At 38.8% G+C, this 119,014-nt stretch overlaps 2 protein-coding genes across 2 annotated transcripts; both read right to left on the bottom strand.

The window, feature by feature from the left end:
• Positions 1–4,008: 4,008 nt before the first annotated feature.
• On the bottom strand, positions 4,009–84,641 carry furina (furin (paired basic amino acid cleaving enzyme) a). Its single transcript, XM_061744099.1, has 16 exons — positions 84,490–84,641; positions 77,814–78,134; positions 45,175–45,273; positions 37,435–37,530; positions 34,313–34,441; positions 34,142–34,218; positions 27,929–28,017; positions 21,162–21,334; positions 18,543–18,755; positions 16,385–16,485; positions 15,140–15,243; positions 14,793–14,910; positions 11,160–11,339; positions 10,946–11,070; positions 9,859–9,978; positions 4,009–8,752 (listed from the first exon to the last, which is right to left on the bottom strand). The coding sequence occupies exons 2-16, from the start codon at positions 78,018–78,020 to the stop codon at positions 8,145–8,147; spliced, it is 2,439 nt and encodes an 812-aa protein (XP_061600083.1). The 5' UTR covers positions 78,021–78,134; positions 84,490–84,641; the 3' UTR covers positions 4,009–8,144.
• A 4,064-nt stretch (positions 84,642–88,705) lies between these two features.
• Positions 88,706–112,173, bottom strand: LOC133462700 (stereocilin). Its single transcript, XM_061744087.1, has 29 exons — positions 112,074–112,173; positions 110,859–111,980; positions 110,314–110,338; positions 109,652–110,210; positions 108,081–108,971; positions 107,930–107,992; positions 107,721–107,846; positions 104,513–104,679; positions 104,241–104,427; positions 102,946–103,061; positions 100,794–100,926; positions 100,491–100,673; positions 100,156–100,194; positions 99,890–100,066; positions 99,507–99,653; positions 97,979–98,037; positions 97,714–97,837; positions 97,505–97,587; positions 97,278–97,413; positions 96,647–96,849; positions 94,233–94,323; positions 93,957–94,128; positions 93,680–93,849; positions 92,515–92,670; positions 92,281–92,423; positions 91,023–91,171; positions 90,678–90,775; positions 89,000–89,147; positions 88,706–88,863 (listed from the first exon to the last, which is right to left on the bottom strand). Exons 1-29 carry the CDS (start codon positions 112,171–112,173, stop codon positions 88,775–88,777), a joined length of 5,856 nt encoding a protein of 1,951 aa, XP_061600071.1. The 3' UTR covers positions 88,706–88,774.
• Between the last annotated feature and the right edge of the window lie 6,841 nt (positions 112,174–119,014).

Genomic DNA, 119,014 nt, shown 5'->3' with positions numbered 1-119,014 from the left:
TTTACATGCAGAATAAAATGACAATAAAAAAAACACAATTTAAAACATTCCATACGACCCCGCCCCCCACCCCCCACCCCCCACGCGTACACACACAATCACTCACACTCATATACATGTGCACACACTCACACGCCCACACACACACACACACACACACACACAGTAAGTGGACTGGTGACATGGCTTAGCACTAACGATCCAGGTGAGGAAACACTACCTATGGGTGGCCGTCCACACTGAGAGGCTCCACCGACCATGACCACAAGGAGCATTGCCACAGAGACCCCCCCAACCCAGACAGACCGGGGCAGACCTCACACAGAAGGTGGAGTCTTCCTTCTACTTAGCTGTATTATAATCCTCCCATTCTTCCCCTTCTTCCTCCTCGTTCCAACAATTTGATTTCTTTACCTTCTTCATGCAGTACAGTACATTCGAACCATTTCACTTAAAATGAACAGTACTTCAACTATCAATGCTTCCTTTCGTGGCTTTCAGCAATTTACTAAATTTGATAATTGTGGTAGAGTTTTAGCTAAATTCTTCAACTCATTCTCCTCTCTTCATATTTTTGTTTTCAATATATTTTCCTGCACTGAGGTTATTCATCTTTTCTTCAACCTGTCTTCCTTTATAACAATAATATAATAACCATATGTGCAATATCTATGAAATATCTGTCTGTCTACCTCATACTCATTCTACCTGCTTTTTTTGCACTATTTTCTATCTCCACCACAATGTATATATTGTCCATATCTTGTAATTATATATACCTTTTACTTTTTACTTTTTTACCCCCTTCCTTGCATGTGTGTGTGTGTGTGTGTGTGTGTGTGTGTGTGTGTGTGTGTGTGTGTGTGTGTGTGTGTGTGTGTGTGTGTGTGTGTGTGTGTGTGTGTGTGTGTGTGTGTGTGTGTGTGTGTGTGTGTGTGTGTGTGTGTGTGTGTGTGTGTTAAGTGTACTGCTGCTAACATGTTAGTTTTCCCACTGAGGGAGTAATAAAGGACTGTCTTATCTTATCTTTCTTCTGCTCTTATTCCTTTTTTCAGCTGATATTCATATTTTGAGGTCAACTTATTTTCTTCAGCTCATCTTCCTGGCTTCAGCCGATCTAACTTTTTTTGATATCATCTTGTTTTCATCAGCTTGGTTTCGTATCTTAAGCACATATTCTTCTTTTTTTTTTTATTCCACTTTTCAGTGCTTCTTCAACTCCTCTCTTCTTCTATCATTTCAAGAGTTTTCCAAATGTATGAGCTCAGTTTTTCAATTTTCTCCACATTTTTACCTTATTTTTGCAAAAATGTTTTTAATGGTCAGCACTTCAGCTATGTTTTCAGTAAAGTTTACCTCTCATTGAGCTTTTTTTAAGCATCACAGCATTCAACCCTGCATTTTCACAGGAAATGCAGCCTTTTCTAATGATTTGATTTTTGAAAAAAAAAATTTTTTTAAGAGAAACATGGCTAGGCACAGATGCACCTGCAGTTCCCATTGAGGCCCCTACACCAAATTTTTGCTATGTATTTTCTGTTAGGAAGTTCAAGAAGGATGGTGGTTTTGCATCGGTTTATTCTACATCAATTGCCGCTAAGGAAATTTCATTTGATCAGTTCACCACCTTTAAAAATCATGCTTTTGTTTTCAGCACCCCTCCTATGTTAAAGTTTACAGACCACCTAAAAAGTGTCCAGATTTATCAATAGACACCTCCTATAAAATGATGATCACATCTAGGGATTTTAACTTGCACATATGTGCAGTCAGATTTTATGTCATGCAGCCGACTCACAAAAGAGGACATACTCCCAATCTCGTCGTAAAGCATGTGGGCCAAACCTTTTCTGCTGCGCCTGCCAAATACAAGTATACTGCAATAAATTAAAGGTTGCAATAAAATACACTTTTGACTTCTTTTAACACTAAAACCGCCAGCTTTCTATCACCTCCTAAAAGCCATCTCATAGACCACCAGATATAATTTCAATGTTAGGGTACAGAAGATCTTGAAGCGTAAAAATTTGATTTTACAGACTCTCTTTATGATTTTACTGTTAAGCACTTTGTGCTGTATTTTATTGTACGAAAAGTGCTTTATAAATAACGTTTCATTTGATTTGATATACAGTACAGAAGAGAAAAAGGGGCAGACAAACACAAAGAACTGTAAAAACAATGGAAAGTTACAATTTTTAAGTGCTCCTAATAACCGTGGATTTAGCTGAAGAAAAGAAAAAGACGATAAAAAGAGTGAGGGATCATGTTGTCACCATAGTAACGGTGTGTGATAGCAGAAGGCTTGTCCTCCAAATCTACACCGTGGATAGGAACTAGGAAATTTGCACTCTGAGAGCAAAGAGCTCTATTAGGAACATGGGTTGCTATCAGGTCTTGTACATAACACAGCAGTTGGCCATTTAGGACATATGAAAGTAACAGAATTTTGAATTTTGAATGTATACTCTATAAATTTACTATAAAAAAGTTCAATGCATAGACCCAATAGAGAGATTAACACAGGACAGACGCCATTCCTCATTTATCTATAGATAAATACAGCTGAGTATCATCAGGATAGTGATGCAATTTATGCCGTGACTCAGGATAATATTTTTCAAGGGCTACATGTATATAAACAGGATTGGCCCTAGCACTGAACACCGTGGGACACCACAGCAAATGTGTATATGTAAGAAACATCAACAAACTGAAATATGTCAGATAGATGAGCTTTGAACCAGATTAGTGCTGTCCCTCTAATCCCGATAACGTGCCCCAACCTGAGCAGTAAAATGCTTTGATCTATGGTATCCAGTACTCGAGTTGAGGGGGGATGGCATCCCCCCTTGAAATATAAACGGTCCAAATAATCCCCCCTGTAAAACTGCCATCCCCCCTTTCCATCCCTTATGTCATTTCATCAATGAATGTGGTTTTACTGCTATTTCAACATTTAGAGTCATTACCAAAAAAATAACTTATTTGACAATTTTCACCTGTTTCAAGTAAATTTCCACTTGAAATAAGTAGAAAAATCGCCCAGTGGGACATCTTCTTATTACAAGCAATTTTTAACTTTTTAACTAGAATTTTAACTAGAAATAGGACAAATATTCTTGTTAAGATTTTTATCCTGTGAAGGACAGAGTCATATTGATAAGTTCAGAAAACTGTTTTTTATTGTTGTGTTTTGATGTATTTGATGTAAGCCCAGTGGATATTTAAAGCTTACAGAAGGCTGCATTTAACTGCTGCTATGTCATTCCTGCAGTATTTCTGCAGGTGTTTTGGTCAGTGCTATTATTTGTAATATATTATATTATTTGTAATCAGTACAAATTATCTGTCCCCATATGATAAAATCCACCATCCCCCTGATTCTTTTTTACAACTCGAGTACTGATGGTATCAACAGTAGCACTGAAGTCCAGAACTACTATGAACACAAATCCATTGTCTGAGGCCAAGAGAGGGTTGTTAGCTGCAATCCCGCCACAGTACTCCAGCTTCTCAGCTGTGATATTGGTCATTTCAAAATACATCTCATGTTTTCAGTATCAAGTCTGGAAGCTTCATTATGAAGACATGCTGGTGTTCCACATGGTTGCACGTAAAGTGCTTCGATATAGTCTTAATGAAATAAGAAAGCGACATATGGAAGGCAGAATATTCTAAAACCTCTATGTATGGTTCAGCAGTGATGGAGCCTTTGCAGATGCACGTTACCCATGAATGGATCTGCACCATTCCACTTGGATGGATAACATGCGAGCACAGCCGCAATTTCCTTTAAAACACCTTTATACCTTCTCCATAAATCTCTGCTCCTGTGACAGAGGGCTCCTCTTCCTCCCGCCGGGGACCCTGAGGGACAGATCTCACTGCATCCAGCGTTCAGTCTGAGACACTGGAGCCCGACTGAATAAATTATAAAAATGCACCCAAACAAACAAAAGAGTCATGTAATATTTATTAAGACACATTCAAATGAATCAAAACACATTTAAATTTGCATAGATCTTTATTTTTAGTAGAATCTATAATTGACATCAATTAAATAAAAAGGAGAAATCAAGAGCAAAAAAAAAACAACCTTTAAATTACAAGAAAATTACACTGCACCATTCATATAGTACAAAAATAGGCCTTATTTTAGAGTTATGTCCCATGTAAGTCATTCTTGTACATTAATCATAGGTCACAAATCTGTAAGGTACTGTGTGCGGCCACAGGTCAGGAGCCTCGTGGAGAGGCAGGAGAAGGTCAACAGGGTCTACTGAAGCTGCTCCACTGACTGTCCCTCCATCACAAAGTGTGTCGTTTCAATTCATCCGGCATGTGCACACGTGGACACGCGCAGATCTGATTCAGCCCTTAGGGTAATGGTGATGGGATACATTTCACCTCTTCCCTCTTCCCACAGCTGCTGAACACGCACGGTGTCCCAACAGGTCTTCAAAAAAGGCAGGGATGACAGAATGGTCTAAACAAAACACTTTGAACACAACTGAAGGGGATCGATGGGCAGCGACGACCTGAATGCAACACAATCTAGTACTTAACAGACAGCATTAAAATGATTGTCTTTGGTTATGCCAAAGATATTGCTCCTATTAACTACACCCAACATCATGTTGGTAACTTCAGATGAAATCCTAAAGCAGGACAGGAGCAACATCGAGCTCCGCGTGAAAATAATCAGTGATGTAAAGACATGATTTATTTGTGAGCCTTCTCCTGATGCGCAGAAGACTCTTACCTTTAAGAAGCTTCCAGCTTTACTACAAGACAGGTGGTGGCCTTGTAATCACCCGCTGCTCTCTGGCGCAAGTGGAGAAGCTGCTCCTCTTAAGTGTGCAGTTTCCGTCACATTCTCGCAGTGAAAGGATGAGCTGGCTAATCAGAGTTTTCAGCAGCTTTGGAAGCATGATGATGCTAAATGCAGCAACATTCAGGATTTCTGTTTAAAGTTAAACGCAATGCAATGAGATTTACATCCATCAAATCAAAGTTTTCAACTTGTAGTGAATACATTAACATAAGATAAAAAGAAAAAAAAAAACACTGTGTGCACTCATGGGCTCATAGTGACATATTTGAAAGAAAAAAATAATATTTCTGGAAGCGATATAAAGGGAAAATGCATTTTTCATTATGTTGACTTTCATTCTTAAAACAAATCAAACTCTACGCATTAAGAGTTTAATTGGAAGCAATGGTGCATCAGCGATTATCTGTTGTTTACACACTTTGCATCAAGCTGGGCAGTCAATAAGATTTTGTGGCCGACTTCTAAAGGGCCAGAATTAAATTGGCACCCTCTTTAAACCCGGACCAATCAAAGTTTAAATAGCAGTAGGCACTAATGTACATCACGCAAACCCCTGCAGCATACGCTCATGCCAATAACTTAGTCGGTTTTGAGGGTATTTTCTCCAAAATCGCATTATGAGGTTTTGCTCTGGAGACTGCTGCAGTAAAGGAAATGTGCTACACCTGCATGAGCCATCGGAGGTGAATTCAACTTCCTGGCTCAGTAATGTGGTTTGACAGCCTCCATGCCGATCTTTCTCCATCCCTGGGAAGACGGATTTAGGCAGGTACTGATTTAACAATCATAATTCACTTTACACATTTTAGATTTTGCCTTTTTTCTAAATAAGTAGTTGACCTCTGAATATATTTTTCAATTTAAACCACACTTGATTGCATATTTATGAATAATACCTCCTGTGGATATTTTTTTTTTTTACACAAGTTGTTAAATTAGAAGGGAAAATTGATTTGTGTGCCTCTTCATCTTCTTGCCTCAAGACAAGGAAATTGATTGTCAATGACAGAAATATAAGAAAAAAAAACTCAACTCCTGGAGGAGATGCCTACTTGAAGATGAAAAAGCAGACGTCGCTGACAATTTTAGGTTGATTTAGCGCTCAAAAGCTGTATTTCAGTGATAGATTTTAAAGCCCAGGTTAATGCTGATCCATGAAGGCAATAAATTTAAGGGAAGAGTAACAATTTACACAGCAGCTTTGTGGATTGCAGTTGATTCTTTTTCTTTTAAACATGAATTTATCAAATATGCCTATTCTCCTAAATATTTCTTAAGCGTATTCATAACCTATATATATGTTTGACCTCTACAATCATTTAACAGCCCTCGTTTAACTTCCTATGAAACCTTGCTGTATGATATGAGAGGTAGATAAAAGGATGAGCAGCCGCAGTCTTCTATGCACGTCATCACCATGACAACCTCTCTTAGCAAGCTCCACTGTTTTTGTAAATCGGGAAAAAAAAGAAAAATTATCAACAAAAGAAAATAAAGAAAACAGTGGAATCAAAATGGCAACAGTGGATTAAACAATGAGAAGCATATTTAAGATGATAAGCAGCCTGCAGCGTGGTGGGGTGGTAATGAGATGACTTTAAAATAACCAGTTCCCTATAGGTATGATTAAAATCTCTCAGAATAAATACTTCGCAGCATTATCATTTGGAATATATTTGCCAAAGTACACTGAGGAGATTATGTGGAGATTCAGAATGGATGAAGACCGGAGGGAGAGTGCAGAGATGATGATGATGAGCTGTGGGACATCAATGTGGGATTTTTGAACAATACTCGAGATCTAAAGAGAGCAGAGACTGAGATGAAGGAGGAAAAGGAAACCTTCACTTCAGAGGGCACATAAGCACTTCCCATCCTCACAAGCAGCAGGATAACGCTCACACACAAACTCACGTTACGTCATTATGATACAAGGTGCATGTTTGCAGCGCTTATGTGCTCCGACAAAAGGAAAGCCTTGATGTATTGTGACCGTGTCTGCTCTGTAAAGAAATCAATCATAGGTAACTTGGCAACTGCCAGCTGCTGTAACACACACACACACACACACACACACACACACACACACACACACACACACACACACACACACAGATTCCTGGAAGGGATTGTGCCACAGGGTTGGCTAAGAAGAGAAAGTATGTGTGTGTTTATTTTCTTGTCGTTTCTGGAAACCCTCCCATGTTTGGGTTGGGAGGTCATGGGTACAGGAGACTTTCTATTTTGCCAAATGAGAACAACTTCAGTTTATCTGGAATTCCAAAAGGCTGAATGAAGCTTTGCAAGTCGAGTGACTCAGAGTTTGTTCTTCCAGAGCAGAAAGGCGTTCTGCACGACGGGAACTACACCGGTTTTAAAAAGCGACCGCTTAAACTAATGATTCGGTGTAAAGAAAACACTACTATTGTTTATGATAAAATGAAAGACGGTAGAGACGCCATTTCCAGAAGGCTTACAGACAGTCTGTGTTAATCTACCTGATGATGTGTTACACTTTTGATTCTTGCAATTTTAAATGCACTTTAAAAATGCAAATCACTACTGATATGTGGCATTATTCACAGCACATTTTCAGATGCTGCTGTGAGTAAATGAAAATTTGAAGGAAACAAAATGTTTCCAACTGAATTTCATGCCTCATGATACATTTCATTTTGCTTTTACTCCCTTAAAAAACTAAAGAATATGACACACTTTAATTTGTCCATTACGGCCACTACACTATTCACTGCTGATCAGATCTAGACATTCATATTCTCTCTCACACACACACACGCACACACACACACCCACAACTACTCAGATTCAACAATCTCATTTGGCTACTGCACTGAGACTAATGGAGGGAGGGTTAATAAAAAGAAAAAAAGGAGAGGGAAAAAAGCAAATGGTAATAATTTGTTTACTGTAACACAAAAGAAGCTGGAGCTGGAGGGGAAAATGGGCTCTGCGCCGAAAAACACCAATTGCAAATGGGGGCAAGAGGAGGGAGATCCACTTAAATAGAAATGCACCCAAGTGTGAAGAGAGCACACCTCAGGCATCCCCGGCTTTGAGAAACAGCTAGTCCCCAGCAGGTCTACCACAGCAGAGTAGAAGACCAGATCCCAAAACAAGTCTCAGAAAGAGTAAGTAAGAAAAGAAGAGGGAAAAAAAAACCTGATGGGGAATAAAAATCAGAAGAGACTGTGAAAAGACAATTACCACAGCCCTGAATTATCCGAGAGAAAAGGGGGTGAGAGCATTTTAAAAGCAGGAGAGGAGAAGGAGGGACACGGGGGAAGCATTAAAGAGCACTTTGTGTTTTGATAAAGGCAGTCCTCTCATTTTGGACGCCAAACTCTTCGTTTTCGGAGTCTGTATTCACCCCGTCATCCCCCCACATTGTTGGTATGCCGCGGTACGACACCATCCTGTTTCCCCCCAGGCTGAAGTTGCCCCTGAAGCCGCCGCCAGCTTCCAGAGTGGGCAGCTTGATGAGTGCACCTGAGCGCAGCTGCAGCATCAAGAAGATGCCGGCAAAGGTGGCGATTATGGCCATGCAGCTGAGCACGGCGATGGTGATGGGCAGCTGTGAGCCGAGGTCCAGTTGCGATCTCGGGGTTCCCTGGCCCACCATGAAGCTGCCGGGGGACTCACGCATGTAATGGTTGAGGTGCACGCAGGTGCCAGAGCCGGGGTCCAGGGAGCTGTGGGGGGGGCAGGACAGGCAGGTCTGAGGGCTGAGGCCGCTGCAGGTGAGGCAGGCCGGCGGGCAGGGCAGGCAGGCCGGGACGGAAGCGAGCTCTACAAAGTTTCCCACTGTGTAGTTGAGGGGCTGAGAGCCCACCGCGTAGCCTGCTGGACATTCTTTAACACAGATCTGCTGAAAGAGGTAGTAGCCGCTGTTGCACTCTGTAACACACACACACACACACACAAACAGAGAGATCACAATAAGCAGCTGCACACACACCTCGTACCACTTCATGTGAATCCAATGACCCAAAAGAAGATCTGGGAAAGATAAGAGGGCACAGTGAAAAATAACTAACCCTGCTGTGTCAAGACTTCTGTCTCAGCTATTTCTGGGTTGGTCTGTTTCTCATAAATGTTAGACAGTTTCAAGTTTCCATTGTTAAAGCTGTGTGTTTTCACGGAAAGCAAAAAAAAACAAAAAACAAATATTGCTTTGCAGTCCATCTGCTGAGTTCAGCATATTAAAACAGATTGCATTTCCATGTGCAGCAGACTGATGGGAAAACCACTGACAATAAAGACAGTTAACAGCACTGGCATTAAAGGAGCTGAAAACATCACAACCAACAGAAGGACGGAAATATAATTTACACCAGCATTTTGTCAGTTTGTGAAAAAACAAAAAAGCAAACCTAAAAGTGTAGTTGTGAGTTCCCAGTCAGAGCGCACTGTGCGCTTGTGATGCAGGACCATCATAAAATACTGTCTGGTATGATAATCAAATACATGATAAATACATTTGGCTGGCCCACGTTCGTCAGAGTGTAATGACCACTGGTGGCCTGTAGGGGGCGGGCTGTCACCATCTCAGTCCACATGCACTTGGCCCTCCGTTTGTGTAGTTGTTAAATGGTATTGTGAGACCTTGCCCGCAGCAGATTTCGTAATAAGTCAGATCAGCAGAATAAAAAAAATAAATAAATTAAAAAAAACATACAAAAAACCTAATAATAACCTATAATTATATTATAATGAAATTTGCAGAGACCTGAGGTGAAGATAAGGCAATTGCCCCAGATAAGTGACTTTACTTTATAGTGCTATCAAGACTACATGATTGCATTAGTGTAGTTTTGCAGATTCAGTGAAAATTTGAGCAAAACTGACTGATAGTGACAGTAAAAAAAAGAAAAAGGGAGGCACAACTGAACACACATCGGATCATACGACACCGACTAAAGTTCTCCACTTGTCATATCCACCCCCTGACTGCTGTGACTTTATGTGAGGAGGAGAGCGGAGACAAAAGACACCAGTCTTACCGATGCATATCATTCTCAGATCCAAAGTCTTGCAGCTGTTGTTGCTCGGCTGAGAGTCGTCAGAGGAGCTGGAAGACGTGCTGGTGCCGTACAGTACCAGGATGAACTGGGTCAGAGTGCCTATGTGGAGAGATGGGGATTTAAAAAAAAACTAAAATGTGAAGTAGGCCTGTTTAAAAATGGTAACAACCGAGCACCCCCCCAAGGATTGTGTAAATGAAGTCTCTTCCCTCTGCAGAAGCCGACATGACTGACAGAAAATGACTCCATACAAGTCAAATTTAAACAAAGCATCATTACATGATCCGTCTAACTTTAGTCGCTGGCTGCACATCTCTAAAGAATCATTGAACTGTGGGATCTTGTTGGATGTTCTGTTTTAGTAAAAAAAAAACTCCTTACGGAGGAGGGAGATGTAAAACAATCTGTATCTGCTTTGTCTTGGCTGAATATCATGTTGTGGGTGGAGCTGATTTGTCCTGATAAGATAATAGTTAGTTAGTGGATGATTTAAGGTGAAACATAAAAGGGTGCTTTTCATTATAACTCATGCCACGTCATATTCCTTCCCCCTTTTACAACCAAAAAAAAAAGTGACTCATCCACCATCATGAGCCATCTTTCAATCTCTTAAAAGCACCTTGAATATATGAGGTCATGGCAAACTACTGGAGCAGCTTAGAGTGAGGAAACATCTCCATCTGAGATCTTTGTTGAGAGGAAGTGGGGCGGGACACAACTACAATAAAAACCACTCAAATAACTCAAACGTCACTGTTTTTCTCATGATAAGGAGGCATACTCCAAAGCTTGAAAGTCTGCTCCTGTAAACAGAGTAAAGACGCCTTGGCTCCAGCAGCCATTTGATCTCTAATCTCTGACACTGAAGCCTGAACCCTTGAGCTAAAGTGTAGACCCAACAGATTACCGCAGGTCAAGTAGTATTGGTTAAGATGGTTATTGAGTCACTTCTGGTCAGATGAAAATTTGCACACACTTTTACTGCTGTTTGTTTAAACATCACTTAATAGCACAAACAATTCTGGATGCAAATACACGAAAACAATTACAATCAAAGTCACGTTACCATAGTCACTGGCTCCAGCCACGTTCTCAATTTCCAGTCTCCACGTCCCTTTGGGGTTCTCATCCCATGAATGGGTGGTCATGAAAGCCCAGTCATTAAAACCCTCTGATGAGTAGTCGTGAGGTCTGCAGAAAACCAAGCAGGCAGACGTCTATAAAAGTTGGTGTTTACAAACTTGCATTGTCAGTGCCTGCGGTCATGCAGTCCTTGGTACCTTGGGTGGAGCAGGGTGGAGCGTGTGCCGGCAGGACTAATGAGATGGATGGCCAGGTTTCCTCTCCGGTTGTATGACAGGGTGAGCCGGGCCTGGACGTGCTCCAATGAGGTCACAAAACTGTCTGACCCAAAGCAGGCGTCTACAGTTTTGTTAATGTATAAGTGGCTGCCAATGTTCCTGTAAAGAGGGAGAAACAAAAGATGAAGAGGAAATGTTAATTCAACATAGGGAAATATTTGAAGCCTTTGTGAGGCTGGAATCATTTCTGACTGGGAGGTGAATGAGGCAAACTCCAGAAATATACGTTTCCCTGCTGGTCACTGCAAGTGTCTGCTCAGGGTGAAGAGTTTGTGGCCTTGAAAAGGATTAAAGCCTCACAACCCGCATCATCGCTCGAGATGGGTTAAGCACTCGCCTTTTTTTTTTTTTTTACTCCACCTCAAATCCTCTTAGGAGATTTACACACATCTATAACAATTCGAAGGACTGGGATACCACAAAGTTTCAGTCACACAGACGTGCAGACAAAACACACAAGAAGTTATGTCAGCTTTAGACTGTCAGGGAGCTTCACTAAATTCATACAAAGCAGATTCACATTTTTCAAGATATACTGAAGAAATACTTGTTAAAAACCTTTGACCCTTCAGGCAGCCTTAAACTAAAATCATGGCGCATAATGCGTCCAATACTAATCTGGCTCTTTGAAGTCAAAATTTAAGATTTATAATGATTATTTTGACTTTTGACTGTTCTTACATTTGTTTTGTTCTTATAACATATGTTTTGTGTAAACATAGCAGTTCTTACATCTTAAAACCTCCAGTTTTTAAATCCAATGATAGTTGTACCATTTTTAATCCCTCAATACAAAGATTTTGTCTTCTCCTTTTGGAACCGTGACTCTGTGGAAATATGAGGGTTGTGGTCATCCAACCGGAATACGGGTGGTTATATCCACTAGTGTCACCCTTGTGGCAGTGCAGGAATATCGCCAAAAGCATCTGACCGAAACCTTCAGCACAACGTGAAGAAAGATATTACCTACTGATGATGGTCTCTGTGAGCATTGTGCAAACTTGAAGGACTTAAATGTAACAAAAGTTAATTCATGTGCAGAAGTTTCATAATAACATGGGGACTGTTTTTCATTTGTTTTTATATTAATGCCAGAATACTTGCAAATAGAACTATGCAAAAAAAGCAAAGATATGCAGAAATAAATGATAAATTGCATGAAAACAAAAACCTCCATATGACGCAATTTTATGTTGGAAATGATGTTGTTCATCACTCAAAAGCACATTCTACTCAAATGCATCAAATATTTTGAGAAAAATGTTCTGAGACCCAGCCAATCCTAAATGCTATGCAACAATACTCGTGGCTGGGTACCTAGACGAGAGTGTTTCTGGATCATAAATCATCTTTTGAAAAGCTAAAGAGAACGCTTCCAGCTCCATCCCTGGTGTTAATTTGAATAAAACCTATTAAAGCCTCCTTGAAAATAAAAAGTTGCAAATATGCATATGTGCCAGTCACGTTCACTGTCCATACAAACAACAAGAAGTCTTGTGGAGAACTGCTTGAGACAGAGCCAGCTGTCTCGCTTTGTTAAGACAATTCATAAATAAGCTTTTTGATATCACTCCAAACTTTATAACTTCTTGACTAAGAGTAAAAGGCCAGTACTGGTTGTAATAAATCACTGCAGCTCAGTGCCAAGCAACCCCTTAACAGTGATTTTAAACAATTAGAACATTGACAATGTATTACCTTTTATGTGATGATTACAGACATGAACAGATTTGTTGGTACCTTTCCAGACACAAGGGGAAAAAGAGCCAAAAGCTACAGTAAAGCTGAAATAACTTGAGACTGCCAAATAAATGGTTGTCAACATGCATACTTGAGCATGTTTTTTTTGCAGTTTTTTATATATTTTTTTAAATAGAAGAATTTTTCTAGATGGAGCTCATTGTTGCTGGTGAGATGATGGGCAGCAATAAAATGATGACGTTTTAATGTTGGAGTTCAGCTTGAATGTCTATCGTTGCAGTTTATCTTGCAGCCACTTTCTGTGAGAACAGCTACAATCCCAGACTTTATACTTCTTAATAAAACCTGCACCTATGCACACAAAAAGGTGAACCTGCCTGAAGATGGTCTTATAGCCTTTATCTTTGATACACTTGTCTATATTTTTTTGTCTGAGCTCCTTGACATCTCTCTCCTTTGCTTAGTCGGGGCTACACGCAATGATGTCCAGCAGCACAGAGGAATGTTTTCTACCTTTATATGGGGTGAAAAGCTGATTGAACATCTGACGAATAATTAGTTTGAGAAATGACCATAATGCAAAGTCAGGCCATTATATAAAATACCGTACTTTAAAAAAAAAAAAAAAAAAAAAAAAAAAAAAGTATTTTAATTAATTTTTAATTACACATGATTATTTTCTCTATCACATACTAAAGGCATGCATGAAGCATTGATTAAATGGGCAGTAAGGTGACCAAGAAGGATTAATATTGTCTGTAGCATTGTTCTAATGTGCAAATATTACAGACTCTTGGAGTACACAGACATGATTTTAAAAGTGGTAATAACTGGAGGTGAGACTGTGAAACCTCCTGCTTACTTGCTTCAAGTCACTTTTGATTGGTTAGATAGCTAAACACCTAACTTGTACATTGAATAACCTGCCTTGACTGCTGTTCCCAGATGCTCGAACCATCTGCTCTGAGTGTCTCACTGCCGCAGTAAAAAGAGACAGACCTCAAGACCAGCGAGGGAAATGACAGGGAATGCATAATGAAGAGGATACGTCGGATTGGGTTTAGATAGGGACAGCCAGGGAAGGATATAATATGGCTGAGGAGAGTTTTTGAGTATTAAAGTGAAAGAATCAGGAGTATGTAAATAACGATTTCTTCTTTTAAATGGTTCATCCAGAGGTGTTCAAACCACCTCATCTTACATCTCATCCCAGTGGACTCAAGCACCTTACTCTGACCCTAACCTTCACAAACACAGAGAGAAAGAGAGAGAGAGATGGTAGGGGAGAGGGGAAAGAACCAGAGAGGAATGTTCAGACTCCACGGGGTTTGCAGGCTGATGAAGACACTGAGCCAAAGCAGTGAAACTTGACAGCTCAGTCATCCATAGACCTACATATCATTAAAGACAAGTTTAGTGTCAGTTTCTCTTCTCACTTGCCCTGTCTGAAAACTGAAGTCTTTTATTCTGTGATAAGGCTATTTAATCACAGTTTGAGTGTATGTCAACACGCAAACCTGTAAAAACTAAAATGTTCAATTATTTAAATGTATTTATGGTATATCTGCAAAGTTAGTTCTAATAGTAGTCAGACTTAAAATTAATTAAAACCAGAAGCAGATTAGTGATGACAGTCATCAGTTAATTAGAAATACAGTACAAATGACAAAGCTGGCACGCGTCTTCCTGGGCTCTTAACACCCATTTTTAAACTCAACTCTTGATGTGATCACAGTTACCCATCTTTTCTATTCTTACAGTGACAAAGGTTTATATGTATAAGCATTCGTAATCATGGTGCTGAGATTAATTCAGTGCGCTGTTATCTGTGTGCAGGTGCAGAATCCTAACCTTGGCTCACTGAGCATGGTGATCACACATTTTCGCTGTGGCCCCACACTGGTCCAGGTACTTGCCAGCGATACGATTGCACTGGCATCCAGTAGACCATATCCATATGAATGACTAACTGCAGAAACCAAGAGAGAAAAGAGGGATAAAACACATGAATGTTACCTTCCCAGCCCCCAGTTTAAAGACAAATTCCAATCTTCACATGTTTAGGTGTCATCTAATCTTTGACTATTACTGGTCACGCACATTTCTCGCGACCGTCAGAGTGTAGGTTATGAGATATGTTATATGTTTAACAGCCCAACACCTTCTGAAAATTGAGGAAGACATGGAAGGATGTGTACCTTTGCGTCCAAACCCATTGGTTCTCCAGTCATTGGCGAGTAGGTGGGCAGGGTGAGAAGTTCGCACAACCAGATGTTGCATGTCTCTCCAAGTTAAGTTTTTACTGGAATATGTATACACACACACACACACACACACACACACGCACACACCACACACACAAAAAGAAGCACATGTGGTAAGGCTCTGGCTAAAAGATGAAGTATGAAACACATCAGAGGGGGACTCTAACAATACACCCCAGTCTTAACTTGCAGCTGGACGGCTGCTTAAAACAATGACGTGTCATTCATACACTTTCCTGATTTATGTTATAGCGAGCATGTCTTCAGTCAACAAGTTGATTTCTGCCCTTTGGCAAAATGTTTAGTACAAAATCCCTGACAAAGAGTTACTATTATGCCTCTGCCTGCAGCAGTGCAGGCTAGAATTGGCCAAGTACACAAATAAAAAAATTGAGTTTGGCTCTCTGTTGTTGAGCCGTCTGATTAACTGTAAACCAACTTTAAATTAATATCTCTTCTTATGGATATTTAAAAAAAAAAAAGAAAAAAGAATGATTTGTTCAATCCCTTTCTTTCTAATCAACCATAGTCGTAATTGCAGTGTTATTTTTTTTCCACACTTCAGTCTCTCAAGACTAATTACTCTTTTTCAGGGTTGCTCTGACAGTCATTTGTCTCTCCCTCCATGTGCTACATGAGCACATGCAGATGAGAGGCATCAGTTTGAAGTTGTGCCATTTGTAAAAGCTCAGTTGTGAATGGGTTAAAGTGGTATATTAAAAAAAGGACTTAATGAGCAGAACTTATGCATAACTACACATGATCAGCAGCTGTAACTTTAACAAATACAAGTGCTCAAAAAACAAACCAAAAAAAGAAAAAAAAACATGTCAACAATAAATTATGAATATTTTAGCTTTTTAAAATATTCACACTTTTAATTATCTGCGTTTGGGAAACTTGCACACTTGCCAGAAAACAGATAAGAAAATGCATTAATTCCACCTCCTTTGCATAGTGAATATTTTAACAACTTGCAGGTTCTGAAAATGATCAAACTTGCTCTAACATATTGCTGAGCGCAGTGACCTTGTTGTCTCCAAGTTATATTTTCTTTTTCTCTGGACAGTAGTCTTTAATCAGCAAATATAACGAGGATAAAGCAGATATTAGAATGAGGCTGTACAGCTGAGGGCAAAGCAAGTCCAAATCAACAGAAAAATGGTGATAATCACTTACTTGGCTTCCAGGGCGAGAGCGATGATCCCAGCAGCCAGTGGGGCGGAAGCAGAGGTGCCAGTGTGAGAGTCTGTGCATTTTGATTTCAGGTCTGTAGTCACCTGAAGAAGATGAACACAATGAGCTTCAGTCTGACAAGATTCTTCCATTATTACATGATTCTTTTGTTATTTCAAAAATAGAAATAGATCTGTAGTTGTTAGCATAATCACATTAATTTATAGAATCTTTTTCTATAAAGAAGCATCACAAATCCTAAATATTTATCAGAAGTGCGAATTTGTTAACGAGTAGGAAGACATTTTTCTTTGTCATCGTGTAACCTAGCAATTTGGACTTTGCTTCATTTTAGTCATTAAAATCCTTGACTGTCCATTACATTCTCATTCTTTGTCATCATACTTTCTGCATTGGCTCCGACTAAATTCAAAGGATGAAAATAAAAAGGCTGGATTAAGAACAAAAAGCCTTCAACTATCCTTTCACACTGGGGGAATCGTGATTTTCATCTTGAGTCAAACACTTGAGAATGAATTGCTTCAGCAGAGACCTCCTAAAGGAGCCGCAGAGGTCTGTGGTTTTACATGGCAGCTCCCAGGTGTGAATATCTCCCATTGCATTAATACAAGTCAAGCAAAACCAGGATATTTGTCTTAAAACTAAAGTTACAGAACTCTGTCTCGCAAGAAGTCAAAAGTCACACACTGCTCGATGTAAAACAAGGAGGCTTAGTCCGTGTTACTAAATAAGACTAAGATGCTGACCTGTACAGAGCACAAAGAAACTGATCTTTTAAAGGATTAGACATATTTAGGAGCAACAGCGGCTCAGGTGGTAGAGAGGTCTTCTTCCAGTCAGAGTTACAATTACTTACAGCTATACAAAAATAAGCAGTGTGTGAGTGTTTTTGCAAATGAAAAGATGAGAAATGCATTGCAAAGTACAAGGTTAAGGCGCTACACAAGCCTGGATCATTTACCATTAAGAAGAATAATAGAAAGGATCATGGTAATGATTATCATTACACCTTAAATAGGTCTCAGGAGCCTTTCCCTGTTACTTATAATTATAGAGAAGAATATAAAACACGAGAATGAGTAGAAAAAAATAGAAGGTTAACATTTTCGCCGGTATAGCCCAAGAGATCCCATTCTCCCTCTTGTTCTCCAGCTCATCATTCCCAGGTTCATGAGTGACAGCACAATTAAATGACTACATCACTGAAGCATTAAGGGACCAGCCAGACGACACGGAGATGGCGTAAGCTGTCCATCTAGCTGGTCTGGCTGCTAGACTCCATGTTGGAGAATCAAATGCATGTGGATAATAAAAGTGTGCATGTGGGAGTGTGCATGTAAGAACTATTACTTTGAGAAGATGGAGTTCCAGCCATATAATATTCATATTCCTTTTAATAGCCCAAATTATATAGAAATGAAAGGAAAGAAGAACATTGCAGAAATCATAAAACTGCTTAACATACCAAGTGTATGAGAGAATGAATTCATCTTCTCCTGATTATGTAAAGGTGATTGGAGGACTTGGTCTAAACGGCTCCCTTTATACAGCTACCCTCTCCTCTTCCACCCTCAACCTTTCCTTACACTCCCTAAACGTTGCCCACAGGAAGCTTGGGATGCAGTCACATCCACAACTCGGATGAAAGCTGTTTGGTAAAACTCCTGCACACCCCCAGTATCCTAAAGTGGGTAAACAGCTGTTCCAGTCCTCCACAATCTTATAGAAAACTGTACTGCTCCCCCTCACAATGTACCTTTCTCCAGCTTCAGGTTATGTTGCAAAATATCCATTCTCCGTTTGCTGGCTCTTGAATGTGAATATTTTCTGTCCGTTTCAGTCCTCTGGAACAGTAATGGTCATGGGTTTGGGGTAACTTGTAATGGGCATTTTAAAAATGTTCCAAATGTGGTGGGAAGAAAATGTTGTAATGTAATTTGTACACTGAGCACACTGAGCTTGTAGCTTCTAGTCAAACATTTCAGCAGTGACATTTAAACAGAGCGTGGGTCCCCTGAATGTTATCTGAAAATAAATAGTCAATTTCTTTAAAGTCAGGAACTCATTTTGAAAGACATAATTTTATGCAAGATGGGAAAAAAGAAAAAAAAACACAGGAGACAGAACACTGGCAACTCACTATTTGTTTTTCATTGATGTTCCCCGAACTGTAAGTGGTGGCGAGGGTGGAGGAGCAGGCCTCGCTGTACCAGGGAACGTTGCCGTTCTGCGTGGAGCTGCTGATGGACAGGGTGTAAATGCTGTTGGTGTAGCCATCGCAGTTACAGCTGTCCTTCTCCCTTCCTCCGTTTCCAGAAGCCCACACAAAAATGGAGCCCAAACCGCCACGACCCTGGAGAGTATACAGTGCATTTTAGATGAACGGGGGAAAAAAAAAAAAGGCAACCACATTCTTTCCTTCAATTATGCTGCAGACCGCCACTACAGGGACAAGAACAGAATCTCATTCAGTCTTTAATAGGAATCCCAATTATGGGAGGGCGAAATCATATCAGAGCTCTTTTCAAAAAGGGCCCATTAAAACCCAGCATACATCGCAGAGGACAGAGTGGTCACTCAGTAAATTGCTAAGAGCTAAAAATTGCATGACAGCAATGTAATATAAAAAGGCTCAAAACGACAACAGCTCATTGTAATGAATCATCCAACCTCTCAGCCTCTGAATTGCAATCATTTTCATCTAAGAGCTGCTTTATTGTATTGAATAGCACCATTTCTATCTGCATTGATCTATTCCAGCTATGCATCACCTGCATGACCATCTGACAGTGCTGTCACTGTGCCAATTATCTAACTTGTCAGTGTCAGCGGTTCCAGTCAACTAGATGGCTTGAATGCTACTGCTTCACAATCAGAGACGCTGCTTTCAGGACGGAGTATGTTTTCACAGAGGGCAGATCGTGACAGCTGAGGTGTGATATGTATGCTTATTAATCTGTTGACGTGTTCATTTCTCAGGTATGACAGGGTCTCATAGCACAAAATGCATTACGAGAAATCTTAACCTCAACAACAGGACTGTTGTGTGATGGCCGATGCCCTTGCTTGCTTAACAGTCTTGTTGTTAGACTATTTTTCAAAATCAATCTCCTAAAAACACTAAGGGCCCCATTTTTACTAAGATCCTAAATAAAGAGTACTAAATTGCGTGTGCGCTGAAAAAGTTTGCGCGTGCTGTTGCTGTGTGTTTTGCGGGTGATCAACTAAGATTGCGTGCGCAATTGATAACAGGTGCAAACCTCAGTATTTAAATGAGGTGTTGCGCATCTTACGGTTTGCGGCGCAAACTTTGCGCCATGGAGAGTCTGGATGGAAAGCAGGATATAGTCGCAAGCACAAAATGAAATTTGACGAGTTGGAGTTAGAGATATTAGTGGAAGAGGCAAATTGTTGTGCCGTATTCAGCACCCCTGCCGTGAAAAGCACCCCCTCGTATATTCAATGATAAGTAGACCAAGAAAAAAAACAACACACTGACACTTCAATATATTTATATATACACACTCACACAAACACATACTTAGGAGTTTATATTATATATATTTACAAATATTATGGAAGACAACACAGTAAGCAGGCTATTAATTAATGACATCAATAACCATTTACCCGATTTTTGTTATCTGTGACTGTGATTGTGGGAAAGTATGACTATTGTGGAATCCATGAGCGCATTTAAACATGAATCATGAACACAAAACTGGACGCTAAACAGAACATGACACGGAATGAGAATATCATTTTTGTCAGACGAGGGGGTTCTTTTCACGGCAGGGGTGCATACGGCACAACACCGGGGTATGACAACTGCAGAACAGGCGCACAATAAGAAACACTTTTTTCTCCATGAAAACACGTGATTTATTTATTATCACAAATAAAAAAATGAATGTGCCTCCTGTGGCAACCTTTTGCTGAATAATACTCAATTTAACATTGAAATAAAATATTTCTCCTTTTGCATGTGGAGATTAGCACCTTCCTTTCGAACGTATTAAATACAGACGCAATCACAATCCACGCAAAAACTTTCAGGCTTGGTAAATCTCATTGCGCGTGGTAAATGGACCAATTTGCATCTTCCCCTCCCAGTATTTAGCGATTTCTGGCGGGCACGCCCCATATTGATTATTCATCAGGGCAAAAGTACTAAATGAATTGCGTGTGCTATTTTGCGCATTTGAGAGGCGCAGTCCTCTTTGCACGCTGTTAGTAGATCAGCTGGCACTTTGGTTTGCGGGTGCTGTCAAGTTCGCACACGTTTTAACACACGCAAACCTTTAGTAAATCAGGCCCTAAGTGTATATGCTTATAGATTGCATTGTATTTTTAAACTTTTGATTAGAAAAAATTGTTAAGTAATTTAAAGCTTCACTGGCTTTTTGAAGGAATTTTTGGCAACAACCTTGATTTTAAGCAATAAAGAGCAAAAAAAAGACTTGATTCACAGAAAAACCAACTGCAAGAGCTGCCCGTTTAAGAAGTTCTCTTCAGCTTTATATCTATAAATGGAACGACAATTTCGGTCAGTGCCTCTTCTCTTCATGTTTAAAGACTCCTTTGTGGTGGCTTTTAGAGGAGAAAATCTCCCATCCGAAATTCCAGGGTCAAACCTGGTTCATTCTTCCACCTCGTGCCTCTAGTACTTGAATTATTCAATTACTTGCCGCTGAAAGAAAGTCATACACTGGCAGTAAATCATTCTGTTTTGCACAAACGGTCACATTTACACACCCACCTCTGTGACTCCACGCAGAAAAGCTTCCTTGGCGAGTTTGGCAGGTCCGTCAACGGTTTTGCCGTCATCCTCTGGGCCCCAACTTGCACTGTAGACGTCGATGTGTTGGGGATTCAGGCTGAGAGACTGGGCCTCCACCATATCAGTAACCTCACCGTCCAGCATACGCACACCTGCAGTCAACGACAAATCAACTTTTCACATTGTTTTTATGACAATGGAACTAAACTTTGAATTGAACAGCTTGCAGTCACAAAAGCAAAGTTGAGAAACAGCCGCAATAAAGACTTTTTATGGCGACTCTGACTTTATACAACAACGCTCCGTTAACACTGATCCTTCTGTTAGTTGTCGAACAGATCAATGAATTCTTTTGAGAGGGCACTGGGTGCTTTGGACTTCTGAACATTAAGGCATCCTTAAAAAGAAACACCAACAGTTTTACACATCAAAGTTTGTTTGCAATCCTTGAATAGTACCATTGTAGGGAAAGAAGAGGTTAGAGGGTTTCTTGTTTCAGAGAGATGTATTTCAGTCCACCTGACGTATAGCATGCCTTTTCATCTCTCGACTCAAGACTTCCAACAGATGACTACATTTGCCACTTTTGGCAAACTGCAGTCTGAACATCTGGCCACAATGTTTACAAAAGCAGGAAAACACCCTACAACAAAATATATACAGCACACCTCTGGATCACCTGTGTGAGTAGTGAAGCTTATTTAATTGTATGTAATTAATGCATGTGAACCTAAATTTGAGATTTTTTTTTTAAAGGATAAGGGCTAAACACAAACAGTAGAGAGCTGCAGATCGTGACAACCTTGCAGAACCCTTTCAGTCTGCAGCTCAGTGTGTTGCTGTTTGTAATTTCAACCCAACGCAGGAAGACGCACCGCAGGGTTCTGATTTGAATATTTACACTCTAATTTTCAATACTTTACCACAGTAACATCTATGTGCATTTGTAAAGCTTTTTCACCCGAGCATGAAATACTGCTGGGTTTTTTTTCCCCTCTGTATCGATTATGATTTTACTATGGACCCAATCATGTAGATCAAACAGCCTCTTTATTGATTTTCTTTTGTTCTTTTAGAGGATAAAAAGAAGAAAAAAGGAATGGGAACAGTTGGATTGTGGGTAAACCATTTCAAGTGTGGAGTAGACCTCTGAGACTACGTATCCATCTAAGAGATGAGGAAAAAAAAACAGTTGACTTCCTCTGAATAAATTAGTGCGGCGTAATTATTTTTTTCTTATAAGAGATGCAAACGACTCGGCCAATGTTTAATGGCACGTTTCAACTAAAATACATTAATGAGGTGAATTAAAAGTGATAGAAAAGCATTATGCCAAAAATACGAAAGCACACACGCTTTTCCAGACTAATTATTTCTGCCACAAGTTCAGAGAGTTACTTGTAACAGACTTCTTATTCTCAGCAGTGTTCTCCCACAGAGGCTGGGGGGGTGGGTAGGTAGGTAAATAAATGTATATATATATATATATATATATATATATATATATATATATATATATATAAAAATATCAAAGACACTTTAAAAACAAACTCATTTCCTGTTCTGATACGGCAGGTCAGGTTACTCCATATGGGTTAAAATAAGCAAGAAAAGACTCTTTGAAGTTCTTCAAAAGAATCAAAAAGGCACTGAGCTGCTTGGGTTCCCATGGCAGCATGCACTTTACTGAGAAGGTGGTGTGGCTGTGTGTCTAAAATATCATCTATCCCAAATACCAGGGACCGTATTTTTTACCCCATCAATGTTAAATCCATTTTTTTTTGTTATATCTTACATATAAACAAATCATAATGACAGGTGGGTGTTTTATGAGTACCAAAGTTTTAAATACTAAAAGACAAATATGAAATGTACATTGAAATTATTCCTGGTGCAACGTTATCTAGGTATAGTATAGTACAATATAAGTACAAGTATTTGTTATTTACGGTACTGTTTTAATTGTGTCTTGCTGCTTCTAATGTTGATGTAAAGCACTTGAATTACCTTGTGTTGAATTGAGCTATACAAATAAACTTGCCTTGCCTATATTCTACTACTACTCTACTAAAGTTGCTACTGCCTTACCAGTTTGAAAGAAACCTTGGCTTTTCTGCATATCTACTTTATAGGAAACGGCCCAACTCGAAGACTGAATCCAGAGGTAACGAACCATCTTAACTCCAACTAAAAGAATCAGCATTTGCCAACAAACGTCTGAAGTTTACTGATCAACCCATTAAAACCTCTGACAGGTGAATTAAGTAACACTACTAAGTCCACTCTCATTTCAGTGCAATACCGTCTTCTGTGTTGGCATTTATGTGGAAGTTAAATGGACACATCTCCTACATCCTAACACCTACAATCTAATAAAACAGGCCTGCTGCTTTAAAATTAGCATTTGGGTTTCTGGCTTTCTGCTTTAGAACATCATTTATCAGACATAGCAGGTTGGAGCTGGTTAACAACGTACAGTCTAGACTCGTGTTTCCCTGTTGTACATGTGTCAGTGCACTGTTCAGTGACTAATAGGCAAGACTCATGTTTAAATGAATCTATTTCAAGCAATGTCATATGAAGTGGGGACTTTAGGTCATAGAAATAGCATTTACTTGGATGTTTCAAGACATAGATTTTCTTCGCAGTGTATGAACTGTACCTCTAGTTCCATTTTCTACTGATTTGAAAAAATGTTTTGGTGAAGATAAATGACAAGTGGCCTATAGTTTTATCTTTTGTTTGTTTTTTTAAAACACAATAGCGATCAAGCCCCGGTCCACCCCTGTGACTTTACAAACATGTGCTATTAAGCATATTCCCACGGCCTTGAGCGACTATGTTGACTGCCGTATCTTGAATCTCTTGTGGTGCCGTTTCACAAGATCTCTTTCTTAAAGCAAAGTGAAACACATAAAGAGCTACTTAGATAGGCAAACGGGCGATGAGAGACCATGTAGTTCATGAAGAGCTCCTGAACTACACATCGTTGTGCTGAATTTTAGAGTCAATAGAATAAATTCAGAAATAAAGAATAGCAATCAAACACAAAGAGCACATTTACATGTACCGGCAGACGAACCACAGCAACATTTAACCAGCAGCTAAAGTTGTATAAATACTTTAAAGACAAAAAAAAAAAAAAAAAGATAAAAAGATAAAACATGATGAAATATTCAATAATTGCTTACGGTTGTTGCTTATTCCTTCTCCTAAGACAGCAAAAACTAACTCACCATGGAGCAAATTTATTTTATAAAAATACATTTCTACAATTATTTGCCACCTTTACCACATTTGAATATTCCCCCACAAAAAAAAAAAAACGATATGCGTTTTAGATTTTAGATTCAATTAGTTTGATGACCGTACATTTACATCGACACCTTTAACGTGCATTCATTTACAATGTTGGCAGAAACAAGATGGTTCAGTAAGAAAGATCATATATAAAAACGGTTCAATTTTCAGTCACTATCAATTAGTCTGTCCCTGAATGTGTGTCCGATCCCAGTCTTTGAGGGAAGCTGTCCTACACGTTTTAGATGTTTCCTTGCATCAGTGCACCCGATTAAAACTAATGGCTCATCATCAGCTTGTCATCAAGGTTTACACAAGTCTGTTAATGACAGTCATTTGTATCAGGGTGTGATGAAACGGGGGAGCATCTAAAATATGCAGGACAACGGCCCTCGAGGACCAGAATTCGACACCCTGATCCAAAATGAATAAAAATATATATATATATATATATATATATATATATATATATCAATATCAAAACACACAGGACTGTCTCAGAAAATTAGAATATTGTGATAAAGTTCTTTATTTTCTGTAATGCAATTAAAAAAACAAAAAGGTGATACATTCTGGATTCATTACAAATTAACTGAAATATTGCAAGCCTTTTATTATTTTAATATTGCTGATTATGGCTTACAGAAAACTCAAATATCCTATCTCAAAATATTAGAATATTTCAAAGTAAAAAAAAAAGATTTATAACGGCAAAACAAAAAATGTCCATTAATAGACTCAGTACTTGGTTGGGAATCCTTTTGCACAGATTACTGCATCAATGCGGCGTGGCATGGGGGCAATCAGCCTGTGGCATTGCTGAGGTGTTATGGAAGCACAGGATGCTTCAATAGCGGCCTTCAGCTCATTTGCATTGTTGGGTCTGGTGTCTTTCAGCTTCTTCTTCACAATACCCCACAAATTCTCTATGGGGTTCAGGTTAGGGGAATTGGCAGGCCAATCGAGGACAGTAATGCCATGGTCAGTACACCATTTACTGGTGGTTTTGGCCATGTGGGCAGGTGCCAGATCATGCTGGAAAATGAAATCATCATCCCCATAGAGCTTTTCAGCAGACGGAAGCATGTAGTGCTCTAAAATCTTTTGGTACACAGCTGCATTTACTCTGGACTTGATGAAACACAGTGGACCAACACCAGCAGCTGACATGCCTCCCCAAACCATCGCTGACTGTGGGAACTTAACACTGGATTTCAAGCAACTTGGATTTTGCTCCTCTCTAGCCTTTCTCCAGACTCTGGTGCCTTGACTTCCAAATGAAATACAAAACTTGCTTTTGTCTGAAAAGAGGACTTTGGACCACTCCGCAACTGTCCAGTGCTTATTTTCTTCCATACCCCAAGTCAGACGCTTCTTCCATTGTCTTGAGTTCAGAAGTGGCTTGACCATGGAAATACGGCTATTGTAGCCCATTTCCCGGACACGTCTGTGAACAGTGGCTTTTGATACCTGGACTCCAGCTTCAGTCCACTGTCTTTAAAGCTCCCCCAAATTCTGGAAGCGACTCTTCTTCACAATGCTCTTAAGGCTGCGGTCATCTCTCTTGGTTGTGCAGCGTTTCCTGCCACATTTCCCCCTTCCAACAGACTTTTTGTGGATGTGCTTTGAAACTGCACTCTGAACAGCTTGCTCTTTGAGAAATGTCTTTTTGTGTCTTACCCTCCTGATGGAGGGTGTCAATGATGGTCCTCTGGACAGCAGTCAGATCAGCAGTCTTCCCCATACTTGTGATTTAGTTTACTGAACCAAGCTGAGTGTTTTTCAAGGCTCAGAAAACCCTTGCAGGTGTTTCGAGTTAATTAGACGATTCAAGTGATTAGTTGAAAACCCTACTAGTATACTTTTTCATAATATTTTGAGATAGGATATTCGAGTTTTCTTAAGCTGTAAGCCATAATCAGCAATATTAAAATAATAAAAGGCTTGCAATATTTCAGTTATGTAATGAATCCAGAATGTATGACTTTTTTTTTTTTTTTTTTTATAAATTGCATTACAGAAAATAAAGAACTATCACAATATTAAAATTTTCTGAGACAGTCTATATACATCCATCCATCCATCCTTATTTATTTTTTTAATTTACATACATATCCATCCATCCATCCATCCATCCATCCATCCATCCATCCATCCATCCATCCATCAGGTGTAGGAAATGGGAAAACATTCCAGCACATGTCAATGTGATATTAACAGAGAAATGACTCAAATGACTTCATGGAAGTTGTAATGGGAACTTATTATTTCTTCTCTTATCTTAATCTGACAACTAGCTACTGGTTAATTTTGTGTTGACCGTATGCTTTCAACCTTATATGCAGTATAACCAAATTTTTTGGAAATGCATCTAAAAAAAAAAATGAGAAAAACGTCAGAGAAAGTAGGAAACCTATAAACAAAAAGTAAACTGCAATAGACAGACCTAATATAGTTGGATAAGACACTGCAGCACTGTAGGCACAACTGTCTTGCTAGACAATGAGTGATGACATATCACTGGCTCGATGTTACAGTCAACTATTCAGCATGTTAAATAAATAAAGCCCTCATTCAAGTTTCATCACTTCAAAACAGCAGGCACACAGCTTTGTGTCAAGCTAAGAATAACAACCTCCAAAATGCGAATGACGACAGCTTCACTCAAAGCCGTATGTGCTTCAAAAATATAACATACAGCAGGTGTTTTGACTTCAGACAACTTCTTTTTTTGCACAACAGTTTCTAAATTTCTGTCACCGACACCACCAGCGCAGCCAGATGTCTGTGCATATACAGAGCTAGCAGTTCACTAGATGCACCACATGATCTCTCCTACAGGTATAAACCCAGTCCTTGTGAAGCTTGCAGTGCTGATATTTTTTGTTGAAACAAAGCCAGAGAGGTGCTTGTCCAACTTAAATGTAGGTGATTATTTGTCCAAGTTCATTCCATGCTGAAATGTGTTAAAAAATGAGCCCACAAAGTGGATGAGGTGGAAAATATAAGAAACAGGTTACACCAACCGCTTCTTGTGACGATATACATATACTGAGAATAGTGATCTTAATGTTAAATTAAAAGGATATTCAACATATTTTAAATATATAGTAAATATGACAGTCTGTACACTTACCTGTTATTTTGAACAATATTTATTCTGATCTGTTATAAAATGTTTTGATCCACTTCAAATGTTGATGGCTGTGTCATGCTGCATTGTTTCTACATATCAGTTATGACTCTGTGCAAAAACGACGCAAAACAACAGAACACTCTGAGCCCACAAAACAAATGTAGTGAAATTACAAATCTACAGTAAATGGCAGGCTGGAGCTAAGAAATTGACAGAACATAACACAGGCCCTCCAGGAACAGCATTTCACGTATTCAGATATTCAAAAAAAGAAAGAAAAGTTTTGTTTCTGTGAGTTGAAACCCTGTACCTCCAATCTTTGCATCATAAGCCACACCGACTCCACAGATCCCATTGTTGGCCACTGCTGCCACTTCTCCTGCACATCGTGTTCCATGCCTGGAGAGGGGAACGAATGAGAAAAATCAGAACAAAACCACTTATCCTTTCAAACGTCATTTACCTTTTGACACAGCATTTACCATGTATGTTTGTGTTTAACAGATGCTCAGAGGTTGCATGTCAAATTGTTTGTTCCACTGTTCGCAGTAGTTAAGCAGTAGACAAAACAAACGCATGAAGACTGATCCCTGGCTCAGATTGCTTTAAACAAACAAATTCACCAGGGCGCATAATCCATTGTGCATCATCTCTGATATCTTCTTAGCATTAGCAACATCACAATGCCTAAAGGCTGTATAAAGTGACAAGGGAAAGAAATGGAAATTGGGAACACAAGGGAGGAACTTATGAATTAGGTTCATCATTATAATTAAGTTTGGGTGTCTTCAGAAAGATCTAGCCCCTGGCACAACAATGTAGAGATCCAAAAACCAGCTTCAGAGAGGATGATGATCACATTCCAGACAGGTGTATTACCCAGGTCTGCCAGAATAGAAATGGACACTTAATGCCCTCCAAACTACAGCGCAATCCCACCGGACTGCAGCCATGCCTACTTAAGAATGCTGGATGTTGGGCAGTCCCTTCTGTCCTGGAGGAAGCATCTAAGCTTGGAGCTGTCCTCATGCTTAAGCAGCCAAAATCAAAGCAGAAATAACCAAAACAACACAGCATCCACAGTCCTATACTGATAAAAAGGACTGCATTTGATGTCACATTATGAAAATTTAGTTTCTCACCAACTTTGTCACATTACTTCTTATTAATCTGAACTACATCAATTTATCCGGCGCATTTTAAAACTGTTGAAATAATAAAAAGAGAAGAAAGATCAGATTCCACAGGGGGGTAACCTAACCCATTAACCCATTTGACACCTCTGCCTAAAATAATTAAATGCGTGTGCTGCTTTAACAGACAGAAGGTCAGAGCTTTCAATTCATCTGCCGATCCCCAGAGTTCTCGAAAGACACTGATTAGGTAGAAAGATAAAGGCTAACACCAGTGCCACAGTCAACACCTGCACCACATTGCTCATGTATACAGGAAGTTGTTCAAATGAATACAGAGAATAGTGATCTGCAGAATACAGAGGGGAAATTCACTGCTGGATGATAAAAGCCATCCTTTATAAGCGCAAAAGCAAACACATGCAAACACATGCAAACAAATGTCATCTGAGTAATTTCCCAGTGAACTTTATCACACAACAGAACTGAAAGTGGCAGCTTGTTGACTTTGGTATGTCATGTCCTTAAGCATCCGTGTTTGTGATGGAGCGGATAAGGAGATGCCAAGGTGTCTGCTAACAGATTCAAAGTATGCAGGGAGATATCCATCCCATAGTCAGCCAAACCTTTTCCCAGTGGTTCCTTTTGATAAATCAATTACATAATTACAAAAAAAAGCTGTTATAGTAGTGAAGTCCTGGATTATGCAAGAATTGCTTACATTACCAGGATTTTGGGAGTCATTTTCCTTGGAGTGATAAAATGGATGCAGATAATATCTTTTAACTGCTCCCTCTCACTGTTAAAAAGGTCAGTAAAATGTGAGGGGATCATCTGCTGGTACAACACTTTTCAAATTCTGCTGGCAAAGCAGATTTTTTTTTTTTTTTTTTACCCCAAGTATATACTTCACATGACTTACAGGATGCAATGAGCTTTTCATTTTATCAACTTATTTATTCCATGGCATAAATATCAAACATGGATCTTTTACGGTCATTACATTTAAGTTTAAGTTCATTTAAGCACCTTGAAATGTGCTATACAGACAAACTTGCATCAGTTTAAACCATCTAGATTTTATAATTCATTTGTAAGATCATAGCAAAAATAAACAAAGCGTGTTTTAGAAATGTGTAAGTTGAATGACGGAGCATCATCCTTCTAAAAGTTGTTCACGATATAAGAACAAAGTGCTGACTTACTATAATATGGCAATCCAAAATGTTTCATCGATGTTAAACTGGGCCAGGACCTAGTACCTGTATGTTACAGCATAATACTAGTATCATTTTGAGATCCATACCATTCATTGATCCCTTGTGCATTCTGAAAGAGACCACTCCCATAGATAAAGAACTGTTTAATTATAGGACAAGAGGTGCTCATTCAAAACAATTTGCATTGATCTGAAGTGACTCTTCAGTGCTTCCACCAAGCAACCAGATACCTTCACCGCTTAGTTCAGGTTTGTCCCTTTAATTGTCATCCATACAAGAGAAGTGCAACTCCAGCTAAACATTTTAATACTTTAAAGCATAAATCCACAAACACAGACAATTGCAAGCCTTTTTGAAACAGGATTGAGCTGTCATGAGGATTTGCCTATGAGAGTAACTGGTCCTTTGATAATGAGAGCAAGACTGAAGGAATAACATGCTGACATAACAAATGTCCTCATTTCTGTTGTTTGGAGGTCCTGAACAGGAATGACATCACCATCAAAGTGAATCTGGATTGAACCTCAAGGTCAGCGTTTGGAAAGGAGGCTAAAGAGGCACAGGAAATCTCCACAGGATGTGCACCAGTGAAACACACATTGTCTGCAGGGAACAAAGAGCTGCCTGTTGCTGCAAGTGCAATAATGTTCAATCAGTTGTTAACAAGTTGCAGAGATTAATTATCAGGACTGTAATGCCTGCCAGATGGATTTTCCTACACACGGAAGTCTTAGCCTTAACCCCAAATGCACCAACTTCTACTATGAGTATGCTGTTTAATAAAAATTTCTAAAGCAACTCCAATACTGAATATAAAAATACTGAATAACCAATATGAAGTATAAAATACTTTTCATTCGTTAGGTGGAGTTCTGGCTAGTTTTCCAAAAGCTGCACTGATTCAAGAAGAAATATATTTGTTTAAAGAATTAGATACTTTTCACAATCAAAATAGCACTGTTACTTTACCACACATTTAAAAAAACAAGACAAAAAAAACTGTCTCAATTTAAACAATTTAATCTTGAAGATGTCTGAGAAAAATAGTGGAAAAATATTTAAATGGAGATCTCAAAATACCTTCTTTAAAAAAAAAAAGGAATGCACAAAGACTCATTCACCATGCATCATATTATACCGGTACTAACTGTTCTTTACATTATGTAGCTACCTTTCAAACGTGTTTTGAACACAAAGGAAAGTAGAACATTTTATGAGGATTTCTCATATCTAAATTTCACAGTGTTTCTTAAAATGTTAATGAGAAGACTCAGGGTGCTTAGAGCGCACCGATGGAGTCATGAAGGCGCGATGCGCTTGAACTCAAGCCGCACCCTGCACTATAACGCCAAGAAAGGTGAAGTAACAAAAGCCCCTGCTGTGTTCTGTGCAAAATGGTCATAAAACCTCAGATGGTGGTCCCCTAAACTAAAAAAAAAAACAAAAAAAAAAAACACAACTTACTATTAGTCCTTATAATGTAAATTAAGAGCAAAATACAATTGCATAACATTTAGTAAAGCAATGCCACACTGTTCAACACTGCAGCTATTTAAATCCTACCACGTAAACTGCCATTGGCTTGTGCTTTTTCTTTAAATACTGCATCAGCTTAATTACATTAAAAAGAATAACAATAATAATTGGGGTTATTGTGGTTAAGGATAAATGGCATTAGCAGTTCATTAGTGTCTTGGCTTCACTGAACCACAAAAGTAACTCTAAACAACATTTCTGCTCTGCTTATTCCGAAGGCTGCTAATGGCTCTGCCAGCTAACTAATGAGCTGGTCTACAGTCAGGGGGGGGGAAGGGTCCAGTGAGGTTCATAGGCTACAGCGAAGAGGTGTATGAAATACATTTCTACAGAGAAATTAATGGTTTCTCTGGTAAAGCCAGAACCTACCAGCCTGCTCCGTGCAGCACTGTTAAATAGGTTCCTTCGTCCAGAAATGACGGATGCCCCTATATATGCATCGGTCATTTCTGACATTAAATGAAAAGCCGGTTTGCACTGTTCTCTGTACTTTTAAGGGTTTTATTTGTTCATTGCACAAGGTAGGTAGGAGTGAGTGTGACGTCCATAGTTTCCTCTCCATAACTAAACTAAATGAAGAGGAAATGAACTTGGCTAAACTTGGCAAAACTTGGCTATAAACTGGCACACGTTCCTCCAGAAAATGCACATTTGAAAACCACCCTGATGGTAGTCAGTGAAAAATCCGGGAAAGAGAAACTGCTAGACATCATGCTGCTTTAGATAAACATGAGGCTGGATGTCCCTCGCTGGTGCCTGTATGCTGGGAAAGAAGGACAGCTTTATGAAGGTGAACAGAGTTAGGCTTTCAGCAGGGAACAGATGCTTACAGTCTCACACAACCGTACACCATTTCATGCCCTCCCACAAGTTGTTTACACTTGCATCTGCATCAACCCCACACCAAAGCAAAGGAAACACACAAACACTCAAGCGTACATGGACAGATTTTCTCTCTCTCAACTGACTCACTGTACCAGATAAGAGGAGAAGTGTGTAAGGGTGGGAGAAAGGTGCACCCCAAGTGAGAGAAACTTCAATAAAACTGTCATAGCTAGGCTCTGGGTCACAATGAGTTGTTAAAAGAAGTGTAAGCTTTCCTTGGCACAGGTTTTGGATATGTGTTGCTCCACCAGAGACATGTTCTTCCACATAGATAGCCACCATGTAAGATTTTGCTAACAGTGTCTAAATTATAATATTGAACTGAGTCCTAAAAACACTAAAATACATTGCCTTAGTAAGAAATGATTTGCTGTATTATTTACCAGTTTATCAAAACCTTTATTCTCAACTATGGTGTCTCTACCACAAACAAGTAAGACTCTAGTTTGGGAATAAATAGATTAAACATGTTGCAGTCCACCTCCGCTGTCATACTGGCATAGTTAGTACGTGTGTGGGCCATTATGTGGCTCACACTGTACCTAGGTTGCCTCCATAATCACTCTTGTCTCCACGGCCCTGTCTTAATAGAGAAGCTTGACTTTCTTTAGTGCTCAAATCTAATCTTATTTGCCTATCATGAGTAATCATGCTGACTGTCGAGTTAAAAAGAAAAAGAAAAAAAAATGTCCTGTCCAGTAACCCGCAAACAGCAGATTACTGCAAATCAGAAATTAAAGTGAGACAGGAGGGAGGCTGTGAGGATAAAGTAAGACGAGCCAGAGCCTCCCTGAGCCAAGGGATTTACTGTTTCATTAATGCTGATGAACTTAATTCAATGCAATTCTCTGCAAGACATCAAAGCAGAGGTAAACAACCTCTAATGCCATCTGGAGATGCTACTCCAATAAAGCAGCTTTTTTCCCAAAACACTCAAATCTTTGGGCAAATTTACCCAGACTACAAACATGTCTTGGTGACACCTATGCATTTAAGGAAGTCAAACAAAATCCCCAAACATTATGGGTGTAACAAGGACAGAATTCATGCGAGGAAAAAAAACCAGCTTCGGTAGGACAGTAGAAGTCAGAGCAACTCTAAATTGAAGAGTCAAGAGTCAGGGACTCTGACTGTCCTCCTCTACCACCGGCTGAGACCTCGGGTGCACTGGAGCAGGGCATACGCAAGGTAATCAAAGTTACACCATTTGATGTTTCAGTGCTGTCAATTTAGCCTACAGGTGGAACTAGACTGAAATATATATTTGCAGTGTATGTTTTTTTGTTTATTATATCAATCCGAGTTTGGTCTAGTTAAAACAAACAGCTCTGTTTTCCCCATTAGTGCTGGTTATTAAAGTTGATTTGAGATCCGTCAGTCAGCATTCACAGCAGATTTGCCTCCAGCATCTCAAAGCAGAAAGCACTGCTCATAATCCCCTAGTTTTAAAAATGAATTTTGTGTGTTTTATGTTTTAATGAGTCTTGTTTGCTGGAAGCTTAACGGAGCCATTTGTATCACTATGATAAAATCAAATATTTTTTTCTGCTTTATTTGTACTTAATTGAATCTTCAGCCCGTTACGTTTTGAGCTCTCAAGTCAGCAAAGATGATAAAAGAATAATGAAGTATGTTGTCATCTTGACATTCTCCTCGATGTGACGTGTAAAAAGTGAAAAGTGGTTTCAGAGCTTTCCAAAAGACAAAGAGAAGAGTGTAGATTTAATTGTCATCTGTATAAATCTATACCTGTTGTCATTCAGCTGCGTGTATCGAGGTTGAGGATCTGGGTCACCGTCGTTCACGTCGTAGCTGGCATCTGGGTCCTTTGAAGGACACAAAAGCAATTCTTTTATTGTTTGTTTCAGAGGTTTTGTCAGGGGAAAACAATGTGTCAGCTCATGCAGCAGCTATACTCACATAATTCTGCATCAGGTCAGGATGGTTCTTCTCTATTCCATCATCTAAGATGGACACCACCACACCTTTCCCTGTGTAGCCCAGCTGCCACGCAGCTCTGGCATTCAGGTCCCGGTGGTTGCCGTTGTACTGAGAAAGAAAGCAAAACCATTAGGAAGAATGTAACTGACTGGCAGTGGTGGACAGTAACGGAGTAAATTTACTTGAGTACTGTACTTAAGTACATATCCAGAGGATTTGTACTTTACTTGAGTATTAGATTTATTTGGTACTTATTACTCTTACTTGAATACATTTCCAAGACAAATATTTTTACTTTTACTCGAGTAAATTTCTAGGAAGGCTGAAAAGTACTCGTTACTTTCAGGTCTGCTCTTTTTTCTTCTTCCCTAAAATCCTATTGGACACAACTGTTTTTGTCAAAGGAGGAGACCTATCACAGTGCATGCTCTCCACTGGGATGTACGTAAAGCGGAAATACGTCAAGCCTCCTCAAAACGATACCGCCAAAGTAGCCTGCGTTTGTCAAGACATTGCCGCAACAACGGCTACGCCTGCGTCAGGAGAAGAAAGACAATCCGCTGAGTCGTCTGAGTCTGATAATGAGCTGGACTCGGAGCAGGGACTTTCACAAAATCCTTGGCCGTATCTTAACTCAATGTTTGAGTTCGACCGAGTAAAAAACGAGGGCACAGACAAACCACAGAGATTTATTTTCAAATGTTTATTGTGTCTGCCGAAGCAGAACTACCTCTCTGCTTTCAACAACTCAACATCGAATTCTCAGAAACAAGAGTTAAAAGATCCTTAAATTAATTTAGAAAAAATATAGTAATTTACTGATGTGGAAATTTACTCTTACTCTTACTCTTACTTTTACTTGAAGTAAATTTAAAAGCATTTACTTTTGGATACTTAAGTACCTTTAAAAGCAAGTACTTTTCTACTCTTACTCGAGTAATATTTTGGCTACTTTTACTTGTAACGGAGTAAATTTTGACCAGTAGTATTTGTACTCTTACTCAAGTACTGGGGTCGAGTACTCAAGTAACCTCTGCTGACTGGGAAATGTCTCTGCGGTGACAAGAGCAGGGTTTTAAGTGTATTAGGAAAGATTTAATTAATTCTTTCTTATTTCAAGGTGAAATGTAGATTTCAAACTAAAGCATCAACAAAACTGCTGCTGCTTTTTAAAAAACTGTTTTCTGCATTAAAAAGGAAAAGAAAATATGCAATGAGTAACAAATGTCTGTCCTTACAGCATCAGAACCACTCTGGCAACATTTTGCAGTTTATAAGTAGTAAGCAAAGTAATAATGAAGTGGATGATTGCACACAGTCATTAATTGATAGGTTTTTGACATTTTATTTGACCTTTTATCAAATGCCATGTCTGGCTCTCAATTAGTTCAAAGCTGTTCTTTTCTAAGTTTACCATTAAAACGTAATGTGCCTCTTATGTTTCATTCAGCGAACTCCCTCTTAGACTTCATGACCCTGTAAGCAGAGTCTACCGGACTTACTTACTCACTTATTTATTTATCTAAGCTGCAGGGGGCGTCTCTGGCATGAAAAGCCCACTGGGGCACAACAGACCCCACAGTTATGCGTAGCCTCTCAGTTTTCTGTGACGCTGTCGAACACCCAAATTTGCTCAGTATTATATTCAGGGTTTCCGCTACAGGCCAGGTCTTTGCCAAGACTGACATATATTATGCACTGACGTAAGTCATCCCAATATTTTAATTGGCTGGTGTCAGCCTGGGGCCGTCGTCATTGTGCCCCACAGAGATCTACTGAGATTGTTTAGGACTTCACTTATCAGCGGTTCATTACAAACGCCAGTGGGTCGGCCAAACAAAGCGAGGCCTCCTCCTCCCTTCGTATCTCTGCACATGCACAACGGAGTACAGCACCAGGTAAACAATATAGCGGTGGTCGATGCAACACCACAGTGACTACCAGCAAAGTATATTAAAATATGTATTTTGAGCATAAATCTTTCTCGTCTTTTATTTCTAGCTAGCACATAATTTAAATAACCTCATGGAAAAATTTTAATCTGAGAGCTAAATAAGAGCCATTTAATAATTACAAGATTGATTCATTATAAGATTCGTCAATTAATCGTTTCAATAGTCAATGGCTAATTGACTATCAGAAAAGTCGTCAGTGGCAACCCTAATCTACAATAGTGACAGATTCTGTTACAATTCATTCAAAGCAGCATATTGGTGGAACAATATCTGGTGGCTACAAACGCACACACACATGCTTAGCTGAAATATGACACAGCAAGTGGCACATACATGGAATTCCCTAGCGTTTTCTACAACTATTGACTTGACACGAGTTAGTTGAGTTTTCATGTCTCTTAAAAAAATAAATAAATCAATAAAAAAAGGAATGAGATATTTGATATTCCAAGAAAACTCTTATGGCAAGAATAGTACATGCAGAACTGTGTTGTTTTATGTGGATAAACTTCAGAAACATAACATTGTCTGCAATACACTGAACAACACACAACCACCAACTACCCCAGCGCACAGGGAACACAGTCATTTTGAAGAACTAGTGATGCAAGACTGTTTTACATCACCTTGGATCTTCTTCTGCCTAAAGCACCATCAGAGTAATTGAAGGAAAGGCAGAGCAAGTCTCAGGAGTTCTTACTGCTGCCGCCGTAAACAGGATCATGTATCAGTAGCCTTCCTCAAGTCAAATGTGAAAATCAATCCAATAAAAACAAGACCAATCCAAGATAAATGACCCCAGTCTCGCTCTGCTTTCCCTCTTTGTTTCCGGGCCATTTATGGACAATAGTTTAACCCTCTCTTCCAAAAAACCTGCCACCTACAATTCAAAAACACTCTGTAAACACACAATGCATTGTTGCACTGCAGCAACGGAGGCACTAAGATTCCACACAAAATCGTAAACTGAATTTATAAGGGTTGTCTTTAAACTCAGGAGACACCTCAGAACCTTGAGTTTAATTAGCCATATAAACTGTCAACAGTACAGGTATGCTGCAGTGCTAAATTATGTCCACTGACAGACAAATTATGCATAAAGCTGTTAGCTTAATTGAATTTCAGTTGGACATGGGTTCTACTCACCAGATACCACTGGTCTCTGAACTTGGGATCCGACGGTTCTGCAAAGACATCTCTCTTTTTTCTGCGCTTTACCAACTGTTGCTCCGCCCATGCCACCTAACAAAAAGAGAAAAAAATAGAGATGAATAGTTAGAGATGGGGAAAAAAAGTAAGAGCAAGCCAGTAAATATTTAAATAAAACACCTTTCCAACAAAAAACACAGCTCAGATTAGTAGAAATAAACACACAGACACATTAATATGGTCACAATAGAAGGAATACAATGCACTCTTGTTTAGTTTGAGCTAATACATATCAGCGAATGTATCACATGTTAATCACCTTACCGTCAGATTCTCAACAACATATTACTCTGTCTCTCTATTTATTGTCACACCTCCTCTACTTTGCTTGGGAGCTAGTACAACTTGTTTGTCCTGGTATGCCGTCTTTGGTCTTTGTCCTCTGGCTGCCTGTCAAGACACCTTGTTCTATAAGTCTTGAAATTTGTTCAGAGGCAACTTTGCAGCCGCTGACCCATATCACTCTGCTCCTCTTAGAAACACGAGGCCTCCAACTGACAATCTTTTCAAGTGAGCCAAACTGGTTTGAACACTTTCTAATTGTATTGGCAAACTTTATCATTTATCAATCTGACTGCACCCTGTAGAGTTTGTGATAGAGCTTTTGGAGTTTATTTGCAATTTCTCTGAGCACAGCAGAGTCTGAGGGTTGAAATTGCTGCTACATCCCGGGGAGACTGGCAACTGTCTTGAAAGTTCCCACTTGTGACTAATCTCTCTTATTGTGGTATGGCTGCTTATGCGAAGAAGGATGCTGTATCATGGATAACACTGTGCATCCTCTTCAAAATTCAGTGATTCAATCAATTCATCATTCATCCAGGCTTCCTCAGACCACCTGCAAAACAACCAGTCACAAGCGACCTTACTTGTCAACAGCTATACACCATCTGCGACGACTCATTAAAAATACTAAAGGTACTGTCTGACAGTAACTGTTTCATGTCATGTCCATTTGGAGATTAAGTTGCATTGGACTGAATGGCTCTGCACTGTTTTGCATGGTGTAACCCAAATTGTTCTGACTGTTTCTCTACAGTCATTGCTGATGGCTTTCTGATTGCAGAATTGTTTTAACACACACACCTGAATGCTCCAGACCAGCCTATATTGACTTTGTCACAGTTGCTGATGATTAATTAATGAAATGCATTTGATGAGCAGCACCTGGCTGATAACTTAGCCTCTTAATTTGTCTTGTAGTTAGTTTTTCCCACACACCGCTTCTACATGGTGGCTTAGTCTTTGTTAAATAATTGCACTGTGTCAGACTTGTTTTGTGTAATATTGTCTGTGTCAAATTGTTATTTATTTAAAGCTGCATGAACTACATTTCTAAGACCTGGTAAAGACCGAACGATTATCGTACATAGGACGGCAGAACTGAAAGAGAGTTGATTAACTTTTTCTGACTGTATGCATTGGCCAAAAGTGTCACAATGCCAAATGAATTCAAGGAGATCCTTATTATCAGTGGGACCACAGGCAAAAGGAGTGAAATTAGAGCCAAGGGGGCATGGTGGACCTTTTAATAAGCAGACTCACAGATGGATTCCAGAGAAAGGTGAGACCAATTAAAATGAAATGCATGGAGATTTACTGTGAGGGCATACTTGAGAATGTATACAAACTAAGAAGTAAAAAGAGATACACTCTCAGCACATATAACAAAACAACGATAACCCTGTATGCAAAAGCCCTTCGTAATGTGGAAGCTTTTTCTAGTTTTAGTATTACCACCAGCACATTGTGTAGAGAAAATACCTGGGTAGACAAGCTGAAGGGAAACAAATGTCAGAGACGGAATACAGAACTGCCCGCTGCAAGGACAGAGCACCTGATGTGAAGGACAACTAAATCACAGCACACCACTCTCGCCCTCTCTCTCTCTTCAGATCACTAGAGACAGAAGAGTGAATGTAGAAAGAAGAAATGAAGGTCAGAATAACTGCTACACCGAAAGCAATGTCGATTCAAATTACAGGGGGAAAAAAAGAAGGAAAACTTTCCCCCAAAAAAATAATGGGATATTTATTTTCAAAGTCCAAGGTGTGCAAGTTCAAATCAGTGTAAATGGAGGAGATGTTTTTATCCAATATTTGACAGCGAAGATCAGATCAGCCGTGTGAGGTGTTGCTGCAGCAGTTAAGCTGCGTTTTCCTCACCGAGCCCATAGATTTAGAGGGCAATACAATCAAGGGCCCTGACACGTTAAGTGAAAGAGCTTTTGCTGACAAGAGAACACAAGTCCTCTATGTTCCCAAAAGTCCTTGATAAAAATGGCAAAAAACTGCATTCAGCTTTTAACTGACAGCCTTCAAGTGCTATGTTGAATTAGTGACTTTGACAGTCTCTTTAGTCTGAATGCTAAAACTGAAAAAAGCTGTGTAAAAATTAAGCAATATGAATTGGAATTAATTTTTGACATTAATGATGGATTTACATTCAGACACCTGTCCTCCGTCCAGTGAGCTCTTCAGCCGTATACTCTGGCTCAAAACGGTAAGGACGTCCATCATATTCAAAGTCGTCGTCCACAACCTCAGAATTTGACGAATATTCAGACATGTTTCAAATAACTAACAGTAAACTAACAGTAACGAACTCCAGCTGTACACAGAGCTGTGTCCGGGACGCGCGCACAGAGATGACGTCATGCAGGTCAGAGGTCTTGTTTACAAACTGATTTATTTGTTACACACAGCGCCCTGGATGTAGACAACAGGTCCTGGAAGCAGATCTAGTGATTCATAAAATAAATGAGTTTCGCAGCAATCATGTGTTATTTAGACGCTGCATCGTCTGTGTCCCGCTGTGCCCCATTCGCTACAGTTATATGGAGAAGTGGCTCGCAAAAAAACCCCTAATATCTTCCGAAGGACTCCAAATGACACCAAACTTGCCTGGGTGAGTATACGACCATAAAAAATGCCAGAAATAAGGTCCAGGTTGTAAAAAACCGAACTTTCCCTGTAAGTCTTTGAAATAATTTGGTGTTCATAAGAAGGCAGGAGCTTAAATATATGTGTTAACAAAAGCGCCATGAATTTTATCTGTACTTATGTTATCAACTTAGATATTTCATTTTGGGAAAGAAGAAAAAAAATCCACCACACATGGTAAACATATTGTAGAAGGTTTAAACCAACAAATAGTTTAATGCACTAGTTCACCTTATTTATTTTGCACCACTTCATACCTGTCCCAATAACTGCATTCTCAAGAGAAGATTTATAGGATATGCATGCGTTTTACATTTGGAGAGTATTTAGAGTATATGCTTAAATTTCAACATAAATATTCCGTATCATCACAAAAAAAATATCTGCTTACTTCATCATCTGCCAAACTAGATTCATATCAGGGGGCTTCACTGCAATAGTAATAATAAAAAATAGATGTGTGTTAATAATAGTTGGACTGCTCTATTATAGCTCTGAAACTTCATGCAAGCATAACTACGGTTTCCTTAAAACTGCAGGCATCCCAGTAGAATCAGTTATTATTCCCTAATTTATGACGCCAGTCATTATAATGTCACTCATGGTTCTTTGTGATGTCCATCAAACTTAGTGGAGATGTGAAATTCCACTAATTAATGTATTACAGATGACTGGTTTGGTCCTAGTCGCAAGGAAATTATAGAGATTAGCATCCTGGATATATTAAGTATTCATACAAGAAGCGTGCAGAGCCACAGAAATGTCCTCCTAATGGCAGCTTATAATATTTACAAAGAGTATGATTTGAAAAATGTATCTGTTCAACTATCTTATGCTCAGAAAGGTTGACCTGAAACAAAGAAAAAGTTATACCGGTACCTCAATCCTTTATAAAAAATTACCATCTGTTATGTGTGGCCCATGAAGAATCTCAGAATTTTAGAAACTGTATTTTATTATAAATGGACTTGGAACGGGGGGGCTTCCATATTTATGGCTTTATTCGTAGCATAAATGATGTTCAAACAGATAGCTTTATCGTTTGTTTCGGAGAGGAGACGTATAGTCCCACTAATATCCACTCATTCCAACCACCCATTACATCGTTTATCATAAATTATCATTACCATAAAAGATTATGCTTTTGGACAATTAAGGGATAATACGATTTCTACTAGAGCGTGTTTAAAAAGATACAAATGTTGATGTGATAGAAGTAGTTATGAAAACTGGCCAAGAAAAAGAAAAACGTAGTCTGCCAGCACAAACTAAAGCAGTAACAGAATAGAAAAGAGCAGAAGGCACTGTGGTAGCAGACAGGCCCGGAAACACAAGGTCTTCAACAGGGCCCATTAACAGGGCTTTGACTATGAGATTTGGCGGTAGTCCCGGTGATTTTCCAAGTTATTAAGCACTCTTCAAAGGGAGTTTATTTAACCTTTTGTTCAGGCCTCATTTCAACCAGTTTAAAAGATGCAGAGCATCTCTATTGGATTTTAAAACTTACTTTTAAAAATGTATGAAAATGTTGGCCAAAGCTGCAATAATCCAGTACTTTAAAACAATTTGATCACACAGCACATAAATGACCTAAATGGGTTGACTGATTTAAATGTAGTTAAAGCACATTCATTTGTTGATGTTTATGCAGAAAACCCAATGACAAGTTTCTGTTGCATTTGCAAGAAACCAAACCAAATGACTAGGGGAAAAAAAAAAAATTTAAATTAAAAACAAGATGTGCTTGATTAACTGAAAAATTACAGATTCTTCTTGAACAGATTATAGAGGGGAACCTGCAGAGAACCTCTGTGATGGTCCACTTTCCCTGAGCTACTGTGTGAAAAAAAGAATTCAACAACAGGAAATGGAGCCACAACGTAAAAGGAAGTCCCACATATGGGGTTTGACCACTTCTATCATGTACGTAAACAAACTAAAGTTTTTCTGTTCCCAGAGTGCACCTGTACAGCACAGTGCAGTTGCAGTATTACCTCAAGTTAGGTTTCATCTCTTTTTTTTAGGCTGCAGCATGTTGGATGCATATCATTCACAGATGGATTTATATAGATTTAGATTGAGCTTCATCAGAATTACTATAAGTGCCCTTAGACTCCTATAATCACTAATTAGTGGACAGTATTTGAATGCAATTGTGCTAATGTGAATGGCAAAGACAATGTACATAAAAAAGAAAAGAAAAAATATAAAACCTTTTATTGACAGGCTAAATCATTAGGGGGAAAATATATAACCCGAGTGCTCAGATTCTTCCACATGAGTCAAAGTAAAGACACCTCAGTTACTGAACAGAAGTTGATGAGGAAGAGGATGTCCGATACCTCAGTCCCAGAGCAATACATAAAACAAGGAGACAAAACATAGCATTTTGTTTTTTTTCTGTAATTTTTTCAGGTTCAAATAATTAGTCAATTAATAAATAAAAAGATAATGTCAGGAGTAGAGAAGTTTTCTCACTAATTGGTGGTTTAATCCCAACTCCTCACCCTCACATCGCGCTGGTTAGACCAACTCTTTCCATCATCTCTTGATGGGACCAGTGTATGCATGTAAAAAAGTAAATATATATATATATATATATATATATACACACACATACATACAGTATATATATATATAAATAAAGATAGAGATAGATCAAACAAGGCTTCGAAGCAGAGGAAATTGCTCGATCATTTTTTTTTATCATTTTTTTTTTTAAATCGAGTTATTCGAGGTACTCGAGGAATCGTTGCAGCCTTAAACCTCAGACACCCTTTCAGAATAGAAAGAGTACAGAAATGGGAATTCTCGAATTAGATCAGTCAAGGAGAAATATAGTTATCTGGGAAGCATATACAAAGACGTGCCGGCTCAATTTCAGGCACTCAGGCAAAAAAGGGACATCACCAGCTGTAGAAGTTGTGTTTCATCTGAGAAAGTTAGTATTAAAAGGAAGTGACAAGCAAAGGCTAAACAGTTGGCTCTTTGCCCCCAAGTTGTGAGTTAATCTTTTGTGATTTCTCCTTTTTTGCCTCTCATTCTATGCTGGCCAGTTACTGGTCTAACTGAATGAACAGTTTACCTCGAGAAATAAAATTAAGTAAAGTAAAGTTAGATACTTAGAAAATCAACTTTGACTAAGTCATTATCTAGCACAATTTCTAACAGTAGAGGGCACATATCTAAAATATTCAGTGTACTAATGCATAACGCAACTGCAAGTACTGACTGGAGAACATGCTGGAGGTTGTCGTTTTCTTTCGTGGGTCATAAATAATGCTTATAATGTGGCACATAAAAAAATGCGTTATTGTGAAACAATAAACAGTTATGATATATAAGTCTGGATTATACACTACTCTTCAATTTAACATGCTTTTAATGTGTTCCTAACTAATTTTTTGTTTTTTGTGGGGGGAAGAGGGGGAGGCTACAACCTCAGGGGTCAGTTTAATTTAAAAGTTAAACTTAAAACTTAAAAGTTCTCAACAGACGCACAACACTGAAGAGCTTCTGTATGTCGACCTATGGAGTGAAATCGTGGAACAGCCTGCATGGAGCTAAAACAAAGTCAAAACATGTCACAATTTAAGAAAAGATACAAAGAAACTTTTTTTGTATGTAGATATGTACATTCATTAATATATGTAGATATATAGATTTATACTATGTATATAGATATGTTGAGTTATATTATACATACAGTATTTATGCATCTATATCTCTATTAATATATATTGATTTATAGTTATATGTAGATATGTCGATATATATATTTATAGTCATTTTTATGTATATAGTTGGGGGTAAATATATGAACCAGTATATAAAGCATATCTACTCTTATATAGTTATTCAAGTATATTGTTATATCATTGCTGTCTATTGTTCTCTATTATGTAGTATTATTGTAAAGTAATAATAATGTAATACTATACATTATAATGACTTATATTATTACATACATACATAGTAGCACAAATAAATGCTGGGCGTTTGTTTTGTTTTCTTTTGTTTGCTTTGATTTGTTTTTGACTATTATATACATATATACATATAATTGAGTATTATATCCATATATTGAATAGTTATTAAAGTAGGGGTGTTTGGTTGTGTGTGTTTTATAAGTAAGCTTATTAAACCTTGTGTTATATGTAAGAATATATGTTACATTCAGGGGTAGGACTCGATAAGTATTTGCTTCAATCCTACTCCGTTTCGAAACATGTTAGTGGATCCGTGAGGTCTGCCCAAGTGCTGTCTTGCCTTCTGTCTACAAACACTAATATATATATATATATATATATATATATATATATATATATATATATATATATATATATATATATATATATATATATATATATATATATATATATATATATATATATATATTTGTATTTTATTTTTTTACTTTTTTTTTTTTTTCAAAATCCAAAATTCAAATTTTATAGCCATCACAGAGAAATAACGCTAAAAATAAAATGTTGAAATAGTATTTTTATCTTGATTTGAATTAACACATGAAAGCCAAACTCAGGTGTTACTAGCATGTACATGCCAGAAAAACTTAGTCAAAGCACAACACTCATATCTGCTTAAATTTACATGAACATCTCTCATAAGTATTACGTGTTGGATGTCCACATGCCTCACACGCCATCTCCCCAACTCAAAGCACAATAAATGTCAGCCACATCCGTGACCAATACTCCCAAAATAAACTTCTCACCTTTGGATCTCTTTGTAGAAGAACCTTTGTCCCCCTGTGGTCTGACAGCGATCTCTTTACCACTCTGCGATGTCGGAAATGATAATAATCACCGAATACCTGGAAAGAAGAGGAGATATGATCAATTATCACACAATGCCTTTCAAATCTGTTTCGCTCTAATCTGATGATACCTCAGGATATTATGAAGGCTCTGGTATGGTATATTACTTGGGCCTCACAATTTATCAATTTCTGAAATAATCTTGATATGAGAAATATGACCACAGACATCAGACTTTTGAGAAAATCCATTATTTACACACCCAACATGAAGCAGCATGAAAGATATTCATAGCCTCTTTTTTTTTTTACCTTTACTATTTTACTTAAGTTACTGGAAACCCATGCGCAGATTTCCTCACAGACAACATTCTCTTTAGATTTGTTTTTTCTCCTTGTATTTTGAGAAATCGGGTTACATTAATGAGCTGCCAGTGAGTGTAAGATCCAATGAGTTCACATTGTTTTGTTTCTTTAAACATATAAACTTATTCCTACATTATATATGGAGAGCAAATTCTTCAGCAATGCTACACACCACCATAATAGGTAGTCTGACACTGCTTTTGTATGGCTAATGACCATTTTTAGAAATTAGGATGGCCAATGTATTTATTTGAGCTGATATGTTGAGCTGATGTCCCTACTCTCAATACAATGAAACATGACAGTGCCAGTAAACTGGATAGTTATTAGAAAATGGCCAATAATCAACCGGATTAATTAGCCACCTGATAAATCCTTTTTTACCTCCAAACACCACACCTTATGCATTACATACATGAAGGAAATCTCATTCATGACCCATAATCATCTGTGGTCAATCAGTTAATACAGTATACTTAAGACAGTTCACAAGCAAGCAAAGTTTTGGGGGGGAACCATTTATGAAGACACAATCTTAATGAAGTGAACCTACATGGGTGCTAAAACTATTAATTCACTAGCAGAACATGGTTTCACCTTCCATTAATACCTGAAATTACTTGTAGCCTAACAGCTGCTGGTTACAGCCGATCACATTTGAACGTCTTTTTTCCCCCCCTACATGTTATCTTCTGATGTTTTGACCATTAAAAAGATAATGATATGCACCTAACATAGCCCCAAAGGAATATCTTATTCCTTTTCATTTCCAGCTCGATAACTGCATTTAGCAGCCTACCACTAATATGAGGGTACTCGGGTGCCGTTAACGGCTCCAGATGCTCTGAATTGTTAATGAATGAGTTCACTTGAGAGAAACTGTGGCACTGCGATTAGACTGGGGATCCAATAAAATTAACACAAGTAACATAAGTAGATATTCTGAGCTGAATAATTTCACAATACATGAAAAATGTAACGAGCTTATTTGTCTCACAAGTATGCTTTGTTTCTCAGAGCAGCCTGATGTAAAGCTAAAAGGTACTGCAGTGCGCACAGCAACATTCCTTAGTCTAAAAGAGACTCAGATCAACAAAGCTCCCCCAACCTTCTCGTCACCCATTTAATCACAGTAAACAGGCCAAGTTCTGCCCGGCTGACACATAAAGCCCCTGCACGCAAAGACAGTGGACAATAGGGAAGGAATAACCAAGAGGGAGGACACACTTTACACTGATATTCAACTCAGAATAGGGACCAGCTAAAACACAAGCCTGTCTGTATGCGTATGTTTGTGTATGCGCGCGTGTGTGTGTGTGTGTGTGTGTGTGTGTGTGTGTGTGTGTGTGTGTGTGTGTGTGTGTGTAAACAAAGAGTGGGACCAAAAAAAAAAAAAAAAGGGAGTAAAAGGAGGTGGCAGATCTATTGTGTTCCTCAGATAAGATCAGAGAAAACTGGATTCTGATTAAAGACATGGGTAGAGAGTAACAGGGTCCATTAAGCAAAATATCACCAACCCAAGTGAAAACACATTCTTGAAACAAATATGTTGAGTCAGTCACTGTTCTCAATGTAGTAAAACACCAAAGAGTTATCCAAACCTCTCGTTTGGTCTATACACATATCAAATATCCACAAGCATTTGACATGAGGCCTAAAGCTAGGAACTGGGAGTTAAAGTCCTTTACAAATAATAATAATAATCATAATACAAGCTTTGTGATGACAAAGACAATCAGGTAAGGTTATTATTTGTCACAGACACTCTCAGGGTTGTAAAGCCCCAATGTTTTAAAAGGAAAGAGGTCCCTTGTGCTCCGTTTATTGAGTCCCATCCTTACATGTCCTGGCTTTTAAAAACAATGTGCTTATTTTTTTGTACTTATTTTTTTCCTTGGGTTTAATGTATTTTTGTTCCTGCCTAAGCTGTTGTCATCACAAAAATATGTCCATTGTAAGTATGTGACTATTCTCGTTTGCTAGTTGCCATAAAAGTATTTATTTCAGTTTCCATTTAACCACAGAGATAATGTAATGGTGAGCATTGAAAAAAATTACTTGTAAATGAGTGTAATTTTTTTTCCCCTCATTAAAATGTCCCAACTTTTTCAAATACAGCCGGACACACTTCTAAGGAGATGGCAGTTTTGATTATACATAAACACATTCACCCGTGACCCTGTATAGGATTATGGATGGATGGATGGATGGATGGATGGATGGATGGATGGATGGATGGATGGATGGATGGATGGATGGATGGATGGATGGATGGATGGATGGATGGATGGATGGATGGATGGATGGATGGATGGATGGATGGATGGATGGATGGATGGATGGATGGATGGATGGATGGATGGATGGATGGATGCATGCATGCATGCATGCATTCATTCATTGGTTACTCGGGACTGAAGGAGTGTGTGTGAGTGGGGAGGAGGGAATGCCAGTGAGTTGGTTTTCTAAATTCTGATATGTTGCCAAGACGGGCTGGGCGATATGGACCAAAAGTCATATCTCGATATTTTCTAGCTAAATGGCGATACTCGATATATATCTAGATATTTTTTCTGTGCCTTAATTGGGGTTTCCCCCAAAGCATTATAGCATAGCATCTCTGTTTTTTTTAAGGGTTTGCCTCAGAAAAAAATGAAGCTAACAGTCAGTTTTAATACAAAGCCTCATGCCAAATGTCACACAGGTACCTTTGTTAACAGAGGTCTGCACAATATCAAAATGTATAAAACAAATGAAATAAAAATAAACTGCCTGCATATATAGAATAAAAATGCTTCTTGAATAAAATAAAACAAATATCCCTTTCCTGCATAACAATTAAATTAAAATACACTGTGCAATTAATACAATGTAGACACTAACAGGCAGACTTTTCCACTGAGGTTGACAGTTGTGCAAATAACAAAACATTTTTGCAAATCTCAAATAAAACATTCAAGTCAATTTGTCACAAAATAAGCTATATCAAAATCATTAAAAAAAAATATATAAAAAAAATAAATAAAAATTTATTTATTTTTTTTTTTAAATCGATATAAACGATATTGTCTCATACCATATCGTGTTTGAAAATATATCGATATATATTAAAATCTCGATATATCGCCCAGCCCTATGCCAAGTGCATCTTTATTTCCTATTCAAGCGCTGAATGATATTCACTTCAAGTGCATGTGTACCTACCAGGTCAAATACATCTCCATCCATGCTATACTAAGTTTTTTTTTTTTTTTTTTTTTTTAAGCCCTGGCAGTAACTTAAATATTTTCCAGATAGAATAGTCTTTTGTCCCACTGTTTAAGTGGGACAAAAGACTATTCTGTTTTTTTTTTTATTAATGCATATTTATGTTAACAGCTGTTTTTCATGACAGGAATCATGCATAAATATACTTTCAATAGTACTGTCATATAGAACAGATGAAAAATGAGTGTAGACCTGCAAAAAGTTGCAGAGGTTACGACACCCAAATACAAATATGAGGAACCGTTAGCTTGTCAGAGAACTGTTTAGAGAAAAAAAAAACTCTTGTGCATATTAATGCACATATAAACACAGAGGTTTAAAGATTAACTTCTCTTAAAAACAGTTCAGCTGTTACGAACATATGCAAAGACACACACAGACTCCTCACTCGACAAAATACAGCCCATTCAAGCCCTACTATATGTGTATCCTGCAGGTCAACCAGCATCTGGCAATCAGCCACAACACTTAAGAGCTCTAGATTTGCAGCTCTATCTTAAGTTTGCATTGTTTCTATGGCATTTAACTGCTTTCCACTGGAAAAGGGCCATTAACAAGAAACGCATTTGGACGGAAAAATAATGTGGAAACAGACAGGTCAGGTATTGTGAGTGACCATTACTGATGCGATAAGCTGGGCACTGTGCTGAGCACAACAGGCCTCTCTATGAGTGGCCTGTTACCAAAGTGAGGCTTTAATCCATGAGCCTCATTAAAATGCACGGTAACAGACTGTGGAAAATTACTGTCAGCTGTTTTTTTTGGTCTCGCACCAAGTGCCAGACCTACCTTGTGGGAAAGCACTTATCAAAAGGTCTGATGTCTCATCTGCAGTAATTGTTGGCATAATTATGTTTTACAAATAGACTAACAATGCCTGGAGACAGGTGAGGAAAGACCTTTGCAACCGCAATGAAGTGATGAAAGACTGTTGTCCATATGAGCATCAATAAAGCTTGAAGAGGTCTTCATTATACTGTAGTTAATCAGTCCTTTTCAGTTTTCACTGCTTTTGATTTACAGATCTCGCCATAAAGCATTGCCATATTTTACATTTGCATCTGAGATTAGGTCATTTGAGAAAAAAAAACAAAAAAAACAATAGGTTTGCACAGGCAGAAGTGTAACAGCATCCTGATAAGGGTCAGGATCTGCTATATAACGAGTCCTAAATCTAAGTACTCTTTGTGGTGATTGGGTAGGACAGACTCCCAGATCACCAAAGTGGCAGCTGGACATCACAAGGAGTTACCTTTAAGATGTTGCACAGCAGCCTTAAATGGGTTCGAGCAGCTGGTCTGTTTTTCAGCCAAACTACACTCAACTCATTACACTTCCTCTCTCCATCGTTTCCCCTTTCAGTTATTTGTCCTTGAACACTCAATTTGTCTCTCCATGGTCATTAACCTTTAGTTTTATTTAGCATCCATAGTAAGTTATACATGAACAAAATAAGGGCACGTGGCTAAATTAACAGTTGATGTGGCCTTTATATAACCTTTTTAAAAATTACAAAAAAAAAAAAAAGAAAAGAAAAGCCAGAGAGAGAGAAACCTGATTTGCAGTCCTCTGCTGCAAAAATGGACATGCTTTTGGCTGATGGGTAAATAGTGGTGGATGGTATGATGAAAACACGGAACAAGTAGGAAAAATGTATTGGGTTTAAGAAGCCTGCCTTATAAGGGAAACCTGAAATGCCTTATTTATCAACAACACACATTCCTCTATTTGTGTTTGTAAAGTAAATAAAAGATAATCATTCTTGCCACACCTTGCCTTTTACCTCGGTTCATTTCATGGTGCTGATTCTAACCAGAGGGTTAATTAAGATGGCCAAATATGGGACATTTAACTAATGAGGACAATATCCATATGGACCCCAAAAAAGGCATGGAGTAAAAATATGTCTGACTGGATGTAGATGCAGGAAAAGAAAAAAAAATCTCTTTTAGTGATGATAATGATTCTGAGACAAACACTGGGTTAGTCCAAAGATCTTTTTGTTTCCACAGATTTTTTTGTTTCTGCAGATTTGCTTGAATCAAACCTTGCAGAGAGTTGGTATTAGGGTTTCATCTTAAAATCATTATTTCATTTTATTTGTTTAAACATACATGTTTTGGACGTGTGCAGCAATGCAAGCCTTTGTTTCTTACCATCTTTTAAATCCTTTCTAAAAATGTCCCAGATAAGCTGGCAGGTCTTTTGTCAACTGTAAAAAATAGAGACAAACTTTAATTTGTAAATTTATTTGAACACTTATTAAAAGCCAAAAGCACAAAGTAAATTACTTTGCTGCATGAATTGCCAACTTCACACTATTCAAAAACTAAAACCTAGAATTTGATGCCAACAGTATAATCAAATAAAGCTGGGAGGGACCACCACTGTCCCATCGCCATTTCTTGAAATTACTTGTTTTGGGTTCTGAACACAGCAATTAATTTGTTTTTGCCAGAGGAATCGGCATCAATTCTTGCTGAATGCAAGATTTTAGCCACACACTACTCCATGGTAGTCATCATAGGATTCTCTTTCATAACATGTCATACATTTTCCATAGCCAACAGATCACGCAAGCCAGTCGAGCACATACCCTGGGTTTATGAAACCATGCTGCTGAAGTTGGGCAAAAACAGATCTAGCTTTGTGCTGTTGAAGTGACCACGGTCCACTTAAGAAGACAAAGTGCCTTAATGGCAATATACGTACCTCCAATACTGCAATACCCTGTACACATCTAGAGTATATCAGTGCAATCTTCAAACATGTGGTAGTTACTCATGCCACAGTCATTAATGAACCTACATTGCATCACAGGCACTGGCTTTTGCACCTTTCACTGGGCATTTTTCCTTATTGCTGGTACATAGATCCATCCAGCAACCACATTCCTCTAACTCAAACTTAAATGTGGACTCATGAGTGCAGAACATGTCCAATGTCTTTGGGTTATGCGACGCTAGCTTTCCAAGGTACCGCTGGCACTGATCCATGTGCCTATATTGATCAGCAAAGAATGATGGTTTCACCTCTTGGTCTTGGTCTCTGTGCAGTGAGAGTTCTCCAATCTCCCTGAATCTTTTCACAAAATCATGTACTGTAGATATTGAAAGATTCTGATTTCCATTGAAAATCCTGTTTTTTTTTGAGGTGATCGATATTTCTGTGAGTTTGACACAACATTGTGAGGAAAGAGTAAGCTTTTTATACCCAACCGTTACATCCTTGCATTCTGAGAATTGCATGCATTCTTTCCCTCACTTACATGTTTGAGAATGCTGCTAGATTGTATTTATGCGGGTTAGTGTAAATGATGGTATTTTTCAAAACGTAGATGGAGAAATATCCGTTTTTGTAAATACCTGGCTATGTGTAAACGTGGCCTTAGAGTCTTGATTGTCTGAGTTCTATAAATACAGCTGGTAAGCGAAAACACTAGAATAATTTCCTATATAGTTGTGACAAGAGCTTCTCACAAATTAAATGGTGACAGAATAAATAAAGTACCAGGATTCATGTTTTTATGAAGACCAAGGACTCAGAATAGATGGTATGGCTGTCAGAGCCCGATTCTAATATCGTATGAGTTGATAAACACAGAGAAAGCCAGAGTAATTATCTTAATAGTACTAACAAAAAGATTGTTCATAACAAATAAATTGATTTAACCTTATATTCATGTTGTATCTACTGTATATTTTTTCAGCAATTATGCAGTCTCGAATACCTCAAGCACTTTACAACAGTATGAACCTGGCCAGTAGTTATAAGGACCTTCAGTCTGTGCGCATGGGTCTGCTAAGTCAAATAAGCTGCAAAACCTCCACCTACATTCCTCCAGCACGTTTTAGTCTTGCAGACTACTCACATTTATTAAACACCACGCAAAAATAGCTACAAAAAGATGACTGCTTTAGAAAGTTCAAGCAACAGCAAACAATCTTTTCAAACTTGTAACTAAAGAGTTTTAAAGCTGAGATAATTGCATCTGTGTTTTATGGGATTCATGTATTTATATTATCGCTACACCGTGGGATATACTGTAGCTAATGACATAGGATACTTGTTAATGGTTTGTAAGACAGCGATTACATCATTTTTGTAAGTGCTATAAAACATTTTTATTACTAATTAACTTGTAGATAAACAATAACAGACATTGTACTGTGACTAATTTAGAATACATCCATGTACATTATTGCAACAACGAGTGATATCAGATGAAGTGCAATTCTGGTTGTTTGTTTGTAAGAGAGTGATTGCTTAATTTACGAAAACCTGATGACAGCACAGTCGCAACATTTTAGTACTAATTAACTTGTGAGTATACAATAACAAACTTTTTTTTACCTTGAATAAAATACCAGACTAATTTCGTCAAATCTGTTTCTAGTTATTCATTCATGTCAAGTCTATGAGATTATAATAAAATCAGTTTACTAGTATAGAGTATACCTTTGAGGGAAAAAAAGAAAGGAAGAAAAGAAAATAATCACAACAATCTCAACTTTATGATCAAGTTGAGCAAAAAAAAGAAAACAAGAGACAAAAAAATGAATGTGTTGTGGCAGGTGCTGCAGGGTTCTTAGCTCATGGGTCGATAAGGCTGTTCTTAGATAACTCTTCTCGGTTTCTTTATGGTGCTAGAAGGGTATTCAATGAAACACAAGTAAGCACAAATATGCAGTAGCATTGGTCTAATACCCAACACCAAAGCCTAAGCTATAAGGGATTTGTACAGACCATCACAATCAATTATGGAAAAGTCAATACATGTGTAATAAAGAAAAACAACATTGCCTGTGGCCTGATGTGACAAGTCATGGAACATTTCCCTTGAGCTATTTCATTTCTTGTTTGGTGTAGTTGTGGTCCTTTCACATCTTTGTTCTAGAACACATATTTATCAAAAAAATTAAATTAAAAAGCATTTTGGTGAAGTATAAAGAAAGAACAGGCTGAAATCTCCAACCCTATGAGTTAGTATATTAACTCCCCACCAGGCAAGAAAGACTGATGGTTTCAGATGGGAACTTAAGCCTTGGGGTGGAGTCAGATGTAATCTAAATTAATTATCTCTTCTTGAGCTCAGATAACCAGCAAGTATTGAAATTACAAGGTTTCTTACAGACTTCCTGTATTTGGTCAAAGTGTTTTCTAAGAGCAGATGTATACCTTAAGAGAAGTTTCGGTAGAAATAATGGCACTTTTCCACTAGTACCTCCTCGGCTCCACTCATCTCAACTCGGCTTGACTCAACTTGGCCTAGTTTCTTTTCTATTACAATCCAGTACCCGGAGCAGGAGTAGGCGGGTTGGAGCGAAGCTGCTGTGACGTACTTGAGTGTGTGACACAAACAAAGAACGAAGGAGATGGTATATGTGCCGCTTGGTCTGTGGCGTGTTCAATATCAATTTAAAAAATGAGAATGAGAGAAGGCTTCAAGTGGAGAGGCTTTTAAATTGTTTTTGGCTCATCTCGGCACTACTGAAAAGTCAGTTGGTAGCCGCGAGCAGCCATGGACTGACAAAGCTCCTGTTAGATCTTTTCGTTCCTTATTGCTCCATCTAGATCGCTTTGAATTCTCTCCTCAGCCACCAGGTTTATGAACGTCTGCAGCCCCGAGTTGGACCACGGAACAGACTTATGCATTGCCATTGCTGGTCGATTACAATTAGATTATGTCTTTATTGTCATTTGTACAGGTAAAACGAAATTGGATGCTATCTTTAAGGTGCATGGTTTAAAAAAATAGATATATTAAAACAACAACAACTATATATATATATAAAAAAAAAGAAGCCTCCGTCAGAGTCGCTCTTCAACTGATGTCACATCCTGACTCAGACGTCTGACTGGCCAACCCTCTGACCAATCGGTAGCATGTAGTGTGATGACGTCAGATACAGCCCGACTCAGCCACTTAGAACCTCGGCAGAGTAGTTACGGAAAAGTATCTACTCTGCACGTTAGACCCCTAGTGGAAAAGCGCCAAAACCAAGCCATGGTGAGCCGAGTAGGTACTAATGGAAAAGTTATCAAAAGAATGTCTCCAGGATACAAATTAGTATGACAGATGCGGAAGATTTGAGCAATTTGTTTTAATAACAAAAACTTCCCTTTGTAGTTTGGATAATAGTGTCGCCAATTTGACATCTGAATTGATGTTATGAGCACTGGTCTAAACTGACAGTTTAAATGATCTAAAAATAAAAATTAAAAATGATGTTTATGTAATTACTTCACTTAGTATATATTTTTCCAATGACTTTACAGACAGTTAAAAGCGGTAACTTTTTTGGTGTATATTTGCTGGTCTCTTAAGATATTTTCATAAGTAAAGTTATTAAAAGGAGCTTGAGGCTCCTTTTAAGAAATGAGACTCTCTAGCGCCACCTTTCACCACGACGGCCGTTGGGGATACTGCAGCCAACAGTGAAGCCGGCACGGGAGAACGGGGAGAACGGGGAGAACGCACATGCAGCGTCATGTGACGTCACATCCGCAGCCCAGCGCGGGAAATTCGGGACCGAATTGCAGCACATTTTGCAGCACACAGCCTGTTCAAGGCAAAGGAGAGATACACTAGAGGGCTCAATCCGGCCTCAAGCTCCTTTAAGTAAAGTAAATTTCTACTGCATGAACCGTCAGGCAATCCAGCATAAAAATGTGAAAAATCAAGAAAAACTGGTCTAGTAGTAAACTGTGTGACACATGTCACCAAACTTCCAACACGCTGAATCCCTTATCATACTTCTGTGATCCGTCTGACAGTCGGTGGCAAACAACTTTTCCTGATCAGTGTAATGGAAATCAAAGGTCGTCCCATTAGAGTCATATTAACAGCTGAGAGATCATCTCTGCAAGCACATTGCTTTTCCTGAGCAGATGCCTTGATGAGCTCATCCTCATTAGTGGACTGCATACATCGCTGGTTACTCAGAATGAGTATGAGAAAGAGAGAGAGAAAAAAAGAGAAAGAGCGAGAAAGAAAGAAAAAGAAAGAAAGAAAGAAGATGGGAAGGCGGCACAGAGACACAACTAGCTGAGGTGGAGAAAATTGAAGAGGAGCAGTAGGGAAAACAGTTTATCATGAGGGAGGTAGTTTTATCCCTGGGAGAACAGCATGTATGATTGCTTCTGACACTGTGAGGGTACACCAAATCTAATCGGTTTTGAATCAGCATGAACCCACACTGAACGTCTGACCAGTATATATAATTTAAAAGGGGAAAATGTCCTCTTTAAAAGTGGAGATAGTGGAAAGTCACTTTACACCTTTTGTCCTTTCCGTTTCTACACATATTTATCATCTAAAAATACTATCAAAAGATAACTATAAAAAAAATCTAATCTCACAGTCTCTCGTAAAAAAAGAAATTGGAGGTCTGGGAGTTTCTCACTTAACAGCAACACTGCTGTGGTTGCCATTTTGAGAACTGGCAGGCGATTTTTTTTTTTTTTTTTTTTTTTTTTTAACGAAACAGTTTAGGAAGTGTAAACACAATAACTTTGACAGCTGCATCCAAACTGGCTGAAAAGGTATTTTCAAAATGTATATGTAAAATGATACCTTTATTTCATAAGCAATGTTATTAGTAAAATGCTGCATTTTCCCAGTCTTCCTCTCGTTGGTCATTCAATCACCCAAGACTCTCAGACAATGAAGAAGGTGCAAACGGTGACTGCCAGTGGGACAGGCGCTAATAAGATTCAACTCTGCCATCTAATTCCATCTACCCTTTTTAATCTTAGAGCAAAGATAGAGCACTGCTGCTGGACAGAAATACCAAACAGGCTCACCCCCATCCCATTGAGGCACCACTGGGACCATTTGAGAAGGCTGCCCTTTCTTAATGTCTTAGTAACTCTTGATCTAAAACATTTCCATCATTATCCTCTTGATCCACAGAGGACCAGCTACTTTTGTGTGTGCACTCACCCCGGTACCACAGGTAGCTGATGCCTCTGCACTTCCATTTAATGGACTTTCATAAAGGCCTGCCAAAAATACACACAACAGGAGCACTTTGACAGGGACTGAGGAAAATGTGAAGAGAAGAGGAAATACTACTTCCATTTTGTCAGGGATACCTTTTGACGCCCAACGGCCCGTTTTACATATCCATACATTTCCATTAATCTAGCAGCAACTCAATGTACCAATGTCATGTTGAAATAAGAAGATGGGTAGTTTTCTATAAAAAGGTTGCAACGGTATTCTTACTGGGTCAGACCTCATAATATGAACTTCAATATTCAAGAACTGAAATGCATGTAGTCACGTTAATAGAAGGTCACAGATAATAGTGTGACATAATTAGGCACAGGATCTGCTTGTCAGAGGAATCAAATAGATGGCATCTTGAATAAATAAATACCAGCACTGTCTAGGTTTCTTGTTTAATGGTTACTCCAAACATAATAATAATGAATTATTACTTATTATTATTGTTGTTGTTAGTTGGGGGGCCCAAGCATTTTTCAAAGCATCTGAGCAGTACAAACTATTCTGCACCCAGGATCAAGATGCAAATGCACACTGTGCTGTCCACGGTGTGCATGTCGGACAGAAAGCAAACAGGCTGCAGGTCACATGAAAATTAATGCTTTCAGAAGCTGATAATTTTCACAATTATTATTGTAAGCTTCTGCTCTCAGTCGTCACTGGAATGTTTTTCATAAATCACACCATGGCATTTTAGGCTAATTTGCATCATAATATGCCCATAGCTGCTGCAAGAAAACTCTTACTCTAAAATGACTTTCACATTATGCTTACGTGTAAATGTTGAGTAATGACCATGTAACCACTGTTCTTTCCTGACCTGCCATGGACATATAAGGAGACTTGAAACATTAATGCTATTACCCATGTCAGAATGACAATACCATAGATTAAACAGACTGATGAAGCCATTATCATGTTGTAAATGCAGTGTCAGAGGAGAGTTAAGGAATCCTCTCAACATTCCTTGACCCTGTTATTGTGATTGTGTTTGCTTTTAATTTAAAATGTTTTTGTTGGGTTCAGATCTGTTTGGACTTCCTCATTGGTTTGTTATTCCAGCTGACATGAAATTGGGTTGCAACCTACTGGTAATTTCATGGAATAAAGCAAAATTATAACCAATAAAGCATGAAATTCTGGCAAACATGAACAGCAATACTGTTGAATAATGGCTAACCAGCCCTTATTGCTGAGCAGAATGAATGAGGAAGAACACTAAGGCTGGAAAACAGGGTGACTTCCTTCCTGAAATGTACATTGATACACCCATTCTCCCCTTCAGTACAAAGCTATTGCAACATTTCCTGCTAAGAAACACAGATGTGTTTAATTGATATATAAATTAAAGCATAGAATTTATTAGACCGGGATATCCAGAGTGCCAGCTATGTAACAAGCAGGCTCTCTCTATTTTAGATAAAGAGACAGCATACTTCACACTATCCGAAAATCACACGTATTTTCTGCAGGGAAATAAAGCTGGCCAGGTGTATATTGCTGGTTATGGTGTGCGGTTATTATGGCATCAAGTGTTAGCTCAGCTGTGTTATAGATGTGAAGTAAACAAACTGTAAGTGAGGCTAGATGACGCACAAGACAAATTGTCTCATGTTGCTGTGGCTGCAGATGAGACTTAAGAGGGTTGCTGCATCCTCTAAACATTCAGGCTGGTAAAGAAGATAGCACTTCTTAACAAGCTCATCGAGCTCTGTGGTTCTTATTTCCAAAATACACCCTCATGAACGCAGAAGATAAGACTGTCAAAAAGCATTTTAACAGTATTTGCATTAACTAAATAAATAAAAAAATAAAAATAAAAAAATAAATAAATGGTAAAAGTGTACCAGCTCACAAGAAGAACTCAAAATGGGTAAAGTATTCAAAGTTAAAAAAACAGTACTGTGTATGTAAACATAACGACAGAGGTAGCAAAATGGGAGTTTGTTGAAAAGTGACAAAATGCAATCCAAGGTAACAGATACTTTCGCAACCGTTTCCATGGAAACTGGTTAAGTTTAGAGTGGATTTTAACAATGCGGGTTTCTTTTAAGAGGACAGGAGAAGGCAGTAGTGGGTGATAAAGCTTTTACATTAGGTAAAAAGAAAAAAAAAAAGGTTGAAGCAAATTGTGAGGCATTTCCTGGAATGCAAAACAAAATTTACAGAAGCAAAGTCCTTTTTCCAAGAATAAAGCAGTCAGAGATAACAGTTTAAGACTATTTTTATGGCTTTCACACACTCACTCCTTTATAATTATTCAGTTCAATTATACTTTATTAATTGTTGAAGGGAAATTCATTTAAAAAATCATTGGTTATATTGATTATATCATTATAATAATTGAAAAATATGCAGCACAATATTGTGGCTTAAGAGAGTCTTTGTTATTAATTATATGCCGTGCATCGAGGAAACACTAACATCAGAGCTTTCAGCTTTGTTAATGGTAAAGCAAAGATGGGGACACTCCTTCTGTTGCCTCCTCCACAGACTTATTCTGATCCAAAACTGAGATATTTTAGAGCTACACCTTTTACTACAAACTGCTGCACCTAAAATCTACAAATATGTTCCAGGAAATCAAGACAGATCATACGAAGTGTAGAATCACACTGCAACCCCACTTATTCTCCAACTACCTGGTGGAGGTTATGTTTTTCAAGCTCAGCGCTGGAATTGAGGTTTCACATAAAAGAACTGCATCACAACTGTGAACAGTACCAGGAAATGGCTATGGACCATTTCTGTAAGCACTTTCAACATATCTGTTCAAAGAAATCAGAGAACATCCTGTAAGTGAAAGGATAATTTCCTTGATACATTTTTTAGATACGGGCAAAACATGTTACGCCCAGGTCTGTTGTCTATTATGCCTGGCTTGATAAGATAAGAAATGTGCACTCTTTCACGTTTAAAAAGAAGATTAGTAATCGCAGTTCACAATGAAAATCCGTGATGTGATCTGAAATACGGTAAATGTGTATTCAGGCAACTTTAACAAAGACATTTGAATCCCTGAGTTTAGGATAGTAAGCAGAGGTAACCCCAAGGTTTTTTGGAGCCAGCCCCTAGCGAGCTGTCCACAGAGTTTACATTTCACACCAGTGGCTATAATCAGTCTTTCATATGCAGTCTTAGCTTTAAAATAATGTAAAATAAAATCTCCAAATTGCAAGACATGGAAGTACCAATGAAATAGATGAGTAAAAGTTCATCTGTGTATAAGCTTTGGAGTAGAAAAACAAAATCTAATTTATGAATTGATTTTTTTCCATCAATACCTCCATTAAAAAGGGATTTACTTAAAAGTCAAATGAAGTAAAAGGTCTATGCAAACTGTGTGGAGATACAGCTGCTATTGGTGCTTTGTGGGCCATCATGCTTTGTGAATCCTGATTTTCAGTTGGTGGGTTCACTGAACTCATTGGTTGAATGTCAGTCAGTAAAATTATTCATAACTCTCATTCCCTAGATAGTAGGAACACATAGGATCTTTTAAGGAAATAATTTAGCAGCGGGAGGAGGTATGTTGGAAGCAGCACGTAGTAGACAGCAATGTGCATCAAAACAACTCTCGTCTCATTTACATTATGGGAGTGAAAAGCTGTCACTGCCTTGTCAAGGAACATTGAACTCATAACATTTCTGCCTTTATTTCAATTCCCTGTCAAATAAAGCTGCATTTGGTCTGGTATGGAAATAATATCAGACACTCGTCTCGGGAAACGGAGAGTCTATAGACATTAAAGAGTGCACCGCCTTGCATATCATTGTAGGTGCAATTTTGGCGCAGAAAACATCACAGCCAAGCCCTGCAGCAATACTCTTTAACACAAGTGTGTGTAGACAGCTTTGCAGGCAAGATGAAGTGCCAAAAGCAATGATGAGCAAATCGTCCTCGCTCAGTTGAGTAACTTCAGTAACACGCACCTTAAGAGTGCATGCCAAGCACACCTCCTAAATTAGCCATTTTTCTGACATATTGCAGTTCATCTAAATTGGAAACCGGTAACACAGCATGGCTGACATGGTTCGATTGGTTCTCTTGAAACAGGTTGTGCTCTGCGTCGTCTTTGTACAGACTCTGAGCAGTTCTCTATCCACACTTCCGTCAACTCACAGCAGGTGAGAATGAAAACAGCAGTGTCACATATAACACCATGGCTTGGCTCTCGATTCATGCTGTGGACACGTTACTTATCCCATTTTGATTGACATAGTTCCAATAAAACACAAACACACGACAGAAAATCAAATCAAGATCAAAAGCTCGACTCTACAACTTCTGATGCAACTATATCACATCCACAATATACCACTACATTCCAGCACTAAGCCCGTTTCCCCAACAGAAAGCATGCTGTGTGTGGGGTAAGGGCAGCTTTACAGCAGTGTGCTGTGGAGGGGTTACAGCGCAACAAATCCCACACAAGCAACAGTCAATGCTGCAAAGGAATACGAACACATTGCTTATGCTCAGCTGTTTCTCATTTTGTAGAGACAAGCAGACATAGTTTCGTGGTTTCAGCAAGTCATCAAAACGTTCTAGGAAAAAAAGTCTAAAAGTTGATCAATCTAACTAGCAAACACAAATCTCATAAATGCTCCTCTTATGAAATATTAAGTCTTCAAACACCATCTATGACAAAATCTTTTTAAAACCTAACTACCTCTGTGTTTCACTCCCACAGTTGTGTCATACATGTTGCGCAAGACAGTGCAGGTGTGAGCTTGCCAAGCAGTACTGGTGCTGTACCAAGCAGGAGGATTTACCACATTTCCATCCGCCCATCATTTTACCAACAATAGATAAAATTCTATTAAAGCTCAAAAAGAAAAAAATAATATAGACATAATCTCATCTTATGTCAACCTTAAATGGATTATGATATCTGCGGGGACTGACACTAAATTCATAACAGCACAACAGACTGAAAAAGTATTTGAGTTCAGGTTGATTAGTTTGGGTTTTTTTGGGGTCTAGTGGCCCTTTATTCAAAGTATAGAGACAGGAAGTGGGTAGAGAGAGAGAATGGGGATAACATGCAGCAAAGGTGCGTATGCCGGGATTTGAACCTGCGACTGCTGCAGGAGGACTGTAGCCTCAGTATATGAGCCGCTTGCTTAACCCACTGCCCCACCGAGCGGCTCAGATTAGTTTGTTTTGTTTTGTTTTTTTTTTTAAACAGAGCTGAATTGAATGTGGAATGTATCAAGCAGTCATTAAAACCATGTCAAAAATATGTAAAATGATACACTTGAGGAAGGGAAAAGTTAAAATGGCACCAGCAATATAAAAGCAGTCGTGTGGATGAGACATAAGACTGTGAAACTTTGATCCCTTACACTTATGTGATTCGGATGCTCAATATTTGATACTGACATGTGCCCTTGTGGGCTCCATGAGCAAGTGAGTGTGCGTATCCTCATATGGTATTTCAAACCATACAACACAACTCAAAAGGTACATTCCTTTCTCTATTACAGTCCAGTCTGGTTTCTGAAAAGACTGAGTGTCCAATTGACTCCCTCAGCTGCGTTCTGGTGGGTCAAACCACACGGCTGCATGGTGGCTCAGACAATGGAGGGAAACCTGATCACAACCATTTATTTCCTTGAGTCCTTAACCCTTTATTGTCCAGTACAATAAAATACTTGATATTTCAAATTTTCAACTCTCTGGGGTTATTGGAGAAGATTCAAGGGACTTTATTAACGTTGTAACTTTTTTTGTAATAACTATAGACTTTAGTTCCCATAGACTAGTTCTACTGAAGTGACCAAATGTAGTCACTTCAGTAGAACTTAGGGTTAACAATACTGTCAGACGGGTCCTACAGTATGTCCAGCAATTTTTTGTTTGGGATTAACCACATCTGAGTCACATTTTCCCCAACTATATACCGGTAGAGTACGTGTTTTTAAATGCCTTTAAATGTTTTACAGTATTTAAAAGGAATGTAGAAAGTCCGCATGCAAAGCATTAGTTCATGGTTCCCAGCAACATCTCTGAGTAATTGCAATAGAAGTATGAATGTTTCCTTAAGCTTTAAGGAAGAAGTTGCACCAATGCCTGAGGTTACTGTCAGCTAGGACAACAAGGAAGATGGAAAAACACTCCTAAAATAGGCGAACAAGTCGACCTGGTGCCAGCTAAGGATAATAAAAGGTTTCAGGCTGTGTTACGTGCATGTGTATGCATTGAGGAGGAATCATGATGCAGTATGTATTATAGGTCTGGAGAGCAGTGGTATGCTGACATATTTCTGTGGACTAAACACTGAAGCCACTTGCTGGTAAAACTCCCTCAAAGTCCAGCACAGGGTTCAGACATTTTCAATGTAGCATAACTTACAGATCTCCTGGTTTACTTTGTGCATTGGAAAGATAAGTGACAGAAAAACTACACTCAAAAAACTTGGGACCTGGAGCAGCTCCACACAGACTGAGGGGAACAAGAGCTGAATTAGCCTGGACTACTGCCCTGAGAATGAGTGAGCCGCAGAAGCTCACCAACTATAGCCCTCACCACAGTATCCTGTCCAAAACATTGGTAGCATTCCCTGAGATGAAGCAGCTTTCAGAAAAACAGATGGCTACTCCTCACAAAACAACCTCTTCTGTGTTTACTGTGCAGGAATTCGAAGCTCGAGCTCGTGCTGATAAGCCACAGTCCACTACAACGATCATCTATATGTCAACATGGTTGTGGTATCAGATTATGATGACTGCTTTTATACTCGTATCTGCAAAATTCAGATGCAAGTATCAAAGTATGATTTCCAATCCAACAAACCATCAACTTTTTTTTTTATTAAAGAAACAATTACAAAATCATCCAATTTAGCCAGCATGGCTTCACTCAGCAAAAACCATCATAGACAATAAAGCAGATAGCAGCCACCCAGGGATCCAATTTCACAAACTTCTGATGAGGTGAGGGGCTGGAGATGCTGCAATTCACTGGTGCAAAGCTTACATCAGCAATAAAATATTCATGAACACTTGAATGCCGACAAAAACAAATTATGCCACGCACAGATGTGATAAATTCGGCTTCATTTGCAGCATTGATAGATGACCTTGAAAGAAGTCTTGTGTTTTAGAGCTTGTGTAAGTTGACTTTCAATGTTTAAACTTACTCATATTAAGGAGGTTTCAAGGAAACTGATATCTCTGCAAGCTCGTCACATCAAGAAGAAAAATGCTACAGCGTGCTGGAAAGGCAAACATTTTGTTTTCAAAGGATATCAGAAAAAAAACAACTGTACCTCTAGCACACTTAGGTACAATTTCTGCCAAGTTGGCAAGATACCAAAGTATTCCTGGAAAACAGTGAAAAACAAATAAACGCCTCCTCAGAGCATGGTGTTGCAAGATAGGTAAAAAGCCTGAAAAGTTAGGAAGTTGTGAAAAGTTAATTTAAGGGAGAACAAAAAGACAAGAGCTGTTTGTGCCTTTGACTGAACAAACAAAGGTCTGCCAGGAGAATACAGAAAGGCCCCCAAAAAACAAACAATCAAACAAATTGCATGCAATTGCATGTGATTATGTTCGAAACTTGTCCTTGTGTGCCACTGTCCTACGAAGCAACACAAACTCCATCACTGAAATCATCACCAGAACTGCAATCTAAATCCAGCACCTTTGCTAAACTGTAGCACAACCAAACACCTCCGTCTGTTGCAACTTGGCAGGATTTCTGCTGCCGGGAAAACAAAAAATGTACAGTCTTGTTGATAAAACTCCACCCAAATGCTGCATTCCTCCTATTCTGCCGCCTCCATTAAAACTTGTTACACGCTTTGCAAGATTCATCTCATTGTTTTTATTGTGAAAGGTTTATCAGATTTGGGCCTTAAGCTGTGTCAAATTGCACAATAGATGACTGCCCCATCTCCTGGGTCAGCTCATGTGTGAATACAGAGAACATCGTACCTTATTAGTGAAGAGCAGTCCGTCCTTGTCGTGAGCTCCATGACATGAGATATGAGCCAAAATCAACTACTTCTGCCAGCCAGATCATTTACCTCACGGTTTAACACAACGCAGCTTGCTTCAGCAACTTAACTTAACCCTCCCTATTGAACTGAGGAAAACAGAGAAAATAATCATGCGATCTGAAACCATGTAGGATGTGATGTAATGTATTGTTTCAATGTCTGTGGGTCGCGCACACATTTATTTAGCCGGTCACTGGATTTCAGTAAACATGCTCACACCTGGACCTGTACAAGCAGTACAATTAGTCTTATCTTTTGGCCACTGAAACAGATGGGTCAGGGCTCGACTTAACAGCCCCATAAAATGGCTTCCTTCTTAAAACGGTGCATTCCTTGCTCCAAATTCCTTACCCCAGATTTCTAGCCATGATGGAACTGCTTCCCTTAAAATGCCCCCATCTTGGTTTAAAATGTTCCTCAAAAGAACCACTGAAGTAAATCTCCTAGCATTCTAATGGTGTTATCATTTCGATAAATCCAATAATCGGGCCATCTGAAAAATATCCAGAGCATAATCTGTGAATATAAAGAAAAGTCGCTCTTTCCCCTTCTGTCTTGACATTCTTCAAATTTTTCCCAGTGAATACGTGCATGCAAGTACGAACATGTGAGCATGCTCATACTTAAAGAGAAATAGAGGTGCCTGCCCAAGTATTTTCTTGTCCCCTCAGCACATCTGGCTCTTGTTACAGCCCCTGTGACCTACGTGAGGTTCTGCTCCATCCTAGCCCCCATCGCTCTGCAGTGGGAGAGCAGAGTAATGGCCGAGTGCTGCCTGCGAGCCTTTGCTGCTGCAGTTCCCAGAACCCCTGGCAACATGGGTGGTTCAATTCTTTGTCTTCCACTGGCAGTCTTGTCTTTAAAAAAAAACTTTTGTTTTTATTAATATAAAAACATTCCCTTCATTAAAATATTTTTTAGAAAACTACAAGTAAAATAGAGAGAGATGGACTAGGAGGAACCTATGGCTGCTTTATCCAAGCACCGTCAATTTAAACATCACCATTCAGCCTACCACCCATGTTTTGACTGGGGGAGGAAGCTGGAATATGCAGAGAAAATGGGAAGAACATGCAAACTCCACACAGTGACAAGCCCCAACCAGAATTTAAACACAAACCTTCCACTTGTAAGGCAACAGTGTTAATCACTGAGCCAACGTGCTGCATAATTATCAGTATTAGTATAACCACGAGAGAAAAAAAATGTAATAAAGTGACTATCTGGACAAAGCGATGCCTGCGGCTGCATGTGTCATGAGTAAATGTACTGCAGTAAGGTCAAATGCAAGTTTGTTTTTTATTTTGTTAAAAAGTCTGACATAACAGCTCAAATGCTTAAAAACAAGCTCAAATGTGGACAGGATGAACAAAAGGCAGTCGCTGCATTTCTTCTGCAGCTGTAAGAGGAGTGTAGGTGTTACTGATTATGTAATTGATGGACGATGACCAACAAGCTGAAGTTCAGGTATCTAAACTTGCTCATCATGTTTGAGTTTTTGAATTCAAAGTTGTTTTTTTTAATAACTTTGAATTACATGATTATATCAATTCACTACTTGTTTTTGGGCCCCTTTTTGATTATTGTCAATCTGAACTGAATGTTGTTACCGTATCCATTTTTAAATGCATTCAGATATATTCATTTTGAGCTACGCTTTTAAGAAAACAAATGCTGCTCATGGCCGATCTACGAAGAGCTTTTGAATTAAAAAGAGGTTGTTCATGTGGCACAATCCTGTCCTCATTTTCCTCACAATGCTAGTACAAGTACAACTGAAAGAATAAAACATGGCTGGACCCATTTAATCACTACAAACAACTTTTTCCCATGACCGTCTCTTTTGATTTCGCGAAACCCTAAAAATAACAGAAATATATTTAGTTAAATGCAGTTATATTAGTTTATCAATAACATTTCTGTGAAACACCTAAATCCACTTTATACGATTATCATGGATAAGAATTTAAATGTAGGTATACTGGCTCTAAAGTCTGGCCTCTCAACACAAAAGTCTTCAGCAGAGAAAACAGGATAAGTCAATCTCTGCAGTTCATTAACTTTCAAAGAGGAGCAGCTGTACTGAGATGAACAGAGATCTGGGGTTGCTAAGTGAGAGAAAAGCTGGAGCACTTGAACAAAATTGAGACCTTCTCAATGACAGAAACACAAGGGACCAAAGGCAGAAGAGGGACCAAGGCTAGATATACAAATGACTCGCTCTTCAGATAACTTTACAGTTTTCTTTGACTAAAAAGCCCATCCTTTTAATACTTCTTTACGCAACAAGAGTCATAATCCAACAATTGTGACTGAACTAATTTTGCAGCATTTATTACCAAACTAGAAAGCAGCACCCCTCTACCACACTAACTGAAGCATTGCACACGCCAGTGGACCCATCAGCTCTCAAGTTGGCTAAAGTAGGACAGAGGCACAGTAAACAGAGTGGTGCGTTAAAGATTAATGAAGATATGGCACAAGCAAACTGGCTTACACGACACGCTTAAGCATAATAAAATATTTAAAAGTAGCAATATACGGTATATAGTAGGTGTATTTGACTAAAGGACCCTCAAGAGGCCTTCTATGTATAGTAATAGCGATGCTTTCCACAATAGCTGGTGTCCGTCCAACTTTGGGTTAAATGTAGAATTTACATAAAAAGTGGATGAAGAGGAAAATGCAGAAAAAGGCCTTAGTGTGTTTTTCTGACTGTTAAAGAAGCGTTAATGCCTCGTGGGGAAAAGATTCAGATTTCAGAGTGATGTAGATGTGTGCGCCAAAGGCTAACTTTTAATTATCTGTCCACCACATCTTCCATATACATCAAATGGGTTGTGCCTCTCCATGTTATTATTCCTTGTAGGTTTAGATAAGATTATTGTAAAGTGCATTCTCATTTCCACATTCAGGACATACATTTTTAATACTCAAACCTTCTTCATATTAATTAATTCCTTTCCATTTTTCTTGTCTATGTTTACTGGCACAGCTGTGCTTTTTAAGTAGACCCCATTATTCATCTCAATGCAGCTGCTGCAAAAACAAAAAACACACATTATTATTGTTGTGACCTTTAAAGAGTAAAAAATTCTGATTTAACAACGAGCGGACCAAATGCGAAAGCATCATGTGAGGATGCTGCAATTTGAAGAAGAGCAATGAGGGATGGATTTTATTCTAACAGGGGTTCTTAAAAGTGTTGAATGTTGTTTACTGTTGAATGAGCACCGCTTGGCAAATAATGAAGCACAAAAAAAAAAAAAAGGGGGAAACACCTGCATGTAATTTTACAAATCATGCAGAGCAACTTCAATCAAACCTCAACAACCCCCCCAAGCGCCAATCATACCCCTGTCAGAATTTTTTACATCTCCCTTATTTCCTCAGTTAATTGCTTCAGGCCTCCAGAGTCCAATTATGGGCTCTGTACCTTCAGTTTCTCATTTCTGAAGTTTTCTAATTCAGAAGAGGTGCACCTTGCAATGAATTTTCCACTCAGATGGGTCAGAAATATTTCAGCCCTTATCAGGCCGCACAGCACCTGCAGTTTAGCAGACCTACTAAATTGCAGTGCTGCAGTTTACACAATTGTATCGCCACACAAGTCTGGCTGATATATGGCCAGAGTGAGACCTTAAACAATTATTGATCTTTGTAGGTAAGATAAAAAAAAAGGCTTAATTAAATAGAGTTTAGAGAACCCATGGTGTGCTTACAGTACTTCCAGTCACAACATATAAATAAACTGCTTACATTCTTGAAGTATCTAAAATGTTTATATGAAATACCATTTATTTATCAAATAAAAATCGTGTATTAATGTACTTCTAAAAAACTTCCTTACATCCTTGATCCACAGATTACATAGGGGAAACTGTTGATCTGGACAAATACCATAACACAACATGGAATAATAAAAACCAAAATCGGAAATATTTGCAAATGTCCATGTATTTCAGATATTTTTTCAGATATCTCGCACGCACGCACGCACGCACGCACGCACGCACGCACGCACGCACGCACGCACGCACGCACGCACGCACGCACGCACGCACGCACGCACGCACGCACGCACGCACGCACGCACACACGCACACACGCACTTTAGCTTGAAACTAACTAACCAAATCAGTCTGCATCTCTAGGCTGCAGGTCTCCCTCCTGGCTGCTGTAGACGATCTGCATGACCAAAATACAAAATAGCCTATCTTACTACAGTTAGCCAGCAAAACGCCAAGTACGAAGGTGACCAAGTGTACAAGGGATAAAGTAAGGGAGATGGCATCATCAGTACCACCAAACTGTGCAAATCAGGAAAAAGAAGAATTTCTCAGATACATTAATGATTTATTACTTTATTAAATTACCCAAACTGTCACACAGTCATGAGGAAAAGTGCCTCATGTCCAGATTTTATGTGAATGCAGCTGAAAAGTACATTCATTGTGTCTGCTGTGGCCTCACTGCTCTGTTTATGTACTGTGGCTCAGTGTCAACCATCATATTGCAGAGAGCGACCTCGCATTCCATTTAATTCGTCAGCAGACTAGTCTGATGAACCTTCACAAGTCCTCACACCGTGATGGTTTGCATTTCTACTTGTTAGTTTATTGAAAACACTGCCTGTAAGTAAAAGGCTGCAGGTAGATGGAAGTTTTCTCCATCTCACCCTAAAAAAAAAAGAGGTTGTGCCAAAAGTTTTCAAAAGCGTAAATAAGAAAACTCCAAAAAAGGTATTTTTTGTTGTCGTTTCATGAAAACTCAATTCAAATTTATGTTACATTTGGAACCAACTGTATTAAATGGCATAGTGATTATGGCAGCCAGCACCACTAAGAACATTTCTATGCAATGAACATATTCACATTTCTGAGAGGCATCCTTCCATGCAAATACACTCCCTAAAATAGAAATACTGGGTATCAAATTGTTTGGCAAAAAGCATATTTCAGCATCTGGCACTGCTGCGCCCTGTGGGGAAAAGGTTTTACTTTAAAAGAAGTCTGTAAAATTATTATTATTTATTTATTTTTCATCTATTTTGTTTTAAAGGGAAAATATAAATTAATGCAGAAGAAAGATTAGAACTTTAGTCATATCTCCGAGCTAGCACAACAGCATGCTTAAAAAAAAAAGAGAGAAGTTCTTACAGTGCTGAGTCATGACATACTGTCATCCCATCTACTTCATCAGAACATCAGATGGTGTCCACTCATTCTGCTCCTTCTTTAATCTTGTGTAAGACAGAATATTAATCATGAATGTAAACAGGCTGTAAACCACCTCAGAAAAGAGGGAGGGGGGGAAGAAGTGCATTAGATAGCAGAATCAGGCCAAGATGGTGCCACGGAGTACAGTGGGGGCATAGTTTGCCAAATACAATCCTCCCTTACAAGCAAATCCCCGAGGTAGACCAGAAAAACAGGCTGTGAAGGCAGTCAGTCTCCAAATAGATGAGCTGGATGAATAAAGGCATTTTTATCCACCCCCAGAGTCAGAAGTCACTGTTCACATGAAAGGCAGTAACATGCTTTAGAGGAAGGCTTCTCAAAAATGCTTTTTTACTGTGTAATTGAAATAGATGGGCCAGTCATTTATACATCAACATTTTCTTCTAGCTCTAGTTGTTAATAATCAAAAGGTGTTTCTATGCAACTTAAGTTTCATGGGTGGAATTCACAAAAATACAGTGAGTCGCATGCCTTTTTGTTGTTTTTGGACAAATGAACACCTAAAAGGAAGTGGGAAACCAAAAAAACAGAAAAAAAAGGAAAAGTCCTGCTTTTGACACTCTTTTATACAGCAGACCTTGTAAAAATGATGTTAAGTTCAACAGACTGTAGTAATGGTAAGCTCTAAAATTATATAGCTGATCAAATGGCACACGGGGTACAAGGCAGAAACTTATTCTGCACCACTGATACTCATCTCTACAAAAGCAAGTTAAATATTCAGACTCAAAGCCTCATCAAGAAAACAACTTTGATGTGCTGCATTCATGATGTGAAAGATGGTGAAAGCTTGAGGCCACAGAGACAAAGAATGTTTCAAAACACATGTGACCTACAAATAGCTACAATAGAGGTTTCACCAGCACTTCAGCAGTTTATACTTCATAAGTTGTTGGGTTTTTTCTTTTAAACACGAGATACTGATCTTGTGGCAAACAGAACAGATCACACTAACACTGATCCTCAACTTTTATTTATTCACATTTTACTAGCATTGTAACTCTTCTGATCAGACTTTACGATTTAAATACGGAAGTAATGGAACTAGACACAGAGCTGACATTCCAGGTCGTCTTGATCTGCAGCACAACTCTGAGCTTGACTAAGGTCTTTAAAATGCAAAATAACCATCAGCAGATACAAGAACAATGTTAGTAGCCATTTACCGCTGTGTGAGTCAGCTGTTTCTTGATTTTATTACTTGAATGTAGTTTTAATTATTCCAGTTGTTTTAAGAAGGCTCCCTAATCTAGAAGCGCTGTCAAATTGAAAGGTATAATGTGTCTGCAGACCACTTGGTCACTGCACTCTTTGTGGTTCGGTTACTTTGAAGTGCATTCAAATCATCTCTTTTTTTGCTTGAACAACTTAAATACTTTTAAAAAGTCAATAATAAACTGGAGAAGAAAAGAGAGGAGAGGGATGATTTAAAAAGCCAATAGCCAACAAAGGAAGATGCAAATATAGGGAGTGCCTCAATCCTGACAGCTGGTGGACTAATTGAGTCTGATTTTTTATAAGATTTACTGCCGTCAGTCGACGACGCTTCAAGAGTTTTGCACTGTTAAACAACCGAGCCCACTGCCACAATGGGCAGCTTCGTTTATTAGTAGTGACAGAAGAACAAAATTATCTTCAAATAGATATCGGCTTCAACAACAATACAAACCACAAAGACCAGTACCAGCAAAGACAGATGCTTCAAAACGCTCTTGGAAAACACTGAGAAAAAATTATTTTGTGACTCCAATTCATCATTTCAATCAAGTGGTTTGAACTGACAAAGTCTAACAAAACATGTAATATTCTCTATTTGCATAAATGCATTTTAGGGCAAAAGGAGGCTGTGGATGAATGCTGTCAAAGCTGTCGTAAATATAGCTCTTTTTAAAAAGAAGGCAAATCCTTAGTCAGTTATTTTAAATTGTGACAAAGGAAAGAAAAAAAGGCTCTTATTAGATCTGAAAATTACATAAATATAACTTCAGAAGAATATCACCCCATTACAGATTTAAGCATCCTATTATTTAAAATCTATGACAAAAACAACAAAGCAGTGTGAGAAATGCACACCCCCTCACGACTCCCACATGAGATAGGATGATAAGTAGCAGCCAGGTATTGACAATAAAACACATTGGTTTAACTGATTATCAACAAGTATGAGCAGTTTTATGAAGGCAGAACTTTTGGCAATGTGTTTACAACTTGTTTAGACAAGTAGCAAGGAGAAAGGGGAACATAGCAGAACAGCTTAGATTTGCAAAATTTCATCTGGACAAACAAAAAGACCTCTGAAGTAATGTCTTTTAGAGATGTTTTGTCATACTGCATGGTGCCATAATTGCCAAAGAACAAAACACAGATTATAAGCACAAACGCCTTCCACTAGCAGTCAAGGTTTGTTTCGGACTCATTCAGTCGGCCATGAACTCCAGCGTATTCTAGAGTTAAACATGAGGCCATCTGCCTGATAAATAAGGCTTGGCTAAAAATGGCTGATGCAAAAGGACAATGATTCCAGGAATGCTGGAAAAGCTACAACAAAATTAAAAAAAAAAAAGGAATAAACAAAGATGTTGCAATGTCCTGTGCTGTGCATGGACCTTCAAAGATCTATGCATTATCAAATGCCTATAAACTAAAACGCATAGAAAAATAAGGAGAAATATAATCATGTGTTGTTATTGTTGTTCATATTAGGCTATAGTTACCCGGTTGTTAGACGTATATGATGTTTGGATTCTGTCCCAATGCATAGTCTTAGAAAAGATAGAAGGTGCAGGCATAAAGGAATCATGAACATATTGTTGGTCATAGCTCATAGCTGAACGGGGGTTACTGAGGGAGGTTCAAAAGGGGTAATTGTAATAGCCTTGTGACCAAACATAGCCTGTAGCTAAATTCAGACTGGAAGAAATTTAGCAGCAATCACGTTGCAAGATTATCATCTCGTAACGCGATTGCTGCCATGACCTACATCTATGGACCAACCAGCAGAAAGGCAACATAAACTTAAAAAAATAAATAAATAAAAAAACAACTAAAGTAATCCAAATTTAAACCGCAATTACATAATGTTTGAAATTCCAAAAGAGTGGCAGGTTTTATCAGCAGAAGTCTTGTTTAAAGGATATTATGCCACTGAAGAGTCATGGTACATACTTAAGAGCATCAACATGGAAAGCAGATAACAGAGATGACAAAAACATTATTCAACCTACACTCCAGTAAGTTACATCACAGTAAAGCATGCATACTTTATGCATTTCATACACATTTATCAAATCACTGTCAAACAGGGCAGTATCCAATAAATGCTTAACACTGAAATCTCAGGTAACAGGTAACAGGTAACATTCTACAAAGTCCTTGAAATGATCATTTCAGCGCCTTACTGGCTCCACACATTTACATTTTTCATTTTGTTCTCATATTCCAAAAACAACTAAGAAATCACTGATTATTCCATAATGAGCACAGTCTTCAGCTGCCAAATTTCAGGAAAGCAGACAAAGACACACACTGAACGGTGGCAACAGAACCCTTAAGTTTAAAGTGTTTACAGTATTACATAACATACGTGCTGTTTTGCCTCATTAAGACAAAAAAAAAAAACTCTGCTCAACTGTGGCAACATATGGTGGAAGAAGTATATCGCAATTTTTTGTTCTTCAATATTGTGTTCCCAAAAATGCACATATACTAAGACCTTCCACGTCCGCTTGCCCCATAGAAGAACATAAAACCTTGGCCCAGTCCCAATACTCCCACTACCCCTACTTTTCAGCACTACCCCTAAATTTTGCGCGTTCCCGTGAGAGTAGTGGTGTCTCAATTCCTCTTTTCATCTAGGGGGAGTGCACATAACGAGGGCTAGGGGGCATCAATCTAGCCCTACAGAGCGAGGGTTTTCAGATGCGCACTAGCTGACCAGGGGCTAGAAAAATTTCCCAGAATGCTTTTCGTCGTCATTTGCAGACTGAATCAAAATAAAAACATGGCAGACATTTCTTATTTTTTAGTGAATAAAATCAATATTTTGAGTTAGTTTCGCCGTACCCTACGCCGTAGGCTCTGCGTCGATTTAACGCGGAACCATAAATCAGCTCCCGAGCCGGCAGGTTGTTCTCATCCCGGAATTTTCGGAGCAAATTTCTTAACAGGCGTAGCTACAACTGTTAGATTTCATCTATTAAACCAACATTTATCTTCCTAAATGATTTATTTCAGCCAGCGTGAATTCTCCACAGAGTTGCAGGTTTCTCCCCGGGACGACGGCGCAGGTTGGCCGTGAGCTGCTGCTGCGCCCCGGGCCGGCGGCTCTTATCATCCCCGAAAACATCGGATCAAATTTCTTAACAGGCGTTATTTGGATAAACTGGGCCCAGGTTGGGGATCTTTCACAGTTACTTTTACGCCTGAAAAAATATTAAAACTTAATCAAGTGGCATATTAACAGCGCTAGAGCGGAAATTAACACAGCTTTTGGATCTCGGCCTCCTGTTATGGTGTGACGTATGTGCAAACGTAACTACGTAGTCGCTTATGTACCCGAACGTAAACCACGCAGCGAGCAAGATTTAGGGGTAGTGCTGAAAAGTAGGGGTAGTGGGTGTATTGGGACTGGGCCCTGGGAAGATTACAAGGACCCTAAAATTTGTGGCTTGATTTTTAGGCGTAGTGGTAGTGAGTTAGGGGTAGTGGTAGAAAGTAGGGCGTGTATTGGGATTGGCCCTTAATGTGTTTAAGGCAGAGGTTGTATGGGTGCCACAGTGTAAGCAGGCGGAGTGAAGGGAAAATAAAAACAACCTTCACTATAAGCTTAAGCTATAAAACCTGCCCAGCTGTGGTCTTTGATCATCTCTGGGAGTTATACTGCCAAATTCAAACACCTGCATACACCAGCAGAGTCGCACAAGAAGACATGTCGTGCCTGACCACACATAACTAACAAAGCAACTTATTTCCCATCAGCAGCGGGCAGAAAGGCTTGACATATTTGTTTGTTCCAAAGTAACAGCTTTATCTTAATCAATGAAGGGAGACGCTACGCCGTCAGGGCGGCACAGAGCATGAGAGCATCTTTACTGCAGTCATCACTTTTTCTCACTCACCTTTCAAAGTTAATGAACAGAATATTCATCAATAACAAGCCAAGGACTAAACATGTCAGTCTAAATGTAAATGTAACCGTTTCATGTAATTTGCTAAAGGGTTTTATCAGTGGCACTGCTCATAATCGCCAATACAGAATGAACAGAGGAAGATATACATCAGTTTTATGAAGCTGATGTTGATCTATAGAAGTGAAGGGTCTAAAGTCGGACAATGAAAATCCCATGTGAAATAAATCAGAAGTGCAGTGTTGAATGACCATGTAAATCATCTTTTTACAGAAAGAAAAGTTAGCAGCTACAATTAAAAGACCTCATCTTCCTACCAAGTAATGCTGCATGCCACATTTCATATTTATTATCAAGTCAATTTTCACAAATGAATACATTTTAAACCTTAAAAAAAAATAAAAAATAAAAATATTCTTGTTTGAATCTACTTTTTTGAAGCAGTGTAGTAGATCATATCTGGGTTATTTTAAACACCGTTCTTCCTGTGTAAAAATGCATACCATGAAAGAGATCCAAGTATTGGAGCAGGTTTAATAAGGGGGGATAATGGCTTTGAGTAAAAACTAGAACATCTGTTTTCATTTCCAACTTGTGAGAGCTCCAGTGTTTTCCCAGTATCTTTCCAGATAACATTATAAAAGTTGCTTTGTTAGACAATCTCTGCTTTTTTCCCCCATCTCGGATGCGGTGTCAAGACCACCTCAGTCTAATTCTAGTCACACATGATAGTTTTACTTTACTTCCTTCGAAATATCAAATAATGTTTTTAAGCAAGTGACTGAGGGAGGCAAAACCGCAGCAAATAATCTCCAGGGTGCCGTTTACTGAGCACATGGATATAACCGCCTTGTCTGCGTTTCTCATTGTTCACACCAAATACATAGTTAAAGGATTTAAGTGTGTAGGTGTACTCAGTCTTCATGCTATGACTAAGGACACGGCTAATATTCCCAGTCACAGCCAGATCATACCATCTGCTTTTTGTATAAAACATTAAAAAAAATACTGTACTGAGCCTTAAAGTCTAAGGAGAGTTGTGCAACAGTTCAAAACAACAAATATATTCAGGGTTTTTTTAAATTACATTACAGGAAAAAAAAGCCATCAAAGCAGCACAGATTGAGTTATGCACTCCACACACAGCTCCTACTGTCAGGAATGCATCAATAATTCTACACAAATTTGGCTTTGAATAGGACCCAAGACAAAGATGACTGTGTATGAGCAACAAACAGAAGAAAATGTTGCTACTCCCAGGCTGAAGGCTAAACTAATTTAACAATTTGTTTTTCCAAGGGAGGAGCTGATTATGTGAAAGGATAACTTGGCTGATCAACTTCCATTTGAGAAAAACAGGAAGGCATAAAGAGGAAAACGTTAGTGAAGTTTAGAGGAAATTATTATCCCCTAATTCTCCTGCTACGTCTGGAAAACTATGGACAGTGTGACAGCTTCCTCAAAGAGCACAAGGATGTAATCTAAAAAGTAAAAATAAAATTCTACTTTTTTCTTTAAGCTCAACTCCAACAAATTTGCAGTATTTTTGCTTCCGTTTGTGACTTCACGTAAACAACTATCCAGGACCGCTTAGCCACAAGTGAGATGTAACACTGGATCTCAGTCTGTATAATTTTTGGTTTTCCTCTGTTTAATTTCGCCCCTTAAATTACAAAATGCATTCTCATGTGAGAGTTGTTGTTGTTTGGCAATTCTATTTCAACTACCAGTTTCAGAATATCACTTATTGTGCATGACAACTTTATTCATTTTTTTATATCTACTGTAAAAACTCTGTAGATGAAACTCGAGCTGCAAGAGTACTCGCAGGCCTAATCTTTTAGCTACCCCAACAAGCATTCTTAACATTGAGAAAACTCAAAAGCAAGTGTTGCACAACTGCGAGGGAACAAACGTCTTGTTCTGGCTCAAATACCATGAGAAAGAAAGAAGGAAAAAACAAAACAACTCCTCCCTCTATTTTAAACTCATAGCATTGACACAAAGAAGCATGACACACCTGTATAAGAGATCCTTTTCACAGCAAAAGGATCCATCCACAGCTGCTACACTGAATACACAATAGCATAACGAAAAGTACTGACGAAGCAGAAACATACAGTTTAAAGATTTTTATTTTTTTTTTGCGTCGAGAAAAAGACGGCGTACCAAAAATAAGATGACAACAAAATCTTATTCCGCCATCCTCTGTTCCTGGAGAGCTGAGCCAACAGAAGTCTCAAATAAAAGGAATATAAATAATGGAAATTGTCAATAAATTATTCATAAGGGTTTTAAATGGGTTTTAAATTAAAATAAAAATAGTAAGGTCTGATAATAGACCCAAAGTAAGGACACACTAAGTTTGATAGCACAGACTCACTTTTCTTTTCTGAATACAAGCCACAAGTGCATCCTCCATTTGAATAGTCAAAACATGGCTCGTTTTACTTTCCCATAGGCCTTGTAACAGCCCTGATGTCTAAGTTTCTTTAGGTTTCTGACTTCCACTTAAATAACCCATCACAAGTGCAAATGCACCACATAAAATGAAGTGTCAAAACCTCAATTTATTACTTACATGTCCATGGTTGATGAAACCATATTTACTGGCAATTCGCTCTGCTTCCTCTGGACCTCCAGGTATGTGGACAGCCCATGTGTTAGTGTATACCTTCTGACTCATTGCTGGTGCCAGCCCAGACACCAGCAACGCCAACACGGCCACAATCAACAACTCAAGCAGCCTGAGCCTGCAGCCTGCAGAGGGAGGTGGGCCAGAAGCCATAGGTTCTCCTAGTGCAGCACGATCACTGAGCACAGCACCTCTCCGGCAGGCCGGGGCTGCTCACAGTACATTCAGATGCACGGAGAGACAAAGACGGGGAGAGTCACAGCTCACCTGGAAAGAAAGGAAATAGAGGGAGAAAAGTGTTAAAAACAAGTTTACTTGTTTCAAAAAGTCAACTGCTTTGAATAATTTCCTGTGATGCACAATGAACAAAGCTTCAACACATCTCAACATTTAGTTCCTGGTGTGTACTAAAAACAGGACCAGACAAAAACAAATACACAAATAAGAGTAAAAGCATGGAAGCTAGTTGTTTTTTTAAGATGGGTTGGACTATCACAACAGCACATTTGACTAGTTGTTGAGTAACCCAACTACAGCCATTTGATGTGAAAGAATGAGCAGTCAAGACCAGTTTGATGTTCTGGTCACACACACACACGGCAGCAAATCTGGGTGTTTATACTCCCAGCAGGATCCTGTTGATGGAGCTTGCAAAAGAAGAAAATGCTGAGGTATACTGAGTAGGCAGCGGAGGTGAAGACATGCGGTTGGAAATCTAGACCACACCCTGGATGCAGAGAGATGACAACACAGCCAGTCTCGGTGGGTAGTAAAATACCCACTCGGGTGTGTAGAGCAAATACTTGAGGTAGAAGTGGCTGAATAATAGAAAGAACACTAAAAGTTGACAGAGTAGTGATCTGAGTGATCCCATTTACTTTCATCATCTAAAAATGATCTTGTGAACAGAAAAAAGCAATTCATCACATGAAGCTTCGGCAGCCAGAGTTCGTTTAAATTTTGATCTTGTGATTTGATTGTTAGCTGATATACTTTGTTATATACACTGATTGCCAGAATAGTATGTTTCAGAGCCCGTGGAGACAATTATCCAAAGTGCTCTCTCTGTATCGTGACCACAGAAAGAGTAGAGCGCACAGCATTGCTATTGAGCTTTTCATCCTGTATACAGTCAATATTATGTGACCTTATGATTCAAGTCTATGGTGAGGCAAGATTTCTCCTCTTTTAACAATAAAGACCATCGTTTTTCAACCAACAAACCAAAGAATTCAAATCAATTCACTGAGCAATCCTCAAGTTGCACAAAAAAAAAGTTCCTCCCTGGCCAGTTTGTTGCAGAACATGAATGTTGAGTTTACTAAGAGGAAATATCACACGATAAATACTTCACCAATTCAATTTTAGTCTAACTCAAGACAGTAAATATAGTAATGAACATTAAGGGCTTTTAGTGATATTTCACAATACATCTTTAGTGTTTGATAAAATGCAGAAATGTTGTGAACACTAAAAAGGAAAACAATACAGAGATCTCCACAAGTACCTGCTGTTAGACACCGAGGGACAAACTTTCAGGGTTTATACCAAAACCCCTTTGAGCTTTTCGTGTATTGACATTGTTGCAGCAGCATCATTAAACAAATTTGGTTTCATTTACCGGCACACTTATTGAAGGTACAACTTTCTACAAAAATCTGACATATAATGACTCATGTTTTATTCAAATTCAAATTAACATGAGCAAAAATCTGCTGTCCAAGTATCTATAATATGATGTTGGTTAGTATAAATATTTCAATCTTCAGTTTTTTATGTAGTAGGTCTAAAATAATTGAATAAATGTACAAAATGGAGGCATGTGGCTCCTCCCAACTGTGCTGTTTAACATAAAGTTCCTGGAAGTGTCTTATGTCCATCTCTTATGCAAACAACAACCAAGTAGTTAACACATTCTGCCACAACAGCTTTTTTTTTTTTTTTTAAATCTCAGCAGATCAATAAATATGTACTGTATACCACTAATAATAATCCAATTGCTCCTTAATAATGCAATCACTTTTTGTTCATAGGTAAGAGAAGCCCTGCTTACTGAGTTTCAACTTAAGGAAATAATTAAACCTCCTGTTAGTATGAAATGAAAAAAATGCTTTTGAAAAACAAAGTATTTGCGTCATGGTACATTTTAACCACAATATCCTGGAAAGTTTTCTTGAAGAAAAAAAAAGAAAAAAGAGAGCGGATTTCATGCTAAATCACTACCACAAACTTGGTTCAGTGTAATGTGAGATAACCAGCAATAGCAATCAGCCACAAAAACCGATCAATCTGGATGAGAGTATGTCTAACAAATGTCCACATTTGTCATTTCACCTGGCAATGGTCATTTTATTAGTGCCTACAGAGCAAGGCGGGTATATATTACAAAAGTACTACCAGTTTAAGCCAAGGCACTCAAAAAGATAATAAAAGTAGAAAATCTAATTAAATTAATAAATCAAGAAAAGTAATTCCAATCCAACATTCATCGTACAGTATGTCTACCTTTTTAACAATAAGCAATGCAATTTTTACTGAAAATCACCCAACGACACCTGCTCCCTGCCTGGATGGTAGCGAAATAAAAAGCTTAATTCCACCGACCCGAACCAATATTTGTCCTAGTTTTTAAAATTAGTTTTAAATCAATCACAAATTGAAATTCTACTAGTACTAAACAAAAAAGAAAAGAGGAAGGTTGAGAGCTATCTCTTAGCATGACTTACTCAACGTTGTCCTCTGCTCTTTGATGCAACAAGCAAACACAGCGAGAGGTCTCACAAACCTGCTGACTTTAAGCACAGGCTGCTCTGACCTCACCTGGGCGTTCAACCACTCAGTTTCTTTAACGTCAGCTGGAAATAACCTTCCACCATAGCATTATGAAACGCTCAACTACTTTATTTACTTTAGGAGACCGCCAAACTTTGCGCTGCACACGGTCTTTATCGTTACCAAAATAATTAATAATAACCATTTTTCAGACTGTGACATTGACATTGTTACAGAAAACAATTCTAACATATTATAATTAGCCAAGTGTTATTGAATCCAAAAGGATAATAACTGCCTTATTACCAAACTCATCAGGGCAATTTGTACAGGAAACAAACAACAACTCATCAGCTTTCGTTTTTTAATCTAATGAGTTAAAAATTATCTCAAATGCATTTAGCCTATGTGACCCCTTGCAAGTTATTTCTGGTGTGTGCAATTACGGCCACACACACGTGAACTCAATTTGGTGCAGTCCAATGCCCTCTAGAGTGTTTGAGATATAATAAGCTCTGTGTGTAGAGGGAGTAATGAAATGAGAATGATATCACCATGTAAAATTTTTATTATATAAAAGACTCAAGCGGCATTACCCGTTTCTACTAAATACTGTAAGATACCACCAGAGGTTGTCCTATCAAAAATATCTTTATCCTTTGATGTGTCAGCAGTATACAAGCTGAAACTTCATCAGCAAACTAAGTAATACACAAGCAACGGACTCCTAAATATGTGCAAGCTTTTCTTCTGCAATTAAACTCAAGTGTACAGGAAACTACAAATATTGCACGATCACTCACAAACATCAGCCTATACTTCCAAACACGGGCACAGATGCAGCAGGCAGATTCCATCTGCATGCAAATATGTCACATTTTGAGCAACTGTGGGTAATATAAATAACGTGAACATCTGCATCACATTCAGATAACTTTTCCTGAAAGAATAAATACACATCTAAAGAATAATATTTGAGCTTTTCCAGAACTCTGAATGAAGATGTGTTAAAAGCATAATTAAAACAATAACAAAACATAGTTTAATAACGTTCTAATACGGCCACCAGAGTGCCTGGCAACAGATCTGGATCCAAATATTTTCCAGAAAGCAGTAATCATTAAGTATAAGAGCACTTCCGCACAGAAATATTTCTCTGTTTTTGTGTTAATGTTTAAGAAGATGGAAGAGGCCACAGAGCTTTCCCAGCAGGAGTCATGACATTTAAAAGAAGCGTAACAACAACATTAATTTCTCTCTCCTGGCAAACCTTTATAATTACAGCCCTTGATGAAGCCTGACTTGAATTGGATTTCCTTTAAACTGTGGCACTGTATGAGCCATGGGAACTCTGTTTGTTAGTACACGTATGCTTAAAGAATGAAAAGAGATGACAACCAAATAGAAAAAGCAAAGGGCTGAATTGATTAACACAACTGTAAATACTGGTCTACTCAAAACAAAAAAAGGTTAACAACTTTTCAAGTATCTATTACATGTGTTGTTTCAAAAGGACATGACAACAACCAAAATGCACCACATGATTTGGCATCATTTTAGTGAGTAACTTGTGTCTCACATTTTATTTTAATTGTTAAATGCATTAAACTTACAGCCAGAGGTTTCCTATCAGCGTAACAAGACTGATTACCAAAAATCAATTGTCCCTGTTTCTCTTTCAGCTGAGCCATTTCTTTTTCCACAGTGGTGGCCTCACCACTCCTGCAGAATCCCACAGAAATTTCAGCATCATTTCCCCCTGCATGCAATAACTTTTTTTCTGAGCTGAGTAACACCAAGATAGGGTCAAGCAGAAACTCTAAGCAGAAACACTGCGATATATGGAGCTCATATTGCACAGGAGAGCCCTTGCATTCAGTACATGCCTTGTGTTTTTTCAGAAGTCTTATTTTCATCTATCTCATGTCCAGTGGTGGACAGTAACGGAGTAAATTTACTTGAGTATTGTACTTAAGTATATATCCAGAGGATTTGTACTTTACTTGAGTATTAGATTTCTTTGGTACTTATTACTCTTACTTGAATACATTTCCAAGACAAATATTTTTACTTTTACTCAAGTAGATTTCTAGGAAGGCTGAAAAGTACTTGTTACTTTCAGGTCTGCTCTTTTTTCTTCTTCCCTAAAATCCTATTGGACACAAGCTGTTTTTGTCAAAGGAGGAGACCTATCACAGTGCACGCTCTCCACTGGGATGTACGTAAGACAGACATGGGGAGACAGTTTGTTATGCTCTATATTGCTATATTGTACTGTATGTCCTTCCTGTAAAGTTAAGTGACTTCAACATTGAGTTATTGAAAGCAGAGATGTAGTTTTTTGTAAAGCAGTGGTCTTTGAGGGGGATCCAGACTTAGTTGGATGGTGCAGGTTCATTTGGTTTCAGTTCATGATTGTTAATAAACTCTGCATCATCTGCTGTCCTCTTATGATCCCATTCATTTGATTGGTTTTTGGTGTTTCTGCAGGTTTTATATAACATTGTGGTTCTAAAAGCAGCACATCAGTGCAGCTGGTTTCAAAGAGTTAATTCTCAGAAACAAGAGTTAAAAGATCCTTAAATTAATTTAGAAAAAATATAGTAATTTACTGATGTGGAAAATAAGAAATTTACTCTTACTCTTACTTTTACTTAAAGTAAATTTAAAAGCATTTACTTTTGGATACTTAAGTACCTTTAAAAGCAAGTACTTTTCTACTCTTACTCGAGTAATATTTTGACTGAGCTACTTTTACTTGTAACGGAGTAAATTTTGACCAGTAGTATTTGTACTCTTACTCAAGTACTGGGGTCGAGTACTCTGTCCACCTCTGCTCATATTGCACAAGAGAGCCCTTGCATTCAGTACATGCCTTGTGTCTTTTCAGAAGTCTTATTTTCATCTATCTCATGTCATATTTATCTATAATGCCCATCTGCCCCGTATTGCCACACCACACCAGAAGCAGGTCAGCTCCCATAATATCTGATTGCAGCAGATATAGTTACACTTCAGACACACTGTCTCAGATTTTAAAGTAAACAACAACCCGCTAGACAAAAGATAATATCTCACGTCAACCTACATCTGTACCGTAGGTCCTACATTTGCAGCAAATACCCAAATAAGTCAAAGTTTACTCTGAGGACATTCCCTCTGATAGCCTCTACAGCCACTAAGGTTACTATTTATGTTATTAACCCCGAGACAAAGGCTGGCGGGGAGCTGCATGTGAGGAGAAAGACCAAAAAAGTCCGTCCAGAGCAACATCAAGAAGAGGAAAACTTCTCCTGCTCAGGCCTGGGTGGATGTTTACGATCTGAAGTTGCAGATTTAAGTTATCAGCCTATGGCAGCATTTGTCGGACTCACCAATGCCAAACTGTCAACCCGTGACAGCAACAACGTAGTTATTATAATTTGTCTCGAAGGAAGCTGAGGCTGGAGCTGATCAGATGATGACCCCTTGGAAAAATATGGTACGAAATCGACGCAGAGCCTACGCCGTAGGTTACGGCGTAGACTACGGCGAAGGGTACGCGGGGACGTGCGCCGTACGGTGCGCGTCGCCGTGTGCCCTACGCCGTAGGCTCTGCGTCGGTGTAACGCGGGACTATAAATCAGCCGGAAGCACACCACACAAACCGGACGCGGTATGTGTGTTTGTACGATGTGTCCGCGATTCCCTTCCTCGACAAAGAAACACAATAAAGACCAGAGTTGTGGTCTCAACAAGACCCCGGGGGATACATGTAAAAGGTCCGGTGTCGGGATTTCGGTCTAACCTCGAGTTAAGTGAGAATCAGCTCGAGCAGTTACAGTAAACTTACTGAAAAGGCTTAACTTACCGGCTTCCTTTTACATCCTGCTACACCCGCCGTGTTGCTGTTGTTTCACACCGTGGCGTTAAAACCGACGACGATACGGAGAAATGAGTGAAAAGCTGGCGAGAGAGAATCGCTGGTTATAAACACTCATGATAGCCCTCCGGTGGGTGCAAGCCTCAGGAAACACGTCACGGCCGCGCAGACGACAGAGCCACGCCCACTGGCCGAGCTGCGGCGCTGCTGCAGCTCCACCTGCTGGACACATGCGGCGTAGCAACGTTTTACCGACAGCGAGGCGTAGATATGTGTACATCGTTTTATAATAGATCCATGGTGTACATAGACGCCTCATCGACCGCTGGGCCGCTGGGGTGCGAGACATACGGCCGCCATCTTGGACCGGTCATCCTCGTACTGAAGAGTATTAGGGGCCAGGCAGGAGAAAAATAAAAATAATGTTTTAGAGGAAGATTTTTTTTTCATTGTGCAAAAAGTCGAAATGTCGAGAAAAAAGTCGAAATGTCGAGATTAATGTTGAAGTAAGTACTGTTTTACTTCCTAAATTGAGGGGAGGTCCGCTGCATAAGCCTGTTGGCTTTTTGACCTCTCCTGTCACATTTATTTTACTATTTTGATTGCAAGTGTTACTTTTATTGTGTTCAAACTAATACAATAAATAAAAAGTACAATTTCGAGAAAAAAGTTGAAATGTTGAGAAGAAAATCGAAATGTTGAGGAAAAAAGTCGTAATGTCGAGATTAATGTTGAAGTACAATTTCGAGAAAAAAGTTGAAATGTCGAGAAAAAAGTAGAAATGTCGAGATTAATGTTGAAGTACAATTTCGAGAAAAAGTCGAAATGTCGAGAAAAAAGTCGAAATGTCGAGATTAATGTTGAAGTACAATTTTGGGAAAAAGTCGAAATGTCGTGAATAAAGTTGAAATGTTGAGAAAAAACGCTAAATTTCTTTATTCACTAAATTTTGACTTTATTCTTGGAATTGTATTTCAACATTAATCTCGACATTTCAACTTTTTTCTCGAAGTGCACAATAAAAAAAATCTTCCCCTTTCAAATATTTTTTCTACTCCATGGCTCTAATACCCTTCCGTATCCTCCCCATACGACAGCATAAGACAGAACAGTATTGAAGATTCCACATGTGCCGCGTATAATCATAGAACCAAGTATGTGTTTTGAGAAAAATAATTCATCAAAATTGGATTTGAGTATCAGGAACAATTTGTTGATAATTCTGACTGTCTCTGAGTTCAACATGCAAATATTTTCTGAAACCGTGATAATGCATACTCTTCATATATACAAAAGTTTGTGTGTATATATATATATATATATATATATATATATATATATATATATATATATATATATATATATATATATATATATATATATATATATATATATATATATATTCTGTGTCTTGCAAAATAGCCTACCTATCATACTCACATGCCAGAATATTCTATTACTGTTAAGCCTACTATGAATATTAAAATAAATAAGCTGAATCATGTGTCCGGTATCGTATCATGCCTAGATCTACTGTATGATGTTTGCAGGAAAACCCCTTGAAAAAACAGTTTTGTATTCTGTGAGTTATGACTTATTAAATGCGCTGACACTTAATTGCGCCAGCCAGACAGATGACACTGAGCGGAGCGGGTGCCCGCTCCAAGATGGCGGCCCCGCGGCTCGTCTGCGCCAACAGGCAGCAGCGGTCGATGATGCGTCTATGTATATATGTCTATGATCGTGGATGGCAGCTGCCAACTACCCAGACGGGAAGTTTATGGTGAACTCGTCTAATAAACGCACAGTGTGTGCACTGCATGCCAATAAACGTCATCGTGATTGTTGTTGCGTGCATAGAAAGGATTATGAGGAGGCTTACCGGTCACAGGCCCAGGGTCAGGAGACGCTGTGTTCTCAGCCTCTATCTGAAGTGATTAACATTTTTCTTGACTTTTCAGTTTTTTTTTTGTTTTTTTTTTGTTGAAAAGTCAATCCAACCGCAAAGATGCTCAAAAAGGTTGAGAGGTGTTATGTGCTGTTTAAAACTTGAAAAAATACACTTCTCAATCTGTAGCTCCAAAGAAAAGTTTTTGTGGAAAGTATTTTTTGGAATACTTTCATAATTTTCAAACTAACGTTGGACTGGATCCCCCACCTTGCATCTTGTTTTTTTTTTTTGTCTGTTTTTTGATGTAAGCAGCACCACGTGCATCAATCAGTCATGTCCCTTACACCTGCATCTCGCTCATCTGTGGGTTTATGGTTCATATAGTTATGTTCATTTCTGGATTTTACTTTATTTTATCACCTGACTTCCAGCTATTATCTGTATCACCCCAGGAATGAAGGACAATTTATCTTTTTGTCTTATTTATTCCTTCATGAATATGTTTGCTTTGGTAATAATGTGTGGGAGATCGAGGGATGGGTTAGATAAGGTTTCATGTTTTTTCTCCCCACTGTGTATGTACCTAATGAGCAGATACCAAGGCAGTGTTATTGCTCTTGACCAAAATGTTAGTTGTGTAGTCTGCAAATTCCCTGCCAATAATTTATACTTGTACTTTATATTCATGTAAAAAAAAAAACATTTTGAAAAATAAAGATACTCAAAAGCAGATGAAAATGGAAAAAAAAAACTTGTTTACCACAAAATTACCAAACAAATGCATGAAAACTGCCAAAAAAAATGAAATCCATGAAGCAAGAGATCGAAATTTAACAATAGGAGACACAAAATCACTTCAGCTAGGAGCAAAAAAATCCCTCAGAGAAAGATAGAACTAAATGAAGATGCAAAATATCTGTGAAGTGAAAAGCTGAACATGACTTGCAAGAGACACAAATAGAGATATAAACAGAAACAAAAACTGCTGTAGTCAGGAACAAAATGACCATAAAGGGGATGATAACAACCCCAATGAGATATGTATTGATTATACAGAGGAACATCCAGTATAGGTGCAAGTTTTCTCATGACAACACCCATGTCTATGGTTGGGTACTGATCTTGTGACTAAGCTTTTGTTATTACATGTATGAGGATTATTGGGAAATAAATTGATAGTAAACTTTAAGAGCACAAGGGTCTTCCATTCATGTTCACAGCTTCACAGACTACAGCTTCATTCTTTGCATAGAAAAACAGGTCGTCTACTGGTCCGGGTACAGTAGAATCTAGTTTTTCTGTGTATCAGTCAAGTTTTGATAGTTTTATTAGATCTGACTTTAATTAGAAATATGTGGTTTTCCGCTGCAGCACTGCAGCCAACCATGAAACATAATTGCATCTGGTTCACTCACTGATCCTGAGCAGAGATCCTCGAACCTCCAAGTCCTGGGTTTGCTCTGATGCGATTAATACAATTTAGTCTTTGTTTCACAGATTGTTTGTCCCTTATGTTACAAATCCAGATAGCTTAAAAAAGGCACTTGATAATGGCTAAAATCTCTGATCAAATATCTGAAAAAGTAATTGCAAGTGAGAGCTTCATGTTGGACAAAGGCTGTAAATGAATTCAGATGTTTTTCCATCCTATCAAACATCAAATATATAAATAAATGAGGAAAAATACCTAATTTCACATTTATAGGGTATTATTAATATTATAAATAGATATAACAAATGTAAGAATCTATTCCCTAAAATTTATAGGAAGTATAAACGACTGTGGTTAGGAACACAACAGGCAGTCCTTCTACTGAATTAGAGAGGACAGGCGTCACAGCGTGAGAGCAGTAATTCATGAACTCTTCAGAATTTCTGCAGATATGAGTCCTAGAGCGGAGGATTTCTGTTAAGGATGTTATGGTGCTGCAGTGGGCTGATTACTGAGCCAAGAAAAGTTATTAATAAATGGGTGCAAGATTTCAAAGGGCTATTGCAGTCTCTGGCTGCCATTTTTGTTCTCAATGCCTCTGCCTCTGTTTTCGGGCCATGATGACTCCATGCAATTAAAGCTGATCTAAAATTTGTTTGCAATTATCCTGTACAAGTCAGAGTTTGCTCCTCTGTCAAATAAACACAAATCATTGCACTTCCTGTTTTTATAGGTCTTAAAAAACGTGTGTTACGGCAGCACCCTCTGATTTACATTCTGGCCAAGATGATAACTCGTTAAAGTGAGTCGTGTGCAGCAGAGCTTGATCCAGAGCAATGTGAATTAACGGACCAACAGGCAGAAAAGCAGAGCTGTTCAAAGTATTTATTTGATGTACAAATCTGATACCAAGGGGGGTTAAAGGGAAAATTAAATGTTTTCCCAGCATTTCATATCAGTTGCCGTACCAAGAGACAAAGAGCCAGAGAGTGTAAAGTGAGACTGTCCCTATTCACAACTGCTGGAGCCCAGTTTCTCCCTGGGGAAGAAGAGAAGCACAGACGTTATCACCAAAAAAATATAATTTTTAGACTCCTGCTGGAGCAAGTATCACAGAAATGACTTAATACAAAGATGGCTAACAGGAGTTGTCTATTGTTTCTAGAAACACACACCTCGGAGCTCCATCAAGACGTCTCCCTCATACCGAGCTAGTCCAACAGCGTGCCTCTGCTCTGTGTCCAGCTCTGCCCACTGCTCCTGTGTGACAGCCCACGCCTGCTCCACGCTCAGCCACGACAACTGGACTGAGCTGAACACCACCTGACATGAGAAAATCATCCGCTTTATTGCCAGGAAAGGAGATTTAATATGATCCTGCGTATTTGGTACAATGTTCTGCTAGGTGTTTGAACACAACAGAGAGAGAGAGAGAGAGAGAGAGAGAGAGAGAGAGAGAGAGAGAGAGAGAGAGGGTGAAGAAAGAAAACATTAACATGCAATATAATTTTATAGCATTACATCAAATATTATATTCATGTTTTTTTCTTGAAAATACTGCAATGCAGTTCCAAGAAAAAGTGGATTGGCCAAGATTTCTGAATTGAATTTACGTAAAGTGCCGCTTAATCTGTATCACAAGAAGAGACAAATACAATATGACAAGTCTTTATTGAATGTGGTCTGTAACTTATTTACAGTTCAGATGTTAAAGGGAAGTAAACAGTAAAAAACTAACATTTTCAGTTTCAGTTCATTAAATTTTCTGGGATGTTTTGATAGAACAGACAGGCATGTCAATATCATTTCCCTTCACCTCAAATTTGTTCAGGGCTCTGATTTAAACTTTTCAGCTCATGCATTTTCTTCATTTTTAATAATTGTGTTGTTTATTATTGTGTGTGTGTATGTGTATAGTATAGTATAGTATAGTTCTGTCAATATCCTCTCTTCAATAGACAGTTTTTTTCCCTTTTTGCTTGTTAATGTGGACCAATAAACACTCTGTTCATAGAAATGCTTCAGTTGCCTTTATACGCTTCATACATGTCTTTTAAGGTCCTGTGAAAGTTATTGTGACTTGAACATGTGGCAGGAAGCAATAACAAAACACACAACGCTTCTCACACTGACCCGTCTTTTTTTGAGAAGATCTTTGTCTGTGACCCAACTTTGTGCTGTATGAGTTGTTTTATTGTGAGGGGCACCATTTCCAGCCCACTTTCAAAACCTCTCCAAGTCTAAGTCTGCCTGAGTCAATTCAGCGTTAAGTGGTTAAAGCAGGGCTTCATATAGACATGACATGTCAGATTGTGTTTGTCTTCAGTTGTGACTCAGATGAAGATCAAATCAGGTTTTAAAGGTAATCCCTGCACAAACCCTGGTGGTTCTTAAGCCTAAATGTATCTTTGGAACACTACTGGAGGACACTACACATTATTTATGCATTTACTGATTCAGCTTAAAATACTCCTGGCAAATTTCCACTGACAGTTGTTAAACGTTAGGGTACCCCAAAGTGTCTTAAAGCAGCTTGTTCAATGTTGGAAAAAAATGTGATTAGAATACAGATGCAGCCAAACGCTTGTGTGTAAATCATTCAACCAGTCCTGCACACGTTCATTGCTTCTGTAACCTTGAACATCAGCGTTACTTACAAACATGAGAGCTTTATCTAATGTTTTTTCCAATTACTGTACGTCAGTGCGCACATCCCCAAAGCTTACTTTATGGACTTTATGGTTTTCCAGATTTGACATCTCAACATATATTTTGTAAGGAAGAAAAAAAAAAAAACTGAAAAATGGTGCATGGACTCTAACAGACAACCTCTGAACAATGGGTGACACTAACCGCCATCTTTTTCGGTGGCAACCGGGCGACAGCTTGAGGGGTGATTCCCTCCACCTGCTCCGGCAGCAGAGCTGACAGCACTATGTCAGGCAGGCCCGCTGGAAGCAGGGACAAACATAGAAGTCAGGTAATTAATGTTTCTCATTTCAAATCACAGGAAAAGTCTAGGAAAACTACAGCCTAAACCCTCTGGGAGACTTTTAATTGCACCTATCCATCCAAGAGCTGTCATTTCCTATTTCTTCAGGCCTCACTCTTTGACAACACCAAAAAAAAAAAACAACAATTTTTAAAAAGTTGTGCAGAGAAAGTTCAGACCTTCGGGGATATAAGTCTCCACTGTACCTGCCAATGTCCCAATTTCAGTGAAAATCTCTGGTCCCCAAGCACTGACTGGGCCGAAGGCCTCTGGTCTCGACAAACAGCTTGTCAACGCCTCCATCTGCTGCTCTGTGCACGGCAGGGACGTCTCCCGGAGGAACTGAATCGCAACGCTGCAGTTGGAGGGAGGAGATTAAGGACTTTATCCTCCCTTCAGGTTATTCAAAATTATTTGCTTTTGGTTTATCTTGTTAGGAAATGTTTTCCAGCCACCTGCTATTTGGTGTATTTGTAAGATATCTCCGCCAGCGAGTCGTTATGAAATTCTGAAGGAGGGAGTCTCATCGCTATCGCTACTTATAGAAATTACACAATACGTTGTAGATAGTAGTCAACGTTCTTCTGCCTTTTCTTGTAACGTGTTGAATATTGTAAATAAATGTATCGTTTTACAAAATCATAGTTAGGTTAAGGGCATGGATATTCAGTACTCGAGTTGTAAAAAAAAAATCAGGGGGGATGGTGGATTTTATCATATGGGGACAGATAATTTGTGCTCATTACAAATAATATAATATATTACAAATAATAGCACTGACCAAAACACCTGCAGGAATGACATAGCAGCAGTTAAATGCAGCCTTCTGTAAGCTTTAAATATCCACTGGGCTTACATCAAATACATCAAAACACAACAATAAAAAACAGTTTTCTGAACTTATCAATATGACTCTGTCCTTCACAGGATAAGTAAAATGGTTCACTGCAAAAACTCAAAATAAGGATATTTGTCCTATTTCTAGGTAAAATTTCTCATTTTAGTAAAAAATCTTATTACACTTAAAACAGGACTCATCACTGGAAAAAAACAACAATTTTCACCTGTTTCAAGTAGATTTTCACTTGAAACAAGTAGAAAAATCTGCCAGGGGAACAATATTTTTTTTGCTTGTAATGAGAAGATAAATCTTGTCCCACTGGCAGATTTTTCTACTTATTTCAAGTGAAAATTTACTTGAAACAGGTGAAAATGGTCAAATAAGTTATTTTTCTGGTGTTGTTTTTCTGGTGATGACTCTAAATGTTGAAATAGCAGTAAAACCACATTCATTGATGAAATGACATAAGGGATGGAAAGGCAGGATGGCAGTTTTACAGGGGGGGTGATTTTTACAGTTTTTATTTCAGGGGGGATGATTTTTACTGTTTTTATTTCAGGGGGGATGCCATCCCCCCTCATCCCCCTTCAACTCGAGTACTGTGGATATTCATAAATAACTACCTGAGGTTGTAGGGGCTCAGCTTTTTGATCTCCGAGGGGTGCAAACCGCAGATGAGATGGCCCAGCGACGCCAGGTCAGCAACCGCCAGCTGCTCCAGTTTCATTCTGTGTTTCCAGATCACACTCAGGACCACTGCCCTCATCTGACAAATCAAGCAGGGACATTTATTGCATAGTTATGGATAAGTTACAGGACTCAGCATCAAGGTGAACATCAGGGTGTGCAAGGTTCACCTTTCGAGCGCTCCAGTCTGTCAGCGTGCCAAGATGTGCCAACACTCCCACATCAGTGATATTGGTGTCCTGCAGCTCTCTGTCTCCCATCTCTGTCACCACCGAGCCCAGTGCCAGCACCTGATCCGCTCTCAGCTCCCTCACTGGACTGAGGGCCTGGATTTAACAAAGAGCCACAGCATCCTCAGATTATGCTGAAATCACAACACTAAATTGGGCACAGACTTAATCTGTTAGTAGTCCTCTTACTTTTTGTATTTGACAAGAAGAAACATGAACTTTAAGACACAACTGGTCAAATTCTTTTTTTTTTTTAATATCTTTTTATTTCACAATAATTTTCACAATTCACATTTTCACATGCATGATTTATATTATACCCACATTCCTACCCTCCCCATAATTACCCTAGGGAAGAAAAAAAAAAACATACATTAAGGGAGAACAAAATTAAATAAATATTAAAAAAAATAATAATAAATATATAATGGCAGCAACAGCGATATCAAACTATATATATATCCCCATATATACATACAAACATACATACATATAAGGCACAAGTTCGAAAATAAAGATACTCATTGGTCCCCTTTGGAAAAATTATCCAGTTTTGAGAATAATGGGAACCAAAATTCTTGAAAAATATGAGCACGGTTGTATTGTTCTAAAGTTAATTTTTCCAATGGTAAAAAAACTGAAATTTGATCCAAAAAAAACTTGAAAGTTGGAGGGGAATCATCTTTCCAAAGTAAAAGTATGCATTTCTTAGCGAAGTATGTGATCATAATTAATATCCTGCTTTTTTTCCGGTCTAACTGAAGATCCAGTGTGTCATTTAATAAATACAAATTGGAGCTTAACTCAAAATTAATTTCTAATACTGATGGTCAAATTCTGATCATATTTTGATTAGTCATAAATGTTTTATTGTGGAAAGTGTCTTGATGCTCCGAAGAAAAGCTCTTGCAGGAAAAGCAGAGCGCCCACCTGGGCAGCTCTGAAGTGATGAGGTATTATTATTCATGATCGACCCACATAATCCACAGTAGAGAAACTGTTTTAAATCCCGAGGTGTGTGGGAAAAGAAAGCCTGGAGATGCCTGAAGATGACACGAGACACTATGAATGCTGTGTGAGCTTTGGGAGGTGGGGTTGTCCTGACCTGCCTGAGTCTGGTCCACAGGGACCGTCTCTGCCCAGGGCTGAGCGAGGAATCCTGACCAAACACCTCCACACACTCTTTCAGCTCCTCAAGGGACATCTGACTGAGCTGAGTGGGCGTCCAGGCTGAAGGAAATGTCCCCCTGATGTCTGCACACCTTGGTACTGGCACTGGTCGGAGGAAAAGAACAAAACAAACACACAAACTCAGAAAAACGATGAGTTAGTTCCCTGTAAAATACACTGGAGGGCGTGAGTGCGAGGAATGTGTCTTGAACCTTTTGCCCTCCTGCTCTGTGCTTTGACGATCCCTCTAATGAGACTTTGGGTCTGCTGTCTGTGGTGATGCTGATCCACACACCGACTAATACACACTTTGCCAACTGCACTGTCCTCCCAGCGCTTTTGGCCCACCAGGACCTGCTCCACTATATTCTTATTCAACACAGCCTGTTCCGTGGAAACATACGTATGTCTTATATTTGAATTGTTTAAGAAAGATCAAAAAAGGCTAAATGAATGCCTTGCGTGGGTCAGTGAGTGGGGATGCTTACTTGTGGGATGGAGCTAATCCTCTTTGTTGTGAGAGCAAACACCAGTCTGCCCAAATGCTCCACATCTCCAACCTGCCATTTGGATGGATCTCTGACAAACAAGGACAAATGTCTGGCCATTACTGGCACGTTATGTAATTCATGTATCTGCAGACTCACGCTGGCATTTTTACTTCAGGAATGTATTTTCAATTTTGCTCTCAGTAGCCAACAGACAATAATATGACAATAATATGTGCAATAACTTAAGATGTGCAATATCTGCCAATCTACCTCACAACACTCCACCTGCTTTTCTGCACTGTTTAACTGTATATACTGTTCATATCCTGTTTATACATATTTTATACGTATCTTTTGTATTTTTTATATATTTTTTATTTCTGACTTTTCAGTCTTTTTACCCCTCCCCTATATGTGTGTACTGCTGACAACAAATAAGTTTCCCCACTGAGGGAGAAAATAAAGGATATTCTATTCTATTCTATTCTTCTATTCAAAGCTATTCCACCTTCCTTTGTAATTATCATGAGTCTATCCTGTCCTCCGGTTTGCACCACTATATTTAGCCTCGTATTTTCATCAATGTGACTGAAAAATTGACTTCATCTGTGGGTGAATGCTTGAAGGGTAATGGATGTTTAATATAATTATTACTAGCCTATTATTATTAATTTATTGTTTATCTTTATTGATCGATTGATCTGTTTTTTGGACTAGCCGTTGTCTGATATGGTAATATGCACCTGTTATTCAAAACTTAGACAAGAATGGAAGTATTATATGAACAGCCAGAAGCTGAACTGTCTTCCTCTGAATATAATTGTTTGATTAAAAAACAAAACAGTTGCACAAGCGCCACCTGCAGGCTTGCATTTGTTTTGATTGGCTGAAACGTATCGATAACTGTGAGTGGTTTTTCGATTTGAACTGAATCATACTTTATTAATCCCAGATTGGAAACTTTATTGTTCCGGTGTAAACTAATCATAAAATATAGATAAGTAAATAAGAATCATAATAATACATGAACTCAAAATAAACACAAGGTGACAAACTTGGAAGTAAACTATCGGAGAGCGGCTTGATGGAAGTTTTTTCATAGACTAGAATATCTTTATTTTCATTTCAAGATGTACAATGAAGATTTTATCCTCAAGATAATATCATTTTAATTTCTTCAGCTTTGGGGCACAACCCTCACCAGGGTATTTGGTACGATGCCCCTCACTAGGTCTCTCAGGAGGACACACAACGTCCCTCAAGCTCCTGCTGCTGAGGCCTGCTAACATCCCACCACTTCCCTTCACGGAGGCGGTTGGGATTTTGCCCAGAACCAACTAGGACATCGTGCCGATCCCCTCTAACTCATTTTCCAGGCCACTCACCTGAGACCATCTTCCCAGCTGCCCTAAAGGTGTCTCTGTCTGCCTCCTGGCCGACTGTCAGAGGGGCTTCACATTTGCCTACATCCCTAAACTAAGTATTACAGTACCACCAGCTTGTTTTTTTTTTTTTGTGCTTTAAAAAAAAAAAAAATTAATAAGGATATGTAAATTTATTCTTCCTCAACTGCAAAAACCGCCCATCTAGAAACATTTCTAATATTCCTTCTTATTTTGAGCAGGATATCTTTGCAGGGGCGCCTCCAAAAATGTTTCATAGGGGGGGGCAGATGGGGCCACTTAAATTCTTGGGGTGGACACCAAAACTAAAAGCCGTCATTACAGGATTGTATTATACTGTTGTAGTATAAGGGCTCAGAAATACTTAAAAAAAACGCCTACTGATATACTTGGGTTTATTACGGAAGAGTATTAGGGCCATGCAAGAGAAAAAATATTTGAGAGGGGAAGATTTTTTTTTATTCTGCACTTCGAGAAAAAAGTCGAAATGTCGAGAAAAAAGTTGAAATGTTGAGATTAATGTTGAAATACAATTTTGTGAATAAAGTTGAAATTTCGAGAATAAAGTTGAAATACATTTCATCTTTTTTCTCGAAATTCTACTTCAACATTAATATCTACATTTCGACTTTTTCCTCGACATTTTTACTTTTTTCTCGACATTTCGACTTTTTTCTCGAAGTGCATAATGAAAAAAAAATCTTCCTCCTCTAAAATATTATTTTTATTTTTCTCCTGCCTGGCCCTAATACTCTTCCGTAGGGGTGGCCAGTGGGGAGGCCAGCAAATTTGTAGGGTGGGCCGTGGCCACCCTTGGCCACCCCCTGGTGACGCCACTGTATCTTTGCCAATAGGGTAACAAAAAAGTTTCCTGACGAGACATGCTATAACAAGCGAAAGAGTCTAAAACATTCTTTGAATTATCTTTAAAATTTTCTTTTTTAGAAATGGGATTTTGCAGATAATTAACACATTCCAGTTAACACTGTTACAGATGTGTTGCTTTACCCAAGCAGATCTTTCTGAGTGAGTATATCACTAAAATCTCTCAGAGACTCTCCGGGAAGGCAGTAATTTCTCATCTCCTCCAGCCGCAGAGCCAGCGCTCCTCTGTCCACCAGAGCCAAGCTGTCTCTGTCCAAGAATGGCAGCAGAGGCCCCAGGACGTCCACAAGGGCGCCATCAATCAGCTCCTCTGCCAGAGAAGAGCCCTGTAGAGGAGCATGTACGGAGAGAAGGCTTGAATCATCAGGACTTAACGCTAATATGACTTTACTTGTGTGAAAAACTTTGAGAAGATGAGATAGTTTGTTTTCTAAATCTTTCCCTCCTAAAATGTGCTCGTTTGAGACGCCTGAACCAACAATCACACTGCTCTGTTAATGTGTTGCAACAAATGAGACATATGAGTCACTTTCACTGACGCAAACCCTGATTTAAATGAACCAAAAATAGCTTCTGTGAGCTGATATTTGCTCTGAGATCTCACAGAGGCGTTTTATCATTTCAAATGTGCCGGGAAGATGTGGAACGCTTTGATAATGATGATATTATACAGATTACAAAAATGTGTTATATCTGATCACTCGTGAGATATGTTGTGAAAACAATATTTGCATGAGTAGGGTATGTGCCTTACCACCTCAGTTATGGCCTTTTCTGCTAAATTTGTCTGCTTATAATGCGGCAGTCTGATGAATTCAACAAAGTTTCTCTGAGTGTAGTCCACAACCGCTCTGATGGATGCATTAGAGAGGTCTTCTATCATTGTCACTCTAGCAAACAACGGAAAACAGGGACAAAGGTACTTGAATACATTTTCAAATTTTTATAGCAAAGTTTCACATCTATGAGGGAGATACTTACGGGAGTGTTGCAGCAAACCCAGGACTTAAAGTATTGAGGTTGAATCCAGTTTGTTTCCTCAGTTCCTCCACCATACATTTTCTCTGAGAAGACACAGCAAAGCAAGTCTGACCTTAGTATTAAAAATGCATTTTAATTTGTTATGAAAACGTGAACTTTTGATAAACAGCAATAGAGTGTGAAAGTGTGTGATTTTATTTTTTCCTCACCAGAGCAGGTCTTGGGCCTCCAGAAAGTTTGCTCGCAAACTGAAGCAGCTCTGTAAAACCTGTGTCATTGGTCCAACGCCTCAGGAAGTCACAGCTCATTCCACTGGCAATATGACCCAGATCCCTACAAGTGAAACAACGCTTATTATTGCATTTATACTGAGCAAAAGATGACTGTTTGTAGGGTTTTCCTTTAGTTTGATGGATAAAATCCATAAAATCATGTATAGGGTATGAATGTTTTGATATCGTCAGTCAAACGTACCTTACTGATTTTATGGTAACATTTTCAAATTCATAGATCTTATTGAATAGAAATTGAGCCTGTGAAAAAAAGAGAAAGCTTCAGTTACTGTTTTGACTTTTAAATATGAAATAGAGAATATTCTAAACAACAAAAGACTGTCAATTTGAAGTACAAAGTCTCCTGAAATTAAAGATAAAAACAAGCAATTTGATCTTTTTATGGTATTGTCATTTAATTACAACTACAAACATCTTAATGGGAACAATTAAAAAAAAAAAATTAAAAAAGCTATTAATGAAATTAGAGTTACAGTATAAAACGACCCTTTCCAGCCAAGATTGTAAGCTTCTGCTCGTAAGGGGTCACAGTTTTAAGGGGGTCGATTATACAACTCCACTGCTGGTTTACACTGCACACCTTTGAAGTTCAGCAGAAGCAGTGTAATATAAAGTCGGTTGGGGGTAAGGATGTACAAGCTGGATAATTGCACTCCAAATTGGATCTGTGCTGTAAAAATACTCTTTTAGCAAAATGTCATCATTTGTAGAGCAAGACAAAGAGATATCCAAAGTTTACTCCAGAAATGTTTGACTCCACTATGTCAAGAACTGAAACATTCAGAGCTTGGCTTTGAAATATTAATGTTCATTTGTGATGACTATTTTTCGTGCAGCCTGGAGTGGCAGCTACAGCACGTCAAACGAGCATTTAACACGCAGAGTCACACAGATCTCAGTGGGCGTTCTAATATCTCACTGCCAATAGAAGAAAAAAAAACACTGTTCACTCTCAGAATCATTCCTGCAAATGAATCTGCTGTACATATATATATGCTGTATATATATATATATATATATATATATATATATATATATATATATATATATATACACACGGCACATCAAGACTGATAGAATATTGAGCGATTTTACAACAAACAGATCAACCTGTGTAGACCTCTGTTGTGTGAAAGCAAATCAATTCCAGTGACACAATAAATTAAATTAAATGATGTTTTCCACTGTATCTATGCATCAGCACTGGTTCCAGGGCAAACTAGAAATCACAGTCAAGGTATAATAATCAATACTGAATTCTGAAATATGTGGCTATATTCCAAAACAGAATATTTATAGTACAACAGTCATTTGTCACTGCGGCGTATATTTCTGTGTAAGTGAACAGGGCAACTTTATTGATTGAACTCTGGTCTTGTTAGGCTGCGGACAGGTGATGAAAGCAGACTCATACACAGTTGGCTGTGATAAAATCCCTTTAAGGTGCCCATTATTAATTTACGTTACACTCCTGCACACCATTGTACTACATCCAAACTAATTAGCTTGATGGCAGCTGATGTGAAAGGAGTATTAATATCCTGAAAGGCTTATCTGAAGCATATCCAATGAGTTGCACATTAATGGAAGCAAATAGGGAATCTACTAATATTATTTTTTCTCTTTAGTAAGAGAACTGGCAAGCTATTGTTGTCATAACCATGAAATATTACACTGCACAGAACAACAGATTACAGAAAAATGTGGACCTGCTGGGGTGACCAGAGTATGTCTCTGTACGTGCTGATGCCTCTCCAAATGGTTTCACTATTCATGGCTTGTATCAGCTTCCTCAAGGGCACAAAAGGAAGCAAACAGCTAGCTTGAGTGACATTCCCCGAGTCTCTCTGTAGTGCCTGTCGACAAACAAACAAGTAAAAAAAACAAACAACAAACCAAAAGAAAAACAACACACATTTCAAAGGCCCATGCCCGTACTCAGTCTACCGCTTTTACTGTATATGATTCTGCCCAAACCTCTGCAACTCTTTAGCTTGTCAGCTACCCAGCATGGGACCCAACACAGACAATTATAAGAAATACTGTAAGATTGGAGTGAGAAGGATGTACTGAAGAAACAAAGTGCCAACACCTCCTGCAGAGCAGTGTATAGCATGGCTCTTTGACCAGGCTTCAGTTCAGTTAGCAGTGTTTTCCAACACGGGCAGTGGGCGGCTTCACTGATCTCAGACCACCGGAGGTCTCTGAGCGCAGCAGGGGACAGGCCATCGTGTAACGGCTCCAGCCTGCACAGTTTTTCTACGGTGAGCTGCCAAGAGGAGAGGAAATGCAGTGGTGAGAGAGCAGGAGGCTGAACTTCAGTATAAATGAATTTTGAAAATGTCTACCGGTACTTACATTGGTGTCCTTTGAAATCTTGGATAATATTTGAAATGCCTGTGGAGAATATTGAAGAACTATTAAAGCACAGAGATCACAAAAATGTTCCCATTTTAAGACATTTGACATCGTTTCCGAATGTGTCATCAATATTGTTCACTTTATTCATTAGAAATGAATTAACTAATAAAATGTGGACCTTAATCGCTTCTCTGTTTTATGTTTCAGACTAGATTAATGTTTGATCGCAGTAATAGTTTGGGGATTTTCTTTATAATGCAACACTGGAGCAGAAAAACCAGAGAAAGGAAAGGAAAGAAGAGGGAAATAATAAGAAACTAAATCCTGCTGACCTGAGATGGAGAATATCGGTGCATCCCCTGCTGTGACAGGACTTCCAGGAGTTGTTGTGACGGGAGAGACAGCAGGAAGGAAGCTCCTAACTGAGGCAGCAGGCCACTGAGAGCTGACAGCTCAGAAGAAGCCCTGCTGCTGATGTTCAGGGTCTGAACTGCTGGTATCAGCCAAGCTGACAGCTACAGCAGCCATGAAACAAAGTTAATCTGGGTCATTCAGGCATTTTCTGGAATAGCACTCATGAATCAACTCTAATTCAGGATGCATGTGGTTCATAAAGGTAAATGTGTGCCCCTCACCCTGCCACTACCACTGATGAGCCCCTTGGACGTGCACTGAGACAGCTGCAGCCAGAGAGCCGAGGACACAGCTGAGTCCTGGAGATATGAACCCAAATCCGCTGGATCCAGGTAGCATGCAAGCACCCCTAACCTGTAAGAGACATAGTTGTTCACCCCTTTGTCGGACTAATCAAAATTCATTTTCAACACATTTTTAATGAAAAAAGTTTTGGAAGTTCATAAAGCCTTTGTTTTGCCGGTTTCCTTAGCATCTTTTCACTTTCTGTTTTCAGAGCTATCATTATTATTATTATTATTATTATTATTATTATTATTATTATTATTATTATTATTATTATTATTATTATTATTATTATTATTATTATTATTATTATTATATTATTGCTATTATTATTATTATTACTATTATTATTATCATCATCATCATCATTGTTATTATTATTATTATTATTATTATTATTATTATTATTATTATTATTATTATTATTATTATTATTATTATGTGTAGACTTATGATACTTTTTTTGTATATTCTATTCTGTTAAAAGATGGGCAAGATAAGCTTTATGCTTCAAGCCCAGGGGCCTCATCTATAAAGCTTGCTTGCGCAGAAAAAGCGCCTGAAAGTTGCGGAAGCCACCTTCTACGCAAATCCTCGGATCTAAAAAGAAAAAACTAACCGAAAAATCTGCTTATCTTTACGGCAACTAGGACCCTCCCGTAAGAATTTACTTAAGACACGGGGAACTGGCGAGGCAGGCTGTGAGGTGGTGAAATGAAGCCAGATTCATGTAATACTCTTAATAATGTCATCACATATCACAAAATATATCAGACTTAAAATAATAAAATAATAAAATAAAATAATATAGCGCTGATCGTGTTCCTCTGTGTGTGAAGCTCAGTCAGTCAGGACTCTGGTGCTGCTGGAGCTGCAGCCGCGGTGCAGGACACGCCGGGAACCTCCTTCACCGCTTTAGGACAGAACAAATGAGGGGCTGCGTTTAGGGAGCCCCACGGAGCCCCTCATTTCTTCCCTAAAGGGACTCAGATTTGTTTTCATATATATGAGTTTTACTGGCGCGTGAAACCTTTACGTGCGGGTGTATGGTGCCTAAATTATCGCCCCGCGTTAAAACGACGCAGAGCCATAAACCCGCCCTGAGCCGCTCTGAGGGGAGACGGGAGGGGGGCGGGTGAAGCGGGGCTGCGGGGCCGTTCTCGTATCGCTTTCATACAGTGTCTTGATAATTTGCAATTTAAGGCTGAGCCTACCGTTAGTTTTTAAACTGTAAAAAGTAAGGGGAAAATAAACATGATTTTGAAAAGACGGGGGGACGTGTGTGTCCCCCTGTTGCACCGGGGAACTCACGGCGTTCCGCGCAGCAACGGCGTGCTGCCACTCACTCGCTTTATTTTATACTATTTATTTTTCTACTTTTACTGTGACCACAAAATAATGTGGTTTTCCTGTCCTCCTCCTCATCAACAACATCTAGATCTCAGATCTCAGTGAAATTCAGTGGCACGGTGGCTCGACACGTTCATTCATTCATTCTGAAGCCAAACAGGTTGCAGGAAGCCACTGCGCATGCTCAGCAGGCTCATTAATATGCAAAATGATTCCATTTTCGGTAGAAAGTGGGCGTGTAGAGGGCGGGATACCAGGCGGATTCACGTGCGCAGCCTTCCAGCTGGACTGTGATTTATAAAGAGAACCTTACGTGGAAGTCTGCGTGCACGCGGTTTTATAGATCCAGATTTTTTTTTGCGCCCGGCATTTTCGGCTTTTGAGCGTACGTGCACTTTTAGTATGAATCCTACGCAGTCCATTTTAAATGAGGCCCCAGACCTTTTCGGTCAAATAATCACAATGTTGACTAGGGAAAAACCTGTGTTTTTTTTTTTGTTTGTGATTGACCGAAATAAATATTTACTACTACTAAAAAAAAAAAAAAAAAGCACTTAATGACTCCAAAAAAATAAAAACCACATTAAATTCTGTAGCGGAGGGATTACATGTGATTTCCACTTTCCGTGAAGCAGAAAGATGCTGTCAGTAATTATCTGTTTTATAAGTGCTCTGAAGTGAGCTTAAGTGTTGTCAAAATTAACAAGAATAAATATTTATAAAGCATCTTGGTCCCACCTTGTTATGTCATAACCAGTGAGATTCTTCCTCTTACTGAACAGGGTCCGAAGCACATGGCGGCCCCTCACACCATCTAGACTGCTGTTGCCTAGCAACTCCACCAGAGGATTTAGCTGAAGAAAGAATTGATTAAATGTTGAAACAGGAGAAACAACAGAAAACATTGTGCTGAGCAGCTTTTTGCAAAGTGTGTCATTGATTTTTTGTTTCTTATTGCTAGGTTTAGATCCTGGATGTGCCATTGCAACCATTCCTACACCCATAGATTAATTACAGAGCAGCTCTCGCAGCCACAGGCCTCGAGACCTGCAGGGGGCTATGGTTCAAAATTTTAGCTTGAGGCACTCAGAAATATTTCTTGCTGCTCGCAAAATTAAAGATCTACAAGCAGACAGAAAAAAAGACAAGAAAAATAAAATGGACAAAATTCAACTACAGGACTGTCTCTGAAAATTAGAATATTGTGATAAAGTCCTTTATTTTCTGTAATGCAAAAATGTCATACATTCTGGATTCATTACAAATCAACTGAAATATTGCAAGCCTTTCATTATTTTAATATTGCTGATCATGGCTTACAGCTTAAGAAAACTCAAATATCCTATCTCAAAAAATTAGAATATTCTGGGAATCTTAATCTTAAACTGTAACCCATAATCAGCAATATTAAAATAATAAAAGGCTTGCAATATTTCAGTTGATTTGTAATGAATCCAGAATGTATGAAATTTTTGTTTTTTTAATTGCATTACAGAAAATAAAGAACTTTATCACAATATTCTAATTTTCTGAGACAGTCCTGTACATAGCGAGTCAAAGGCCAGAGAAAGTTGTACACTAAAATAAATTAGATTTCAATTAAACAAACATATAGAAAATGCCTGGAACAGATTCAACTGAAAAGAGATGCAAAATGAAATCAAATAAAGCTTACAAAAAATAAAACTACTGCTTTAACCACCTTGACCTCCAAGACAAAGTAGACACAGCAGAGATATTAGATGTCCAACAGCACTCAAAACACATCAACTTTATTTGTTGTGCTTTGCTCATGCTTGATGCTGCCTCTATACCCTTTCTCACACAGGTTGTACCTTACTACTGCAAAGAAACCATTGTTATTCCACCATTGTCTCCCTTTATTTTTTCACACTGAGCAAACCGAGGCAGCTTTTATCTGTAACAATGCATGGATCTGTTTCTCAACTCTTGTACTTAACTGTTTCATTATTAATCACCTCACCATATCCATCCGTGAAAGAGATACAGCAGACCTGTAGTGGCTCTCTAACCTGTTGTGATGTCAGCTGCTGAAAATGACTGACTGGAAGGAAGGGAAGAAGTGGGAGGATGGAGCTGAGGAAGTATGGCGGCCACGTAGGAACGTCACCCACCACACTTGACTGCAGCAGTCGTTTTACAAAGGCCTTTTTCTGCAGAGACTTCATCCCTGAGCTGTGGTCACGAATAGCTGTCAACCTGCAGAGTGAGGCGGAAACTGTTATTTTGAGAGGAGTGACACAGTTCAGATTAAATATGATCATCTGCTCTGTCAGTAACTCACACACTGTCATTGACGATCAGGGAGGCTGGGAAGCTCAATATGTCAGAGACGGACATGAAGGGTATGAACTGGGAAAGGTCCACAAAGAGCTCTGGGGTCACTCGGGGAAACTTATGAATGAAAGCAGCAGTCATTGTTTCTATGGCCTGTAACTCTTGTTGAGAGACCTGACAGAGGATACATGCAGATGTGCATCATTATTCTCTACTACTACTATTCATGGGCCATTACATCCATTCAAATTAAGAAGGTGCAACACATTAATAAGCATTATTGTTGTATTGTCAGAGGAACTGGAAATAATAGAAAACATGTTACAAATCATCCCTACATTGTGATGGATAGTTCTGATGAAAATAATGGACTTGTCTGACCTTAATGTTATGTTTGGTGAAAACAAAACAAAGCATTTCAAAAGACCCACTGTTAACCGTGGTGGTGGAGGGACGATGATATGATCATCTATTCTGTCATTAAGATTAGTAATGCTGAAGTGAGGTGGGCATTGCAAAGGATGAAGAGTGCAAAGACAGATGGTCCTGATGATATACCTGTGGAAGTATGGAAGTATCTAGGACAGGTAGCAGTACGTTTGACTAGAACAGGGGTCGGCAACCCAAAATTTTGAGAGAGCCATATTGGACCAAAAACACAAAAAACATATGTCTGGAGCCGCAAAAAATGAAAAGTCTTGTATAAGCCTGAGAATGAAGGCAACACATGCTGCATATTTCTATATCAGTTAGAACTGGGGGAAGATTTTTTTTTCATTATGCACTTCGAGAAAGTCGAAATGTCGAGAAAAAATTCGAAATGTCGAGAAAAAAGTCGAAATGTTGAGAAAAAAGTCGAAATGTCGAGATTAATGTTGAAGTACAATCTCGAGAAAAAAGTCGAAATGTTGGGAAAAAAGTAAAAAATGTCAAGAATAATGTTGAAGTACAATCTCGAGTAAAAAGTCGAAATGTTGAGAAAAAAGTCGAAATTTTGAGAAAAAAGTCGAAATGTCGAGATTAATGTTGAAGTACAATCTTGAGAAAAAAGTCGAAATCTCGAGAAAAAAGTTGAAATGTTGAGAAAAAATTCAAAATTACGAGAAAAAGTCGAAATGTCGAGATTAAAAAGGAAAGGAAAAAGGAAGAAAAAAGAAAAAAAGTTAAAAAAGAAGAAAAAAAAGAAAATAAAAGAAGAAAAAAAGGAAAAAAAGAGAAAAAGAGAGAAAAAAAGGAAAAAAAAGAAAAAAAGAAAAGAAGAAAAAAAGACAAAAAAATAGGTCAAACATTTTTGAAAACGCTCCAGGAGCCACTAGGGCGGCGCTAAAGAGCCGCATGCGGCTCTAGAGCCGCGGGTTGCCGACCCCTGGACTAGAACCTTCAACGAGATCTTAAAGAATGAGACGATGCCTGAAGAATGGACGAGAAATGTCCTGGTGCTGATTTTCAAGGACACAGGAGACATGCGCAGTTATGGCAACTACAGAAGAATAATGTTGAGTGAAGTTATGGGAAAGAGTAGCAGAAGCTAAACTGGGTGGAAGGGATCATTTATGAACAGCAGTATGATTTCATGCCAAAATAGAGAGTACTACGGATGCTTTGTAGACCTATGACAGGGTGCCAAGGGAGGAGCTATGGCATTGTATAAAGAATACTGGAGTAACACAGAAGTGTGTTAGAGTGGTGTAGGAAATGTACGGTACATGTAAGATAGTGGTGAGGTGTCCTGTCGGTGTGACAGTAGAGTTCAACGTGGAGGTGGGATTGGGAATCAGCCATGAGCCCCTTCTTGTTTGCTATAGTGATGGACAGGCGGAGAGTTGAGGTTAAACAGTAATCTCCTTGGACTATGATGTTTGCAGATGACATTGTGATCTGTACTGAGAGCAGGGAGCAGGTGGAGGAAAATCTAAAGACGAGGAAGTATGTCCTGGAAAGAAGAGGAAGAAAAATTGCAGGTGGAGGAAAATCTAAAGACGAGGAAGTATGTCCTGGAAAGAAGAGGAAGAAAAATTAGCCACAGCAAGACATAAGTGTGTGTGAATGAGAGGGACTCAAGTGGAAGGGTGAGGCTACATGGAAGAGAGATAAACAAGTTCAAGCAGGCTGGGACAGGTGGAGAAAAGGTCTGGGGTGATGTGTGATGAAATACTATCAGGTGGTCATATTGGTGAAATCCACAATGTTGTATGTATGTAAAAGACAGGAGGCAGAGGAAAAGCAGAAGATAAAATGTTGAGGTTCTCTTTGGGAATGACAAGGACGGATAGGATCAGAGATGAGCACATCAGAGGGACAGCACATGTTAGATGTTTTGGAGGAAAATGAAGAGAGGTAAGACTGAGATGGTTGGATATGTACAGAGGAGAGATAGTTAGTATATCAGTAGAGGAATGAGGTTGGGACTCCCAGGAGAGAGGCCAAGAGCAAGACCAAAGATGAGATTTATGGACGTAGTGAAAGAGGACATGGATTTGATTGGTGTGAGAAAAGAAGATGCGGAAAATAGGGTTAGATGGAGGTGGGTGACTCACTGTGGCGACCCCTGCAGGGAACAGCCGAAAGGAAAAGAAGAAAAAGAAAAAGAAGAAAAGATCAGTTTGCTGCAAGACCTGATTATCTTGGAGAAGCTTAGCAGACCAGGAAATCCTCTGTATACTAGAGGTAAATTTGCAGCCGTCCGTCTGACAGCTGAAGTTTGGTCGAAAATGGGCCACGCAATGGGACAAGCGTCTGAAGCATCCCAGCAAATCTACTTAAGAATGGCTGAAAATGAAGAAAATTATGTATTGCAATGACTTGGTCAATGTCTAGACCAGATCCCAATTCAAATGCTGTAGCCGGATTATGCACAAGGGAATGCTAAAAAACCTTAATGAACTGAAGCAATTTTGTAAAGAAGAATGGAGCAAAATTATTTCACAATAATGTGAGAGATGGATTAACTCATGTAGGAAACATCGGTCACAAGTTGTTTGTTGTTGACCCCAACCCACCCCCCTTTGGGCTTCATTTTTCTTGAATAGATATTGGCATGGTGACGAAAAAGGTATGTTGTTCTTCGTTTGAGGTTGTATTACCGTAGTAATAAGACATCATTTTACCAAATCATTGTTACTGTATATTACAAACAAACAAAAAACAGTACTAAAACAGGGGCCCTTCACTTGTGCACATAACTGAAATAGATTATTATAAATTGGAGGGCAAACCTGACTGGTTTCAACTTGAAGCTGGTCCCAGCTTTGATGGATATGGGAGAGGAATCTCTTAACAGCATCTTTCTCTGCAGACATGACCAGAGTTCGAATGCTGTCTCTTGGCATCTGGAGGTACTCCTGGTGAGACGGAAGCAGTCACCAAAACATCCAGTGAGCTGATCCTGTTCATGACAAGTAAATATAGCAGCACAGGGCAGTACCTGCAGCAAAACCCTGAGCGTGGATGAGTTGTCATTCTGCTGGATGAGATCCCAGAGGACAGGCTGATGTCACAGCAGAAAGAGTTTATTCACTCACTGTGTGTGTGAAAGAGAAATTGTTTGAGTCTTTTAATTACTTAGTGTGTCTTACGCTGAAGCAGCTCAGCAGGTCTTCTTTCAGAGTGGCGTTCTGCTCTCTGCTCAGGAAGACACCCACTGTGTGAAGGACACTCGTGGAGGCGTCTGTCTGCAGTGCAGCCCAGGATGTGTTGTCGAGTAGACTGGAGAGGAGGATGGCTTGACCAAGACCTTGTCTAGCCTCTCTTTCCCCTTCATCCAGCCCTGACGAGAGCCCCACTATGAAGTCTAAGACACGCAACACGTATCCCAGGGATACTAAAAAACCCTCCCGCTCTCCTACCTCCACCTCACACACACTCAGCTTGTGTAGGACGTCCACCAGCAGTGGGGCTGGATCCACGCACAACTGTGATGTGTCAAACTCATACGGTGCTGGCAGCATCTCAAAAAACTTTTGCAGGAAGCACTTTTTGCTTTCCTGTTCTGCCTTTAGATCTGCACAGACATCGGCAAACTGGGGCTTCAGTCTTAACAGCTGATGGTAGAGTGCGGTGTTGAGACAAATGTGCTCCTTTAGCCCATGTGTCTGTCCACAGAGCTCCAAGAGGGTGGAGTTGAGGAAATGTTGCACCGTCCACTTCCTGTACTGACAACTCTCCATAGCAGTGTCCACATGGGAGACGTTCTGCATCTTAGAGCAATAGGCTGCTGCCCAGCTGACCTGTAGCTGCTCTGAGTCAAACGGTGCTTTGCTACACAGAGCCGACATTAAGACTGAGTTGTTAGGCAGGAAACAGTGTCTGAAAGCTTCAGCACTAAGAGACCTGCTGCCCAACTGAGTCAGACAGTCATAACTGAGCACTGGACTCGCTGTTGCCTCTTCCGAAAGCTGCATGCACAGGTCATCAATACTTATCCGGTTAAGGAACATGTATTCCTTATATTCCTTTGACACCGCTGCCTGTGAAAAGTATAAGAAGAGTTCATATGAATCAACAGAAAAAAAAGAAAAAAGAAAAAAAAAAAAAAAAAAAGAATATACCGTATTTTCTGGACTATAAGCCGCTACTTTTTTCATAGGTTTTGAACCATGCGGCTTGTACAAAGGTTCTATTCTGTGGATTTTTCTTCCACCGCGACAAAATAAATGCAAAGAAGAATACGCTACTTCTTCTTTAGCAGATAGAAGTAGGTAGAAGCAGATTTCAAACAGATAAATAGATCTGAATAAATAAATAGAATAAATAGCGGTTATTTTCTCTTGGTTCTGTCCCGTTTTAATCAGCAAAGTTGCTGCCGTGTTAAAAGACACTGTTAGGAAAGGATCTATTTAGGTACAAACATGTACATCATTTACAGTTCTAAATCCTTCTGTACATGTAGTAAATATCTAATCTAACAACATAAATATCTGCGGCTTGCATATCTTTTTTTCTTTAAATAGAGCGGATGCGGCTTATATACAGGTGCGGCTTATAGTCCAGAAAATACGGTGTATATATATATATATATATATATATATATATATATATATATATAAAAATATATATATATATATACACTGTATATGTATTTGAAAAAAAATGTAAAGCAAATCCTCTTAAGCAGAAATGTTAATTCATATTAAAAGTGATCCATTACCTGATGCGCTCTCTGCAGCCAAAACGAGGAGTTGGCACACACCGTGTTGTTGAATTCATGAGCAAAGAACTCACTGCAGACATGGACCCAGAAGAAGTCGTCCTCAGCGGCAGAGAGATACCACGCAGCATCAGAGCATGCATCATGCAGGTCAAGCCCCATGTGAGCCATTGTGGGATTAACTGATCCATTCTCCCCTTCAAACAGTTTACAATAGAGGAACACAGTGAAGTTAGAGACTCCCGTCAAGCCTGGGATGGATTCATTACATGCCGCCTCCAGGATTTCTGTAGATGTAGAGTACTCCATCTCTTTCTGCTTGGGTTCACCCACTCTTAATTGCGTATGAGGTGCGGCGGTGTGTTTGGGAAGGTGTTTTTGTGTTAACATTCTTTGTGAATAGGGAGCTGATTTTAGGGGTGATTGGGCTGGTGTTAGTTGCGATTGCAGCTTATCTCCCTCCGTGGAGAGGCATGACATAAAAGGAAGTGAGTCTGGAAGGCCTTGAGAGCTGACACCCAAAGCCTGAGCGTTCCACATCATATCATGCCTTATCCCCCTACGAATGCAGACAGAACAAGGACTAAAATGCAAATCTGTTTTACGAAAGATTTGTTATAAAATCTGAATATAAAGTGATTCATATCCCTGATGTATCTTACCAGAGGATCAGATGTCTCAGGTCCCCTTCAAAAAGACAAGAAAAAAAGCAATTTTGTTTTTTAAATCAAAGTGAATGACAGGCGGAAAAAGCAGGTGGAGGCTCCTGCCGTACATAATAATAGGTGATGAAATGGTGCAGCTCATCTAACAATACCCAAGGTCTAATGTTACTGACATCAATGAGAGGATAAAGAGATTAGCTGGGCTAACAACAGAGGCTTTCACGGTACAGAATGATTATAAAGATTTTAAAGCAGTGTCAGTCACTGTCACATTTTCTCCTGAGCCGCTCAGGTGTGTAAATCAATATGGCTCTTTGGGAATATTTTAACACTTATTGCCACATATACAATGCATGTTTTGCATTTTTCTCGGGCTCTTTCTGTGAGTCTGCAACCATATGTGAGAAACCTATAGTCTCATTGTTGTAAGTATGAATGACTTCAACTAATCGCCTTTGGTTCAATGGTGAGACAAAACATGAAAAGCAGTTTTTTCATCATTCTCATGGCAACATGAGAAATCATTGTTCTATTACACTCACCAACAGAGCATCTGGCTTGTGTGTTGGTCTGTGGCGCATCCACCAAGCTGCTGACATCATCAAGCATCACCATGGTAACTCTTGAAACTTTCTTTCTGAGATTATCATAGACAGAGCTCCCCACCCTGTGCACCAGGCCCCGCCTAAACCCATCCAAACTCTGCACAAGAGCTAAGTTTTTCTGTGCCAAATGACCTCCACGCTCCCCTCCACCTGAACGGGACAAAACCTGGAGCAGGAAGTTCTGTATGGAGTCCGGCTCGTCCTCCATGGCCGTAACATCTTCTGTGGATGCGTTTGCAGAGAGCCCATCCTGCGGCATAGCCTCAGGAGGCAAGCTGAACGGCTTGAAACGTCCAAATGAGCCCTTATTGTGCCCAACAGCATCTCCTGCAGGGTGTAAACTGACCACAGGCTTCCAGTTGCGGGTCTCTAAAAATTGCACCAGCTTTTGGAGCCAGCTAACATTGAACGTACAATCATTACGACCTTTCAGAGCACAGATGAAGCCCTGCAGGCCTGCACTGGCCTGACCATAAGTGCCACTGACCATAGCCTGAAGTGCAGTTTCAAGCACAGCGCTCAGTGTCCTCCAGTTTTGAGATAAAAAGGCCAAGAGGGACTTGTGGGGCTGACGCTCGGACAGAGTAATGACACTCTGCAACAGCCCCAGCAGCCAGTCCCAGTGTGGGCTGCCCCTCAGAGACAGAAACCAGTCCTGCACTTTCACACTGGGTCGAGGAGGCACGTGGCCATTCCACTGGTTGAAAGCAGCGTTTCCTTCAGACTGGAGAAAGAAATGCAACACCTTCTCCCACAGCTGCTCGTCATCTGGTTCTGGGGGCACATCCTCCAGCTCAGCGCCCATTTCTTGGAGGTACAGAGAGATGTTGTAGAGGAAGCCAGAGAGACGATGCCGGTCTATCGGCTTGCCTAATGAAGCTAGATTCTTGCTGGGGAAAAGGCTTTTTAAGCTTCCCACAATATTTCCTACCCAAGTCTGCACAGACTGGTCCTTTTCTGTTTCTGAAGGGGACCCGTGTGGATTCAACCAACTTCCTTTACTCCATGCTGAGATGATCTCTTTCAGAATAGCTTCTCTATGGTCCACCTTGTTACCTCCTAAAAGGGCATCATTAGAGACAGCTTGAGCTGGCACTGAAGTATAAAAGTACTCAAAAACTCATGCATTTATATTTGTGGTGAAGTACTCACCTGTCTTCTCAGGGGTTCCATGTCCAAATAAAACAACCCAAACTATGACGCTTGTAAATTTGAGAGTGGCCATCCCTGACCGTTTCTTTAGTATCTTCATCTCATGCCAGCATGTACTATGACAGGCTGGAGTCACATTTTTCTCTTTAGGCTGTTTTTCCTGTTGGTTTCAAAAACAACTTCATGTTTCTTCTTATTATTACTGTTATGATTTATGTGCTAAGATGCAGTAAAGTATCACTTTAGAGAAAGGATATTAAAGCTTAATGACTGACTATCACATCACCTTACGATGTATGGATCCAAAACAACTATCTGCAATTTAATAGCTACAATTATTTTTTTCCAGAGATGACGGGAAAAATAAATACAACTCACCAATAGTTAAAATCCATTTCTATCTTTAATTTCTGCCAAAAGATCCTTGAACCTATCCGTGTCAACACACTGCGCTGACCTCCTCCTGAGTGGGACTCTCTGTTTCACCATCGCTCTGACTTTCACTACCTTTCCCTCTCCTCCTGCACCCCTCCCACCAGCGTCCACTACAGCTCCGTTATATTAACCTTTCAGAGCACAGATGCAGCCCTGCAGGCCTGCACCGGCCTGACCATCTGACCATAGCCTGAAGTGCAGTTTCAAGCACACTTGGGACACTTGCTGTTTAACTTTATCTGTGGTTTCATATTTAAGATACAACTCTTAAAGATGTTGTTAGCCGGATTCCAACAGACAAGATACAGAAAAAGGTACAGGAGCACAGTTAGATTTAGGTACCTGCAATTACTTAAAACAGTCTTGTACTTCTCTCGTTGTGGTTGGAAGTGTACTAAATTGTTTTAGTTATTCCTTGTTCAACATTGTTGGGGCTTGTGAGGCTGTAGCAAAGTCAAAGCTTTAATCCAGGTGAAAATCCGGATCACATGAATCACTCACAGGATATCTGTCCACTTCTCGATCTGTGCAGCATCTCCCCGTGAGTAATTCTTTATTGAGCTGGGACTCATCTTGTAACACTGGGTTTGTTGGGGGTGTAATCTTACCAAGTGGGCCGGGCCAGTAGAACCGTGCATGCTGTCACTGCCTATACACATTTATACCTTGGCCAGAGAGACTTACAATTGAGCCCTGTGCAAGGGCACAGAAGCCGACTCCCCAGAGTCAGACCACTGTCTGCTGGCCCTGAAACTCTAGAGGGCTGAGTGAAAGGACCACCCCACCCCTCCACCTGCTTTAGCTGTATGATACTGTGGCCTGCGCAGGGACAATAACTTCCTCCTGTATTATTGATGCCGCAGGGAACAGCGATCACTCACTGCTGCAGGGCTCGATTCACCACGGGAATAGTCAATGAGAAATTGGATCTGTACCATACGTTCTTCCTCTCTGTGCTGGAAACTCTGTTTCAGCGGTGTGGAAATCAGCTGGTGAAAATAGCTGTTGAGATTGGTATTCATGGCTTGAGGCAGACATCTTTGAAAAGAGACTTAACAGAGACAATCACGGTGGGTGTATTCACACCCACAGAGTGTACGAACTTATATTTGTGGATGTGATTTCAATTTGCTTTTTTGTTTCACATAATGGTAGTTTAAGTAAGGAGAAAAATGTTTATGGAACCTTTTAAACTATGAGGATTTGTGAATTAAATAATGATGAAATCTGGTTGGCTCTTCATCGAAGTCACACTGAAAAATAAAAAAATAAAATAATTTTGTAGCTTTTAGAGCTGCCAAAACCCCTTTTTAAAAGCAACCATCTCCATAAGATACCCCCTTTCAACTGCCTCTGAGATGTACAGAATGATGAGGAGAAAGTTTGTGTCATGTTTGGAGTCCCTTTGAGACCCCAAAGGCAAACCAGAAGGAGAAGTTCTCTGGAGGCCAGAGTAAACTGAAAAGATATTATGTTATTGCTCCAAGTAAGCAGGTGAGCAATATCTCCATTAGTCCAAAAACAAAACACGGAGGAACACGACATGAATAGAACAGACTGAGACCGTAGGTGGTCTGGCTGAGAAGAACCATGCTGGGCTGAATTGACAACCATGCAGCACTAAATGAAAACAGAGCTGTGGTTAAGTACAGACACTTGATGATGGTAAATAGGAAACAGGTGGGTGAGATATACCCATGGCTGCTACTCTGGCTCCATCTAGAGCAGGGCTGGGCAATCCTGGTCTGGGTACCTGCTTCATTGCGCCCTGATAAAAATGGCTGTGTCATTAACAGATTTGTGCAGATGTTGATGACAAGCAGATGATGGCCATTATTTTGAATCAGGTTTGTTATATATATATATATATATATATATATATATATATATATATATATATATATATATATATATATATATATATATATATATTAATGAGATAAATATATTAACCATTAATATGTGTGCAGAGAAGAAAAATTAAAAGATAAAAAAAAAAAAAAAAAAGAATCAGGTTTGTTAAAGCAGGGAGACATTTAAAACATGCATTTGCCCACTATGACCAGGATTACCCAGGACCAGGAAGGGAAAAAAAAACAACTGATTAGAAAAACCCAACACTGACGGTTTGGACCTCATACACAGCTGCTCATGTTCATGAATATTTATGGAAATGTCTTGTGGTCTGAAATGTTCAGGACATACCTCTGCATCTCAATTGAGCTTAAGTTTTTTGTCTGTTATTCTTTTGGATAGCAGTTGTTACCTTAGTAACAGACTTATATGTGATCTGTAGTTTGTTTGTCTTATTTTCGGTTTAAGAGGATATGGGTCTAATTAATGCCGTTTTCACCTTTTTACATCCGGATTATGTTCCTTAGGAAGTGAATTTAATAAGAGCATAAAAAAATATTTTTTTCTATGTTAATAATTTAGTCAGATTGTTATAAGAGTTGAATATTTTGTGGTAGCCAAAATAATTGCTACAATAGCAAAGTAAACTAATTATATCTGCTTATAGTCCATAAAACTTAAATAACTCAATGAATTGGCTCAATGATTCATAACTCTGAGATCAAAAGAAAAAATATATAATAAATAAACGAAAACCATAAAGCTTTATATGTGATGCAACTACAGTGAAATAGTTATTAGAAGGATTGTTAAAACATACACGTAGCATTTTAAATTATGGAAGTCAAAAGTGATTTTACAGATTATATGGTGAAGTATTGAATTCCCTTTGAGAACAATTTGAAATATTATTAATATTATTGAGGAAAACGTTTTCTTGGGTTCAGAAGTATCTGATAATCTAAAACTCATGGGTCAATGCAGAGGCCTAATCTCAGTTACTCAGTGATTTAAGACAATTTTAGACTGATTTTCTGGGTGTCCGGTAATAAAAAAACAAACAAAATAATAATAATAATAATAATAATAATAATAATAATAATAATAATAATAATAATAATAATAATCATAATAATCATAATAATAACAATAATAATCATAATCATAATCATAATCATAATAATCATAATAATAATATAACTTTATTGAGAAAATTGGCCTAATTATTTCAGTTCATCCATGTTTCCTTCCACAGTTGTTGACTAAGGTTTAAACCAGCTTTATGTAGAAAAACTAATTCAAATAGAAAAATCATATTTGTAAAGAAATTCTTTCCAAAATAAATTCAGAAGACAAAATATTCAACATCTAAAATAAAAACAGTATTTCATAAAGACCAACCTGTCAGCTGGTTTCAGTCAACTCCAGGGCAAGATATGTTAATTCGGTTTTCAATAAAGAGAAATGCAGTCTTAGGTTTTGGCAGTTTTATCTAATGTATTGTATTTTACACTACAACCATACTATCATTTTTGTTTTTTCAAAGTAATCCGGTTTCTGCTTTAAGTCATCTTTCTGGTCTTTTCATATCACTAGGCACCAGTATTGTGATAGTGATGAAAATAGTTACAGTCATTATTTAATTAAAAAAAAGTTAAATCATTTTTCATCACTAATTTATTCGTCAGGCCAGCAAATGATTTGAAAAAATAAATAAAAAGAAAAACAAAAACAAAAGCTGCCCAAAAATAAAATCTATCTTCCTGGGTCGTGGGCTGGCTGAAGGTAAAGGACTGGATAACAAATGCACCAGAGAGTAACAATAACTGAGTTACTTTATCCAAAGAGTAAAGCATTAGACTATTAGTTATTGACAAAAATAACTGCATTACAGTAGCATATTACTAGTAACGTCTTACTACCCAACACTGCTAGGCACTGACAGCAGTGATCTTAAATATCTAATTTAATCCAAATTAAATGAGCTTTTAACATTTCCCTTTGCTTGACCTTAAGAACCAAAACAGCTGTGAGGATCACTGTACCATCAACTTTATTGGATAATCAGTTCATTACAACCCCTATAGAATTCAAGTAGCACACAATCAAATATACATTTAAAAAATGTAGACATATCAAAACAAACATCTCCAAAGAGTACCGCACTATGTTGCCAGATTGCCTTTTCCACGAGGATACAACCTCATGCAGTGTTTGGTTAATGAAAAATATCTTTGTCATTAATAATTAATCTACAGTAGCTTTTTTTTATTGCATTTTCCTTAGTTCGGAAATCCCCTGCTTTTATAGTTGCTGTTCTCTGCTTGTGGAGGGCACCATGAGAATAAAATGTATTTTCTAATGGAAAAGTCCTTAACAAAAGGAAAATTCCCAGAGAATTTCCAAAGTAATGCGAATCCAGATCATAATGATCTAAACAGCAATTCATTTAAGACTTTTTAATAGCTGAACATCAATATCATCAAAGGAAAATCACAAAAATATGTAAGATTTTACAGATTTAACAGAAAAGCAGTAGGATTTTCTGTAAATGTTGATGCCAGTCTCTTCACAAGATCTCATTCATGGGACCACACTTAACTCTGATTTGCTTCAGGACCTGTAAGATTCACATTTGTTTTACGTACATATAAATGAATACAAAATTAAAACTCAATCACTAAGACAAAAGCATGGAGATTGTTTAAGCAGGTGAAGGTCCAACTTACCACTGAAATCATATTTCTTATGCACTTTAAATTCTTGATAGCAGATGTCCTACACTCAAGATTTTCCTGCCAGCAAAAAAAGAACATGGTTATTTTATATACTTGTATAAACATATACAAAATGCAGGCTTCCATAACAGAGAGCACTGGGGTATGAATCTACAGCAGTAGCTAAATTGAATTTTTGGGCACATTCAGGCCAGTGTGGTCCCGGGTAGGAGCTAAGAGCAAAGAGGAACGCTGAGCCTGGATCTTCTCCAGTGTGTCTGTCAGGGCCTGCAGCTTCTTCTTCAGCAGTGTGTTCCTCAGCTCTGCCTCATTTTGCATGCGCTGAATCTTCTGAGGGAATGAATTGAACAGTTCGTCCCTCTCTAGCTGAAGCTGTGTGAAATGTGCAGGTACATACATGAAAAACATAAAACGTTAGTTTCTCATCACACCTGCTTGCATTTGAACTCTGAAATTTAACTTTGAAAAGCAACTCAGTATTTTCAACTTTTACCTTGCTGAATTTCTGTTCCATGAGTTCATTTTCCAATTTCAGGTCTTCAAGGGCTTTTTCGTGGTTCAGAATGGAGTCCTGTGAAAAACAAACAAATAACAAATTATGCGTGTCTTATGCATAGTATGATTTAAAGTTTCTGCTACAAACCATTCAACACACTCTTAGCCACAACTAAAGGTGTTCAGGTGAAGCAATAGAAAACTCAAAAAAAAAATTTTTTAAATCAACATAACCTTTTTGTTTGGGGAGAATTTTGTTCTCTTCACAACATCTTCCATGGCTTTGGTGACTGGCTCAGCAGAAACTGTATCTTGCAAAACAGAGGGCATGTCCCCATCCTCATCCATTTCAAAAATGTCTTCCTTAAAAGATGCAAATAAACATGCTATGTGAGAAAAAAACCTATATGGATGAAAGTTGAATTCAACTGCAGAAAACTGTGAACAAATGAGATATTAATCAAATGATATAACATAAATTAGAATCAATTTAATCAGGAACAATCTTTTGGAGAGGCTGGTCTTTCTTAACTTCAGGAGTCCCCTTGTGTGAGAGGTAGCAGTCTGTAGTGTGCCTACTTATAGTACACACTCCCTTCCAACCAACTCAACCTCCATCTGGGAACTCAAACGTCGAGACAGAAACTTCAGCTAAAGGGCTCCAAGTGTTATGTTACTCAGACACCCAATGTCAGTTTGGAGTACCCAGCCTTTTGGAGTCTCTGAATACGGGGCTGTAAGATGTACAAACTGGAGACCAGTTTTTTCACTGAGCCACTTTAAAGCTCATGTGGGCTATGACAGTAAAACCAGCAGGGGTCTAGGAGGAACAGACTGTCAGATATAAACTCAATCACTGGTCTGTATCTGGACCTTAGCAAACACCACATTTGACCATGGAGGTGTTAACAACTGCACTCACTGCCTAGGCACCTACAACAGTGAAGTTGTGAAGTAATCAAAAATAAGATACTGGCCTGAACAATGACTATAAAATGAGTTTGTTGCTGAATGTGTTTGCACATATACCTCAAATTGAAGAAATCTCTGTGGTCGCATTGCATACTTGTTCATATTGCAAGCAAAGGTGTTCTTCAATGGTGAGGATGTGACCGGCCTCTTGGAACACATACTCCAGTCTCACATTTTTCCGGATTTGCTCCAGATGATGTTGCAGCATTTTCATCTTTTCCTCATATTTGGCTACAACTTCTATTCAAATAGTGACAAAAATATGCCTCTTGGTTAGTTTATTTAAGAAATAAAACATTAAGTTTTAAATTGAAGTGTAAATTGATTATTTACTTGTAAGTAGCCTCTCCCCGGTGTTCTTTGCAGTTGATATTTCTTCAACATGTTTCTGTCAAAAGAAACAACCAGTCTCCAAAATTGTAACACACTGATGCTTAGTCAGTAGCC

Source organism: Cololabis saira, chromosome 2 (assembly GCF_033807715.1).
Source record: "Cololabis saira isolate AMF1-May2022 chromosome 2, fColSai1.1, whole genome shotgun sequence".
Lineage (NCBI taxonomy): Eukaryota > Metazoa > Chordata > Actinopteri > Beloniformes > Belonidae > Cololabis > Cololabis saira.
This window is presented reverse-complemented; position numbering and strand designations above follow the sequence as displayed.

Bases quoted from the DNA above. Each gene is read 5' to 3' on its own strand.
- furina (XM_061744099.1), bottom strand. From the start codon at position 78,020: ATGGCTTCTGGCCCACCTCCCTCTGCAGGCTGCAGGCTCAGGCTGCTT. The intron at 28,018-34,141 runs GTATAGATTTAT...TCCCCTCTCCAG, and splicing joins ACGCAGCTGAATGACAACAG to GCATGGAACACGATGTGCAG. The intron at 18,756-21,161 runs GTGGGTGTGTAA...TATACTCTCCAG, and splicing joins TTCTGCGTGGAGTCACAGAG to GGTCGTGGCGGTTTGGGCTC.
- LOC133462700 (XM_061744087.1), bottom strand. From the start codon at position 112,173: ATGAAGATACTAAAGAAACGGTCAGGGATGGCCACTCTCAAATTTACA. The intron at 111,981-112,073 runs GTGAGTACTTCA...ATGCCCTTTTAG, and splicing joins TGGAACCCCTGAGAAGACAG to GAGGTAACAAGGTGGACCAT. The intron at 92,424-92,514 runs GTGAACCTTGCA...TTGATTTGTCAG, and splicing joins CAGACTGGAGCGCTCGAAAG to ATGAGGGCAGTGGTCCTGAG.